Below are 144179 nucleotides of genomic sequence, written 5' to 3'. Positions count from 1 at the left end.
CCCGTCTGTTCAGTATGAATATTGTTCTGAAGTCAATGTACCACCGTGTCTGCTGGGTTGTTTCTGACTTGGCTCCCAGTCTGTTCAGTATGAATATTGTTCTGAAGTCAACGTACCACCGTGTCTGCTGGGTTGTTTCTGACTTGGCTCCACGTCTGTTCAGTATGAATATTGTTCTGAAGTCAACGTACCACCGTGTCTGCTGGGTTGTTTCTGACTTGGCTCCCCGTCTGTTCAGTATGAATATTGTTCTGAAGTCAACGTACCACCGTGTCTGCTGGGTTGTTTCTGACTTGGCTCCACGTCTGTTCAGTATGAATATTGTTCTGAAGTCAACGTACCACCGTGTCTGCTGGGTTGTTTCTGACTTGGCTCCCGTCTGTTCAGTATGAATATTGTTCTGAAGTCAACGTACCACCGTGTCTGCTGGGTTGTTTCTGACTTGGCTCCCCGTCTGTTCAGTATGAATATTGTTCTGAAGTCAACGTACCACCGTGTCTGCTGGGTTGTTTCTGACTTGGCTCCCCGTCTGTTCAGTATGAATATTGTTCTGAAGTCAACGTACCACCGTGTCTGCTGGGTTGTTTCTGACTTGGCTCCCCGTCTGTTCAGTATGAATATTGTTCTGAAGTCAACGTACCACCGTGTCTGCTGGGTTGTTTCTGACTTGGCTCCCCGTCTGTTCAGTATGAATATTGTTCTGAAGTCAACGTACCACCGTGTCTGCTGGGTTGTTTCTGACTTGGCTCCCGTCTGTTCAGTATGAATATTGTTCTGAAGTCAACGTACCACTGTGTCTGCTGGGTTGTTTCTGACTTGGCTCCCCGTCTGTTCAGTATGAATATTGTTCTGAAGTCAACGTACCACTGTGTCTGCTGGGTTGTTTCTGACTTGGCTCCCGTCTGTTCAGTATGAATATTGTTCTGAAGTCAACGTACCACCGTGTCTGCTGGGTTGTTTCTGACTTGGCTCCCCGTCTGTTCAGTATGAATATTGTTCTGAAGTCAACGTACCACCGTGTCTGCTGGGTTGTTTCTGACTTGGCTCCCCGTCTGTTGAACTTGATCCCTACTCTGGTACACTTTAATGTAAACTTGATCCCAACTCTGGTACACTTTAATGTAAACTTGATCCCAACCCTGGTACACTTTAATGTAAACTTGATCCCAACCCTGGTACACTTTAATGTAAACTTTATCCCAACCCTGGTACACTTGAATGTAAACTTGATCCCAACTCTGGTACACTTTAATGTAAACTTGATCCCAACCCTGGTACACTTTAATGTAAACTTTATCCCAACCCTGGTACACTTTAATGTAAACTTGATCCCAACCCTGGTACACTTTAATGTAAACTTGATCCCAACCCTGGTACACTTTAATGTAAACTTGATCCCTACTCTGGTACACTTTAATGTAAACTTGATCCCTACTCTGGTACACTTTAATGTAAACTTTATCCCAACCCTGGTACACTTTAATGTAAACTTGATCCCTACTCTGGTACACTTTAATGTAAACTTGATCCCAACCATGGTACACTTTAATGTAAACTTGATCCCAACCCTGGTACACTTTAATGTAAACTTGATCCCTACTCTGGTACACTTTAATGTAAACTTGATCCCAACCCTGCTACACTTTAATGTAAACTTTATCCCAACCCTGGTACACTTTAATGTAAACTTGATCCCAGCCCTGGTACACTTTAATGTAAACTTGATCCCAACCCTGGTACACTTTAATGTAAACTTGATCCCTACTCTGGTACACTTTAATGTAAACTTGATCCCAGCCCTGGTACACTTTAATGTAAACTTGATCCCAGCCCTGGTACACTTTAATGTAAACTTGATCCCAGCCCTGGTACACTTTAATGTAAACTTGATCCCAGCCCTGGTACACTTTAATGTAAACTTGATCCCAACCCTGGTACCAATAATGTTGTGGGTCCATCAGACAAAAACATGAACACCACACAAGGGTTAATGGAATGAATAGTGTAAAAGTGTACTGCGGGATTTGTTCTGAACCATTTCAACCTGTATTGCTATATTTCCTGTAGAGCTAGGCTGTCTGAACAGTGACAGCCTGTATTCCTATATTTCCTGTAGAGCTAGGCTGTCTGAACAGTGACAGCCTGTATTCCTATATTTCCTGTATAGCTAGGCTGTCTGAACAGTGACAGCCTGTATTCCTATATTTCCTGTATAGCTAGGCTGTCTGAACAGTGACAGCCTGTATTCCTATATTTCCTGTATAGCTAGGCTGTCTGAACAGTGACAGCCTGTATTCCTATATTTCCTGTAGAGCTAGGCTGTCTGAACAGTGACAGCCTGTATTCCTATATTTCCTGTATAGCTAGGCTGTCTGAACAGTGACAGCCTGTATTCCTATATTTCCTGTAGAGCTAGGCTGTCTGAACAGTGACAGCCTGTATTCCTATATTTCCTGTAGAGCTAGGCTGTCTGAACAGTGACAGCCTGTATTCCTATATTTCCTGTAGAGCTAGGCTGTCTGAACAGTGACAGCCTGTATTCCTATATTTCCTGTAGAGCTAGGCTGTCTGAACAGTGACAGCCTGTATTCCTATATTTCCTGTATAGCTAGGCTGTCTGAACAGTGACAGCCTGTATTCCTATATTTCCTGTATAGCTAGGCTGTCTGAACAGTGACAGCCTGTATTCCTATATTTCCTGTAGAGCTAGGCTGTCTGAACAGTGACAGCCTGTATTCCTATATTTCCTGTATAGCTAGGCTGTCTGAACGGTGACAGGATTAGCCTGAAAGTCTGAGGGAATTGAATTTGAGTTGGAATTTGTGGAATTGTTGGGGACAATATTGAATTAGGGAATTGAATTCTTGGAATTTGGAATCGAAAGGAATTGAATTATCTCTGAATTCAAAGACTGACCTGTATTTTGAATTTAATTCAATGGAATTTACAGGGAGAGAGAATTGAACTGGAATTGCATTTGTGGAATTGACTCTGAAGTGTACACACTTCACCCATCTTCACTGTAACCATCCAGAATACAACTTCACACTATTTCTGATACTGTGCTGTAACTATATTCACACCACTGCTGTTGGTTCATATTTGATCCCCCGTTCAATATGGTATCAGTAGGTGTAACGTACCAACGCGTCCTGGTAAACGTTGGTCCATTGAACCTGCTTGGCCTTGTTGTTTGCTTTGACCATGGGCCTTCCCAGTACATCCAGATACTCCTGTTGTGTGTGAGAGAGGAATCAGACCAAACCAATGAAACAATCACTACTCTGCATTGAATAGCATGACTATATAGAGAGGTGTACCATATGACCACAAGAGGGCATAAGACACAAACTCCAAAGAACTGTAGAAACGCTGTATTGCATTACTACAACGTTCCAGATTTCCTGAACATTTGCACCAAATCAAGGTTTGCCTCTTATAGTTGACTTTAGACTTCAGTGTTTTAAGATCTATTTGATTACTGTTTACCTGAGTGTTGATCCTGATAGCGCCGATGGAGGGGATTTCATAATAGTACCCTGGAAAACAAGTATTTCACCTTTACACGTCATAACTTACAATATAACATACCAGGACACAGTATGGCAGACTTGGGCTCTGATTGAATTCCATGACAATGCATCCTTGTTCTCTTCCTGGAAGTAGCCACTTATCTGACATGGTCTGGTCCTACTGTAAAAGCATTAGGGTGGACACATTGCTTTCCCTCATCTAATCATATCAGAGAGGTAGGAAGGAGGTAGTATTCAGGCAGGGCCGTGACGTATGTGTGTTTGCGCGCGCGCGTGTGTTCTGTACCTTTGTTGGTGCAGGCCATCCACTGGATTGGTCCTTTGTCATAGTTGTGTTGGCCCACTGAGAACGTGAATATCCGCACCTAAAGGGTCAACATAGGGTCAAGGGTCATAAATAGATGTAACATGTCTGTATCTGTGTACAGTATGTTTCAGTGTATGCATATGACTTGTATATCTCTACAGTATGTATATGTTGGTGTGTATTATGGATGGGAACACTAGTCCACCCGTTGCCCTCGGATTTCTACACTCTGCTTACCAAACACATTTACACAGTATACGGCCGATTATGAACAAATATACACACCTCAGGAGGCTGGTGAAGGGAGGACGGCTTATAATAATGACTGGAATGGAGTGACTGTAATGGTATCAGACACTAAGAAAATATGTATTTGATGTGTTCGAATACCATTCCATGGATTCTGCTCCAGCCATTACCATGAGTCCGTCCGCCCCAATTAAGGTGCAACCAGCCCCCTGTGATACACACATCTGTATCATTGAGTAATTGAAGCGCTTTGATTTATGCACGACAGAATGCATCCTGTAGCAGCTCCTCTGATGGAGATCTTCCCCAGGATCATGTAAACTACCCACAGAACCTCTTCTTCCTGAGGGTTCCTGTGTGTAGGAGACGTTTCTATCTCTCAACCAACCTTTTTGTCAGCGTTATACTTCTGGAAGATCTCCTGGGCCCTCTCCTCTCCTCCGTCAGTGAACAGCATGATGATCTTGTTACACAACGCCCTGCCCTGGGTCACGTTCAACTAGAGAGACAGAGAGGGGAATGACGGAGGGGGGATAGAAAGAGTGGGGAGAGGAGGGGGGGACACACAGAGAGAGAAGTGGGTTTACAGAGAGAGAAAGAGAGAGAGGGGGGAGTGGGGACACAGAGACAGAGAAGTGGGTTTACAGAGAGAGAAAGAGAGAGGGGGGTGGGGACACAGCACAGAGAGAGAAGTGGGTTTACAGAGAGAGAAAGAGAGAGAGGGGGGAGTGGGGACACAGAGACAGAGAAGTGGGTTTACAGAGAGAGAAAGAGAGAGAGGGTGGGGTGGGGACACAGCACAGATAGAGAAGTGGGTTTACAGAGAGAGAAAGAGAGAGAGGGGGGAGTGGGGACACAGCACAGAGAGAGAAGTGGGTTTACAGAGAGAGAAAGAGAGAGAGGGGGGAGTGGGGACACAGAGAGAGAGAAGTGGGTTTACAGAGAGAGAAAGAGAGAGAGGGGGAGTGGGGACACAGCACAGAGAGAGAAGTGGGTTTACAGAGAGAGAAAGAGAGAGAGGGGGAGTGGGGACACAGCACAGAGAGAGAAGTGGGTTTACAGAGAGAGAAAGAGAGAGAGGGGGGAGTGGGGACACAGCACAGAGAGAGAAGTGGGTTTACAGAGAGAGAAAGAGAGAGAGGGGGGAGTGGGGACACAGAGAGAGAGAAGTGGGTTTACAGAGAGAGAAAGAGAGAGAGGGGGGAGTGGGGACACAGCACAGAGAGAGAAAGAGAGAGAGGACGAGTAGGGACACAGAGACAAGGGGGGCGAGAGGAAACAACACAACATACATTTTATGTCATTTAAATGACTAAAGCACAGTGATTAGGTTTACGATGCACTGTGTGTTTACAAACCATCAGAAAATAAATCAGTTATTGAAAGATCATTTTATTGTGTCTTGAACCACTATCCCCAGGTCTTGTATTTGTTGAACTCAAACTAATTGACCTTTAGGATGGGACAATGAAGATGTATTGAATTGAAAAGGTCAGACCTGGACAAACCATTCCCAATTAAATCCACTTATTTTACTTTCAATAAACTTAACTCTAAGAGTGCTGACCTTCCTATTTACAAATAATTTCATTTCATTTATGAATGTGGGCATCCTATAAGGTTTGATGGAAAAGGTTTAATGTATCGCCATCAGAGTCCTATTTATAAGGAACCAAATGTAGGAAAACGGACTGAAACAGGGAGAGAGACTGCCTGAATTTGTCCAATAACAAACGTTTTGCTACGGTGTGCCCAAATTAATTACGACCTAAGTGATTGAAACAAATAGAAGAGTGAAATGTCCAAAATCACCAGCAGATGGCGATACGTGACAACAATAACAGGTGGTCTCCTCTGGGGCAATTACTAGTACTATAGCTTGTGTTTCCATTTTTATTCTCATCATTTAAACTAATCTAATGTCTAAATTTCATCGAGTTACATCAACCACGTGGGCTAATGAAAAACAGGGAAAACACAGGGGACACAAAGTCTGAAGAGTTGGAATGGAAAAATACAAGGGATATGTTTAATGTTTTGTAGACACACAGACCATGTCTCTCTCCCTGCCTCTTCTTTTCCTCTCGCTTTCTCGCTCAATCTCTTGAACGCACTCGCACACGCCACACGCCACACGCCACACGCCACACGCCACACGCACACGCCACACGCCACACGCCACACGCCACACGCCACACGCCACACGCCACTCGCCACTCGCCACTACTCGCCACACGCCACACGCCACACGCCACACGCCACACGCCACTCGCCACACGCCACACGCCACACGCCACACGCCACACGCCACACGCCACACGCCACACCACAGTCCCTCCTAACTGACACTCAACCTCATGCACACACATGTACGTGAATACATCCAAACACATCAAACTATAGCACACACACACACTCTCATCCCCTACCGATGAGAGCTGCTCGAAGGCCAACTCGAAGCCGCCTTTATAGTTGGTGATGCCCTTGGCTGAGATGTTCCGCACAGCATCCTTCAGGAACCTCTTGTTCCTCACGTTGGCCTGGACCAGGTTCTGAAAGCACGCTGCCTTCACCGCTTTATCATTGAACTGTACCAGACAGATGGACAGAGGGAGGGGGAGTTGTTGAATTATCATTGAACTGTACCAGACAGATAGACAGAGGGAGGGGGGGAGGGGGGTGAGTTGTTGAATTATCATTGAACTGTACCAGACAGATGGACAGAGGGAGGGGGGAGTTGTTGAATTATCATTGAACTGTACCAGACAGATAGACAGAGGGAGGGGGGTGAGTTGTTGAATTATCATTGAACTGTACCAGACAGATAGACAGAGGGAGGGGGGTGAGTTGTTGAATTATCATTGAACTGTACCAGACAGATAGACAGAGGGAGGGGGGGTGAGTTGTTGAATTATCATTGAACTGTACCAGACAGATAGACAGAGGGAGGGGGGGGGTGAGTTGTTGAATTATCATTGAACTGTACCAGACAGATAGACAGAGGGAGGGGGGGAGAGTTGTTGAATTATCATTGAACTGTACCAGACAGATAGACAGAGGGAGGGGGGGGGTGTCAGTTGTTGAATTATCATTGAACTGTACCAGACAGATAGACAGAGGGAGGGGGGGTGAGTTGTTGAATTATCATTGAACTGTACCAGACAGATAGACAGAGGGAGGGGGGTGAGTTGTTGAATTATCATTGAACTGTACCAGACAGATAGACAGAGGGAGGGGGGGGGTGAGTTGTTGAATTATCATTGAACTGTACCAGACAGATAGACAGAGGGAGGGGGGTGAGTTGTTGAATTATCATTGAACTGTACCAGACAGATAGACAGAGGGAGGGGGGTGAGTTGTTGAATTATCATTGAACTGTACCAGACAGATAGACAGAGGGAGGGGGGATGAGTTGTTGAATTATCATTGAACTGTACCAGACAGATAGACAGAGGGGGGGGGGTGAGTTGTTGAATTATCATTGAACTGTACCAGACAGATAGACAGAGGGAGGAGGGGGGTGAGTTGTTGAATTATCATTGAACTGTACCAGACAGATAGACAGAGGGAGGGGGAGGGGGGAGGGGGGGTGAGTTGTTGAATTATCATTGAACTGTACCAGACAGATAGACAGAGGGAGGGGGATGAGTTTTTGAATTATCATTGAACTGTACCAGACAGATAGACAGAGGGAGGGGGGGGGGGGGGGGTGTCAGTTGTTGAATTATCATTGAACTGTACCAGACAGATAGACAGAGGGAGGGAGGGGGGTGAGTTGTTGAATTATCATTGAACTGTACCAGACAGATAGACAGAGGGAGGGAGGGGGGGTGAGTTGTTGAATTATCATTGAACTGTACCAGACAGATAGACAGAGGGAGGGGGGGTGAGTTGTTGAATTATCATTGAACTGTACCAGACAGACAGACAGAGGAGGGAGGGGGGTGTGTTGTTGAATTATCATTGAACTGTACCAGACAGATAGACAGAGGGAGGGAGGGGGGGTGAGTTGTTGAATTATCATTGAACTGTACCAGACAGATAGACAGAGGGAGAGGGGGGGGTGTCAGTTGTTGAATTATCATTGAACTGTACCAGACAGATAGACAGAGGGAGGGGGGAGTTGTTGAATTATCATTGAACTGTACCAGACAGATAGACAGAGGGAGAGGGGGGGTGTCAGTTGTTGAATTATCATTGAACTGTACCAGACAGATAGACAGAGGGAGGGGGGAGTTGTTGAATTATCATTGAACTGTACCAGACAGATAGACAGAGGGAGGGAGGGGGGGTGTCAGTTGTTGAATTATCATTGAACTGTACCAGACAGATAGACAGAGGGAGGGAGGGGGGGGTGAGTTGTTGAATTATCATTGAACTGTACCAGACAGATAGACAGAGGGAGGGAGGGGGATGGGGGGGTGAGTTGTTGAATTATCATTGAACTGTACCAGACAGATAGACAGAGGGAGGGGGGGGTGAGTTGTTGAATTATCATTGAACTGTACCAGACAGATAGACAGAGGGAGGGGGGGGGTGAGTTGTTGAATTATCAGTTGGTAGAGCATGGCGCTTGTAACGCCAGGGTAGTGGGTTGATTATCATTGGGACCACCCATACGTAGAATGTATGCACACATGACTGTAAGTCGCTTTGGATAAAAGCGCCTGCTAAATGGCATATATTATTATTATTATTATTATTATCATTGAACTGTACCAGACAGATAGACAGAGGGAGGGAGGGGGTGTCAGTTGTTGAATTATCATTGAACTGTACCAGACAGATAGACAGAGGGAGGGAGGGGGGTGAGTTGTTGAATTATCATTGAACTGTACCAGACAGATAGACAGAGGGAGGGGGGGTGAGTTGTTGAATTATCATTGAACTGTACCAGACAGATAGACAGAGGGAGGGAGGGGGGGTGTCAGTTGTTGAATTATCATTGAACTGTACCAGACAGATAGACAGAGGGAGGGGGGTGAGTTGTTGAATTATCATTGAACTGTACCAGACAGATAGACAGAGGGAGGGGGGTGAGTTGTTGAATTATCATTGAACTGTACCAGACAGATAGACAGAGGGAGGGAGGGGGGGGGAGTTGTTGAATTATCATTGAACTGTACCAGACAGATAGACAGAGGGGGGGGGGGGGTGAGTTGTTGAATTATCATTGAACTGTACCAGACAGATAGACAGAGGGAGGGAGGGGGGGGTGTCAGTTGTTGAATTATCATTGAACTGTACCAGACAGATAGACAGAGGGAGGGGGGGGTGAGTTGTTGAATTATCATTGAACTGTACCAGACAGATAGACAGAGGGAGGGGGGATGAGTTGTTGAATTATCATTGAACTGTACCAGACAGATAGACAGAGGGAGGGGGTGAGTTGTTGAATTATCATTGAACTGTACCAGACAGATAGACAGAGGGAGGGGGGTCAGTTGTTGAATTATCATTGAACTGTACCAGACAGATAGACAGAGGGAGGGAGGGGGTGTGAGTTGTTGAATTATCATTGAACTGTACCAGACAGATAGACAGAGGGAGGGGGGGGAATTATCATTGAACTGTACCAGACAGATAGACAGAGGGAGGGGGGGGGGTGAGTTGTTGAATTATCATTGAACTGTACCAGACAGATAGACAGAGGGAGGGGGGTGAGTTGTTGAATTATCATTGAACTGTACCAGACAGATAGACAGAGGGGGAGGGGGGTCAGTTGTTGAATTATCATTGAACTGTACCAGACAGATAGACAGAGGGAGGGGGGGGGGGGGGGGGTCAGTTGTTGAATTATCATTGAACTGTACCAGACAGATAGACAGAGGGAGGGGGGGTCAGTTGTTGAATTATCATTGAACTGTACCAGACAGATAGACAGAGGGAGGGAGGGGGTGTCAGTTGTTGAATTATCATTGAACTGTACCAGACAGATAGACAGAGGGAGGGAGGGGGATGGGGGGGTCAGTTGTTGAATTATCATTGAACTGTACCAGACAGATAGACAGAGGGAGACAGATAGACAGAGGGGGGGGGGGAGTTGTTGAATTATCATTGAACTGTACCAGACAGATAGACAGAGGGAGGGGGGGGTCAGTTGTTGAATTATCATTGAACTGTACCAGACAGATAGACAGAGGGAGGGGGGGGGGGGGGTCAGTTGTTGAATTATCATTGAACTGTACCAGACAGATAGACAGAGGGAGGGTCAGTTGTTGAATTATCATTGAACTGTACCAGACAGATAGACAGAGGGAGGGAGGGGGTGTCAGTTGTTGAATTATCATTGAACTGTACCAGACAGATAGACAGAGGGAGGGAGGGGATGGGGGGGGGTCAGTTGTTGAATTATCATTGAACTGTACCAGACAGATAGACAGAGGGAGGGGGGGAGGGTCAGTTGTTGAATTATCATTGAACTGTACCAGACAGATAGACAGAGGGAGGGGGGTGTCAGTTGTTGAATTATCATTGAACTGTACCAGACAGATAGACAGAGGGAGAGGGGGGTGTCAGTTGTTGAATTATCATTGAACTGTACCAGACAGATAGAGGGAGGGAGGGGGGAGGGGGGATCAGTTGTTGAATTATCATTGAACTGTACCAGACAGACAGAGGGAGGGAGGGGGTAGGGGTGTCAGTTGTTGAATTATCATTGAACTGTACCAGACAGATAGATAGAGGGAGGGAGGGGGGTGAGTTGTTGAATTATCATTGAACTGTACCAGACAGATAGACAGAGGGAGGGAGGGGGGGTGTCAGTTGTTGAATTATCATTGAACTGTACCAGACAGATAGACAGGGGGAGGGAGGGAGGGGGGGATGAGTTGTTGAATTATCATTGAACTGTACCAGACAGATAGACAGAGGGAGGGAGGGGGGTGAGTTGTTGAATTATCATTGAACTGTACCAGACAGATAGACAGAGGGAGGGAGGGGGATGAGTTGTTGAATTATCATTGAACTGTACCAGACAGATAGACAGAGGGAGGGAGGGAGGGGGGGTGAGTTGTTGAATTATCACTGAACTGTACCAGCCAGATAGACAGAGGGAGAGGGGGGAGGGTGAGTTGTTGAATTATCATTGAACTGTACCAGACAGATAGACAGAGGGAGGGGGGATGAGTTGTTGAATTATCATTGAACTGTACCAGACAGATAGACAGAGGGGGAGGGGGGAGGGGGATGAGTTGTTGAATTATCATTGAACTGTACCAGACAGATAGACAGAGGGAGAGGGGGGATGAGTTGTTGAATTATCATTGAACTGTACCAGACAGATAGACAGAGGGAGGGGGGTGAGTTGTTGAACTATCATTGAACTGTACCAGACAGATAGACAGAGGGAGGGAGGGAGGGGGGATGAGTTGTTGAATTATCATTGAACTGTACCAGACAGATAGACAGGGGAGGGAGGGAGGGGGATGAGTTTTGAATTATCATTGAACTGTACCAGACAGATAGACAGAGAGGGGGGGGAGATGAGTTGTTGAATTATCATCGAACTGAATGAGAGACAGAAAGAGAAATAGAAGTCACCCACTGAGACAGAGGATGAGCCATACATATATGTTCCTACACACCCACACACACGACAGGGAATAAGGCTCTGTGTTTTAAGGCATTGATGTTTGATACAGGCTGTGGTTAGAAATACTAATATTAGTCATTTCAAATGGGAAGTGATATCATTCTGTCCACATTTACATACACAAGAAAAGTTGACTGCTACAGACACTCCAGCTACAGAGATCACTGCTACAGACACTCCAGTTACAGAGATCACTGCTACAGACACTCCAGTTACAGAGATCACTGCTACAGACACTCCAGTTACAGAGATCACTGCTACAGACACTCCAGTTAGAGATCACTGCTACAGACACTCCAGTTAGAGATCACTGCTACACACACTCCAGTGCACAAACGACCGCTACAGTCACGCACCACAGCAAACAAAGGTGTCTACTTCTCCGTGTGTGTGTGTGTGTGTGTGAAGCACACGGAGACTGAGAAATTAGTCACTGTCACGTTTCAAACATCTGAGTTAGGAGGGGTCTGTTGGGGACAATGATATTAGCATCGCCATCTGTACAACCAGTCTCTCTCTAACACACACACACACACACACACACACACACACACACACACACACACACACACACACACACACACACACGTTCTTGTTATGAAATCAGTCTTCTCATTCTTATAAGAAGGGTTCATTAGCTTTGCCTGAAAATCTGTAGTTGTCTCTGAAACATTAATATCCGTATAACACCGCTGCCTAATTTAATCAGCATCAAACAACCATTGGGTTGCTAGGACTACCTCTCTGAAAAATACAACAACTGAAATGTCTTGTTATTAAGGAAGTAGAAAAACAAATATAATTATAACATACAGAAATCAAATCAATTCCAAGAGCAAATTAAGATTCATATTAAGAGACAGTAAGAGCAAGAGAGAGCGAGATGAGAGAGAGAGAGACAGACAGAGAGACAGAGAGACAGAAAGAGAGTCAGAGAGCGAGAGGGAGAGAGAGAGAGAGAGAACGAGAGAGAGCGAGATGGAGAGAGAGAGAGACAGAGAGAGAGCGAGATGGAGAGAGAGAGAGACAGAGAGAGAGAGCGGGAGAGACAGACAGAGAGCGAGATGGAGAGAAACATACACGCACACGCACACACACGCACACACGCACACACACTCTTCAGAAAACTTTCCCCTCCATAACCTAAAGAAACGGAAGGGTGTGGAGACATAAGAACTGGGGGGATTGATAGAAAGTTTTCATATATCATCACAGGGGGACTTGTGTTTCTGCAGATCCAAATAAAGACTAACATGCTGGGGCGGTTTCTAAATAATTATGGATGGAGATGTCCCCCGTCCCCAGCCCCTTAACGCTCGGGAAATCCAGTTTCTCACAGAATTTCCAATAGTTGCAGGGACTTCTCTATTAATCTCCTTCATTTTAAGTTCGGGAACTGGATAGTCGCATCTGTATTTCATCATTCCTCACCACTCTCATATCGTCTATCTGGCGCTCACATGGGCTGCCGTTGTGTTGGTTACACATGCACCGGATTTACACTCTGATAAACTTGACTCTGCTGAACACAGATAATTGTATATGGGCACACTGAACACACGGGCACACTAAACACACAGAACTATAGGCACACTGAACACACGGGCACACTAAACACACAGAACTATAGGCACACTGAACACACAGAACTATAGGCACACACACACGGGCACACTGAACATACAGAACTATAGGCACACTGAACACACAGAACTATAGGCACACACGCACGGGCACACTGAACATACAGAACTATAGGCACACTGAACACACGGGCACACTAAACACACAGAACTATAGGCACGCTGAACACACAGAACTATAGGCACACTGAACACACGGGCACACTGAACACATAGAACTATAGGCACACTGAACACACGGGCACACTAAACACACAGAACTATAGGCACACTGAACACACAGAACTATAGGCACACTGAACACACAGAACTATAGGCACACTAAACACACAGAACTATAGGCACACTGAACACACGGGCACACTAAACACACAGAACTATAGGCACACTGAACACACAGAACTATAGGCACACTAAACACACAGAACTATAGGCACACTGAACACACGGGCACACTAAACACACAGAACTATAGGCACACTGAACACACGGGCACACTGAACATACAGAACTATAGGCACACTGAACACACGGGCACACTGAACATACAGAACTATAGGCACACTGAACACACAGAACTATAGGCACACACACACGGGCACACTGAACACACAGAACTATAGGCACACTGAACACACGGGCACACTAAACACACAGAACTATAGGCACACTGAACACACGGGCACACTAAACACACAGAACTATAGGCACACTGAACACACGGGCACACTAAACACACAGAACTATAGGCACACTGAACACACGGGCACACTAAACACACAGAACTATAGGCACACTGAACACACGGGCACACTAAACACACAGAACTATAGGCACACTGAACACACGGGCACACTAAACACACAGAACTATAGGCACACTGAACACACGGGCACACTAAACACATAGAACTATAGGCACACTGAACACACGGGCACACTAAACACACAGAACTGTAGGCACACACACACACACACACACGTACACACATACACACACGTCTGTGTATTCAAGCCCACATCTGATTAAAGACGTACAAATCCATCCACTTATCCAGATCACTTTAACCAAAAGGCCAGAAACCAGCCTAAACCCTCAAACAGCAAGCAATGCAGATGTAGAAGCTCGGTGGCCAAGAAAAACTCCCTAGAAAGGCAGGAACGTAGGAGGAAACCTAGAGAGGAACCAGGTTCTGAGGGGTGGCCAGTCCTCTTCTGGCTGTGCCCATAGAGATAAGAGTACATGGCCATTAAGTCCAGATCGTTCTTCAAGATGTTCAAACGTTCATAGATGACCAGCGGGGTCAAATAATAATCACAGTGGTTGTAGAGGGTGCAACAGGTCAGTACCTCAGGAGTAAATGTCAGTTGGCTTTTCATTCCAAGAACCCATTCCTCAAACACAATAACTACTAGCACAAAGTCATTGCATTCGTCCTATAATTATAATGGGTAAAGATCGCAGTCATTCCATTTGTCCTATAATTATAATGGGTAAAGATCACAGTCATTCCATTTGTCCTATAATTATAATGGGTAAACATCACAGTCATTGCATTTGTCCTATAATTATAATGGGTAAACATCACAGTCATTCCATTTGTCCTATAATTATAATGGGTAAACATCACAGTCATTGCATTTGTCCTATAATTATAATGGGTAAACATCACAGTCATTCCATTTGTCCTATAATTATAATGGGTAAAGATCACAGTCATTCCATTTGTCCTATAATTATAATGGGTAAAGATCACAGTCATTCCATTTGTCCTATAATTATAATGGGTAAAGATCACAGTCATTCCATTTGTCCTATAATTATAATGGGTAAAGATCACAGTCATTCCATTTGTCCTATAATTACAATGGGTAAAGATCGCAGTCATTCCATTTGTCCTATAATTACAATGGGTAAAGATCACAGTCATTCCATTTGTCCTATAATTACAATGGGCAAACATCACAGTCATTCCATTTGTCCTATAATTACAATGGGTAAAGATCACAGTCATTCCATTTGTCCTATAATTACAATGGGTAAAGATCACAGTCATTCCATTTGTCCTATAATTACAATGGGTAAACATCACAGTCATTCCATTTGTCCAATAATTATAATGGGTAAAGATCGCAGTCATTCCATTTGTCCTATAATTATAATGGGTAAAGATCACAGTCATTCCATTTGTCCTATAATTATAATGGGTAAAGATCACAGTCATTCCATTTGTCCTATAATTACAATGGGTAAAGATCACAGTCATTCCATTTGTCCTATAATTACAATGGGTAAAGATCACAGTCATTCCATTTGTCCTATAATTACAATGGGTAAAGATCACAGTCATTCCATTTGTCCTATAATTACAATGGGTAAACATCACAGTCATTCCATTTGTCCTATAATTATAATGGGTAAAGATCACAGTCATTCCATTTGTCCTATAATTACAATGGGTAAAGATCACAGTCATTCCATTTGTCCTATAATTACAATGGGTAAAGATCACAGTCATTCCATTTGTCCTATAATTACAATGGGTAAAGATTGCAGTCATTCCATTTGTCCTATAATTATAATGGGTAAAGATCACAGTCATTCCATTTGTCCTATAATTATAATGGGTAAAGATCACAGTCATTCCATTTGTCCTATAATTACAATGGGTAAAGATCACAGTCATTCCATTTGTCCTATAATTACAATGGGTAAAGATCACAGTCATTCCATTTGTCCTATAATTACAATGGGTAAAGATCACAGTCATTCCATTTGTCCTATAATTATAATGGGTAAAGATCACAGTCATTCCATTTGTCCTATAATTACAATGGGTAAAGATCACAGTCATTCCATTTGTCCTATAATTACAATGGGTAAAGATCACAGTCATTCCATTTGTCCTATAATTACAATGGGTAAAGATCACAGTCATTCCATTTGTCCTATAATTACAATGGGTAAACATCACAGTCATTCCATTTGTCCTATAATTATAATGGGTAAAGATCACAGTCATTCCATTTGTCCTATAATTACAATGGGTAAAGATCGCAGTCATTCCATTTGTCCTATAATTATAATGGGTAAAGATCGCAGTCATTCCATTCGTCCGATAAATAGCCTATGTGTAAAGATCACAGTCATTCCATTCGTCCGATAAATAGCCTATGTGTAAAGATCAGTCATTCCATTCGTCCGATAAATAGCCTATGTGTAAAGATCACAGTCATTCCATTCGTCCGATAAATAGCCTATGTGTAAAGATCACAGTCATTCCATTCGTCCGATAAATAGCCTATGTGTAAAGATCACAGTCATTCCATTCGTCCGATAAATAGCCTATGTGTAAAGATCACAGTCATTCCATTCGTCCGATAAATAGCCTATGTGTAAAGATCACAGTCATTCCATTCGTCCGATAAATAGCCTATGTGTAAAGATCACAGTCATTCCATTCGTCCGATAAATAGCCTATGTGTAAAGATCACAGTCATTCCATTCGTCCGATAAATAGCCTATGTGTAAAGATCACAGTCATTCCATTCGTCCGATAAATAGCCTATGTGTAAAGATCACAGTCATTCCATTCGTCCGATAAATAGCCTATGTGTAAAGATCACAGTCATTCCATTCGTCCGATAAATAGCCTATGTGTAAAGATCACAGTCATTCCATTCGTCCGATAAATAGCCTATGTGTAAAGATCACAGTCATTCCATTTGTCCGATAAATAGCCTATGTGTAAAGATCACAGTCATTCCATTTGTCCGATAAATAGCCTATGTGTAAAGATCACAGTCATTCCATTCGTCCGATAAATAGCCTATGTGTAAAGATCACAGTCATTCCATTCGTCCGATAAATAGCCTATGTGTAAAGATCACAGTCATTCCATTCGTCCGATAAATAGCCTATGTGTAAAGATCACAGTCATTCCATTCGTCCGATAAATAGCCTATGTGTAAAGATCACAGTCATTCCATTCGTCCGATAAATAGCCTATGTGTAAAGATCACAGTCATTCCATTCGTCCGATAAATAGCCTATGTGTAAAGACCACGTTCTGCCAACTGCCTTGGATACTCACATAGACCACATTGACGTAGTCATCGTCAGACAGGGTCTCCAGCATCTCGTTGACAGAGGTGTGGATTAGCTTGAGGGTGAGACCAGAGACACTGCCACTCCTACAGACAGACGTTATAACCTGTTATTACATACCTATGACTGTGTTATTACGTGCCTGTTACTATAATGTAATGGGAAAATAACCATGAAAAACAGTCATTGTCTGGTATGGAGGTGTGGATCAGTTTGAGCGTTAACTCAGACACCTACAGGAAGGAGAGAAAGGGCATTAAGTACCACAGGAGCAGGTTATTACCCGATGCTACACATCTAGGACTGTGTTATCCAGACAAATATGTGTTTGTTTGATCTGGATTTAACTTGAACTGGATTGCTTCCTTCAGCCAAAAGCTAAAATAGTCTGTTGTTGTATTTCTCTTGTTTGTGTGGAGGAATTTCAATTGAATATCTCTTCGATGAACACATCTATATCCGCAGCAGAGTAATGAGCAAGGGGAATCAGACCACATAAACAACAAATGTATCTGACTTAACCAACACCACCATACTGTAATTCATATTCAGCACTAGGCCTAAGTGTGGTGCCGTCATTACATATGTAATAAGACCACTAACTAGCCTGTTAGCATTCAGGGGCCCAGAAAGACATTGCCCTTTAAATTTGCCACGGCTGAAGCTATAAAACTAACATTGAGTGTGATGAAGTGGGAGACATGAGTCGTGTGCTAAATGGTGTGCTACCCTATTCCCCATACAGTGCACTACTTTTGACTAGCGCCGTATGGGACTCTGGTCAAAAGTAGTGCACTATAGGGAATAGGGTGCCATTTGGGACACATACAGAGACAAAGAGGCATTAAAACAACCACAGGCTGTGTGACTACTATGCTTTTCGCTAACACTAATAGGCTCTCTAGATATAGGCCTATCAGGATAAACATGTGAGGGGAAGTGGCTAGCGTCATTAGGCTAACCCAACAATGGACTTAAAGCGCTATCACCATGCCTCGTCTAGCCGACGCTAACGCTAGATGAAAGGCTAACATTAGCATAGAGTGAGTCACTTTAACTCTGACATTTTGTGTTGTCGTAGCGGCGCCGAGAATTGGACATTTAATGATATAGGCCTACACTTGAACATAGCACCACTCAAGTTAAAATTGGATGTGAGAGAAGTTAAGAGCAGATGGTCCATTTATAAATACATGGTTTAATTGGTTGCAGGTAAAGACAAAATGCACAGAACAGAAAAAAGGAGGAGTGAAGGGTTGTTTCTTGTATATTCCTTCTGCTCGGGCATCCCCACGAGGGCAGCAGCACGGCTGTCAATCGGGCCAATTATCTACCTCGCGTCAAGAGCTAAGGGGGGCGAAATGGATTTTTCTTATATATATTTTTTATTGTTCTCATTTAGGTGCTGGTGCGGTGCCAGCCTTTCCATTCCAGGCACAGCCGATTAATCAGGGTGCGTCGCGGTAGCAGGGGCTTTACCCATCTAATATAGACAAATCGTTTTAGTTCCTTGACAACAAAAAAAACTCCCTATAGGCAATTCTCATTAGCACACAATAAGATGATACCATTATGTATGTTATGTACAGTATACAGCAGGGATTTGCTGATGAACTAGATAACCATGACATTGATAGCCTAGTGTGTAGTTGATACAGTAGCATATAGTGGTTTGATTAAAGATGCACTGTGCAGAAATCGCTCCCCCATTTCCTGGTTGTTAAAATTGTAATAGTTTGCCTAATTTCTATTTAGGTGACAAAACAAGCAAGTCTAGTGTAGAGAATCATTATACCATCTAAAACGCTGTGAAATATCTTTCACATAACCCAAAATATTGTATTTTCAGCTTTTTGAAGTTGATGTACCGCTTCTTAGACTTGCTTTCAATGAGCATGACAGATCAATAACAATGTGAATCTGGGTGGGTCCCCCAAAAAGTGACATCTTTCAGCTTTAAGACAAAGTAGTCTGGCTGTCTTGCTCTACGTTTCCAATTTTCCACGTGATTTCTGATGTACTTTACATTAAATAGCCATATACCCAGGGAGTAATTGTGGGAGTTTATAGGGACTCTTGTAATTGCCTTGTATCAGGTGTGTAAAGCAGGCTACAGGTAGTAACAGCACTTACACAACCACTGTCACTTTAGTTTTACAAGAAAACGAATAAGTGAGTTCCTAAATGTAGGCACTCCATTACGACACCTACAGGATTTCCCCATTTTTCAACAGACAATTCCTATTGTCGTATTGTTTTATTTTTTGTCCAAAACAATGAAAATTGTGTACTTATTAGCTTGATCCGATTTGTTTCATTTCTTTAAAAAAATGTATTGAACCTTTATATAACTAGGCAAGTCAGTTAAGAACAAATTCTTATTTACAACGACGGCCTCCCCAAACCCGGATGACGCTGGGCCAATTGTGTGCTGCCTTATGGGACTCCCAATCACGGCCGGTTGTGATAAAGCCTGGAATCGAACCAGGGTCTTAGACCCTATGTGTAAGGTCTGTGTAATACTAACCACTGACTGTAATTCACTTTGAATAAGATTACTCAACTATAAAAATGTAAACAAAAGTGTAATTGTGGTTGAGAATTCTTAAGTGTAAACTACAGTTCAAAAGTTTGGGATCACTAAGAAACTGTTAAGGCCAGCATCCCGGAGTCGCCTCGTCACGGTTGACGTTCAGACTGGTGTTTTGCAAGTACTTTTTAATGAATCTGCCAATGAGGACTTGTGAGGCGTCTGTTTCCCAAACTAGACAATCTAATATACTTGTCCTCTTGCTCAATTGTGCCTCCCACTCCTCTTTCTATTCTGGTTGGATCCAGGTTGCGCTGTTCTGTGAAGGGAGTAGTACACAGCGTTGTACGAGATCTTCAGTTTCTTGGTAATTTCTCTCATGGAATAGCCTTCATTTGTCAAAACAAGAATAGGACTGACGAGTTTGTTTCTGGACATTTTGAGCCTGTAAACAAACCCACAAATGCTGATGCTTCATATACTCAACTAGTCTAAAGAAGGACAGTTTTATTGCATCTTTAATCAGCACAACAGTTTTCAGCTGTGCTAAAATAATTGCAAAAGGGTTTTCTAATGATCATTCAGCCTTTTAAAATGATAAACTTGGATTAGCTAACACAACGTGCCGTTGGAACACAGGAGTGATGGTTGCTGATAATGGGCCTCTGTATGCCTATGTAGATATTCCATTTAAAAAAAATCAAAACATTTAAAAGAATTACAACATTAACATTGTCTACATTGCATTTCTGATCAATTTTATGTTAATTTAATGGACAAAAAAAATGGCTTTTCTTTCAAAAACAAGGACATTTCTAAGTGACCCCAAACTTTTGAACTGTAGTGTACATTCACAGCAAAACAAATGATGGTTTGGCTATAGTTCATGACGTATTCTATTTCCTCAGTCTCTCCAAGTCATGAGAGTGCTGATGCAGCTCTAAGCTCCTTACAGGCTGGTGGGGGGAAGTCAGAACTTGTTTTTATGACTGGTCATGAAATGGATTCTGACTGTAAATATGAATCACAAAAAGAGAGTCACTCACGCATCCACTAGGATCAGCATGTCCTTCGGAGACGCTGCCCCCTGGATGTACCTGGTAAACAAACAAGCAAATAAATACAGTGGTGAAAAACCACGTGAGACGTTTACCTCGTGTCTAATGATTCCACCAAAAAGACCAACAGAAAAAAAACAAAAGCAGGCTGACTTTTAAATGTCAATTGTAAAGTAACAGGGTTATGCATCTTTGTGTGTGTGTGTGTGTGTGTGTGTGTGTGTGTGTGTGTGTGTGTGTGTGTGTGTGTGTGTGTGTGTGTGTGTGTGTGTGTACACATTTGTGTGTGTTTCTCAAACAGTGTTTAATATGGGGACCAAAAAGCTAGGTTCAAGCAGGGCAGGTAATGTTCGTTCTGAGAAACACTAGGAGAGTTGGAGAACGAGGAGACAAACGAGACAGGCGGTGACTCAATGTCTACACTCACCACGGTCGCCGCCGGACGTCGTAGAGGTCGATCTTATTGGGCGTTTTTCGCGAGTCCATCCAAGGGGATGCTGGGAACAAAGACAATTTAAATCAAATCAAGCTTTATTTAAAGTACATTTGAAAAGACAACACACTTCACAGTAAAAGCATAATGCATAATTTGAGTCCAGACAGAGACTACTAACCAGCTGAATGTTACATACATCATAACAGTTTGACTTTAAACACTGCATTGTATATTCAACTCACTTTTATTATAAATGTGGTTTTACAGACGTGATGAATAGGTTTTATGTACACATTTTATTAGAATGCTTCTGAAATGCACATTGTTATATTTGGTAACACGTTTCATTTTCCTTGACTTCAACACCATTCGCTGCATTGAACGGATGTGGGTGGAGCATCGTCTACATAAGGGTGCAAATGAAAAACACTCACAAAAGCTCTAAAGAAGGCCTTAAGGCTGACACATAAAGCTTAATAACAGCAGTGATACTAGCAAGAGCAGTGTGTAGGTTTCTTCTTTTTTTCTCAACTTAAACTTACTTGAATCCCAGTTTAACTTACTACCATAAAGAGTGAATAGATTGCTTTAGCACACACTTAATACTGTTTCAGCTGATGTTATTATATTCAACAAATCTGAAATACAGTACCAGTCAAAAGTTTGGACACACCTACTCATTCAAGGGTTTTTCTTTATTTGTAATATTTTCTACAATGTAAAATAATAGTGAAGACATCAGCACTATCAAATAACACATGTAGTAACCAAAAAAGTGCTAAACAAAGTTTAGATTCTTCAAAGTAGCCACCGTTTGCCTTGATGACAGCTTTGCACACTCTTGACATTCTCTCAACCATCTTCATGAGGTAGTCACCTGGAATGCATTTCAATTAACAGTTAAAAGTTAATTTGTGGAATGTCTTTCCTTCTTAATGTGTTTGGGCCAATCAGTTGTGTTGTGACAAGGTAGGGGGGTATAGAGAAGATAGCCTTATTTGGTAAAAGACCAAGTTCATATTATGGCAAGAACAGCTCAAATAAGCAAAGAGAAGTGACAGTCCATCATTCATTTAAGATATGAAGGTCAGTCAATGCGGAACATGTCATGAATTGTTCAAGTTTCTTCAAGTGCAGTCGCAAAAACCATCAAGCGCTATGATGAAACTGGCTCTTATAAGGAACGCCACAGGTAAGGAAGACCCAGAGTTACCTCTGCTGCAGAGGATAAGTTCTTTAGAGTTAACTGCACCTCATATTTCAGCCCAAATAAATGCTTCACAGAGTTCAAGTAACAGACACATCTCAACATGAACTGTTCAGAGGAGATTGCATGAATCAGGCCTTCATGATCGAATTGTTGCAAAGAAACCACTACTAAAGGACACCAATAAGAAGAAGAGACTTGCTTGGGCCAAGAAACACAAGCAATGGACATGAGACTGCTGGAAATATGTCCTTTGGTCTGATGAGTCCAAATTTGAGATTTTTGGTTCCAACCGCCGTGTCTTTGTGAGACGCAGAGTAGGTGAACGGCCTATATCAAATCTCCCATTCCTCTCAAAAAGTTTAGAAAAAAATGTTGCGCAGAAACTCACTGCCTTCCTGAAGACTAACAATGTATACGAAATGCTTCAGTCTGGTTTTAGACCCCACCATAGCACTGAGACTGCACTCGTGAAGGTGGTAAATTACCTTTTAATGGCGTCAGACCAAGGCTCTGCATCTGCCCTCGTACTCCTAGACCTTAGTGCTGCTTTTGATACTATCGATCACCACATTCTTTTGGAGAGATTGGAAACCCACATTAGTCTACACGGATAAGTTGTAGCCTGGTTAAGATCTTACTTCAGTTAGTGCTAAACACGGCTGCTAGAATCTTGACTAGAACCAAAATATTTGATCATATTACTCCAGTGCTAGCCTCTCTACACTGGCTTCCTGTTAAGGCCAGGGCTGATTTCAAGGTTCTACTGCTAACCTACAAAGAATTACATGGGCTTGCTCCTACCTACCTTTGCAATTTGGTCCTGCCATACATACCTACACATACGGTACGGTCACAAGACGCAGGCCACCTTACTGTCCCTAGAATTTCTAAGCAAACAGCTGGAGGCAGGGCTTTCTCCTATAGAGCTCAATTTTTATGGAATGGTCTGCCTACCCATGTGAGTGACGCAAAATCGGTCTCAACCTTTTAGTCTTTATTGAAGACTCATCTCTCCAGTAGGTCCTATGATTGAGTGTAGTCTGGCCCAGGAGTGTGAAGGTGAACGGAAAGGCACTGGAGCAACGAACCGCCCTTGTTGTCTCTGCCTGGCCGGTTCCCCTCTCTCCACTGGGATTCTCTGCCTCTAACCCCATTACAGGGGCTGAGTCACTGGCTTACTGGTGATCTTCCATGCCGTCCCTAGGAGGGGTGCGTCACTTGAGTGGTTTGAGTCACTGACGTGATCTTTCTGTCCGGGTTGGCGCTCCCCCTTGGGTTGTGCCGTGGCGGAGATCTTTGTGGGCTATACTCGGCCTTGTCTCAGGATGGTAAGTTGCTGGTTGAAGATATCCCTCTAGTGGTGTGGGGGCTGTGCTTTGGCAAAGTGGGTGGGTTTATATCCTGCCAGTTTTGCCCTGTCCGGGGGTATCGTCGGGTGGGGCCACAGTGTCTCCTGACCCCTCCTGTCTCAGCCTCCAGTATTTAGGAGTCGGGGGGGCAGTCTGTTATATCTGGAGTATTTCTCCTGTCTTATCCGGTGTTCTGTGTGAATTTAAGTATGCTCTCTCTAATTCTCTTTCTCTTTCCTTCTTTATTTTTTTCTTTCTTTCTCTCTCTCGGAGGACCTGAGCCCTAGGACCATGCCTCAGGACTACCTGACATGATGACTCCTTGTTGTCCCCAGTCCACCTGGCTGTGCTGCTGCTCCAGTTTCAATTGCTCTGCCTGCGGCTATGGAACCCTGACCTGTTCACCGGACGTGCTACCTGTCCCAGACCTGCTGTTTTCAACTCTCTAGAGACAGCAGGAGCGGTAGAGAAACTCTGAATGATCGGCTATGAAAAGCCAACTGACATTTACTCCTGAGGTGCTGACCTGTTGCACCCTCGACAACAACTGTGATTATTATTATGTGACCATGCTGGTCATCTATGAACATTTGAACATCTTGGCCATGTTCTGTTATAATCTCCACCCTGCACAGCCAGAAGAGGACTGGCCAATGACCTGGAACACACCTCCAGGCTGTGTAAGGGATATTTGACCAAGGAGAGTGATGGAGTGCTGCATCAGATGACCTGGCCTCCACAATCACCTGACCTCAACCCAATTGAGAAGGTTTAGGATGACTTGGACTGCAGAGTGAAGTAAAAGCAGCCAACAAGTGCTCAGCATATGTGGGAGCTCCTTCAAGATGGGTTGGAAAAGCATTCCTTATGAAGCTGGTTGAGAGAATGCCAAGAGTGTGCAAAACTCTCATCAAGGCAAAGACTGGCTTTTTTATTTGATTTGTTTAACACCTTTTTGTTTACTACATGATTCCATGTGCTATTTCATAGTTTTGATGTCTTCACTATTATTCTACAATGTAGAAAATAGTTTAAAAAAAACAACAACTCCTGAATGAATAGGTGTCCAAACTTTTGACTGGTCCTATATATTTAAAAAAAAACTTTCTACATTAACAATTTTCACAAAGTGCTTTTCAGGTCGGTCATGTCAGAGGTAGGGCATGCGGAGGCTATTGATGGCTGTCCCCGTGTCCTTGTCCCCGTCTCTGTCCCCGTCCCTGTGTCTGTGTCACAAGCCCATAGCTACCCAGGCCTTGGTGACAAACACAGGGATCGCCGTGACTCACTGTTTTCCCAACCTCCGCGTGTGTGTGAGAGAGTGCTCTATTGTGTGTGTGTGTGTGTGTGTGTGTGTGTGTGTGTGTGTGTGTGTGTGTGTGTGTGTGTGTGTGTGTGTGTGTGTGAGAGTGAGAGAGAGAGAGAGTGAACTTTCTCTCTCTTTCTGTGTATTTTTTCAGTGTGTGTGAGTGCTGAGTAAATACAACGTGACAAAGTGGCCCAGCGCATTACGTCTCCATCAATAGCCACTTTAAGGTCATGGGCTGAGGGCATAAGCCGATTGGCTGGCTGGCTACTCACCTGGGAAGTAGCGAGCCAATCCGGTGGCGCTGCCAAACACCTGCCACAGTAGAGTAGGATCCTCTTCCTTGTTCTTCCTAAACACGGCTTCTAATGCATCTGTCCAGTTCAGCTCATTTAGCACAATGGTGGCTGTGGGATAGACAAACACATACGCATACACACACATTAGTATTCACATAACAGAGTTAAAGGCCCACTCTGTGATATTTACAACTGTTTTTGATCATTTGACTTAAACAACTCATTTTCTGAGGGGACTTCCTTTGAGGTGACGGATTGGTATACAAGACACATAAACAACATGATTTAACTCAAAATTATGTACAGAAATCCTATTGACGCAATAGATGAGTATTCCCAGAGAGAGAGAGCCGAAGCGAGAGGTTTCACTCCCGTCAAAATCTGTCCACGTGGGAAAACAGTGGTCCTGGCTTAACTGCTCCAGGAAGAACAAGGTGCTTAGCTGTATTGGATGGGGAGAAGCATTTCAACATTCTTTGCAGAAATTAAACTGAAGTTATGTATACAGTGTATTGGGTACGGTACCACACTCAGGTTATTCATAAATATCTCTTAAATACGTACACACTGAGTCTACTATCTCACAGAAAGGACAAAGATAATAAATGACCACAAACACATAAAGGTGAGTAGAGAGATGAACATTGGTAGTTATGTTGAAGATGAACTTTACCGTGTTTATTGTATGTTAAACTTTTTATCCTTTTGTAATGGGATTATTTTCTATGTTATTTGGTAACGCCATGTATCAAGATTGGCTAGTATCTGCCATTAACACAATGATGGCAACTCTAATGCTAAAACTACAGCTAAGCTGACTGATTCTTGTCTACATATGGCTACCTCCAATCCCACGTCTAAAGAGCAGTTCCTGTGTTCTATCTGTCTGGATGTATTCACTGAGCCGGTCACAACCTCATGTGGACACAACTTCAGCAGGTCCTGTATCAGCGGATACTGGAAAACCATCGACCTGTGCCAGTGTCCAACATGTAGCATAAGTTCCACACGAGACCAGAGCTTCGCGTCAATACATTCATTGTTGAGATGGCTGCTCAGTTCAGGAAGTTAGTTCAAGTGAAAGCTACCAGCAGCCCAGACCAACTCCCTGCCAAACCTAGAGAAGTGTCCTGTGATGTCTGCACTGAGACGAAGCTCAAGGCCCTGAAGTCCTGCCTCGTGTGTCAGACCTCTTACTGTGAGACTCACATGGAGCCTTAGAGACACAAGCTGATCGACCCTGTGGAGAACCTAGAAGACAGGATGTGCAAGATGCACGAGAGACTGCTGGAGTTGTTCTGTAGGAATGACCAGATGTGAAAATAGTAAAAAATAAAGAAAAACCTTTGATTAAGTAAGTGTGTCCAAACTTTTGACTGGTAGTGTGTGTGTATGTGTGTGTGTGTGTGTGTGTGTGTGTGTATATATTTATATACACACACTAACAATTCATACTCTACAGACAATGGAGAACTGGCATCTGAGAGTTCAGCAATGTAATGGGTTAACTTCCATGAGGAACAGTAGATGGGGAAGAAATGTGGATGGGGAGGAGCATTTCTCTGTCACTAAGCTGAAATGAAACTGAAGTACACAGTGTATTGTGTACAGTACCAAGATTTCTTCAGCTCTTCAGATATATCTATATCTTTCTCACAGAAAGGACAGAGATAATATCAACAAACACATGCAGGTGAGTGGAGAGATTAACATGGACAGACAAATTGTGGGTAAGCTTTAGTGTGTTTACTAACTCCGTTACTTTATCGTGTTTACTGTGTGCAAATCCTTTTTTCTTTTTCTACGGTATGTTTAAACTCTTTATCCTTTGGTTAGGGGACTATTTTCAATGCTATATGGTACCACCAAGATTGGCTAGTATCCGCCCATAACACAATGTTGGAAACTCTAAAGCTAAAACTACAACTGATTATACACTCTTAGAAAATAAAGGTGCTAAGTAGAACCATACAGGGTTCTTTGGCTTGTAACCATAAGTTAACTGCCTGTATATGGTTCTACCTAGAACCCTCTAGGAAGGGTTGTACCCCCCAAAAATGATCAGCTAAAGGTTCTTGCTTGAACTGTCTATGAAGGCTTCTAGCGTGCACCTTTTTATCTTTGGAGGGTTACGACTAAAACCCTCTATGAACGATTAGAACCCACCAGCCTTATTAACATTTAAAATGTAGTTGAATTTTTTTTATTTTTTATGATTGAACCTTTATTTAACTTGGCAATTCAGTTAAGAACAAATTATTACTTACAATGACGGCCTACACTGGCCAAACCCGGACAACGCTGGGCCAATTGTGAGTCGCCCTATGGGATTCCCAATATAGGCCGGTTGTGATACAGCCTGGATTTGACCCAGGGTGTCTGTAGTTACACCTCTAACACTGAAATGTTGTTCCTTGGACCACTGCGCCACTCGGGAGCCAATACAAGACATAACATATATAATAAGGCCTTTCTTTGAGGCCCTAGTTATACCCTAACACAGTGGTGTTAGAAATATCCTGGTTTACGGGCCACATCAGGCCTGCAAGTCCCATTATGCCGGCTTGCAAAGTGATGTGTAATTCATATTGGAATCCAGCCAGAATTAGGATATCCAACAAGTGTAATTGTTAATCACCCGCAACCTGAATTCAGAATGACTGCCAGGGTAGGGAAGATTGAATAGAGAGACTACCTCAATCATCTAAACTGGAACAGCCATTTCAGTAATGTGTGCAATAAATCCAGTAACTAACAGAATGGATTAGTTTAGAAAACTGTATGTTATTTATCTTTGTGTAGCATAAAATGTATCAACTTACATACAAAAACACAGATACATTATTACAGTAAAACAACAAATTCTGAAAACCTCCCTGCAATAGAGCATGCTGTAAAATATTATGTATGGTTCTATGTTGAACCCTTCTTGCCTTCCAAAGAATCATCAAAAAAAAACTTTCTTTCAAAAAACAGTTCTTAGGATGTTACACATTCCAGGTAGAACCCTTTGATTTACAAATAACCGTTTTCTTCCAAAAAGGGTTCTTCTGATCACAACAGTTCTTGGTAGAACCATATCCCTCCGCAAATAACATTTGTGGAACCAATTTTTCCAAGATAAAACATTAGTTTTAGTTTTTCTCTGTCTAGATATGGCATCCTCCAGCAATGTCCTGTCTAAAGAGCAGTTCCTGTGCTCCATCTGTCTGGATGTGTTCACTGAGCCAGTCTCTATTCAATGTGGACACAACTTCTGCATGGCCTGTATCAGGAAGTACTGGGATACCAATGACCTGTGCCAGTGTCCCATGTGTACAAATACATTTGATAAAAGACCAGCTCTCTTTGTTAATGCTTTCATTTCTGAGATTTCTGCTACTCAGTTCAGGAAGTCAGTTAAAAGGAAAGCTACCAGCAGCCCAGACCAATGCCCTGCCAAACCTGGAGAAGTGTCCTGTGATGTCTGCACTGAGATGAAGCTCAAGGCACTGAATTCCTGCCTGGTGTGTCTGACCTCTTACTGTGAGACTCACCTGGAGCCTCATCAGAGAGTCGCAGCCTTAAGGAGACACAAGCTGATCAACCCTGTTGAGAACCTGGAAGACAGAATTTGCAAGACAAACAAGAGACTCCTGGAGTTGTTCTGTAGGAATGACCAGATGTGTGTTTGTGTCTTGTGCATAAAAACAGACCACGAGACTCACCATACTGTCCCTCTAGAGGAATAGTTTGGAGAGAGGAAGGGTAAATTGGAAAAAACACAGGCAAAAGTGCAACAGCAAATTCAGGAGAACCTGGAGAAGGTTCAGGAGATCAAACACTCAGTAGAGCTCAGCAAGTGAAACTCAGAGAGAGAGATCACAGACAGCGCTCAGGTCTTCACTGTTCTGATGCTCTCCATTGAAAAGAACCAGGCTGATCTCATTGAGGTGATTGAGAAGAAGCAGAAAGCAGCAGAGAGGCAGGCTGAAGAACACATTCAAGAGCTGGAGCAGGAAATCACTGAGCTAAAGAGGAAAAGCACTGACCTGGAGCAGGTCTTACACACTGAGGATCACCTCCATCGAGTCCAGAGCTTTCCATCCTTATGCACCCCTCCACCCACCAAGGACTGGTCTGAGATCAGTGTTCATAGTGATCTCTGTGTGATGAGTTTGAGGAGAGCGGTGTGTCAGTTGGGGGAGACACTGAATAAAGAGATTGAGAAGCTGCCTGAAATCAAACTGAAGAGGATTCAGCAGTATGCAGTGGATGTGTCTCTGGACCCTGATACAGCACAAAGTGAACTCATCCTGTCTGAGGATCGGAAAGAAGTAAGATATGGAGACACACGACAGAATCTCCCTAATAACCTAAAGAGGTTTGATCCTGTCCTTATTGTCTTGGGAAAGGAGGGATTCTCCTCAGGGAGATTTTACTACGAGGTGACTGTTACAGGGAAGACTGGATGGAGTTTAGGAGTGGCCAGAGAGTCTATAAACAGGAAAGGGAATATCACACTGTCCCCTGATAGTGGATGCTGGGCTGTGGTCCTGACCGATAGAAGTAAGTACGGAGCTTGCGCCCCCATCTTTACCCCCCTCTCCCTTAGAGAGAAGGCCCAGCTGGTCTCCTTTTATGATGTGGAGGCCAGGTCTCATATCTACTCTTTCACTGGCTGCACCTTCACTGAGAAACTATATCCATGCTTCAACCCTGGTGTTAATCATGATGGTAAAAACTCTGCCCCTCTGATCATCTCTCCTGTCAATCACACAAGAGTTTGAACCTGAAAGTAAGTGACCTGTAAAATGAGTACCTCAATTAGAGTTCTCTTTTATGAAACTCCAGGGAGAATATTTCACTGTAGAGTATTACTGATGTGCTTGTTGTCTGTTATAGTCAGTAGTCCACCTGTCAGTCTGTTAGACATGATGAGTGCAGAATGCAGCAGCAATGTAACAGTTGACCTGCATTACCAATATCTCAGGCTCACAACAAGGTATGACTTCATATCTGGGAGATATTTCAGGGGATGTTGTTTTTTAATCAGATAATATCAGCACTACATGTTTGTTTTACCTACACTCTTTAGAAAAATAGTGCTAAGTAGAGCCATACAGGTGTTTTCGGTTTGTAACCATGGGGCTACCCTTGTAACCATGGGGCAACCCTTTTTGGTGCTGGGTACAACCATTTGCAGAGGGTTCTATCTATAACCCACTATGTAGGGTTCTTCAAATAACCCCCTCTCTATGGTTGTACCTAGAACCCTCTATGTAGGGTTCTACCAAGAACTACTAACATCTAAAGGTTTTTCACAGAACTGCCATGAAGGGTTCTACCGAGAAACCTTTTATCTTTGGAGGGTTCTTCTTAGGACACTCTATGAACGGTTCCACCAGCCTTATTAGTCTTTAAAATGTCATTATTTATGACAATGCATTGCATGTATCATAAGGCCTTTGTCTGAGGGCCTAGTTATGCCACTGTATATCTCTGTTGATCCTCATTAGCTGTAATGAACACTGAGTAACATTGAGGATTTTTCAACTCCAGTTGAAAGGGATAGAATTGGTATTTGGTCTAGTCGAGTCCCAGAGCTTTAGAATAGTGATGGCTATTTATGACATCAGTTTGGAATAGTAGACTTATGTAACTGTGGGGAAATATATGTGATATTGGGTTGTGTGTAATGAATGGCTTGTTTCTGACTCATCATTGTATATAATTCTCAAAAGATAATTTTTTACTAAAAAATAAATGTACATGTACCTTGTCCGTCTGCCTTTCTGAACTGATAATAACACAACACTCATTGTGAAAATAAAGGCAAAGAATTAGTGAGTGAATGATGAAAACTATCAAGAGAAACATGACAGTGGACAGTCACCTTAACTTAAATAATGTATTATTGGCTTAAATCTAAATAAAAAATATCCATGCTATAACATTGGAAATGGAAAACTGGCATCTGAGAGAGTTTAGCCATGTAAGGAGTTAACTGTTCCAGGAAGAGGGGAGGACCATTTCAACATCACTTTGCTGAAGTGGATTGGGAGGAGAATTACAATGTCACTTTGCTGAAGTGGATTGGGAGGAGAATTACAATGTCACTTTGCTGAAGTGGAATGGGAGGAGCATTACAATGTCACTTTCCTGAAGTGGAATGGGAGGAGCATTACAATGTCACTTTGCTGAAGTGGAATGGGAGGAGAATTACAATGTCACTTTGCTGAAGTGGATTGGGAGGAGAATTACAATGTCACTTTGCTGAAGTGGATTGGGGGAGAATTACAATGTCACTTTGCTGAAGTGGATTGGGAGGAGAATTACAATGTCACTTTGCTGAAGTGGATTGGGAGGAGAATTACAATGTCACTTTGCTGAAGTGGAATGGGAGGAGCATTACAATGTCACTTTCCTGAAATGAAACTTAAGTATACAGTGTATTGAGTGCGGCATAAACTCTCCCCAGCTCTTCAGAAATATCTATGAAATACACAGTCTGCTATCTCACAGAAAATACAAAGATATTACCCACAAACGCATGCAGGTGAGTAGAGAGATTAACATGGACAGATAAATTAAGTTCAATTAAGATTAAATTCAACCATGTTTGATGCGAGTAAATAATTTTTATTTTCCAGCAGTATATTAAAACTCTTTATTCTTTAGTTAAATTACTATTTTCTATGTTATATGGTAACACGTGTCTAAAATGGCTAGTATCTCTCCATAAAACAATGTTGGAAACTCGAAAGCTTAAACTACAATTTAGTTGACTGATTCTAGATGGTTTTTTTTACGGTTTGACTTTTCTTTCTCTGTCTAGATATGGCCACCTCCAGTAGTCTCCTGTGCTCTATCTGTCTGGATGTACTGTAGTCCCTGAGGAAGGCTGAATAACTCATTAAAGAGCTGGAGCAGGAAACCACTGAGCTCAAGAGAAGAAGCACTGAGCTGGAGCAGCTCTCACACACTGAGGATGACCTAAACCTCCTCCAGAGCTTCACATCCCTGTGCAGCCCTCCACTCACCAAGGACAGTGATCTGTATGTGGGGATTGTGAGGAGAGCCGTGTCTCAGCTAGAAGAGACAGTCATGAGTGAGATGAAGAGGTTGTTTGATGATGAGCTGAAGAGGATTCAGCAGTATGCAGTGGATGTTATTCTGGACCCTGATACAGCAAGCCCCTGGCTCATTCTGTCTAAGAATGGGAAAGAAGTGAGAACTGGAGAAAAAAAACAGAAGCTCCCTGATAACCCAAAGAGGTTTGATTCTGCCGTTAATGTCTTGGGAAAGAAAGGCTTCTCCTCAGGGAGATTCTACTATGAGGTAACTGTTACAGGGAAGACTGGGTGGAATTTAGGAGTGGCCAGAGAGTCTATCAACAGAAAGGGGACTGTCGCATTAAGCCCTGATAATGGACGCTGGGCAATGATCCTGAGGGATGGGAGTAAGTACATAGCTTGTGCCCCGACCCGTGTCCACCTCTGCATGAAAGAGAAGCCCCAGAAGGTGGGGGTGTTTGTGGATTATGAGGAGGGTCAGGTCTCTTTTTATGATGTGGAGGCCAGGTCTCATATCTACTCTTTCACTGGCTACACCTTCACTGAGAAACTATATCCATACTTCAGCCCTTTGCTCAATGATGGTGGTAAAAACTCTACTCCTCTAATCATCTCTCCTGTCAATCACACAGACAGAGTTTGAACCTGAAATGAACTGACCTGTAAAATGAGTACCTCAATTAGAGTTCATTCTTTCATAAAACACCAGGGAGAATATTTCACTGTAGTTTATTAACTGATGTTTGTTATTATTATTTGACTTCTAAACAATCCTTTATCTGATCTTAATGGATCACTGGGCCGGCCACTCTTCAATATCACCTGGGCCAACACCTTCCCACTAATGAGATGACAAACCAGCACAGGTGTAACATACTGAGTAACGAGGGGACACCAATCAGTGCGCCCCACACGCCAACGTCCAACCTCTAAATATAAATGGAAAAACCAAAGCCTATAAATAACATTGTCAGTCTGTTAGACATGATGAGTACAGAATGCAGCAGCAATGTAACAGTTGACCTGTATTACCAATATCTCAGGCTCAAAACAAGGTATGACTTCATGTCTGAGAGAGAGAATTCAGAGGTTGTTCTGATTACTGTCCCCCATGATGAAATCGGGGAGGGGACTTTGGCTCTGTCTCTGTCTGATAGCACGTTTGTATGTTTGTCACAAGCAATATCTCAGACTGGAGGGCCTGTTTTTGATGAAACTTGGTTGTATGATGTGTCTTGCTGTAGAGATCTGGCATTTTCTAAATGACACAGATTGGCCAGGTGGAGGCACTATAACAAGCAATTGAAAATGCACATTTTGAAAGGTCACGCCCCTCACCCAGTTTGTCCAATAGTCATGAAATTCAGGACATCAGTCCTCCTCTTCACAAGGACCACATTTGCAGCAGGGATCCAGAAGGTCCACCACGATGGATATCCCACCATTTAGAATTAGGTGAAAAACACTTCAAACGCTTCTCCTCTGGCACTGAATGACCCATCAGCAAGACACTTGATATGCGGCACATGTGGACAAACGTCTCTCAACGCAATATATTCCAGACTAGTACCTAAAACAACATGGCCGTAATGGCCAATAAACTTTCATGTGGTCCGAAACACAAATCAGTCACAGATATTTGTATTGTAACAAATTTGGTACACATGTTGAAAACACTGTCAACAAGACTCAACATATGCAAGAACATTCATATTGACCACGAGGTGGAACTATAACTGGCACATGTTTTGTTAATATCAGCATAGTCTCGTTTGAATTTGCCGGGGGAAGGGGGGTATCATTGAGGGGGACGAAATGTTTAATGCTGCATTGTTTTAATTCTGATAATATCAGCACTATATGTTTGTTTTACTTAGATATATACAATGCATATACTCTGTTGATCCTCATTAGCTTTAATGGACACTGAGTAACATTCAGGATGTCTGGATAAATATATTAAGTTGAATAGTGATACACTTGGTATTCAGTCTAGCACAGCACCAGAGCTTTAGAATAGTGATACACTTGGTATTCAGTCTAGCACAGCACCAGAGCTTTAGAATAGTGATACACTTGGTATTCAGTCTAGCACAGCACCAGAGCTTTAGAATAGTGATACACTTGGTATTCAGTCTAGCACAGCACCAGAGCTTTAGAATAGTGATACACTTGGTATTCAGTCTAGCACAGCACCAGAGCTTTAGAATAGTGATACACTTGGTATTCAGTCTAGCACAGCACCAGAGCTTTAGAATAGTGATGGGTATTTATGACATCAGCCTGATTTTATGAAATGAGATTGAATTGGATGTCATTTTTTCAGGGGAGTATATTATATGGGGGTGTTTGTAATCGTCTGTTTCTATGGTTTTGATGACTCATTGTCACTGCATTTCAACATCACCTTGTCGTAATAAAACTAAAGTATACAGTGTATTGTGTACGGTACCAAACTCTCTCCAGCTCTTCAGAAATATCTATTCACTACCTATACACTGTGTCCACTTTCTCACAGAAAGAACAGAGATATTATCCATAAACAAGCAGGTGAGTAGAGAGATTAACATGGACAGACAAATTGTGGGTAAGCTTTAGTGTGTTTACTACCTCTTTTACTTTATCGTGTTTACTGTGTGCAAATCCTTTTTTATTTTTCAACTGTATGTTTAAACTCTTTATCCTTTGGTTAGGGGACTATTTTCAATGCTATATGGTAACACATTGTATCAAGATTGGCTAGTATCTGCCCATAACACAATGTTGGAAACTCTAAAGCTAAAACTACAACTGAATCGACTGATTCTACACTTTAAGAAAAACAGGTGCTAAGAAGAACCATACAGGGTTCTTTGGTTTGTCCCCATTGGGCAACTCTTTTGGTGCCTTTGTAGAAGGTTCTATCTAAAACCCTTTATGTAGGGTTCTTCAAAGAACCCCCTGTATATGGTTCTACCTAGAAGCCTCTATGAAGGGTTCTACCAAGAACCTTATCAGCCTTTCAAATGAAATTATTTATGACAATACATGTATCTTATATAATGGGTGGGTCTAATCCTGAATGGTGATTGGTTAAAACCGCATTCCAGCTGTTTTCTATTCCACAAGTTACCACAGGCATTTTAACGTCATAGATTTTGCCAATTTACTCTGTTCCATCTGAATCCACTGTCTCATCAGCCCAGCCATGCCATCTGTAAACTTGATCTCCACTATTAAAAGCATCTACAACAGTAGAGATTTGAATAAAATTTAGTCGGTCTCTCCGACATTTGCAACACTGTTTCAATATTCAAATTCATTCTCCAGCTGTCCCATAGCAGCAAACGTGTCGGGAGTCAGGAGTCGGGTTGAGACAGACAGGCAGGCAGCTTTTCTCAGTCAGTCGAAATCATGAATCAGCTGGCATAATTTTTCTGGATATATACAAAGAACTATCAATAGAAAACAAAGTGCAGCTAGTTTGCAGTCTTTCCAGCTTCGGGTTTGAAGTGATTCTGCTAGCTGTGTTGTTGGCTAGCTCCTCTGAACATCAGAGTCCTGAGGAGATCACATTTTCTATGCCAGGTGAAATCGCGCATCTCCAGGTTTTGGATGTATCCAAATAAATGTCACTAGAAAACACCTTAAACTTATGCTAATGCAGCTACTTTGTTGTTATTCTGGCTGCACTGTTTGACGTGACTAAGTTATCCATAGTTGTCTAGCTAGCAAGCAAGGGATAAGAACGTTCTAAATTCTCTGGCAACCGAACCGATAGACCAGCCGGCTTGGGTAGCAACCCTAGATTTGTGTCGGGACTATATCTTGTGGAAGGATAAATAGTATGAATAAATTAATTAAAACGTTAAATGAAAATATGCAAATCATTATTTGAATATTTTGGTAACCCTTTGTATAAAAGTGATAAAACCCTCAAAGCCAGTGTTTGTCTAGGGCCTAACAACACCCATGCCATTATATCCTCCAGAACACGGGCTTCTTGTGCATTATCACTTAAATAAGGCCTTTCTTTGAGGGCCTAGCTACAGTATACCCTATTACAGTTTATTAATAATTTCCTGGTTTACAGGCCACATCAGGCCTGCAAGTCACATTATGCTGGCTTGAAAAGTGATGTGTATGGCGCAGTGGTTAAGGGCGCTGTACTGCAGTGCCAGCTGCGCCACCAGAGTCTCTGGGTCCGCGCCCAGGCTCTGTCGAAACCGGCCGCGACCTGGAGGTCCGTGGGGCAACGCACAATTGGCCTAGCGTCAACCGGGTTAGGGAGGGTTTGGCCGGTAGGGAAATCCTTGTCTCATCGCGCACCAGCAACTCCTGTGGCGGGCCGGGTGTAGTGCGCGCTAACCAAGGTTGCCAGGTGCACGGTGTTTCCTCCGACACATTGGTGCGGCTGGCTTCCGAGTTGGATGGCGCTGTGTTAAGAAGAAGTGCGGCTTGGTTGGGTTGTGTATCGGAGGACGCATGACTTTCAACCTTCGTCTCTCCCGAGCCCGTATGGGAGTTGTAGCGATGAGACAAGATAGTAGCTACTAATAAAACAATTGGATACCACGAAATTGGGGAGAAAAAGGGGTAAAATTAAAATAAAATTTTAATATTTTAAAAAAGTGATGTGTAATTCAATACTGGAATCAAGCCAGAATTAGCGAATTAGCATATCCAACAAGTGGAATTGTTAATCACCCGCAACTTGCATTCTGATTGACTGCTAGGGTAGGGAATTGTCACGCCTTGGTCTTAGTATTTTGTGTTTTCTTTAATTATTTGTTCAGGCCAGGGTGTGACATGGGTTTATTGTGTTGTCATATTGTTTTTTTTTGTAGGCATTGGGATTGTGGCTGATTAGGGGTGTGTCTAGTATAGGCTTGGCTGCCTGAGGCGGTTCTCAATCAGAGTCAGGTGATTCTCGTTGTCTCTGATTGGGAACCATATTTAGGTAGCCTGGGTTTCACTGTGTATTTTGTGGGTGATTGTTCCTGTCTCTGTGTTAGTTATTCACCAGACAGGCTGTATAGGTTCACGTTCCGTTTGTTGTTTTGTAATATTTATAAGTTATTTCATGTATCGCTATTCTTCATTGAAGAACATGAGTAACCACCACGCTGCATTTTGGTCCGCTTCTCCTTCAACAGACGAACGACGTTACAGGAATACTGAAAACTAAGACTACCTTGATCATCTAAACTGGAACAACCAAAATTACTAGCTTAGAAAACGAATCTCTTTGTATCATAAAATGTACAGATATTACAGTAAAATAAACTATTTTAAAAATATCTCTGCAATAGAGCATGCTGTGAAATATTATATACGATTCTATATAGAACCCTATTTCTAAAACTGTTTGAATGATGTCTGTGAGTATAACAGAACTCATATGGCAGGCAAAAACCTGAGAAGAAATCCAAACAGGAAGTGAGAAATCTGAGGTTGGTTGATTTTCAACCCAGGCCCTATTGAATTCACAGTGGGATATGGATGAGGTTGCACTTCCTAGGGCTTCCTGTTTAAGTTTCTACCTATAGGAGGGGAGGCATGACCTGATTTGCCAAAAGGGAGGGCGAGGGAGGGCCTTGTCGAAGGGGGAGAGCTCAATCCGCGAGTAGCACAGTAGATGTGTTGATAAAACATTGGTAGTGTTTTCCTCAGATTTAATTTATTATAGTCCCCTGCCACAATAAATTGGGCCTGAGGATATGCGTAGTTCCTATAGAGCCGTCGGAGGGTCGGCTTCGGGGGAAATACATGGTCGTGACAATGACAGAAGAAGATTATCTCAGGATGTAATACGATCGGCATTTGATGGTGAGGTATTCCAGATCGGGAGAACAAATGGACTTGAGTTCCTGTACTTTACCACAATCACACCATGAGTAGTTAACCACAAAACATACACCTCCACTTTTCTTTCTTCCTGTCTGTGCGATGGACGGAGAACTCAGCTGGCTGAATCCCCATCCCTCAGCTTTATAACATACCAAGTGGCGGGGCTGCAGACTGCGGCTGACACTTTTTGTCTTTACAGAATATAACAATGAAAGATACAAATAAAAGGGCCCAAACTAATAGGACTCCACTGATTAAATCACATTTGGTGACATAAAGAGCAAGTCTGAAAATGGATGTTGGAACCGTTAATGTAACTCTGGGGGAAGAGTTGTCACATCAGAGAACTACTGGAACACTGATTGCTGAGTTAGTAGTCACACACAGTAGTCGCACACAGTAGTCGCACACAGTAGTCACACTGTTGCATCTCAACTTTCACACTGTTGCATCTCAACTTTAGATCACCAGTTAGTGTGATAAATGTGATAAAAATAGATTTGCAATGGGAAGTAATAGCTGCTTTGTTCATTTTCATGTTGTCATTGTTTACAGACGGCTCGATGCGGAAGCTCTAGGAACAATACTTACGACTCCACGTGTTGAATGTGTACTTCGCTATAAAATAAGTGTTTAAAACACGTTTTTAACCAGGGTCTCCCATTTTGCTGCCTGTGGGCTGCCATTCTAATCCATTCTAGACCACACAGTCGTGCGAGAGCGACAACGCAATCTTCCACTTCTACTGGCGAAAATGGTGATGCTATGTTTTAATTTATTTTCTTGATTTTTGAGTTTGATAGAACATATTGGAAGATTTTTGGTCCTATAGTCACGGTTCGCCACTGGACACACACACACACACGTACACAGCCAAAGATGACACCTATATCATTGATTTTCCAGGGTTAGAGGTTAAACTGTGGTGATAGGGAGGGCGTCAACTACAAGACCACCTAATGGCTACATAGATAACCGCACAGTAATAGACAGCACATCTATTTAACCATAATTATCCAATAGCAGCAGTCTATTGCTAAAACGGATTCAGTGACTCAGGGTGTGAAACTACAAAGAAAAATAACTAAAACATTAAAATAGCCAATTGTTCTCTTCCCAGGTAGGATTACTTTAATAAAATGAGTTTACAATAATCATGCTGTTTTACTGAGGGAGAGAGAGCACACTGACTCTAAAAGGAGAACTGTAGAGAGAGAGACTTCCAAGAGGGAGGGAGGGAGACGGACGACCGAGAGGGAGGGAGCGAGACGACCGAGAGGTAGGGAGGGAAGGAGTGAGATGTCCGAAAGGGAGGGAGAGAGCGAGACAACTGAAGAGAGAGAAAGAGAGACAACCGGAGAGAGAGAAAGAGAGACAACCGGAGAGAGAGAAAGAGAGACAACTGGAGAGAGAGAAAGAGAGACAACAAGAGAGAGAGAGAAAGAGAGACAACAAGAGAGAGAGAGAAAGAGAGACAACCGGAGAGAGAGAAAGAGAGACAACCAGAGAGAGAGAAAGAGAGACAACCGGAGAGAGAGAAAGAGAGACAACTGGAGAGAGAGAAAGAGAGACAACTGGAGAGAGAGAAAGAGAGACAACTGGAGAGAGAGAAAGAGAGACAACTGGAGAGAGAGAAAGAGAGACAACTGAGAGAGAGAAAGAGAGACAACAAGAGAGAGAGAAAGAGAGACAACAAGAGAGAGAGAGAGAAAGAGAGAAAGAGAGACAACAAGAGAGAGAGAAAGAGAGACAACCGGAGAGAGAGAAAGAGAGACAACCAGAGAGAGAGAAAGAGAGACAACTGGAGAGAGAGAAAGAGAGACAACCGGAGAGAGAGAAAGAGAGACAACTGGAGAGAGAGAAAGAGAGAGAACTGGAGAGCGAGAAAGAGAGACAACTGGAGAGAGAGAAAGAGAGAACTGGAGAGAGAGAAAGAGAGAACTGGAGAGAGAGAAAGAGAGAACTGGAGAGAGAGAAAGAGAGAACTGGAGAGAGAGAAAGAGAGAACTGGAGAGAGAGAAAGAGAGAACTGGAGAGAGAGAAAGAGAGAACTGGAGAGAGAGAAAGAGAGACAACTGGAGAGAGAAAAAGAGAGACAACTGGAGAGAGAAAAAGAGAGACAAGGGGAGAGAGAGAAAGAGAGACAACTGGAGAGAGAAGAGAGAACTGGAGAGAGAGAAAGAGACAGCTGGAGAGAGAGAAAGAGAGAACTGGAGAGAGAGAGAGAGAGAGAGCGAGAGAGAGAGAGAGCGAGAGAGAGAGACAACAGGAAAGAGAGAAAGAGAGAGAGACAACAGATACAAAGAGAGCCAGAGAGATAAAGCTATTTTTTTAAATAGTAGCTAGTAATGCTATTTGGCTAATACACCCTGTATCTAATTAGGTTGAAAATGCAGTTTTTTCCCCAAAAGCTTGGCACAGGGATGGCAGCATGTCAAGCTGATGTCGCCCATGATTCACAGCCCAAAGCAGCAGCAAACCAACATAGCTACGCTCAGAGAGGAGGGGGAGGGAGAGTGGGGGAGGGAAGAGAAAGGGACGAGGGGTGCTAGTGGGGGAGGGAGAGAGGTGGGGAGAGAGAGATTTGGGGCGAGAAAGATGTGGGGGGAGGGAGAGAGAGAGAGGAGAACGTGAAAAAAGAGGGGAGAGAGGACAAAAAAAGAGATGGGGTAATGCTGCTGCCTCATAGTATAGGTGAGAGAGAGACAGAACGAGAATGGACGGATGAGAGAGGAAGGGAAAAAGATGAGAAAGGCTAAATAACAACCCACTTCATCGATACAGCAAATGGGCTACATGTCAGATCTCATGGAGTCAACACTAGCACAGCTGTGTGATCTACCAGTGTTGTGAAATATACACACTGATGCAGCTGACACATCATGCACTGTACCAACACAGACACAGAGGACATAGTGCTTTGAACATGGTAGTTACATGGAGATTATAGAACATAAAACCATGTGGAGAGATGGGAAAGAGACAGAGAGAGACAGAGAAAGAGAGAGTGTGAGCATGAAGAGAGGAAGAGAGAGAGACACGGAGAAAGAGCGAGAGAGAGAGTGTGAGGAGAGGAAGAGAGAGAGACATAGACAGAGAGAGAGAGAGTGTGAGGAGAGGAAGAGAGAGAGGCAGAGAAAGAGAGAGAGTGAGGAGAGGAAGAGAGAGAGGCAGAGAAAGAGAGAGAGAGAGTGTGAGGAGAGGAAGAGAGAGAGACAGAGAAAGAGAGAGAGAGAGAGAGTGAGGAGAGGAAGAGAGAGAGACAGAGACAGAAAGAGAGAGAGAGAGAGTGTGAGGAGAGGAAGAGAGAGAGACAGAGACAGAAAGAGAGAGAGAGAGAGTGTGAGGAGAGGAAGAGAGAGAGACAGAGAAAGAGAGAGAGAGTGTGAGGAGAGGAAGAGAGAGAGACAGAGAAAGAGAGAGAGAGAGTGTGAGGAGAGGAAGAGAGAGAGAGTGCGAGTGTGAGGAGAGGAAGAGAGAGAGAGAGAGACAGGGAGAAAGAGCGAGAGAGAGAGTGTGAGGAGAGGAAGAGAGAGAGAGAGAGACAGGGAGAAAGAGCGAGAGAGAGAGTGTGAGGAGAGGAAGAGAGAAGGATAGGGAGACAGAGAAAGAGAGAGTGTGAGCATGAAGAGAGAGAGAGAGAGAGAGACACGGAGAAAGAGCGAGAGAGAGAGTGTGAGGAGAGGAAGAGAGAGAGAGAGAGAGACAGAGAAAGAGAGTGTGAGCATGAAGAGAGAGAGACACGGAGAAAGAGCGAGAGAGAGAGTGTGATGAGAGGAAGAGAGAGACAGAGAAAGAGAGTGTGAGCATGAAGAGAGGAAGAGAGAGACACTGAGAAAGAGAGTGTGTGAGGAGAGGAAGAGAGAGAGACAGAGAAAAAGAGAGTGTGAGCATGAAGAAAGAGAGAGAGAGAGACAGGGAGAAAGAGCGAGAGAGAGGGTGTGATGAGAGGAAGAGAGAGAGAGAGAGAGACAGGGAGAAAGAGCGAGAGAGAGTGTGAGGAGAGGAAGAGAGAGAGAGAGACAGGGAGAAAGAGCGAGAGAGAGAGAGTGTGCGAGGAGAGAAAGAGAGAGAGAGTGCGAGTGTGAGGAGAGGAAGAGAGAGACAGGGAGAAAGAGCGAGAGAGAGAGTGTGAGGAGAGGAAGAGAGAGAGAGAGAGACAGGGAGAAAGAGCGAGAGAGAGAGTGTGAGGAGAGGAAGAGAGAAGGATAGGGAGACAGAAGGAAGAAAAAGAGTAACGGGGAGACAGAAGAGAGAGTTAGGCCGGGGACCATTGATCAGCCTCAACAGCCACATCAGGGGTGGGGCCTAGAGCCCTAATGAAACCCAAACACCTAGAACAAATCAAAGCTTTGTGTAAACAAATCCATCTCCACGGCAATGTGTCTGTCACCCCAGCGATGGTCGAGGTCGCCGTGATGGAGACAGAGGAGTGGGACGGATCACCACGGTAACACAAGCCCTGGTCAGGTCTAGTTTCGGGGAAATGTGTGTGTGTGTCTATCCATGTCTATGTCTATGTGTGTGACTGCATGCTTGTGTGTGTGTGGCAGAGTGGTGTTAAATCACTAATGGCCGCCACGCATCCCAATCGACCAGGGTCACAGCACAACAACAGTGTTGCCGCGGGGACACGTCAATCAACCTGGACATTTTGCTCTCTCTCAACACTGCCCGGCTACAACAGACAGAGAATAGCCTGGTCATAATCACCAGAAAATAAAGAGCAGAGAACATGAAAGAAGAGGAGGAAGGGAATAGAAAGAGAAGAAGAGGAGAGAACAAGGCATGGGAGAAAGGAAAGAGAACAAGGCATGGGAGAAAGGAAAGAGAACAAGGCATGGGAGAAAGGAAAGAGAACAAGGCATGGGAGAAAGGAAAGAGAACAAGGCATGGGAGAAAGGAAAGAGAACAAGGCATGGGAGAAAGGAAAGAGAACAAGGCATGGGAGAAAGGAAAGAGAACAAGGCATGGGAGAAAGGAAAGAGAACAAGGCATGGGAGAAAGGAAAGAGAACAAGGGTTGGGAGAAAATAAAGAGAACAAGGCATGGGAGAAAGGAAAGAGAACAAGGCATGGGAGAAAGGAAAGAGAACAAGGCATGGGAGAAAGGAAAGAGAACAAGGCATGGGAGAAAGGAAAGAGAACAAGGCATGGGAGAAAGGAAAGAGAACAAGGCATGGGAGAAAGGAAAGAGAACAAGGCATGGGAGAAAGGAAAGAGAACAAGGCATGGGAGAAAGGAAAGAGAACAAGGCATGGGAGAAAGGAAAGAGAACAAGGCATGGGAGAAAGGAAAGAGAACAAGGGATGGGGCCCTTAGGGAAAAACCACATTAATTACACATGAACACTTGTGAAGTGTTCAAAAAATACATGTTTTCATGTGATCTTGTGTGAAGTTAATGTGATAACATGTGAAATTACACATGTGAAAACGTCATCACATCTGAAGTGTTCCAAAAACATGTTGTTTTCACATGTAAAAATTAATTGGAAATCATGTGATTTTCCACACGTGAAATCATGTGTATTTTTCTGGAACAGGTGAATGGAGAGAAACAAGAGGGAGAGGGCATAGGAGGGTCAGGAGGAGAGAGAGAGAGGGTATAGGAGGGTCAGGGGGAGAGAGAGAGAGGGCATAGGAGGGTCAGGAGGAGAGAGAGAGGGCATAGGAGGGTCAGGAGGAGAGAGGGAGAGGGCATAAGAGGGTCAGGAGGAGAGAGAGAGGGCATAGGAGGGTCAGGAGGAGAGAGGGAGAGGGCATAAGAGGGTCAGGAGGAGAGAGAGAGGGCATAGGAGGGTCAGGAGGAGAGAGGGAGAGGGCATAGGAGGGTCAGGAGGAGAGAGGGAGAGGGCATAGGAGGGTCAGGAGGAGAGAGGGAGAGGGCATAGGAGGGTCAGGAGGAGAGAGGGAGAGGGCATAGGAGGGTCAGGAGGAGAGAGAGAGAGGGCATAGGAGGGTCAGGAGGAGAGAGGGAGAGGGCATAGGAGGGTCAGGAGGAGAGAGGGAGAGGGCATAGGAGGGTCAGGAGGAGAGAGAGAGAGGGCATAGGAGGGTCAGGAGGAGAGAGAGAGGGCATAGGAGGGTCAGGAAGAGAGAGAGAGGGCATAGGGGGTCAGGAGGAGAGAGAGAGAGGGCATAGGGGGTCAGGAGGAGAGAGAGAGAGGGCATAGGAGGGTCAGGAGGAGAGAGAGAGAGGGCATAGGAGGGTCAGGAGGAGAGAGAGAGAGGGCATAGGAGGGTCAGGAGGAGAGAGTGAGAGGGCATAGGAGGGTCAGGAGGAGAGAGAGAGGGCATAGGGGGTCAGGAGGAGAGAGAGAGGGCATAGGGGGGTCAGGAGGAGAGAGAGAGGGCATAGGAGAGTCAGGAGGAGAGAGAGAGAGGGCATAGGAGGGTCAGGAGGAGAGAGAGAGAGTGCATAGGAGGGTCAGGAGGAGAGAGAGAGAGGGCATAGGAGGGTCAGGAGGAGAGAGAGAGTGCATAGGACGGTCAGGAGGAGAGAGAGAGAGAGAGAGTGCATAGGAGGGTCAGGAGGAGAGAGGGAGAGGGCATAGGAGGGTCAGGAGGAGAGAGGGAGAGGGCATAGGAGGGTCAGGAGGAGAGAGAGAGAGGGCATAGGAGGGTCAGGAGGAGAGAGAGAGGCATAGGAGGGTCAGGAGGAGAGAGAGAGAGGGCATAGGAGGGTCAGGAGGAGAGAGGGAGAGGGCATAGGAGGGTCAGGAGGAGAGAGGGAGAGGGCATAGGAGGGTCAGGATGAGAGAGGGATGAGGGGATCGGACAGACAGACAGAGAGGACGTGAAAACGACCAAGTGGAGGAGAGAAGAGAGTTGACAGAGGAGTTTCCTGAGACTGGAGTGAATGGAGAACAAAAGGATGAACTAATGAAGAGAAATGAGGAGAAGAAGAAACCATCAGAAAACTGGGACTATCACAGAGATGACATGACACAGTCATTCTGTGTCTTGGCCAGCTGCCGTGGTCCTATCAGCACTGTAATTACTCCACTTGGCTGTGATTACAGTATCAGAAAGGGGCTGTGGTGAAAGCCTGCAATCATCCTATCAGAGAGAGCCTTTCACTCAACGATACTCACCATTCACTACTACTGCACTCCCTGGGCCCTGTTCCAACACTTCCCTCCTTTTCGCCTCATTTCCTTGAGATTTGCAAGCGCATTTGGTTTTTGCTTCAATCTTGCATTGAAGTCAGTGGGAGATTTGCGTGGAGATTTGAATGAAGATGTCATGTTAGGATTTGGCCCACTAGCTTAGCCTAAATCTATTTTCACACAAGAAACAGCTTCTCAAGATGATCAATTCTGTATATTCGCATTGAGCCGTCAGCTGACTATCACATATCACCAATCATGGCAACTCGGGCCTTCCTCGGGCTAGGTGAGAGCACACATTTTGTCCCAGGCTTCAGGCTCTGCCAAAAGGGTAATATGAGGTTGAGAGTTTTCCAGGAGGTTTGTTACTGAGTGGAGAATTGTGTGTGAGTAGCGGTGTGTGTATAGCGGTGTGTGTGTGAGTAGCGGTGTGTGTGTAGCGGTGTGTGTGAGTAGCGGTGTGTGTGTGAGTAGTGGTGTGTGTGTAGCAGTGTGTGTGTGAGTAGCGGTGTGTGAGTAGCGGTGTGTGTGTGAGTAGCGGTGTGTGTGTGAGTAGCGGTGTGTGTGTAGCAGTGTGTGTGTGTGTGTGTGTGCATGTCTGCTCTTGCTTGGGCTATTCAATGAATAATTGCAGCTGGAGGGTAAGAGACACCCACACACACACAACGGTTAGGGCTTTGGGATTTTCAAACACCCCTTTGCCTCGTGTGTGTGTGTGTGTTTGTGCGTGTGTTCACGTGTGTGAGAGAATTCATTTTTGAGTTATTGTGTGTTGTTATTAAAGCTACTTCCTTCACTCTGGGATATGTCACACTGTTATTAAAGCTACTTCCTTCACTCTGGGATATGTCACACTGTTATTAAAGCTACTTCCTTCACTCTGGGATATGTCACACTGTTATTAAAGCTACTTCCTTCACTCTGGGATATGTCACACTGTTATTAAAGCTACTTCCTTCACTCTGGGATATGTCACACTGTTATTAAAGCTACTTCCTTCACTCTGGGATATGTCACACAGTTATTAAAGCTACTTCATTCACTCTGGGATATGTCACACTGTTATTAAAGCTACTTCCTTCACTCTGGGATATGTCACACAGTTATTAAAGCTACTTCCTTCACTCTGGGATATGTCACACAGTTATTAAAGCTACTTCATTCACTCTGGGATATGTCACACTGTTATTAAAGCTACTTCCTTCACTCTGGGATATGTCACACAGTTATTAAAGCTACTTCCTTCACTCTGGGATATGTCACACTGTTATTAAAGCTACTTCTTTCACTCTGGGATATGTCACACTGTTATTAAAGCTACTTCCTTCACTCTGGGATATGTCACACTGTTATTAAAGCTACTTCTTTCACTCTGGGATATGTCACACTGTTATTAAATCTACTTCCTTCACTCTTGGATATGTCATAATGTTATTAAAGCTACTTCCTTCACTCTGGGATGTGTTAACACTGTTATTAAAGCTACTTCATTCACTCTGGGATGTGTTAACACTGTTATAACATAACATCCCAGAGTGAATGAAGTAGCTTTAATAACAGTGTGACCATGTCCCAGAGTGAATACTATTCATCCCCCTTGGCGTTTCCCTATTTTGTTCATTACAACCTGTAATTTAAATTGATATTTATTTTTGATTTCATGTAATATGATATGAGATATGGAGAGAAGCAGAGAAGGGAGGGAGAGATATGGAGATAAACAGAGGAGGGAAAGAGAGATAAACAGAAGGGAGAGATATGGAGATAAACAGAGGAGGGAGAGAGAGATAAACAGAAGGGAGAGATATGGAGATAAACAGAGGAGGGAGAGAGAGATAAACAGAAGGGAGAGATATGGAGATAAACAGAGGAGGGAGAGAGAGATAAACAGAAGGGAGAGATATGGAGATAAACAGAGGAGGGAGAGAGAGATAAACAGAAGGGAGAGATATGGAGATAAACAGAGGAGGGAGAGAGAGATAAACAGAAGGGAGAGATATGGAGATAAACAGAGGAGGGAGAGAGCGATAAACAGAAGGGAGAGATATGGAGATAAACAAAGGAGGGAGAGAGAGATAAACAGAAGGGAGAGATATGGAGAGAAAGAAAGTGATAAAGAAATGTGTTCTTCTCAGCTTTACAGATGACAGGCCCAACGTATCGAGCAGAGCAAACGAAAGAAGAAAAAAAATCATATTTGTATGCTTAGAGCTTTGCCACAGGGACTGTGACATCACCACAGACAGATTACACACACACTTTTTTTTTTGCATACTCATACACACACCCTAATAAACACACACACCCTCAGAGTGTCTGAGCTCGTCTGGGCCAGTGTATGTATGGAGTTGACAGGTGACACACAGGGTTGACGCTAACGGGCATCAGGCGATTCAGAGTTCCATTTCCAAACTGAGCCTCCAACACTCATACTACACACACCAATCCTCCTAATGACTGAGAACACACACACACACACACACACACACACACACACACACACACACACACACACACACACACACACACACACACACACACACACACACACACACACACACACACACACACACACACACACACACACACACACACACACACACACACACACACACACACTATTTCAATCTCGTGCACACAAACACTCATTTTCAATCTCAAACCCATACCAATAGGCACGCACGAGCACACACACACACATACACGTCCCTATTCCCCACCCACACCAAATCAGCAGGGAGAAAGACTCCAATCAGCAGGCCCCACTGTGGAGGAGTGACAGTCTCTACACCCTGCTATTATTAGACTGAACTGGAGAGCAGAGAGAGAGCAGGAAGAGAGGGAGAGAGAAGAAGGATGGGAGAGAGGGAAGAAATGGAGAGAGGGGAGATGGAGAAGAGACGGAGAGAGGGGGGGGGGCATGGGGAAAAGACGAAGAGACAGAGGGGGAGATGGAAAAGAGACAGAGAGAGAGGAGGAGATGGAGAGAGTGATGGATAGAGTGAACAAGCCAAAACAAAGAGAGAAAGGAGAGGAGAGGAGTGTGAAAGTCAAAGGAGGAAAATATGGGTAAAAAGATTAGAATAGAGAATTAGAATAGAGAATTAGAATAGAGAATTAGAATAGAGAATTAGAATAGAGAATGTGAGAGAAAGAGAGATTGAAACAGAGCGGGATGGTGGGACACCTCATCAAACCTTGATTCAGCCATCAAACCCACAAGGACACTTGGCTTAGTCTAGACAATGTCCTGTAATCAACTTACCACCCCGCCTATCTACACACACACCACCACCCAGCCCACTCTGGTGCCCACACACACACACACCTCCATGGCAACGCTGACAGCACCAGCCAGCTGAAGTAGCATTGATGTGGCAGCCCATCCTAGGAGAGAGAGAGGGATAGAGGAATGTAGGGAGAGGTAGAGGGATAGAGGAATGTAGGGAGAGGTAGAGGGATAGAGGAATGTAGGGAGAGGTAGAGGGATAGAGGAATGTAGGGAGAGGTAGAGGGATAGAGGAATGTAGGGAGAGGTAGAGGGATAGAGGAATGTAGGGAGAGGTAGAGGGATAGAGGAATGTAGGGAGAGGTAGAGGGATAGAGGAATGTAGGGAGAGGTAGAGGGATAGAGGAATGTAGGGAGAGGTAGAGGGTAGGGAGAGGTAGAGGAATAGAGGAATGGTAGAGGGATAGAGGAATGTAGGGAGAGAGGAGGGATAGAGGAATGTAGGGAGTAGGTAGAGGGATAGAGGAATGTAGGGAGAGGTAGAGGGATAGAGGAATGTAGGGAGAGGTAGGGGATAGAGAATGTAGGGAGGAGAGGGATAGAGGAATGTAGGGAGAGGTAGAGGGATAGAGGAATGTAGGGAGAGGTAGAGGGATAGAGGAATGTAGGGAGAGGTAGAGGGATAGAGGAATGTAGGGAGAGGTAGAGGGATAGAGGGATGTAGGGAGAGGTAGAGGGATAGAGGAATGTAGGGAGAGGTAGAGGGATAGAGGGATGAGTAACACAGAAGCTCACCGCCATAAACAATCCGACAAAAATAGGAAGGGACAGACAGGCTGTGACTGTGGGGTGTGTCGCTAAATCCCCCATTAGCCACTCAGAGCCACAGTGAGAGAAAGTTAGAGAGTGAGAAAATGTGTGCGTGAGTGAAAAGGAGAGAAAGAGAACGAGCGAGAGAAGGGAGAAAGCGAAAAAAGAGTGGACAGAAAAAGAGAGAGAATGAGACCACCAGAGCGAGAGGAAAAGAGAGGGATGAATCATTCCTGGACCCCCCCCTCCCTGTCGTACCCGCTACCTCCTTCCCATCTTCGTCATTGCTCATTCCCACACGTAAAAATATCTGGACGCACTCGTCCATCCAGCCTGCATGATAATGATCAACACGTCTGTAGATGGACGGACAGACCTAAAGTCTCATCAATACCTCCATCATATGAAGGATTATACAATGAGCTCCAAAAGTATTGGAACAGTGACACATGTTTTGTTATTTTGGCTCTGTACTCGAGCAATTTGGATTTGAAATGATAACCTTATAAATACTTCAAAATTTGACGTTTGCAACAACTTCAAAATTTGACGTTTGCAACAACTTCAAAATTTGAGGGTTAAGTAACATGGATGGAAGTCTAATTCTGACGTGAGACTGAGACGTGGTAGCTATTTGTACATAGTCCCCCCCTCTTAGGGGGCCAAAAATATTGTGACAAATTCACTTATATGTGTATATGTGCAAATACTTAACTTTTTACTACTTTAATACCCAAGTGAATTTGTCCCAGTACTTTTGGTCCCCTAAAATTGGGGGACTATGAACAAAAAGTGCTGTAATTTCTGAAACGGTTCCCCCGATATGGATGAAAATACCCCCAAACTTGAAGATGACAGTCTGCACTTTAATCCTCAAAGCCATTGTATAATTTCTAATCCAAAGTGCTGGAGTAAAGAGCCAAAACAACGAAAAGTGTGTCACTATCCCAATACTTTTGAAGCTCACTGTATACTGGACCACTCACAACACACTATCTGAGCCAGTAACTAAATGCTGAATAAATAAATCCATAACCTCAGGTATGTGTGTGTGTGTCTGTGTCCATACATGCGCAGGGTGCTCCGTGTCCTCAGTGTGCCCATGCTAAAAGAGGCCCCCTACACACACACACACACACACACACACACACACACACACACACACACACACACACACACACACACACACACACACACACACACACACACACACACACACACACACACACACACACACACACACACACACACACGTGCACAAACGTATTCACAAACTGAATACACCAATGTGTGAGCTGATGGAACAAGAGCCAAGCGTTTTCCTCCCTGAATGACAGTGGCTTGTAGATCTTAATGAAGGTAATGTCTAATGCTCACTAACTATGTCACATATGCTACACCCTCCCCCCCAACCCACCGCTAAAACCAGGCCATCTAAATCACCTCAATCAACACCATCATAATTCCTACAAATCACACCTCCTGTTCATTTTCACACCACGACCCTGTTGGAACTGAAACTGAGTCTGGATCAATGAGTGTTGTGACATCCAGTCTGCTCTAAATAAAGCCTACAGAAATAGCCCTGGTCTGGGAACAGATCATGATAGATCACACTGTTCCCAGTTTGGAGTGGTTTTCACTGTTGTCCCCTATAAGAAAATAAAAATAAATAGGCACAAACTTATATCCATATAGGGACGTTCACCTAGTGATAAGAGGAGGGAATCAACACATATCCCTAGAATAGTCCTTAGCCTAGATTGAGCTCAGTGTGAACATCATTATACCACCTAGTGGCATAACGAGCATGGACACCTAGTGGCATAACGAGCATGGACACCTAGTGGCATAACGAGCATGGACACCTAGTGGCATAATGAACATGGACACCTAGTGGCATAATGAACATGGACATCTAGTGGCATAACGAACATGGACACCTAGTGGCATAACGAGCATGGACACCTAGTGGCATAATGAACATGGACATCTAGTGGCATAATGAACATGGACACCTAGTGGCATAACGAGCATGGACACCTAGTGGCATAATGAACATGGACACCTAGTGGCATAATGAACATGGACACCTAGTGGCATAATGAACATGGACATCTAGTGGCATTATGAACATGGACACCTAACGAACATGGACACCTAGTGGCATAATGAACATGGACACCTAGTGGCATAATGAACATGGACACCTAGTGGCATAATGAACATGGACACCTAGTGGCATAATGAACATGGACACCTAGTGGCATAATGAATGAACATGGACACCTAGTGGCATAATGAACATGGACACCTAGTGGCATAATGAACATGGACACCTAGTGGCATAATGAACATGGACACCTAGTGGCATAATGAACATGGACACCTAGTGGCATAATGAACATGGACACCTAGTGGCATAATGAACATGGACACCTAGTGGCATAATGAACATGGACACCATAACATGTGTGGCATAATGAACATGGACACCTAGTGGCATAATGAACATGGACACCTAGTGGCATAATGAACATGGACACCTAGTGGCATAATGAACATGGACATGGCATAATGAACTAGTGTGCATAATGAACATGGACACCTAGTGGCATAATGAACATGGACACCTAGTGGCATAATGAACATGGACACCTAGTGGCATAATGAACATGGACACCTAGTGGCATAATGAACATGGACACCTAGTGGCATAATGAACATGGACACCTAGTGGCATAATGAACATGGACACCTAGTGGCATAATGAACATGGACACCTAGTGGCATAACGAACATGGACACCTAGTGGCATAATGAACATGGACACCTAGTGGCATAATGAACATGGACACCTAGTGGCATAATGAACATGGACATCTAGTGGCATAATGAACATGGACACCTAGTGGCATAATGAACATGGACACCTAGTGGCATAATGAACATGGACACCTAGTGGCATAAACATGAACATGGCATAATGAACACACTAGTGGCATAATGAACATGGACATCTTGTGGCATAATGAACATGGACATCTAGTGGCATAATGAACATGGACACCTAGTGGCATAATGAACATGGACACCTAGTGGCATAATGAACATGGACACCTAGTGGCATAATGAACATGGACACCTAGTGGCATAATGAACATGGACACCTAGTGGCATAATGAACATGGACACCTAGTGGCATAATGAACATGGACACCTAGTGGCATAATGAACATGGACATCTAGTGGCATAATGAACATGGACACCTAGTGGCATAATGAACATGGACACCTAGTGGCATTATGAACATGGACACCTAGTGGCATAATGAACATGGACACCTAGTGGCATAATGAACATGAACATGGATAATGAACATCACCTTGTGGCATAATGAACATGGACATCATTGAACATGGACACCTTGTGGCATAATGAACATGGACATCTTGTGGCATAATGAACATGGACATCTTGTGGCATAATGAACATGGACATCTTGAACATGGACACCTAGTGGCATAATGAACATGGACACCTAGTGGCATAATGAACATGGACATAATAATGAACATGGACACCTAGTGGCATAATGAACATGGACACCTAGTGGCATAATGAACATGGACACCTAGTGGCATAATGAACATGGACACCTAGTGGCATAATGAACATGGACACCTAGTGGCATAATGAACATGGACACCTAGTGGCATAATGAACATGGACACCTAGTGGCATTATGAACATGGACACCTAGTGGCATAATGAACATGGACACCTAGTGGCATAATGAACATGGACACCTAGTGGCATAATGAACATGGACACCTAGTGGCATAATGAACATGGACACCTAGTGGCATAATGAACATGGACACCTAGTGGCATAATGAACATGGACACCTAGTGGCATAATGAACATGGACATCTAGTGGCATAATGAACATGGACACCTAGTGGCATAATGAACATGGACACCTAGTGGCATTATGAACATGGACACCATAGAACATGGACATAATGAACATGGACATCTTGTGACATAATGAACATGGACATCTTGTGGCATAATGAACATGGACACCTAGTGGCATTATGAACATGGACACCTAGTGGCATAATGAACATGGACACCTAGTGGCATTATGAACATGGACACCTAGTGGCATAATGAACATGGACACCTAGTGGCATAGTGGCATAATGAACATGGACACCTAGTGGCATAATGAACATGGACACCTAGTGGCATAATGAACATGGACATCTAGTGGCATAATGAACATGGACACCTAGTGGCATAATGAACATGGACACCTAGTGGCATTATGAACATGGACACCTAGTGGCATAATGAACATGGACACCTAGTGGCATAATGAACATAGACACCTCCGAGGCCTAAGCAAGAATGTGGTGCACACCCACGCCACCACCAAAATGAAACAGTGAGATAGGAGAGAGGAAGGGATGACACCATTTAGATGGAACGAGACGGTGACAATACTACGGGCTGATTATCAGCACAAAATGTCATCACTGAGATAGCAGGCTCTACATCTCAAGCAAAAAACAACATCAGCAATACACTCACCAGCTTCCGTTGTTTATGTGACACGGACATGCTACAGCATTCAGGGACTGTACCGTGGCTAAGGTGCACACGGAGCAAGGAGACACTGCCTGGAATCTGTCTGTTGATGAGCTGGAAGTGTTCATTTCAATCCTGTATCTCCGTGGAGCATTCGGTGGAAAGAGCGTGTGTATGGAGAGCTTCTGGTGAGGTACTTTTCTTTGGAGAAACCATGTCATGGGATCGCTTCAGAGAGATCATGCTTTACCTCCATTTTGATGAAACAGAAATTCGCCATGGTATCCAACGTATAAATACCTGACTATTTTTTACTGCTGTCTTATCGACACTTATATTCATTAGAATGCCATTATTGCTTTTTGCTGATTTTCACTGTTTCTCAAGCACACTTGTCACTTATAATGATGTTTAGGATACTGATGTTTCTATCATTTGACCTCGTGTCTTACTGTTCATGTGTCTTGGTGAATGTGTTTTTTTGGGGTATTGTTTTTGTCGTCATAAAAAGAAGCTGTTACCGTGTTCCAACACATACACCTTCTGTTTCATAATTGTAGCAAAGGTATTCCATTAATAAAATGCATTGAACATTTTAATGTTATGCTTTTACATATAGCCTAGTCACAAACTAATGAAATAAAAAGTACCTTAGACCTTCATAAACATAACCAAATGATTGTTTTCGCAATAGCATATATTAAAGCATTAATTACACTGTTAGAATGTTGTAGTCAAAGTGACTGCTCATTAGCTTGAAGGGGGGTTCCCTCAAGGCCCAGCTATTCTAGTGTAAAAGAGAATGAAATTAAAGCAGAGAGAGGAGAGAACGAGTGATAAGAGGAGTGACAGACAGACCTGAGGGCGATAAGAGGAGTGACAGGCCGAGTCGAGAGTGGATCAGACAAGCATTAAAGAAGAGCATGATAGAGCAAGATTAAGACTAGAGAAAGACATGGAAGCAGAAAGACTGAGAAAGACCCAGAAAGTATCAACACAAGAAAATAAATCATGGCAGTTTCATTGACATTCAGTGTGATTCTCTCATGAGGTTGTGGGTGGGAGAGCGAGGAGCAGCTGGTGACCGGGGTGACTCGGAGGCCAGGTCTGCTGCCCATTGGTTGGGCTAGGCAGGGCTAAATTTAGACTGCAAGCATTGGCCGGGCCATCAGCTGACTACTACACACATTCTGAGAAACTGACTGACTAAAATGTCATGAAACATGCTATAAATACTGTACAATGTGTGTCTGTGTGTGTGTGTGTGTGTACTCACAGCCCTCGTATATGTCCGTGGGTATGTGGACTGCTGTGGTGTTGTAGGAGATGAGGCGTCTAAATTGCTCGTCTTCCTTAAACTCTGGATAAAGCCGGTTTGCCTTCTTGACCTCTGTATCATTTGAGTCCAGCTATAAGGGAAAAAGACGAAAGGAATGAGATATTATTGACGCAAATTGGAGGTCAATGGAGAGTATACTGCATGGATTTGGTGAATACAAAGTATTGTGTGTGTGTGTGTGTCTGTCACTTTGCATTATGGTGCGTTGTATGATAACACATGTGTGTGTCTGTGTGGCGCTTGCTCCATCTCCTGTGGCTGTGAATAATACTGGCGTGTGTTCAGATGCCTGACAGTACTGATCTCCTGTGTCTTGGCCCGTCAAAGCCTGAATGACATCAGTTGTTCAGGAGAGGTGTGTGCCTGCCTGCATGTGTTCTATCACCACATCCCCTGTGGAATTACTATCTGATCCCCAGTATCAAATCAGACAGATGACTTCAGAGGCTTCAGAGTGATGCAGCCGATATCACAGGCACAGATACGTGTTCTTGAGATAATCGCTCAGATGCACGCACGCACACACACACGCACACACACTAGACATAACATGCATGCACGCTCATTTGAATATGCACGCATTCAAACACACATGCTAACAAAAACACACACTAACCCTAGCGTACTATAGCAACTGTTTTGTGTCTTTTCAGGGCTCTAGAGCCTGGGCCACAGCTGGGGGATGTGGGGGATCCTTTAAGGCTATCAATAAGCTTTACAACAGGTTTAGTAACCATGGCTACAAAGACAGAGGGTGCAGGTGGGATTTTGTTGAATATACAGACTCAATATGACTCAGATCACATCTCTTCACTACACATGGAGGAAGCAACAGTAGAAATGTACTCACGTTTTCTTTGGCATAGTAGTAATGGATGTCATCAGGCTATGGAGAAAGGGCGGGAGGGAAGAGAGAGAGAGAAATATGTAAAACACAGATGTCTGAACACAGCAGGTCTTTGGTAGGGGTTTAAATCAATGTGCATTGTAAAGTTTTCAGACAGTGTTAGAGTTGTGTGGAAACTGTGTTCCTATGTTGTTTCTATTCTTCAGTGTGCTTGTATTATTTGTCTTATTTGGTCAATTCAAGCACTTCTTCACTCTCTGCGTATGTCTATGTGTGTGTCTCACATGCACAAGTGTGTGTACTCCCTTAATACAGTGTGTGTGTGTACTCCCTTAATACAGTGCGTGTGTGTGTGTGTGTGTGTGTGTGTGTGTGTGTGTGTGTGTGTGTGTGTGTGTGTGTGTGTGTGTGTGTGTGTGTGTGTGTGTGTGTGTGTGTGTGTGTGTGTGTGTGTTTGACACAAAAGCATCAGTAGTGTTGTAACCAACTCTCTCTTTCATCCGCTGTGCGAGCTTCCTGTCAGAGCACGAGCAAGCCAGGCGCTAATGAGCTAGCCTATCCAGCCTAGCTGACAGATGGATGCCTTGGGGACATGCAGCCGGTTCACTGGTTAGCACCACCTGCCTGCCACCCCTGGCGCTGCAACATGGGGCTAACGCTACATAAACCACAGACCTGTGATCTGCTGGTGGTGTGAGGCTCAATAGTTAGCGCCAGGCCATTAGCGATGAGCTAGGTGTTAGCGATAGACAGTTCTGACAGCGGTGCTCCAGCATCTGCTCACCTCCCGAGAGACAGGCTGCAGTCCTTGCAGAGCGTACACACAAGCTCGCACACATATACACACTCTGTCTGTCTTAGTTTCTACTGTATCTCTCATATACTCAGATCCCTGAGGGGTGAGACAGTGTGACCTTAGTGTGAGTGTCGCTCCACAACATTAAGATGGCCTGACAGCCATCATGAGGAGGTCTCTTCATGTTAGCTTTGAAGCACTGTGGCTACACTCCCCACCTCCTGAAGTGTGTGTGTGTGTTTTTGTGTGTGTGTGTGTGTGTGTGTGTGTGTGAGAAAGTGTGTGTGTTCTAAGTGCATGGATGTGAATGTATGTTAAGGTGGTTTCACACACACAGGCTTGTAGAGTACTGGGGTAAATGTTTTTAAGTGATGTAACTCCTGAGGGAGGGAGGACGTCTTCTGGGCTTTCATACAGAAATGAGGCGTGTGTGCAGGGATATTTGATCTCCTACACCAGATTGTGTACACACACACGCACGTACACACACACACACACACACACACACGCACCCTCGGGTGCATCAAGGACATGGGCGGTTCACGGAGGACTACGCGATGTTGGCCGGACGGATTGAGAAGGAGTGAGGAGGGGGTGTCTGGAGACAGACTGGACCACGTCTCCTCCTAACACTTTCACTGAGCGCGTGCAAGAGCCACATGGAGCCAAGACACTCCTCACGACACGCAACATTGCCTGAGAAAGCCAGCGGTTTTCGGAAATGAATAGAGAAAACTACATTCAGCCTCGTTTGTCGTTGCCTGGTTGACACGCACCCGCACACACACACTTGGGATCAATTAGCTAGCTCAACATAAACAGTCTGAAAAAGCCAACCTCCGAGTCCTTTCATCGGTGCAGGCTTAATTGGCTAAGACTAACATGTGCGCTAATATTTGCTCGTTAGTTACAGAAAACGCTGGACGTTCACACTAATGACTCTACGCCAAGGGATAATTATCCAAGCTAGCCAAGCATCTCCATCCAGTCACACATCCCAAGCCTCAAAGAAGTAGACCACGCCAGCATAAAGCAGCACGAAGCAGATACCACTTTGTCCCCCACACGTTCCCAGGCACGCACGCACGCACGCACGCACGCACGCACGCACGCGCGCACACGCACACGCACACGCACACGCACACGCACACACACACACACACACACACACACACACACACACACACACACACACACACACACACACACACACACACACACACACACACACACACACACACACACTTCCCGTGAGCGTATCGGAATCAGACTGATAAGAATCCTTTTATGGAGAAGAGTCATTAAAAGGAGTATCGGGGGCGGTTATAATGACACTGTCCAGGTTAGTTTGAAGCTAATAGACTAATAGGAGGTAATGGAGTCCTCCCACAGAGGCAGTAAAAAAAATATATATAAACAGGTAATTTGTCATTTTCAATATATGGCTGCTGAAAGTGAGTGGCTTTCGCATTACTAAGTAGGAGAAGTAAGTTAACAATTTGAATTCATTAGAAAAACGTTGTGGCTCAGACAAAGAACGTTTGGACATGGGGAGTTGAGGAACTGCATCATAATTCATGATGAGGCCTACTAATCAAGTGCAGAGACAGGCTGCTCAGTAGAGAAATGTGTCCGACGGGGAGTGAGTTCAAGTAGAAGAAAAGGTTACTGGAATCGTGTTCATACAGTACATTCGGAAAGTATTCAGACCCCTTGGCTTTTTCCACATTTTGTTACATAACAGCCTTATTCTAGAAAATATATCTTTTTTTATCTCATTAATCTACACACAATACCCCATAATGACAAAGCGAAAACAGGTTTAGAGAAATGTTTGCACATTTATAAAATGTAAAACATCTGATATGACATTTACATAAGTATTCAGACCTTTTACTCATTACTTTTTTGAAGCACCTTTGGCAGCGACTACAGCCTCGAGTCTTCATGGGTATGGAGCTACAAGCTTTTGGGGAGTTTCTCCCATTCCTCTCTACAGATCCTCTCAAGCTCTATCAGGTTAGATGGGGAGCGTCGCAGCACAGCTATTTTCAGGTCTCTCCAGAGATGTTCGATTGGGTTCAAGTCCGGGCTCTGGCTGGGCCACTCAAGGACATTTAGAGACTTGTCCCGAAGCCACTCCTGCATTGTCTTGGCTGTGTGCTTAGGGTCGATGTCCTGTTGGAAGGTGAACCTTTGTCCAAGTCTGAGATCCTGAGTGCTCTGGAGCAGGTTTTCATCAAGGATCTCTCTGTACTTTGCTCCGTTCATCATTGCCTCGATCCTGACTAGTCTCCCATTCCTTGCCACTGAAAAACATCCCCACAGCATGATGCTGCCACCACCGTGCTTCACCGTAGGAATGGTACCAGGTTTCCTCCAGATGTGACCCTTGGCATTCAGGACAAAGAGTTCAATCATGGTTTCATCAGACCAGAGAATATTGTTTCTCACGGTCTACGACTCCTTTAGGTGCCTTTTGGCAAACTCCAAGCGGGCTGTCATGTGGCTTTTACTGATGAGTGGCTTCTGTCTGGCCACTCTACCATAAAACCCTGATTGGTGGAGTACTGCAGATATGGTTGTCTTTCTGGAAGGTTCTCCCATCTCCACAGAAGAACTCTGGAGCTCTGTCAGAGTGACCATCAGGTTGTTGGTCAACTCCCTAACCAAGGCCCTCTCCCTCGATTGCTCAGTTTGGCTGGGCGGTCAGCTCTAAGAAGAGTCTTGGTGGTTCCAAACTTCCTCCATTTAAGAATGATGGAGGCCACTGTGTTCTTGTGGACCCTCAATGCTATGGAAATGTTTTGGTACCCTTCTCCAGATCTGTGCATCAACACAATCCTGCCTCAGAGTTCTACGGACAATTCCTTTGACTTCATGGCTTGGTTTTTGCTCTGACATGCACTGTCAACTGTGGGACCTTATATAGACAGGTGTGTGCCTGTCCAGATCATGTCCAATCAATTGAATTTACCACAGATGGACTCCAATCAAGTTGTAGAAACATCTCAAGGATAATCAATGGAAACAGGATGCAACGGTGCTTAATTTCGAATCTTATAGAAAAAGGTCTGAATACTTATATAAATATATATATATTTTTTAATACATTTGCAAACATTTCTAAAAACCTGTTTTCGCTTTGTCATTATGGGGTATTGTGTGTAGAAAAACATTGATGTAATCAATTTTAGAATAAGACTAATTTGGAATGTGGAAAAGGGGAAGGGGTCTGAATACTTTCCGAATGCACTGTACACTGGCTTAATGGGAATTTGAGAGAGTAAGACCCAGTGTGTGCATGGCTCTGAATGTGTCCCAATACAATCTAATTAAATTCTACTTAATTGAACGCTATTAAAACTCTATTGTCAATCTAATGAGATTTTATACAAAAATGAACATCCAATGTCTTTTTTTTACCAGGTAAGTTGACTGAGAACACATTCTCATTTACAGCAACAACCTGGGGAATAGTCACAGGGGGAGATGGGGGTGAATGAGCCAATTGGAAGATAGGGATGATTGGGTGGCCATGATGGTATGAGGGCCAGATTGAGAATTTAGCCAGGTTAACACCCCTACTCTAATGATAAGTGACCACAGAGAGTCAGGACATTTAATGTCCCATCCGAAAGAAGGCACTCTAAACAGGGCAATATGCCCAATCACTGGCCCTGGGGCATTGAGATATTGTTTTTTTAGACTCGAGGAAAGAATGCATTATACTGGCCCTCCAACACCACTTTCAGCAGCATCTGGTCTCCCACCCAGGAACTGACCAGGACCAACGCTGCTTAGCTTCAGAGGCAAGCCAGCAGTGGGATGCAGGGTAGTAAGCTGCTGGCAATTACAACAATCATATATGATCGTGAATTAAATCAATCTCTTCTTATAGAGTTCAAGGCTTCTATAAGTAATGCATCCAGAGATAATGAGGACATTAATAATGTTGATCTCCACAACCACTGGCTCACCTCAGGATCATTCTTCCACCGATGCCACATCTGAAAATCCTCTGCAGCAGATGCCAGGGTCTGGACAAAAAACAGAGAAATAGAGTTGGAATTTTAACATATATTTCCTTTCAATTAAGGGGTTGACATAGTGCTTGTGGCAAGCAGAGAGAGAAAGAAAGAAAGAAAGAAAGAAAGAAAGAAAGAAAGAAAGAAAGAAAGAAAGAAAGAAAGAAAGAAAGGGAGAGAGAAAGAGAGAGAGAAAGATACAAATGTTCATTAACATTGATCACAGACATGAAAGTGTTAAGAGCATAAAAGCCACCATACTCCTCCACAACATATACTGAGGGTACATTACACACCTCAGCTTACCTTCTCATGGCTCATTCACACAACTGACTCACCTTATTATGGCTAATTCACACAACTGGCTCACCTTATCATGTCTAATTCACACAACTGGCTCACCTTATCATGGCTAATTCAAACAACTGCCTCACCTTATCATGTCTAATTCAAACAACTTGCTCACCTTATCATGGCTAATTCAAACAACTGCCTCACATTATCATGTCTAATTCAAACAACTGGCTCACCTTATCATGGCTAATTCACACAACTGGCTCACCTTATCATGGCTAATTCAAACAACTGGCTCACCTTATCATGGCTAATTCAAACAACTGGCTCACCTTATCATGGCTAATTCAAACAACTGGCTCACCTTATCATGGCTAATTCAAACAACTGGCTCACCTTATCATGGCTAATTCAAACAACTGGCTCACCTTATCATGGCTAATTCAAACAACTGGCTCACCTTATCATGGCTAATTCAAACAACTGGCTCACCTTATCATGGCTAATTCAAACAACTGCCTCACCTTATCATGGCTAATTCAAACAACTGCCTCACCTTATCATGGCTAATTCAAACAACTGGCTCACCTTATCATGGCTAATAAAAACAACTGGCTCACCTTATCATGGCTAATTCAAACAACTCTACTTCTACAACCACTAGTAAGGCTGTCAACACAGGAAGTTATTTTAGACTGAAAATCCAAACAAACACATTTTCACTCAACACCCCCAGGTGTGAAACGAGGCTGGGGGTGTCACAGTATAAGACGTCATTGTGCTCAAGTTAGACCCACCACTCCATATTGGCCCAGATCTGGCCCTAATGACTAGGTTAATGGGTTTCTAATGTAGATCCTCTTTTCATCTCAAACTGGTCTAGAAACACACTGTAACACTAATTTCCCCTGGGGAAATATGGAATCTAATTCCAGTCACTAGCTACTAGTACTGCAGAAAGAGAGTTATTCACGTCACCCATAAATGTTATAAGTTAAATTCATTGAATAAAGGCGAAGTGGGGGGTTAGTGAGATGAGATAGTAACAAGAAAATCAAACAAAGAAAAACAAAACAATGAGCCTCCTTTGAGCATGAATCACAGGGTGCAGAGATCTTACAATCTTCACAATGGCAGTTTGTGTTTAAGTGCTGTATCTATCAGAACTCGGATCTGCAGGCCAAGTGTCCCCTTTTCCTTGTCGCGCTTACGCTAAGTCTCTCCATTTGGCTTCAATGAGAGGGCTGTGTTAGCATTACATCCTCTCCTCTACACAATGATATCACAAGTGCATAATTAAAGTGACTATGCCTGATCAAAGCCAATGAACCCTCAATGCATACTGCCTGCCAGAGAGCTTTGCAAGCACCTTTTTTCTATCTGTCGCTGAACACATTGAGGCGGCTAACACTATTCTAAAGCTAATGTGTTTAGCGCTGCTAGCGTTATTGGCTTGCATCTTCCCCTGGGCTTCTTGTAGCTTTGTGGGCCTCCTGACTCTATCAAAGCTAAGACTAATTGATGGACAAAAATGACAGAGATGGAGTATAGAGGGAGGGGTAATGTTTTTAGGGTGAAGTGATGTTCCCTACATTTTTGGGAGGCACTGAGCAAATGTTTGATCTTTTGAGCGGAAACTTGAACATTGTGAGAATTTTGTGCAACTTCCAGCACACGTTTACAGTGAACACTGAGGCTGTTCCATTACAACTTCCAGCACACGTTTACAGTGAACACTGAGGCTGTTCCATTACAACTTCCGGCACACGTTTACAGTGAACACTGAGGCTGTTCCATTACAACTTCCGGCACACGTTTACAGTGAACACTGAGGCTGTTCCATTACAACTTCCGGCACACGTTTACAGTGAACACTGAGGCTGTTCCATTACAACTTCCGGCACACGTTTACAGTGAACACTGAGGCTGTTCCATTACAACTTCCGGCACACGTTTACAGTGAACACTGAGGCTGTTCCATTACAACTTCCGGCACACGTTTACAGTGAACACTGAGGCTGTTCCATTACAACTTCCGGCATGCTTACAGAACACTGAGGCTGTTCCTTACAACTTCCGGCACACGTTTACAGTGAACACTGAGGCTGTTCCATTACAACTTCCGGCACACGTTTACAGTGAACACTGAGGCTGTTCCATTACAACTTCCGTGAACACACGTTTACAGTGAACACTGAGGCTGTTCCATTACAACTTCCGGCACACGTACAGTGAACACTGAGGCTGTTCCATTACAACTTCCGGCACACGTTTACAGTGAACACTGAGGCTGTTCCATTACAACTTCCGGCACACGTTTACAGTGAACACTGAGGCTGTTCCATTACAACTTCCGGCACACGTTTACAGTGAACACTGAGGCTGTTCCCTTACAACTTCCAGCACACGTTTACAGTGAACACTGAGGCTGTTCCATTACAACTTCCAGCACACGTTTACAGTGAACACTGAGGCTGTTCCATTACAACTTCCAGCACACGTTTACAGTGAACACTGAGGCTGTTCCATTACAACTTCCGGCACACGTTTACAGTGAACACTGAGGCTGTTCCATTACAACTTCCGGCACACGTTTACAGTGAACACTGAGGCTGTTCCATTACAACTTCCGTTCCATTACAACTTCCGGCACACGTTTACAGTGAACACTGAGGCTGTTCCATTACAACTTCCGGCACACGTTTACAGTGAACACTGAGGCTGTTCCATTACAACTTCCGGCACACGTTTACAGTGAACACTGAGGCTGTTCCATTACAACTTCCGGCACACGTTTACAGTGAACACTGAGGCTGTTCCATTACAACTTCCGGCACACGTTTACAGTGAACACTGAGGCTGTTCCATTACAACTTCCAGCACACGTTTACAGTGAACACTGAGGCTGTTCCATTACAACTTCCGGCACACGTTTACAGTGAACACTGAGGCTGTTCCATTACAACTTCCAGCACACGTTTACAGTGAACACTGAGGCTGCTCCATTACAACTTCCAGCACACGTTTACAGTGAACACTGAGGCTGTTCCATTACAACTTCCGGCACACGTTTACAGTGAACACTGAGGCTGTTCCATTACAACTTCCAGCACACGTTTACAGTGAACACTGAGGCTGTTCCATTACAACTTCCAGCACACGTTTACAGTGAACACTGAGGCTGTTCCATTACAACTTCCGGCACACGTTTACAGTGAACACTGAGGCTGTTCCATTACAACTTCCAGCACACGTTTACAGTGAACACTGAGGCTGTTCCATTACAACTTCCGGCACACGTTTACAGTGAACACTGAGGCTGTTCCATTACAACTTCCGGCACACGTTTACAGTGAACACTGAGGCTGTTCCATTACAACTTCCGGCACACGTTACAGTGAACACTGAGGCTGTTCCCTTACAGTTGTAGACATTAGCCAATAGGCTGTTGTGGCTATTTGAGCATAATGTAGGCCTACCAACAAAACCAATGGAGCAAATCCCACAACATTTTCACGTGGAAATAGCTTTTGATTTCTATGATATATCCGACAGTAGCCTATGTGTGGAGTTTAATGCAGGCCTACACTGCATGAGACTAAAAATAAAAATAAAAACATTATGAAGGGCTTGTAAATTGCATTGTTTTGTGTTGTATGATACAAGAAACCATTTTATATAAATTCAATGAACTATTATTTCCATATGGAGAATTAGACAATGTAGACTACCCCTCTGCCTATAGGGTTAATTGCATATTCAAGCTTGTCTCAGAATACAAAACTAACCCTTTAAGACATACACTTTTTACCTGAGCTTAAAATATAACCTACACATGTGCTCTTGTATGAAGCAGTAACTCCACATTGCTGACCTATAATTATCTATAATTGGGCTAATTACTCGCTAAATAGCAAAGAATATCAACAAATGTGCACACGTGCGGTTTTGCTCTGATCTGAAAAGCGCATACACTCACCCGTGATTGAAAGACCGCTTGAGGCAACCCCCGCCAATATAATTATATTCCGTTCTGCTCTGGCTACAACACAATCACAGGCTCAATCTTGCAAAGTTAGATTTGTTTTGGTTTGTTGCATTGAAAAGGGGCTGATATCATGTTGATTCGATCACAGAAAGAATGTTGATCTATTTCGTGCAAACTAATGGGGCGAACTCGGTTAAGTTCACTCTCTTGCGTCTCTGCGCCACAGTCCTGGAGGAGGTGCTAAGTGTACAGTCGTGGCCAAAGGTTTTGAGAATGACACAAATATTCATTTTCACAGTCTGCTGCCTCAGTTTGTATGATGGCAATGTGCATATAATCCAGAATGTTATGAAGAGTGATCAGATGAATTGCAATTAATTGTAAAGTCCCTCTTTGCCATGCAAAAACATTTACACTGCATTTCAGCCCTGCCACAAAAAGACCAGCTGACATCATGTCAGTGATTCTCTCGTTAACACAGGTGTGAGTGTTGATGAGGACACGGCTGGAGATCACTTTGTCATGCTGATTGAGTTCGAATAACAGACTGGAAGCTTCAAAAGGAGGGTGGTGCTTGGAATCATTGTTCTTCCTCTGTCAACCATGGTTACCTGCAAGGAAACACGTACCATCATCATTGCTTTGCACAAAAAGGCCTTCGCAGGCAAGGTTATTGCTGCCAGTAAGATTGCACCTAAATCAACCATTTATCGGATCATCAAGAGCTTCAGGGAGAGCGGTTCAATTGTTGTGAAGAAGGCTTCAAGGTGCCCAAGAAAGTCTAGCAAGCGACAGGACCGTCTCCAAAAGTTGATTCAACTGCGGGATCGGGGCACCACCAGTACAGAGCTTACTCAGGAATGTCAGCAGATATGTGTGTGTGCATCTGCACGCACAATGAGGTGAAGACTTTTGGAGGATGGCCTGGTGTCAAGAAGGGCAAGAAAGAAGCCACTTCTCTCCAGGAAAAACATCAGGGACAGACTGATATTCTGCAAAAGGTACAGGGATTGGACCTACACTGCATGAGACCATGTTTGCAAAAGAAGTGTTTCTGAGCTTGTTAATATTACACAGGTAAGCTAACGGTTATGTGGATCAGGAATGAAAACAGGCTCTATAGACCTATAGACCTCTATATATCTATAGACTGTGTCCAACACACAACCACCTGTTGTTATGTTGGACACCTACTGACCAAAGAAAGTGATAAGTATTGCTAAAATAAAGGTTTAAGGAAATACAGGCAGGAACCACATTACTGCAAGACAAAACAGCTCAATCAATCAAGCATGATGGTCTTGTAAGTATAAAAGCAAAGCTTGTTTTCATATAATTTGTAAAAAATCTTGAAAGGGGAATGGAATGGGATTAATGTGATGTGTGAAGAATCCAATAATTTATCTTGAATGTGGTACAAATCCCATTATTGTGGAAGCACCTCCTAAGAATCTGAATGAAGCTGTTTGGATCCTAATGGGCTGACCATTATGGGGCAGATCTGACAACACATAACATGGTCTCTCATGATGAGCTCCTCACTATACATATATCAGTGGAAAACCTACTGTGATAACTGTGACACTCATTTCTCTCAGTGCAGACACTTTCAAACCTCTCTCTGATCCTTCCTGAAGAGCCAACAATATCTCTACCTGAACAACATTTATCACTCCAGTGTTAATCTGCAAAATTGTATTATTCTACCTCATTCAGACTGAAAGACTATTTTATTTGGAGCTTAGCTCATTCTCACAGTCTGAGAACTTGTTTCTTCCTGGTTAAATAAAGGTGAAATAAAAAAAATAAAAATAAAAAAATTCTCTCAGTGCAGACACTTTCAAACCTCTCTCTGATCCTTCCTGAAGAGCCAACACATGAACAACGTTCGCCTCTCATTCAGACTGAAAGACTATTTTATTTGGAGCTTAGCTCATTCTCTCTCTGTTTCTTCCTGAAGAGCCAACACCCAAACAACGTTCGCCTCTCATTCAGACTATTTGGAGCTTAGCTCATTCTCTCTCTGTTTCTTCCTGAAGAGCCAACACCCGAACAACGTTCGCCTCTCATTCAGACTATTTGGAGCTTAGCTCATTCTCTCTCTGTTTCTTCCTAATGAACTGGTGTGTTGCAATGTTTATGTAAAGTTTTGATAATGAAATGCGTTACTGTGGTTTCTTTTCAGACAGCTAATTATACTGAGTGACTTGAGACTTGTGCCCACACCGGTTGACGTGTGGTTGCCATGGCGATGTCCATAGTTTGAGTTTATTTTTGTATATTTTTACAGGGACAGTGCATATTAATCAACGTTTCAATAAAAGTGCCGGTGTAGCCAGCCGGCTAATTTTCAACCGCAGTCCCTGGGCAGGTTATTAAAACATTTACAATACAGACAAACAATGAGAGGTGAGCACATGCAGAGCAACATAGGACAAGCAGCACGCAGACAGAGCAACATAGGACAAGCAGCACGCAGGCAGAGCAACATAGGACAAGCAGCACGCAGACAGAGCAACATAGGACAAGCAGCACGCAGGCAGAGCAACATAGGACAAGCAGCACGCAGGCAGAGCAACATAGGACAAGCAGCACGCAGGCAGAGCAACATAGGACAAGCAGCACGCAGGCAGAGCAACATAGGACAAGCAGCACGCAGACAGAGCAACATAGGACAAGCAGCACGCAGGCAGAGCAACATAGGACAAGCAGCAGGCAGAGCAACATAGGACAAGAGCAAGAGCAACATAGGACAAGCAGCACGCAGACAGAGCAACATAGGACAAGCAGCAGAGCAACAACATAGGACAAGCAGCACGCAGACAGAGCAACATAGGACAAGCAGCACGCAGACAGAGCAACATAGGACAAGCAGCACGCAGACAGAGCAACATAGGACAAGCAGCACGCAGACAGAGCAACATAGGACAAGCAGCACGCAGACAGAGCAACATAGGACAAGCAGCACGCAGACAGAGCAACATAGGACAAGCAGCACGCAGACAGAGCAACATAGGACAAGCAGCACGCAGACAGAGCAACATAGGACAAGCAGCACGCAGGCAGAGCAACATAGGACAAGCAGCACGCAGAGAGCAACATAGGACAAGCAGCATAGGACAAGGACAAGCAGCGCAGACAGAGCAACATAGGACAAGCAGCACGCAGGCAGAGCAACATAGGACAGAGCAACATAAGGACAAGCAGCACGCAGGCAGAGCAACATAGGACAAGCAGCACGCAGACAGAGCAACATAGGACAAGCAGCACGCAGACAGAGCAGAGCAACATAGGACAAGCAGCACGCAGGCAGAGCAACATAGGACAAGCAGCACGCAGACAGAGCAACATAGGACAAGCAGCACAGAGCAGACAGAGCAACATAGGACAAGCAGCACGCAGACAGAGCAACATAGGACAAGCAGCACAGAGCAACATAGGACAGAGCAACATAGGCAACAAGGACAGCACGCAGACAGAGCAACATAGGACAAGCAGCACGCAGACAGAGCAACATAGGACAAGCAACGCAGACAGAGCAACATAGGACAAGCAGCACGCAGACAGAGCAACATAGGACAAGCAGCACGCAGACAGAGCAACATAGGACAAGCAGCACGCAGACAGAGCAGACAACATAGGACAAGCAGCACGCAGACAGAGCAACATAGGACAAGCAGCACGCAGGCAGAGCAACATAGGACAAGCAGCACGCAGGCAGAGCAACATAGGACAAGCAGCACAGCAGACAGAGCAACATAGGCAACATAGGACAAGCAGCACGCAGACAGAGCAACATAGGACAAGCAGCACGCAGACAGAGCAACATAGGACAAGCAGCACGCAGACAGAGCAACATAGGACAAGCAGCACGCAGACAGAGCAACATAGGACAAGCAGCACGCAGAGCAACATAGGACAAGCAGCACGCAGACAGAGCAACATAGGACAAGCAGCACGCAGACAGAGCAACATAGGACAAGCAGCACGCAGACAGAGCAACATAGGACAAGCAGCACGCAGACAGAGCAACATAGGACAAGCAGCACGCAGACAGAGCAACATAGGACAAGCAGCACGCAGACAGAGCAACATAGGACAAGCAGCACGCAGACAGAGCAACATAGGACAAGCAGCACGCAGACAGAGCAACATAGGACAAGCAGCACGCAGAGCACAGAGAGCAACATAGGACAAGAGCAACATAGGACAAGCAGCACGCAGACAGAGCAACATAGGACAAGCAGCACGCAGACAGAGCAACATAGGACAAGCAGCACGCAGACAGAGCAACATAGGACAAGCAGCACGCAGACAGAGCAACATAGGACAAGCAGCACGCAGACAGAGCAACATTACACAAAAAGCAACAAAACTAAATATACAAAAGCAACAGTGTTTCCATACCTCACAACCTACAGACAACAATACAACATGGAAAGTGACAATACACAGCTAGGGATTATGTCTGATTGGCCTTTAGCCATGTCTGTTTTTTTGTGAAAGTGTGACAGTTGGTGCAGTTGTGTGTCTGATGGCAGTGTATTCCAGACATGGGAAGCTCTCACAGAGAAAGCAGGTTGACTAAAGGTGCTTTTCATTAAGGGAACTATACAGTCACTTCTAATGGCAGACCTTGTTGGATCTGCTGCCATGGGTTTGGGTTTTCTGTTTAACAAAAGTATCTGCCTTGTTATCTGAGGATCTCAGCGATGGTTGTCAGGCAGGCTGGACCCCGTATTGTGAGTGGCGAGGGGGAAGAGGTGAATTGTATTGTGTCATGAGGACGTGCTCTATGATATGCAATGAGAGGAAAATGTGAAACATGCTTTAGGTGTGTGTCTTAGTTGTTGGTGCTGTGAGGACAAAAACTTGAGACTTCATTCAGGTGTGTGTGTGTGTGTGACAGGAAGAATGGACTGTGTTGGTGAGGATTAACACAAATGCCCACAAAACTGTGCCTGTTGGAGCCCAACACACACACATACACACACACACACACTCAAAAGGTCAGTCATCCCCAGCATGATCACACCCCCTTGGTTAAAGCTGTTAAATAAATTCAGACTGTGTTAAACGCTCTAGCAAAGCACTTGAATTCTGAAAGAGGACTAAATGCTTTGAGCCACAGTTTAAATTCAGTCTGGTAAATTATTTACAACTCTCACACAGGAGCTCTGAAGATTCAGCATCCCTCCAAACAGGTCGACCTGACAACTATGTCTGTATCCAGTCCATATTTGATTAGACTATGGATCTGGGGTGAATCTCCTATGCGTGCCAAATAAATATTGGAGCAAAATTTGGATACATTCAATCAGTTCTGAATTCAATTGAGGAAACAGACTTAACTAATTATCTGAAGAATATCTATGTTGACAAGATCTGAAGTGAATTTGAACACATACATATATTTCTTTGTGTCCCCCTCTCTGCCTCTCCAGCCTCTCCCCTCCTCCGAGACAGTAAATCCAGACTACTAGATTCCCCTCCGTTTAGGGCTCATATCCAACCCTGCATCCATTATTTAGACAGAAGAAGCATGTAAACACGGAGAGGAAGTGGTTTCTCAGTCTTTATCACTGAGGAGGATTCGAGATACATTCCCCAATCAGGGAAAGGAGACAGACAGAGCGAGAGGGGTGGGGGGGTTAGAGAGAGAGAGAGAGAGAGAGAGAGAGAGAGAGAGAGAGAGAGAGAGAGAGAGAGAGAGTAAAGAACAAAGAGGCGATCAGTAAGGAAGCTATGCCCCAAAATATGATCATTGTTTCAATTCATACTTGATGAATGATCAAAGAGAAGAGATGATGATCAGCTGAGCAAAAATATAAACGCAACATGCAACAATTTAAAATATATTATTCAGTTACATTTCATGGAAGGAAATCAGTCAATTGAAATACACTGAACTAAAATATAAACACAACATGTAAAGTGTTGGTTCCATGTTTCATACGCTGAAATAACAGATCCCAGACATTTTACAATCGCGCAAAAACTTATTTCTCTCAGATTTTTTGAGCAAATGTATTTAAATCCCTGTTAGTGAGCATTTCTCCTTTGCCAAAATAATCCATCCACCTGACAGGTGTGGCATATCAAGAAGCTGATTAAACAGAATGATCATTACACAGGTGCACTTTGTGCTGGGAACAATAAAAGGCCACTCTAAAATGTGCAATTTTGTCACACAACACAATACCACAGATGTCTCACGTTTTAAGGAAGTGTGCAATTGGCCTGCTGACTGCAGGAATGTCCACCAGAGCTGTTGTCAGTTAATTTCTCTACCATAAAATGCATCCAACTTTGTTTTAGAGAATATGGCAGTACGTCCAACCGGCATCACAACCGCAGACCATGTGTAACCACGTCAGCCCAGGACCTCCACATACGGCTTGCGGGATACTCTCAGACCAGTCACCAAGACAGCTGATGAAACTGAGGAGTATTTCTGTCTGTAATAAAGCCCAATTGTGGGGAAAAACTCATTCTGATTGGCTGGGCTTGGCCCAGCCATCAGAAATCCATAGATTAGGGCCTATTTATTTCAATTGATTGATTTCCTTATATGGACTGTAAGTCAGTGAAATTGTTGCATGTCACGTTTATATTTTTGTTCAGTATATACACATATAGATTGCTATTTTTTCACTGACTCTCTTGTACTGGCTCTATGCACACTCACTAGACTCTACCCACACACTCACATTCCATGCTGTGGAGAATTATTCTCCTCTCTGCTGGAGAGTGATTTTTCATTTGGTGGGATTTTATATATATATATATACACAGTTGAAGGCGGAACTTTACATACACTTGGATTAGAGTCATTAAAACTAGTTTTTCAACCACTCCACAAATTTCTTGTTAAACAAACTATAGTTTTGGCAAGTCGGTTAGGACATCTACTTTCTGCATGACACAAGTAATTTTTCCAACAATTATTTACAGACAGATTATTTCACTTATAATTCACTGTATCACAATACCAGTGACTCAGAAATGTACATAAACTAAGTTGACTGTGCATTTAAACAGCTTGGAAAATTCCTGAAAACGATGTCATGGCTTTAGAAGCTTCTGATGAGCTAATTTACATCATTTGAGTCAATTGGAGGTGTACCTGTGGATGTATTTCAAGACCTACCTTCAAACTCAGTGCTTTTGTGCTTGACATCATGGGAAAATTAAAATAAATTTCAGCCAAGACCTCCACAAGTCTGGTTCATCTTTGGGAGCAATTTCCAAACACCTGAAGGTACCACGTTCATCTGAACAAACAATAGTACGCAAGTATAAACACCATGGGACCACGCAGCCGTCATACCGCTCAGGAAGGAGACGCCCGTCTCCTAGAGATGAACGTACTTTGGTGCGAAAGATGCAAATCAATCCCAGAACAACAGCCAAAAGACCGTGTGAAGATGCTGGAGGAAAAAGGTACAAAAGTATCTATATCCACAGTAAAACGAGTCCTATAGCGACATAACCCGAAAGGCCGCTCAGCAAGGAGGAAGCCTTTGCTCCAAAACCGCCATAAAAAAAGCCAGATTACGGTTTGCAACTGCAGCATCATGTTGTGGCGGTGCTTTGCTGCAGGAGGGACTGGTGCACTTCACAAAATACATGGCATCATGAGGAAAGAAAATGATGTGGATATATTGAAGCAACATCTCAAGACATCAGTCAGGAAGTTAAAGTTTGGTTGCAAATGGGTCTTCCAAATGGACAATGACCCCAAGCATACTCCCAAAGTTGTGGCAAAATGGCTTAAGGACAACAAAGTCAAGGTATTGGAGTGTCCATCACAAAGCCCTGACCTCAATCCTATAGAGAACTTGTGGGCAGAACTGAAAAAGTGTGTGTGAACAAGGAGGCCTACAAACCTGACTCAGTTACACCAGCTCTGTCAGGAGGAATGGGCCAACATTCACCCAACTTATTGTGGGAAGCTTGTGGAGGGCTACCTGAAACGTTTGACTTAAGTTAAACAATTCAAAGGCAATGCTTGTTGTTTTTAGCTAAGGTGTATGTAAACTTATGACTTCAACTGTGTGTGTATATATATATTTATTTGTGTTTATCAGGGAGTGATGCGGCCCGTCAGCACCCCTACTCCCCGTGGCTGTGACTGGTACTCTTTGTATATTGCCTCGTTATTGGTATTTTATTATGTTACTATGTCTTTTTTTAATTGAGCAAATATTTGTCTTACTTTTGGACTCTGCATTGTTGGGAATGGACTCGCAAGGAAGCCCTTCACGGTAAAGTCTACACCTTTTGAATTCGGGGCCATGTGATGAATACAATTAGATTTGATTAAACCTAATGTCTTTGGCTGAGAGAATATAGGGGTCTTTGGGTTCATGGTGTAGTCTGTATTTCCGCCTTAATAAGACTTTAGTGACCGCTCTCTACCTTGGGTCCCATCAATCACGACTGTCTATACACACTACCAACAGCTATGGCGGAACAAGTGGGTGCAGGGGTGGGTACACGAACACACAAATGTGACCGGCCGGCTCCGTTCAGTCATGTATAAATTTTGAAATTATGTTTTTTACATTGGATGAAAGTAGAGCTATAAAATGATATATCATACACTACAGTTGAGTAACAAAGGGAAAGTAATTCTGCTTTGAAGGTTTATAAACGTGTAACCTCACTTTTGAGAAAATTGAATGTTTGAATGTTTTAGTACCTACTGGAGAGCTCTTCTTTGTCTACACCCATTCAGCATTGTTCTCACCCTCTCAAGCTTTAGCCCCACCCATCTCTTTAAGGGTTGATCCGAGCGTTCTGTCCTAACAACAGCTGTCAATCACCCAAGCTAACTGGCTAACTTTGGCTAGCTACTTTCATATAAAAATGAGACAACAACTCACTCTGACCATTTCACTCGACCTGGCAGAGCTGGTTAGGCTGTTTTGTGTCATCCAGAGCGTTGGTGACTGCAACTGTGCTGCTGGCAAGAATTTCATTATGCTTTTTTTGCCAACGTTTACTGACACCGGCCATGTTAAAACGGGTATTGAGTGTTCGTAAATTCGTCAGTTATTCTTCTCTCTGGCAGACTCAGACTAGAGTGCTCTGAAATCGGAGTAGATAGCTAGAGCGAATTTGCCAGCTACGTCTATCAACAGCTATCGTTTCGCAGTGACATCATGAACATTCTGTTGAAATGGATACTTGCATAGTGGAGTCTTTTGTTAAGTCGTAGCTAGCTAGCTAAACACCGAACCATAATCCAAACTCATGCATGAATCTGCAGGTAGCTAACCAACTAGTTTCAGTGTTAGCTAGCTAACATTAGGCTATAACTAGCAAAGCAAATGGCTCTGCGATGCAAATAATACTACACAGACCATACACGTAACGTTAGCTAGCGGGTCAGCTAACATTAGCTAGTGAGCTAACAGTACACTTTAACTTGAAATGAAAACACTTTCTGACAAAATTAGAAACGTGTAATATATGAAAATGTAGCTAGCTACACTATTTTACCCGTATACATGGCTGGAGAATTCTCCCTCTCTGTCACGGATGCCAAGGTTTCCCTTAGTTTGAATATGTAATCCGGAGACCGGTGTTTCTCCATCTCCTTACCTATCATACTCCAATTCCACTGATTTCAAAACGCGGTCCTCCAGAAAGTGGGAACACTTATGCAGTTCTAATACGCAATATATATTTTTTTAAGCCACGTTAGACAGGATTACCTACACATTCTGACCAGCTCAAATAGACAAAAGAGTGGCAGACCAATCTGAACTAATCTCTCGGCATACCCAGCCCACTCATCACAGCCAATCATAGCTAGCGGGAAGGATGCTGTCTTTTTCTGTGGCTAAAACAACTAGGCTCTTAATTTAACAATTGTATTCGTATTTACAGCTGGAATATGAGTTTGTTATTAAGGCACATGAAAGTTCACATGTTCCAGAAGGCATTTCTGCCCAAAAACGAATTTTGAATTTGAAAAAACGTTTACGTTCAAACGGCTCTCCTGTGAAGTAGTGACACGTGACATATGCCTAGTTTCCTGAAACACACACACACAATTTAACTTATAGTTAGTGCATTCACAACTCATGCAAGCATGTACACTACCGTTCAAAAGTTTGGGGTCACTTGGAAAAGTCCTTGTTCTTGAAAGAAAAGTAAAAAATTTTGTCCATTTAAAATAATGTCAAATTGATCAGAAATACAGTGTAGACATTGATAATGTTGCAAATGATTATTGTAGCTGGAAACCACAGAATCTTTTTACATAGGTGTACAGAAGCCCATTATCAGCGTAGCCTAGTGGTTAGAGCGTTGGACTAGTAACCGGAAGGTTGCGAGTTCAAACCCCTGAGCTGACAAGGTACAAATCTATCGCTCTGCCCCTGAACAGGCAGTTAACCCACTGTTCCCAGGCTGTCATTGAAAATAAGAATGTGTTCTTAACTGACTTGCCTGGTTAAATAAAGGTAAAAAAAAAATGTTTTTAAAACATGACTCCTGTGTTCCAATTGCACATTGTGTTAGCTAATCCAAAAAGGCTAATTCATCTTTAGAAAACCCCTTTGCAATTATGTTAGCACAGTTGAAAAATGTTGTGCTGATTAAAGAAGCAATAAAACTGGCCTTCTTTAGACTAGTTGAGTATTTGGAGCATCAGCATTTGTGGGTTTGATTACAGGCTCAAAATGGCCAGAATCAAAGTACTTTCTTCTGAAACTCGTCAGTCTATTCTTGTTCTAAGAAATTAAGGCTATTCCATGCGAGAAAATTCCAAGAAACTGAAGATCTCGTACAATGCTGTGTACTACTCCTTTCACAGAACAGCGCAAACTGGCACTAACCAGAGGCCTCAGTGCACAACCAGTGGGAGGCCTCGGTGCACAACTGAGCAAGAGGACAAGTATATTAGATTGTCTAGTTTGAGAAACAGACGCCTCACAAGTTCTCAACTGGCAGCTTCATTAAATAGTACCCACAAAACACCAGTCTCCACGTCAACAGTGAAGAGGCGACTCCGGGATGCTGGCCTTCTAGGCAGAGTTGCAAAGAAAAAGCCATATCTCAGACTGGCCAATAAAAATAAAATATTAAGATGGGCAAAAGAACACAGAAGCTGTACAGAGGAAGATTGGAAAAAAGTGTTATGGACAGACAAATCTAAGTTTGAGGTGTTTGGATCACAAAGAAGAACAATCGTGAGACGCAGAAATAGAAAAGATGCTGAAGGAGTGCTTGAAGCCATCTGTCATGCATGGTGGAGGCAATGTGATGGTCTCGGGGTGCTTTGGTGGTGGTAAAGTGGGAGATTTGTACAGGGTAAAAGGGATCTTGAAGAAGGAAAGCTATCACTCCATTTTGCAACGCCATGCCATACTCAGTGGACAATGCTTAATTGGAGCCAATTTCCTCCTACAACAGGACAATGACCCAAAGCACAGCTCCAAACTATGCAGTAACTATTTAGGGAAGAAGCAGTCAGCTGGTATTCTGTCTATAATGGAGTGGCCAGCACAGTCACCGGATCTCAACCCTATTGAGCTGTCAAGCCAGTCCAACTTGTGGGAGGTGCTTCAGGAAGCATGGGATGAAATCTCTTCAGATTACCTCACCAAATTGACAACTAGAATGCCAAAGGTCTGCAAGGCCTGTAATTGCAAATGGAGGATTCTTTGATGAAAGCAAAGTTTGAAGAACACAATTATTATTTCAACTAAAAATCATTATTTATAACCTTGTCAACGTCTTGACCATATTTCCTATTCATTTTTGCAACTGATTTCATGTATGTTTTTATGGAAAGCAAGGACATTTCAAATTGACCCCAAACTTTTGAATGGTAGTGTGTGTGCACTCACACGCACACGCACACACACATTCATTACTGGAATCCTCCTCAGGGGGTTAAGGAGGAAGTACCACTAGCGGTCAAATTGGGTCAGAGTCAAAGGTCAGCAGGTGCTTTGGCACATGACTCTCCCTCACCTGTTCTCCATCTGCCCCTCGAAGTCCTTCCCAGTGTTAATCAACACACAGTGCCACAGGCTAACTAACGAGGGATGGTAAAAAGGCACGCTAATGAGCAACACTGAGCTAATAGGGAACAGGCTAGCTAACGAGCTATTACTGTGTATAACAGGCAGTGAATGAGCTAAAGCAACATTACCCAGGAGGAGGGCAGCTAAATTAGCATATAGCAAAGTTCTGGCACAACGAACACTGCGTGGGTGGAGGTTGGATAAACCCTAACCTGTAGGGACCTGAGGCCTCATTTATCAATCATACGTAAGCACAAATCTGTGCGTAATCCATGAGTGGGATCATTTCCATGCAGTGTGAGATTCATCAACATGAACATTTGCATGAGAGTGTGCATACATTTGGACATTATACCAGTGGAAATCTGTCCTTTGTTCTGATGTTTTGGTCCAACCGCCGTGTCTTTGTGAGACACAGAGTAGGTGAAAGGATGATCTCCGTATGTGTGGTTCTCACCATGAAGCATGGAGGTGTGATGGTGTGGGGGTGCTTTGCTGGTGACACTGTCAGTGATTTATTTATGATTCATGGCACACTTTACCAGCATGGCTACCACAGCATTCTGCAGCGATACGCCATCCCATCTGGTTTGCGCTTAGTGGGACAATCATTTGTTTTTCAACAGGACAATGACACAACACACCTCCAGGCGGTGTAAGGGATATTTGACCAAGAAGGAGAGTGATGGAGTGCTGCATCAGATGACCTGGCCTCCACAATCACCCAACCTCCACCCAGTTGAGACAGTTTGGAATGAGTTGGACCGCAGAGTGAAGAAAAAGCATCCAATAAGTGCTCAGCATATGTGGGACGTCCTTCAAGACTGTTGGAAAAGCATTCCAGGTGAAGCTGGTTGAGAGAATGCCAAGTGTGTGCAAAGCTGTTATCAAGGCAATGGGGGGCTACTTTGAAGAATCTCAAATATGTTTTGATTTGTTTAACACTTTTAGGCTTACTACATGATTCCATGTGTTATTTCGTAGTTTTGATGTCTTCACTATCAATCTACAATAAAAAATAAAGAAAAACCCTTGAATGAGTAAGTGTCTCCAGACTTTTGACTGGTACTGTATATTTTGCCATTTCTAAAGCAACTTGAATTGTCTTAATGGTCCTCTCTTGGTAGCTATGTTTTCATTTTTACTGGTCCAACCACAACTGAGCGAGCCAAATAAAACATTTTGGTCATACTAAATCTCTGACACTTTGAACTCTATTTCAGTCATAGGCTATTTCACGGTACGGCATTGTATATTCCCACAGGCTTTAAAGGGATGATTTTGACCATATATGGTTAATTAGGGGTGTTTCTAAATGCAAATAGCCAAGGTTGAGCACAAGCACTGTGGCTGAGAACAATTGGTCTTTTTTAACGGTTATGTCCTCCCAGTGTGTGTATAACGTTCGTAGGATTGTTTGATAAATCACATTTTTCTATGCATACGAACATTCTAAATTCCATTCAGAAGTACTACGCAATATTGCTTCTATGCAATATTGATAAATAAGGACGGGCACAACACTTCATGGGGTGGAGGTGGGATACAAGAACTATATACACCTGGACATGTACAACACTTCATGGGGTGGAGGAGGGATACTTTATCTAGATGTACCTGGACATGTACAACACTTCATGGGGTGGAGGAGGGATACTTTATCTAGATGTACCTGGACATGTACAAGGAGGGATACTTCTAGATGGAGGAGGGATACTTTATCTAGATGTACCTGGACAGAACACTTCATGGGGTACTTTATCTAGATGTACCTGGACATGTACAACACTTCATGGGGTGGAGGAGGGATACTTTATCTAGATGTACCTGGACATGTACAACACTTCATTGGAGGAGGGATACTTTATCTAGATGTACCTGGACATGTACAACACTTCATGGGGTGGAGGAGGGATACTTTATCTAGATGTACCTGGACATGTACAACACTTCATGGGGTGGAGGAGGGATACTTTATCTAGATGTACCTGGACATGTACAACACTTCATGGGGTGGAGGAGGGATACTTTATCTAGATGTACCTGGACATGTACAACACTTCATGGGGTGGAGGAGGGATACTTTATCTAGATGTACCTGGACATGTACAACACTTCATGGGGTGGAGGAGGGATACTTTATCTAGATGTACCTGGACATGTACAACACTTCATGGGGTGGAGGAGGGATACTTTATCTAGATGTACAGGGCCTTCAGAAAGTCTTCACACCCCTTTATTTTTTCCACATGTTGTTGTGTTACGGCTTGAATTTGAAATGTATTAAAATTAGATGTTTTTGTCACTGGTCTATACATGATGCCCCATACTGTGGAATTACATTTTTACAAATTCATTCAAAATGAAAAGCTGAAATGTCTTGAGTTAATAAGTATTCAACCCCTTTCTTATGGCAAGCCTAAATAAGTTCAGCAGTAAAAATGTGCTTAAGTCACATAGTAAGTAGCATGGAATCCTGTTTGCAATAAGGCACTAAAGTAAAACTGCAAAAAAAATGTGACAATTAAAATGAGCTCATGTCCTGAATACAAAGTGTAATGTTATGTTTTGGGCACAACACAACACATCACTGAGTACCAATCTTCATATTTTCAAGCATGGTGGTGGCTGCCTTTTTTAGGACTAGGGAGTTTTTTAGGATAAAAAAGAAACCTGTTTCAGTCTGCTTTCCACCAGGCACTTTCAGCAGGACAATAACCGAAAACACAAGTCCGAATCTACACTGGAGTTGCTTACTAAGAAAACATTGAAGGTTCCTGAGTGGCCAGGTTACAGTTTTGACTTAAATCACCTTGAAAATCTATGGTAAGACCTGAAAATGGTTGTCTAGCAATGATCAGCAACCAATTTGACAGAGCTTTTGAAAATAATAATGGGCAAATGTTGCACAGATGTGCTAAGCTCTTAAAGTCTTACCCAGAAAGACTCACAGCTGTAATCACTGCCAAAGTGATTATAAGATGTATTGACTCAGGGAGTTGAATACTTTATTTATTTTTTACAAAATGTTAGAATTTTTATTTAACTTTGACATTAAAGTATTGTTTGTTGACAAAAATTGACAATGAAATCCATTTTAATCCCACTTTGTAACAACACAATGTGGGTAAAGTCAAGATGTGTGAATACTTTCTGAAGGTACTGCATCTATAAAGGAATAACCATTGTTACCCTCTGTTATCTTCAATGCTAATGAAATATGTTGATGAAGAAGGGAGGAATGACAGCCATTCAGAGAGAGAGAAATGGAGGATGGAGCAAGAGGAGGAAAGGGGATAGAGAGAGAGAGAAAATAGAGGGAGGTGAACAGAGATAGAGAGTAAGAAAGGAGAGAGATAAGAGGGAGAGTGATAGATTGTCCCTTTCATGTTCTCCTTTTATAAGTCCACTACATGAAGCCCATAGAGTGGCTCCTCTCCTCTCCCATCATTTGCTCGGTGATTATAATGAAAGGTCCTTAATGATGTTATCTGTACAGCTGTCCTGGAGGCTCCTGCTGGGTCACACCAGGGTTAGCACTGCCTGCACTAGGCTAATGGATGGCTGCGACACCACATCCTCTGTACAGTGCCTTGAAAAAGTATTCATCCCCCTTGGTGTTTCTCCTATTTTGTTGCATTACAACCTGTAATTGAAATGGATTTGAATTTGGATTTCATGAAATGGACACAAAATAGTCCAAAAAATAACTTGTTACAAAAAATTGGTGCGTGCATATGTATTTACCTCCTTTGCTATGAAGCTCCTAAATAAGATCTGGTGCAATCAATTACCTTCATTACAATCACTTCACTTCATATTGGGCTGCTTTTTGTAGTAATTTAGAGATGGAGAGAAAAATGGAGAGATGAGAGAGAGATGGAAGGAGAAAGATACAAGGGGGGCATTGAACGAGGTGAATATAAAACAAGTTCAAACAGAAAGAACAGAAACACACACACACACACACACACACACACACACACACACACACACACACACACACACACACACACACACACAGAAGCCTCCTCTACCTCCACTACCTGTCTGCCTGATTACAAGGATATAAGGATTAGTCACGCCTAGAAAGGGAACAAACTCCTGTCGTCTCCTTGATGTGTCCCAAGGCGCCAGGCAGGAGAACATGAGCATCTGCTGGCAACACTTTAGTCACATCCTCTCCGCTCCGCTCTGCTCTGCTCGCCCGCCCGCCTGCCAGGAGGGAGGGAGGGAGACAGAGAGATGTGTCGATACTGTTAAAGACTTCAGCTATTGTTGCTTTCACACAATGGCACGTGTGTGTTCACACACATACCAGTATATACACACACACACGTGACTGAACCTATCTGCACAACTCAAAACTGTGCTCACCTGTTGAGCTAAAGCCTAGGCACTAGCTTGGGGACAATGATGATGACAAGGACGATGATGACAGAGATAATGACGAAGATTATGATACACTTTTCATTAGATTTGAAAGTGCTTTGCATTGTGTGTGGGGTAACTCACCCAACACCCCATTCACCACCGATGTGTAGCACCTGCCTGGTTATACCAGCACTTTCCTACAGTCAATTATCCTACAGTACCATAGTAACTTTACAGAGCCATCCTTGTTAAAGCTGTGTCTCTCTCCCTGTATCTATCTACCACTCTGCGCTAGCGAGACAAACAGATGTTCTCTCTCCTCCAGCAACATCAATAACACTCCTATCCCAGCAAGCGCTCTGTGTTAGGCTCAATCTGTTGCAAACAACAGCCAATTACGGTTAAATCCAGCCTCAATGCTTCCAAAACACTCCCCAAACGCTGTGGGGCAGCCTCAGGCATCATCTCAGGCTACCTGCTCCATGGCTGCTTTTCTTTACAAGTCCAGCAGAGTCCTGCTCCTGTTATTAAAGGCCTCCTTTTTAAAATGGCCCTTTTTGTATGATGTTTTTAGGGAGACGGAGTCGGCTGAGTAAGAATAGTCAATAGCCATGAGTTAGGCTTATTAGCTACCCCATTGACTGCACAGTGTCTGGCAGCAGTTTAAAACCGCTGGGCCTCGAGCGACTCCCCCTTCAAGCTAATGAGCAGTCATTTTGATTGCGACATTTTAACAGCGTAATTAAATCATTTCATATATGCTCTTGCAAAAATAATCATTTTGTTGTGTTTATGAAGGTCTATGGTAACATTAGAATATGATTACAAATATAAACAAAATAGCATTTCCATTTGTTTAAGTTACTGTCGAATTTATGTAAAAAATAAAAATAAATAAGGTGTTCAATTGATTTTATTGGTGGAGTGTCTTTGTTAAATCTACAACAGGAAGTGTATGTGTTGGAACTGGTTACCAGCTTCTTTTGATAAAAATAACAAAAACACCAAGACTCATGGGCAGTAAGACGCGCGGTGAAATGATGAAAACAACAATATCCTAAACATTATTATAACCACCAAGTGTGCTTCACAAATAGAGAAAATCTACACAAAAGCAATACTAATGAATTATAATGAATATAAAACTGTCGATATGACAGCATTTAAAAATAGTCAGGTATTTATACGTTGGATACCATGGCGAATTTCTGTTTCATCAAAATGGAGGTAAAGCATGATCTCTCTGAAGCGATCCCATGACATGGTTTCTCCAAAGAAATACAGGATTGAAATGAACACTTCCAGCTCATCAACAGACAGATTCCAGGCAGTGTCTCCTTGCTCCGTGTGCACCTTAGCCACGGTACAGTCCCTGAATGCTGTAGCATGTCCGTGTCACATAAACAACGGAAGCTGGTGAGTGTATTGCTGATGTTGTTTTTTGCTTGAGATGTAGAGCCTGCTATCTCAGTGATGACATTCTGTGCTGATAATCAGCCCGTAGTATTGTCACCGTCTCGTTCCATCTAAATGGTGTCGTCCCTTCCTCTCTCCTATCTCACCGTTTCATTTTGGTGGTGGCGTGGGCACCTTCTCAGTGAGCACCGTTCTGGATGTTTTTGCGTTTAGGCCTCGGAGGTGTGGGTTATTCTGGCTGAGGTTCAGAATCAGATGAATAATCAGAGATGTCATGATTAATTCCTCCCCGCCCTCTGAGTCGTTTTCATTCAGATCTTGTAGCACCGCTAACTTAGCATGTGCATCCGTTCGTCTTGGTCTTCTTGCCATTGTAAATTACACAGGCTCTCACTGTGTACTCCAAGTAGACTAGAGTAGACCAATAAGACTGCTTGGATTCGGTGGACTGATATAGAGTACATACCATATAGAATAGATTCTTCATTCACAACTGGCGATTACATAATTATCATTATCCTCTTCCCCTCGCTCATCAACTCCCACATTCTCCCCATCCTACTTTACTTCATTTATTTAATATTTTGTTACATGTGTGAAAATAGTTTCGATATATTTTCGGTTCAGTTTTGAGGCAATTATCGGGGTGATTAGCACCTGGGCACGGCACATTCCAGTGTCGGGAGAAGGAGTGGAGCGGGCCCTACTGTCGGGAGAAGGAGTGGAGCTGGCCCTACTGTCGGGAGAAGGAGTGGAGCGGGCCCTACTGTCGGGAGAAGGAGTGGAGCGGGCCCTACTGTCGGGAGAAGGAGTGGAGCTGGCCCTACTGTCGGGAGAAGGAGTGGAGCGGGCCCTACTGTCGGGAGAAGGAGTGGAGCGGGCCCTACTGTCGGGAGAAGGAGTGGAGCGGGCCCTACTGTCGGGAGAAGGAGTGGAGCGGGCCCTACTGTCGGGAGAAGGAGTGGAGCGGGCCCTACTGTCGGGAGAAGGAGTGGAGCGGGCCCTACTGTCGGGAGAAGGAGTGGAGCGGGCCCTACTGTCGGGAGAAGGAGTGGAGCGGGCCCTACTGTCGGGAGAAGGAGTGGAGCTGGCCCTACTGTCGGGAGAAGGAGTGGAGCTGGCCCTACCGTCGGGAGAAGGAGTGGAGCGGGCCCTACCGTCGGGAGAAGGAGTGGAGCTGGCCCTACCGTCGGGAGAAGGAGTGGAGCGGGCCCTACTGTCGGGAGAAGGAGTGGAGCGGGCCCTACTGTCGGGAGAAGGAGTGGAGCGGGCCCAACTGTCGGGAGAAGGAGTGGAGCGGGCCCTACTGTCGGGAGGAGTGGAGCGGGCCCTACTGTCGGGAGGAGTGGAGCGGGCCCTACTGTCGGGAGAAGGAGTGGAGCGGGCCCTACTGTCGGGAGAAGGAGTGGAGCGGGCCCTACTGTCGGGAGAAGGAGAAGCAATGGGGGAAACCCCCCCAAATTATAAAACTGGTTATAACTCCAGTTCTGTTTGTGATGTTAAGATTCTAATAACGACAGTGTGTTATATAGACTTATTTAGGAAAAGTCCAGGTCAGAGGGGGGCATGACATCAAAAATGTTAGTAATATTTTATTTATTTATTAATGAACAGTCAAAATGGCTGCTTTAGCAGTTCTAGTGTTAGATTAGCTAGCCTAGCGACAACACTGACTGGCTGCTGTTTAAACGAGCTAGCTAGATAGTGTTTTTTTCGGCTTCTGTGTAGGGAGGGGAGGATTATCAATGGGTTGATTGGTTGTCAATAGGTTCACTGGTTGTCATTGGGTTGACTGGTTTTCAATACTCTCATGTTCATAATATCCCTCATACCTCACCTTTAAGTCCTGAATGTTAGGATTTACACAACTTGCTTAGGATTTACACAACTTGCTTAGGCTTAAACTATGACATACTCCAGAAGGGTTCAGTATCAGTAAGCATCCTGCTAAACAGTTGTTCACATTGACAGTAATACCAAAGAAATTGCTAAACAATTATTTCACCATTTCACATAGACAGCACAACTGTTGAAGCTGTCTGATCTGAACTGAATAGAAAGCAGAATGATAGAGTGAGAGAGAGTGAGTGAGTGAGTGAGTGAGTGAGTGAGTGAGTGAGAGAGAGAGAGAGAGAGAGAGAGAGACAGAACACGACAGCTGGGCTGACAAAGGTACCAGGAAGTGGTAAATAATAATGTGATAATGAGTCACTGCTGGGCTGACACACACACACACACACACACACACACACACACACACACACACACACACACACACACACACACACACACACACAAACACACGCACACACACACACAAGCACACAGAAATACAGGCCTGAATCAAACTCTGATTCAACACTTTCAGGAACATTAAAATCATTCAATATTTACCATCTCCCACAGAGGGAACTGAATTTTCCCCCACTTTAATTTGTTTGCACAATATTGCATGATACTCCATGGTGGGGACAAACAGAGATGGACGAGACATGGAGATTCATTCAAATTTAAATTAGGAAAATCGGGTGCCTAGACATTGCACATATTTTAATATATTTTAAATAGGCAGTCTGCCTTTATATTCTTGTTAACCCAGGCGAGACAGTGGATTGTGGAAAGTATTGAGTGCTTTACGGTCCAACATACTGTAAAAGCGCTAGCGTTTCCACCAATAGGGCAGGGTGTTATTAGAGATGGGCTCGGTCAATATGAGCCTAACCACCTGTGAGATGGGCTCGGTCAATACAAGCCTAACCACCTGTGACACATTTACCATATTCAATCTCTGTTTGACATGTTGCAATAATAGCCTCCTCCATCTCTCTTTCTCTACATCCCCCTCCCCTCTCTCTGTCTTTGCTCTCTTTCTCCCTACCTCTCTCAAATTAATCCAATTTAATTTCAATGGTGCTTTATACACATGTAAATAAGGCTAAAACAGAAGGGTTTGTTTTGGTCTCTCTCGCTCTCCTCTCTTGTCAAAACACCTCTGTTATTCCGATGAAGGACCTGACACTAGTATGGTAGTTGCATATAAACAGAGAGAGTTGCATAGACATTTACATCCTAATTTGATAGCAGAGCAACATAAACATCTCTAAAATCCAATCTACAGTGTACTTTTAATTTATAGTTTTAGCCAATTAGGCTTGGGTGGTATCCAGGTTTTCATATCTCCGTACCATTCTTCATACCGTTCTTCTACCATCCCGGGATTTATGTTATTACTGACAAAGCACACAAGGGGGTGCTAGAAATGCAAAAAACCAACATTGGGCTTACCAGAATGCTAACAAAATTAGCACAAGTAATAGCAAAATCACATAGATAAATGCTAGTAGGATGCTAATGAGCGAAAAGGAACATAAACTAAATGCAAAGACAAGCAAATCCAGCTCATACAGTTATACACCCATAGCTAGTAGCTACTGAATGTCTTTTTTTAGTGTGGAGATTTACAAGCAAATCTGAATGAGAGAAATTGTGCAAATGAACAAAGTTGTGATGTCTGCTTTCATGCTTTCATGCTTTCATGCAGCATCTGTACACGGAGGGGAGAAGAACAGAGGAGAAACAAAATGCTATTAGGAAGCACAGGGGAAAAAATGGCAGCTGTACAGGTAACTCATCCAGAGCTCTTTGACTTCTCAAAGAGATATCTGATAGCAAACATTTAGTAGTGAATTGGACACAAGTGTAACTTCATCACCTCATATGCGCTGCACAACAGACACTGGACTGACCAGCTCCTGTTTTCTCCTGTTGTGCTGTTACAATCAAGAGACTGGCTCAACTGTTCTGGGGAACTACGGTAAGATTTATAATTTAAAATAATGTGGCAGGTAAAATGAAGAACACAAACTGCTTTATTTTTTTTAACTAGGCCAGTTAGTTCAGGTCAAACTCTTATTTACAATGACAGCCTACCGGGGAACAATGGGTTAACTGCTTTGTTCAGGGGCAGAATGACAGATGTTTTACCTTGTCAGCTCAGGGATTCCATCCAGCAACCGTTCCTGGGCTAACGCTCAAACCACTAGGCTACCTGCCACCCCTTTATCTCCTAACGTATTGCACAAGTAGCTACAAATATTAAAATGTATTGAAAAACTTAAAATAAATAGTTTTGACGGTATTGAAAAACCAGACTGTGGCTTTTTCCAAAACATTATTGTTTTTTAAATTGAACCTTTATTTAACTAGGCAAGTCAGTTAAGAAAAAATTCTTATTTATAATGACGGCTTACCGGGGAACAGATGGTTAACCTCCGTGTTCAGGGGCAGAATGACAGATGTTTTACCTCGTCAGCTCAGGGATTCCATCCAGCAAACGTTCGGTTTCTTGGCCAACGCTCTAACCACTAGGCTACCTGCCACCCCAAGTACCCCAGCATACTGTATATACGGTATAAGCCTAACATGTAACATTAAGAAGCATTTAAAATGAAGAAATTGAGACATTGCCGTGGTTACTACATTTCATCCAACCATCTGCTATTACCTCACGGGAAGGTCCCTACACGGCAAAATTAGACCACGCCATTGGACAAAGGTCACAGCTAAATATGCATCCCAGTCGGCTGGAAAATAAGTATATAATGAGCAGGTAGGTGGCCATGTTGGCTCAAGGCATGGTGACCTCATAGTGTTTACACCTGCCCTGGCTCGTCATGCAGGCATGGGGTGAGAGGGAGTGGAGCAGGGCAAGAGCCATTAGTGGATCTGGAGAGGAGCCATTTTGGCTCTGTGCTGCTCAGTGGGGTTGTGCCACCTGTCAACATGCCAAAGCCCAGCATAAAGTAACTCCAGATGAAAGGTCCCTCAGGCCCCCAGCACTTTAACACACTAATATCTTACACTGAGCCACGGGCTCTGGCTTTTGTGTGTGTGTGTGTCTGTGTGTGTGTGCTAGCTAAGTAAGATTTAGATGAGAGATGGCGGAAGAGAGAGAGAAAGTAGCAGAGGGAAGAGTGGAAGCAAGAGCGTGTGTGTATAATTCTGTGAGTGTCTGGCTAAAGTACAATTTGTATGATCTCTCTGTCTCTCTCGGATCCATCCCATAATTACACACTTTGAGCTGCCATAGTAACAGCATAACAGCATTCCTAATTTCCTTTGCCCAGCATGCATTTAACCATGCTGTAAGATGGAATACATCATCCACTGTAGGCCACTTGCTAGCTAGCCAATATGAATTACACCCTCTGTTCAGATCAATCAGCTGGGTGCTTATTCAATGAGGAAGTTACTCTGAAGTAAACCAGTAATACTCTCCCAAATGCCATCAATATCATTCCCCCTGTGATAATAACCATGATTTCACATTCTGCATACAACATCAAACAGGGGATGAATAAATGCATTTTTTGGACAGATGTGTTTGTGATACTAATGCAATTTATTAGACTTGGCCTGGGCTACAAATGCTCCTTGTTTTGTATAAGTAAACACGAACACACACACCATATTGTGTGTATGCGCATACGTGCGTACATCTATGCATAATGTCAAGACCGAGTGTGTAGTGTGTCATTATGAGGGTTAAACTCCAGTGTTTAATGACCCACAGTTTGTCACCTCCTCCTGTGATAGACCAGGCAGGAATAATGACTGAGTCCCAGACACTGAGTGACTCCATTGTAATTAACCAACACTAGATTACATTACAACGCCTCGTTTCATGGCTGTCTATTGTTACCATTCTCCTTAGTTTAGTCGATGGAGCCAGCTGGATTGTTCAGATTTCGGAACTAGTGCTTGGAATGCCAAGACTTAATGTGATGAATGCCAAGACTTATTGTGATGAATGCCAAGACTTATTGTGATGAATGCCAAGACTTATTGTGATGAATGCCAAGACTTATTGTGATGAATGCCAAGACTTATTGTGATGAATGCCAAGACTTATTGTGATGAATGCCAAGACTTATTGTGATGAATGCCAAGACTTATTGTGATGAATGCCAAGACTTAATGTGATGAATGCCAAGACTTATTGTGATGAATGCCAAGACTTATTGTGATGAATGCCAAGACTTATTGTGATGAATGCCAAGACTTATTGTGATGAATGCCAAGACTTATTGTGATGAATGCCAAGACTTATTGTGATGAATGCCAAGACTTATTGTGATGAATGCCAAGACTTATTGTGATGAATGCCAAGACTTATTGTGATGAATGCCAAGATGGCCAAAACATCAAGGAGTGAAAGCTGCACCTGTATTTCCTTCCAGTGTAAAGACATCCACAAACACATTCAATGTTATAAAGGAAGTACTTAGATGGATGTTTTTTGGTAGGTTGTTGTGGCATTGGATAGGTAGCAGGGGAAGCTAAGTATAGCACACTGGGAACCAACGCAGCATCTGTTTATGAAGCCGGCGTTGCTTAGCAAACGAGTGTCATGCCAACCGGCAATCCGGTAGCATTCGTGGCACCGAGCTCCATGGCGACGCCTGGGTTCCCATGTGGCAGCAACGGTAACAAGAGCTCAAAAACAATCAGCGTTGCCATCTCCACACGGTGTTAAACTTCACACTCCATCCTAACCGCAAACAAGGCTTCTGGACTAACTTCTCACTAGGTAACTTTTGTTTCTTATTCCACCGACCTGGAGAGTCAAACACTGCACACAGAGAGACAAATCAACTCAACAGACTGTGGTTCAACACAAACTGTGGCTTTGGATCTGGTGTGGAGCCCAAAGGCTTTTAAACATGGAGCCAAAGAGCTAATGTAATCCCACAGGATAAAATCTGCACTTTTGTCAACAAGTATCCACCCACGGGTGGATTCAATGTCCCAGAAGATGATCCTTCAATGCATTGAGATGGAATAACCTTCTCTTGCTCCAGCTCTTTTTCTCTTCCTCTAACTTTTGAACATTCTGGAATATTCGGCATGTCCCAGAATGCTTTGCTCCAAAGGACCCACCTTTAGGTTATCAAAAAAATGAAAGATAAGATATTGAATTTGACCTTTACTACTATAGCCCATAGAAAGACATTGAATAACACATTCATAAATGGCAAAAATAGTTTACAAAAATTAACTTTAAGGAATAAGGTTTTGAAGTGTCTGTCCTATATCAAGGAGATATAAGAAAGCTCAGGAAATATATATATATATATATATATCCCCTTACTTTTGTTGGCACAAAACTACCTCCATACCTCCATTCATTTGTATGAGTTACCTTTAGACGAGTCCCGTGACACTTGTGGTGAACACCATCTTGTTCGTGAGAGTCTCCCCTTTCTACAGTGGGGTCATATTAGTTTGTAGCCCAAAACGGTTTGGACGCTACAGACAAAAGTTGGCACATTAGTGTTACCGACTACAAACGAGTCCTTTTCGGAGGCTCCAGACGTTTTCGTGAGAAGACCGTTTTCCGGAATGCTTCATGGTCTACAAACAGCACTGTAGCTCTGTCACTTTGCACCGCTGATGAGGAAGGGAGACATAGGAGGAGGATGTTGTGAATTGAGAGGCAACCCATGCAAAACATATCTCCAGCTTGACATTAAACTTACAGATTTTTATGGGGATTTTTGTATAACGTTACTTAGATTGCCAGGTCAGTACAATCCCCCCAAGCTGAGTGTCAATGCATATTATCATCTAAAACAATATAACATACTAGTATTAGTATTGTTAATGGACGCTTGGCTGCAGAAAATCAGCAGAACCACTATCTGGAATTGTGCCCCCATGGTCATTGTAATAACTACATTATTTCATGGATGGAAGTCTGGCATCTGCGAACATAACATCACATCTCTACGCAGCTCTGACGACTTGGACTACAAGGCCAGTCTAAGACTGGTGTAAAAAGGGTAATAAATAATGAATGAAGAGACAGAGAGAGAGACAGACAAAGGTGGCCAGGGTATCAAAGACAGCAGGCGTCTGGAGCGATAAGTCAAAGAGAGGTCAGATCTATCCAGTAGGTACCCATGTAGAAGACCACACACACACACACACACACGCGCGCACGCATGCATGCACGCACTAAGCACTAAGCACGAAGCACCTTCAGTCAGTGATATTAACCAGGGACAGCCCTATAAAGCCCTGTAGTGAGAGTGTGCTATTGAGAATGTGTGGGCTCTTCCATTTGTGCTCCGGAGTAATGACAGAGGTAATCTGAGCGTACTAAAGCGGGGGAGGCTCTGAGTCATAGGAACAGAGAGAGAGACCAGAAAAAGAGAGGAGATGACGGGAGGGGAAGAGAAAGAGAGACCAGAGTTTCTCAGAAGCCTATTTATGAAGTGAAAAATGTCCTTCTTTTCAACAATGAGTGTTAAGCATCCATTTCCCACTGCCCTGCAGTCACAAATCACGGAGAAGCGCCACAGGATACGGAGACAATATAAATATAGAGAGACAGAGGAAGAAAAAGAAAGGGAGTGTAACGTTTGTCGTCCTCGTCTGAGGAGGAGTAGGAGAGATCGGACCAATATGCAGCGTGGTACGTGTCCATGTTCATTTATTCCCCAGAACACTCAACAAAATAACAACGGAGAATGAAACGAAACAGTTCTGAAAGGTGACATACACTAAACAGAAAACATTCACCCACAAAACACAGGTGGGAAAAGGCTACCTAAGTATGATTCTCAATCAGAGACAACGAACGACACCTGCCTCTGATTGAGAACCATACCAGGCCAAACACATAAACACAACATAAACCCCAACTCACGCCCTGACCATACTAACACAAAGACAAAATAAAGGAACTCATGTCAGAACGTGACAGGGAGGGCAAGGAGAGAGTGATGGAAAGAAAGATATGAGGGCTAACATGCTGACCACACTGTTCGTATTACATGCGCAAGCATTGCAAAAAAATAAGTAGCCAAGAGCTAAAATAGAACTTGGCTCTATTTTTTTTACGCTTGACACGCTGCAAGTCCCAGCCTCTCCCATCTCCTCATTGGTTTTTAGGAGCCTATACCCATGCGGATGATTGAAAGTTGAACTGAGGTCCACACTCCAGTCCAGTAGTAGTAATGCACCTTAAAGTTGGTTGCCAACTGCCATATAAAGTCCAACGAAGAAGAAGAAGACTGGGGGAGAGATCACTAGAAACTAACTCTGTTTACCATTTTATCAGTGGATTAATTGTCGGAGGAGAGGACCTTGTGCATTTCAGGTAAAATAACCCAATGTTTTTTTCCCAGGACAAATTAGCTAGCAACAGCAAGCTAGCTAGCTAAATGGACATGAATGTTTCATGCATTTTGACCTGTCCCCAAATAAATATAGGTGGTTCAGCGTTCGTTTTGATATTTCAACCTGCGCGTCCTGATCGCGTCTGGTGTGGATGGACAAAAACGTGGGATGCACGCGCATGCTCGGTCTAGTCAGCATGTGAGAAGAACTGACAGGGGGAAAGAGAAGAGCTGACAGAGGGAAAGTGTCACATCCTGGCCTTAGAGATCATTTTATTTCTCTATTTGGTTAGGTCAGGGTGTGACTAGGGTGGGCATTCTAGTGTTTCATTTCTAGGTTGGCACAGTATGGTTTCCAATCAGAGGTGGCTGTCTATCGTTGTTTCTGATTGGGGATCATATTTAGGCAGCCTTTTCCACCTGTTGTGTGTGGGATCTTGTTTTTGTATTGTAGCCTTTTTGCACTACAAAGCTGCATGTTCGTTTTGTTACTAATAATAAACATGATGAACGCCTTCCACGCCTCACCTTGGTCCAATCCTTCCAACAACGATCGTTATAGAAAGAGAGGAACTGACAGGGGGAAAGAGAAGAACTGACACAGGGAAAGAGAAGAGCTGACAGGGGGAAAGAGAAGAACTGACAAGGGGAAAGAGAAGAACTGACAGGGGGAAAGAGAAGAAAGAGAAGAACTGACAGGGGGAAAGAGAAGAAAGAGAAGAACTGACAGGGGGAAAGAGAAGAACTTTTACAGGGGGAAAGAGAAGAACTGACAGGGGGAAGAGATTTCTAGAAAGAGAAGAACTGACAGGGGAAAGAGAAGAACTGACAGGGGGAAAGAGAAGAAAGAGAAGAACTGACAGGGGAAAGAGAAGAACGGGAAGAACTGACAGGGGGAAAGAGAAGAACTGACAGGGGAAAGAGAAGAACTGACAGGGGGAAAGAGAAGAACTGACAGGGGAAAGAGAAGAACTGACAGGGGGAAAGAGAAGAACTGACAGGGGGAAAGAGAAGAGCTGACAGGGGGAAAGAGAAGAACTGACAGGGGGAAAGAGAAGAACTGACAGGGGGAAAGAGAAGAACTGACAGGGGGAAAGAGAAGAACTGACAGGGGGAAAGAGAAGAACTGACAGGGGGAAAGAGAAGAACTGACAGGGGGAAAGAGAAGAACTGACAGGGGGAAAGAGAAGAACTGACAGGGGGAAAGAGAAGAACTGACAGGGGAAAGAGAAGAACTGACAGGGGGAAAGAGAAGAAAGAGAAGAACTGACAGGGGGAAAGAGAAGAAAGAGAAGAACTGACAGGGGAAAGAGAAGAACTGACAGAACAACTGACAGGGGGAAAGAGAAGAACTGACAGGGGGAAAGAGAAGAACTGACAGGGGAAAGAAAGAGAAAACTGACAGGGGAAAGAGAAAAGCTGACAGGGGAAAGAGAAGAGCTGACAGGGGAAAGAGAAGAACTGACAGGGGAAAGAGAAGAACTGACAGGGGGAAAGAAGAGCTGACAGGGGGAAAGAAAGAACTGACAGGGGGAAAGAGAAGAACTGACAGGGAGAAAGAGAAGAACTGACAGGGGGAAAGCGAAGAACTGACAGGGGGAAAGAGAAAACTGACAGGGGGAAAGAGAAGAGCTGACAGGGGGAAAGAGAAGAGCTGACAGGGGAAAGAGAAGAGCTGACAGGGGGAAAGAGAAAACTGACAGGGGGAAAGAGAAAGCTGACAGGGGGAAAGAGAAGAGCTGACAGGGGAAAGAGAAGAGCTGACAGGGGGAAAGAGAAGAACTGACAGGGGGAAAGAGAAGAACTGACAGGGGAAAGAGAAGAGCTGACAGGGGAAAGGAAGAGAAGAGCTGACAGGGGGAAAGAGAAGAGCTGACAGGGGGAAAGAGAAGAGCTGACAGGGGGAAAGAGAAGAGCTGACAGGGGGAAAGAGAAGAGCTGACAGGGGGAAAGAGAAGAGCTGACAGGGGGAAAGAGAAGAGCTGACAGGGGGAAAGAGAAGAGCTGACAGGGGGAAAGAGAAGAGCTGACAGGGGAAAGAGAAGAGCTGACAGGGGGAAAGAGAAGAGCTGACAGGGGGAAAGAGAAGAGCTGACAGGGGGAAAGAGAAGAACTGACAGGGGGAAAGAGAAGAGCTGACAGGGGGAAAGAGAAGAACTGACAGGGGGAAAGAGAAGAGCTGACAGGGGGAAAGAGAAGAACTGACAGGGGGAAAGAGAAGAGCTGAAAGGGGGATAAGAGAATAATTAGACAGAGGGAAGTTGGAGAATAAGAGAGAACAGAAAGAGAGGAGAGGGGGAAGGATCGAGAGAAAGAAAGATCAGAGTGGAAACAGGGGGTTTGTGTATATGTATGTGTCTACAACTTCTATTTGGGAGAGCTGCTTACAGAAACACAAATCTAATGACACTAAGAAACATGGCCGACCCACTGACATCAGAGAGATTTACTGCTTTGATGACAGACTGATTTATGTCATTACATTAGACTAGAATAATGCCCAGGTAACATTCTCGTAACGTTGTTAGAATGTTTGTCTGGTCAATGACCAGAGTCTTTGGGCACTTGGACTTCAGCTAAGGGCAAACCCAGATATAGTCCTAACTATGAGGGACAGTCTAGAAATGTAAGCTGATACAGAAGTCATTGGGTTTAAGAGCTAAGTTAAGAGCTACGAGCTAAGTTAAGGGATCAGTGACTTGACACTGCAAATTTGTATGTAAGTTTGGATGCACTGCAAGCTCAAGGCAGAAAGAGATGAGAGACAAGAAGAAGGAGAGAAAGAGAGAGAGAAGACGTGTCTGGACTTGACAGTTCATGCAGCTTTAGTATTTTGATCATACAGTTCTGATCATGGAATTCATGCATCTACTGTACACCTACATTTAAGGTGTACATTTAAGGTGTACACCTACATACACCTACCTTGTCCACTGTCACACCATTACCTTAGAGAGTCTCTCAGGGTGTGATATGGGTGGGCATTCTATGTCCTTTATTTCTATGAGTTGTGTTTCTATGTGTTGGCCGGTTATGGTTCTCAATCAGGGACAGCTGTCTATCATTGTCTCTGATTGGGAATCATATTTAGGTAGCCCTTTTTCCCTCCTTTCAGTGTGGGTAGTTGACTTTTGTTAGTGGAACTATAGCCCTGTAAGCTTCACGGTCGTTTCTTTGTTGGCGACATTCACTCACCACGCTGCACTTTGGTCCACTTTTTACGACGCCCGTGACATCCACAGTGTGTCCGGATTCCCTTTTCCAACGCTATATTCAAATGCTAGTATGCATTCTACAAACATTGAAATAGGCAAAATATGATAACACAACAACAACTGATTGCAGTAGCTAACTAACTGTAGATAACTAGCCAGCTAAAGTCTGTAGCTAGCCAGCAAGCTAGCAAGCAACGCTAATAGGATTGCAAACGGGTTAGCATTATTTTTCTAAATATTAGCTAGCTGGCTAGCATTTATGTGGCCAGTAAACAAGTTCCTTACTCGGTAGGAAGGTATTTCCACCAACATTATAATGAAAAGGTGCCTCTCGGGCACAAAACACACGCTTTCTGGAGACTTGTGGGATGAGTGCTGATGACATCGTTCACTGTATGTGCTTTCGATGGCCTGATGGCATCCAGACTGAGGAGAAAACCCGTACACAATGCATCCCTGACCACCTCCTGAAGTGGTCAGACAGATCTGAACACAATCACACCACATTAGAGGTCGACCGATGATGATTTTTCAATGCTGATACAGATACCGATTAATCGGACGATTTTTATATATTCATAATGAGGGGAATTACAACTATACTGAATGAACACTTATTTTAACATCAATACATCAATAAAATCGATTTAGTCTCAAATAAATACTGAAACATGTTCCATTTGGTTTAAATAATGCAAAAACAAAGTGTTGGAGAAGAAAGTATAAGTGCAATATGTGCCATGTAAAAAAGCTAACGTTTCAGTTTCTTCCTCAGAACATGAGAACATATGAAAGCTGGTGGTTCCTTTTAACATGAGTCTTCAATATTCCCAGGTAAGAAGTTTTAGATTGTAGTTATTATAGGACTATTTCTCTCTATACCATTTATATTTCATATACCTTTGACTATTGGATGTTCTAATAGGTACTTTGCTATTGCCAGCCTCATCTCGGGAGTTGATAGGCTTGAAGTCATAAACAGCGCAATGCTTGAAGCACAGTGAAGCGCTGCTGGCAAATGCAGGAAAGTACTGTTTGAATAAATGCTTATGAGCCTGCTGCTGCCTACCACCGCTCAGTCAGACTGCTCTATCAAATCATAGACTTAATTGTAATATAATAACACACAGAAATAAGAGCCGTAGGTCATTAATATGGTCAAATCCGGAAACTATCTATACTAAACTAAACTATACTTTCGAAAACATAATGTTTATTCTTTCAGTGAAATACGGAACCGTTCTGTATTTTATCTAACGGATGGCCTCCATCAGTCTAAATATTGCTGTTACATCTTCAATGTTATGTCATATTATGTACAATTCTGGCAAATGAAATGGTCTTCACACAGTTGGAAACGAGCCAGGAGGCCCAAACTGCTGCATATACCCCGACTCTTAAAATAAATTCATGTTAGCAGGCAATATTAACTAAATATACAGGTTTAAAAATATATGCTTGTGTATTTATTTTAAGAAAGGCATTGATGTTTATGGTTAGGTACTCATTGGTGCAACGAAGGTGCTTTTTTCACGAATTCGCTTGTTAAATCACCCGTTTGGCGAAGTAGGCTGTGATTCAATGATAAATTAACAGGCACAGCATTGATTATATGCAACACAGGACAAGCTAGATAAACTGGTAATATCATCAACCATGTGTAGTTAAGAGATTTATTGTTTTTTCTAAGATAAGTTTAATGCTAGCTAGCACCTTACCTTGGCTCCTTGCTGCACTCGCATAACAGGTAGTCAGCCTGCCAAGCAGTCTCCTCGTGGAGTGCAATGTAATCGGCCATAATCTGTGTCCAAAAATGGCAATTACCGATTGTTTTGAAAACTTGAGTTCTGCCCTAATTAAATCGGCCATTCCGATTAATCGGTCGACCTCTACATCACATAGCCACTTTAGTGCGTCTAGACCCGCCTTTTCAATGCGATTTTCGTATTCTGACAGCAGAAGTCAGAGGTGTAGACACGACCAGAGAGAGATAGAGACAGGGAGGGAGGGGATGCAGGAATGAGAAAAAGAAGGCCCTGCATTATGGGAAAGAATGTGGGCATGACAGGGAGCGAGAGAAGGTGAGGAGGAAGACAGAAAGAGGCAAAGAGCCATGAGGTGAGCCCTGCACACGTACAGCTGGTGCTCATGCCCTCAGGGTGCCTGCACAGTCACAGTCTCAGCGACATCTGGCACACCATCAGATACCCTGCCAATGTCTGCCAAACAAGCAGACCAGAAAGAGAGAGCTAGAGAGAGAGAGAGAGAGAGAGAGAGAGAGAGAGAGAGAGAGAGAGAGAGAGAGAGAGAGAGAGAGAGAGAGAGAGAGAGAGAGAGAGAGAGAGAGAGAGAGAGAGAGAGAGAGAGAGAGAGAGAACGCAAAAAAGGAAAGAAGCGGAAACTGAAAAGGGAGACAGCAGAGAAGGAGAGATGGAAAGAGAGGAAGTGAGAATATCCAGCCTCTCTCCACCACACCCTGTCCTCCTCATTATATAGCCCTAATTAATGATCAGTGATCTCATCTCAGTCTCCCTCTGTGAGAGTAGGGGAAGCAGGGCATGTGTGTGTGTGTGTGTGTGTGTGTGTGTGTGTGTGTGTGTGTGTGTGTGTGTGTGTGTGTGTGTGTGTGTGTGTGTGTGTGTGTGTGTGTGTGTGTGTGTGTGTGTGTGTGTGTGTGTGTGTGTGTGTGTGTGTGTGTGTGTCTAAAAGTGTCATAGTATGTGTTTTTAAAAGTGTGAGTGTGTATGCGTGTGCATTTAGGTGTGCATGCTCTCTACCTTTACCATCCTCTGTATCACACCACAACAGACCCTGTTATCTCCACATCCTCTCTACATTCACCATCCTCTGTATCACACCACAACAAACCCTGTTATCTCCACCATCCTCTGTATCACATCACAACAGACCCTGTTATCTCCACCATCCTCTGTATCACATCACAACAGACCCTGTTATCTCCACATCCTCTCTACATTCACCATCCTCTGTATCACACCACAACAGACCCTGTTATCTCCACATCCTCTCTACCTTCACCATCCTCTGTATCACACCACAACAGACCCTGTTATCTCCACCATACTCTGTATCACATCACAACAGACCCTGTTATCTCCACATCCTCTCTACATTCACCATCCTCTGTATCACAACACAACAGACCCTGTTATCTCCACATCCTCTCTACATTCACCATCCTCTGTATCACACCACAACAGACCCTGTTATCTCCACCATCTGTATCACATCACAACAGACCCTGTTATCTCCACATCCTCTCTACCTTCACCATCCTCTGTATCACATCACAACAGACCCTGTTATCTCCACATCCTCTCTACATTCACCATCCTCTGTATCACACCACAACAGACCCTGTTATCTCCACATCCTCTACCTTCACCATCCTCTGTATCACACCACAACAGACCCTGTTATCTCCACCATACTCTGTATCACATCACAACAGACCCTGTTATCTCCACATCCTCTCTACATTCACCCTCCTCTGTATCACACCACAACAGACCCTGTTATCTCCACATCCTCTCTACATTCACCCTCCTCTGTATCACACCACAACAGACCCTGTTATCTCCACATCCTCTCTACCTTCACCATCCTCTGTATCACACCACAACAGACACTGTTATCTCCACATCCTCTCTACCTTCACCATCCTCTGTATCACACCACAACAGACCCTGTTATCTCCACCATCCCTGTTATCTCCACCATCCTGTCTACCTCCACCATCCTCCCTACCTCCACCATCCTCCCTACCTCCACCATCCTCTGTATCACACCACAACAGCCCCTGTTATCTCCACCATCCCTGTTATCTCCACCATCCTCCCTACCTCCACCATCCTCCCTACCTCCACCATCCTCCCTACCTCCACCATCCTCCCTACCTCCACCATCCTCCCTACCTCCACCATCCTCCCTACCTCCACCATCCTCCCTACCTCCACCATCCTCCCTACCTCCACCATCCTCCCTACCTCCACCATCCTCTGTATCACACCACAACAGACCCTGTTATCTTCACCACCCTCTGTATCACACTACAACAGACCCTGTCATCTCCACCATCCTCTCTTTGACACCACAACAGACTAGGAAAACGACTTTCCTGAAGCGGATCCTGTGTTTTGCCCACCACCCAGGACAATGGATCGGATCCCAGCCGGCGAACCAAAACAACGACGCTCTTCTGGTCAGGCTCTGTAGACGAGCACATCGTGCACCGCTCCCTAGCATACTACTCCCAATGTCCAGTCTCTTGACAACAAGGGAGATGAAATCCGAGCAAGGGTAGCATTCCAAAGAGACATAAGAGACTGTAACGTTCTTTGCTTCACAGAAACATGGCTCACTCGAGACACGCTATCGAAGTTGGTACAGCCAGCTGGTTTCTTCACGCATTGCGCCGACAGAAACTAGCATCTTTCTGGTAAGAAGAGGGGCGGGGGGGTATGCCTTATGATTAACGAGACGTGGTGTGATCATAACAACATACAGGAACTCAAGTCCTTCTGTTCACCTGCCTTAGAATTCCTCACAATCAAATGTGGCTGATATTGAGTGGCTGCTTTCAACATACTGACTCAACTCCAGCCACTTTAATATTGGAAAAATAGATGTAAAAAATGTATCACTAGCCACTTTAAACAATGCCACTTAATATAATGTTTACATACCCTACATTACTCATCTCATATGTGTATACTGCACTCAATACCATCTACTACATCTTGCCTATGCCGTTCTGTACCATCACTCATTCATATATCTTTATGTACATATTCTTCATCCCTTTACACTTGGGTGTATAAAGTAGCTGTTGTGAAATTGTTAGGTAAGATTACTCATTGGTTATTACTGCATTGTCGGAACTAGAAGCACAAGCATTTTGCTACACGCGCATTAACATCTGCTAACCATGTGTATGTGACAAATAAAAAGTTATTTGATTTGAGCATCAAGAGTTGCCACTGAATCAGACTGAAAGAACAGACAGGCATCACATCAACCTGCTCCTAACCCAAAATGGCTGCTTATTAAGTTAATGACAGCAGCCAACATTTGAATTGAATTGTGCCGGCTCGACAATCACATTCGCCCCTCGCGCCTAGCCACCAGAGACGGCTACCATAGTAACAAAAGGGAAATGCCTCTATCAGTTTCTCAGACATCTGGGAAAGGAACAGAATACATCGGGGTGCAAAGATGTACAGAACAGGTTGATCTTTTGGGCACCTAGTCAGTTGCACAACTGAATGCAATCAACTGAAATGTGCCTTCCACATTTAACCCAAGCCCTTTGAAACAGGTGTGGGGGCTGCCTTAATCAACGTCATCAGTGCCCGTGGAGCAGTCCTTGCTCAAGGGCAGAACAGCAGATTTTTCCCTTGCTGGCTCAGGGATGTGAACAAGCAACCTCGCGGTTACTGTCCCAATACGCTCTAACTGTTAGGCTACCTGCAGCCTAGTGTGACAGAGAAGAAATGTACTACTGTGCATATCGGACTAAGAGGATAATTCAGTGGGATCTTCCTTCGAGAAAGTTGCCGATAGAAATATAATGAGTAGAGATGACAATATTTATGATTCTACATGGCAGAGTACAATGTATTTTCTACATGATGCATTTTTATCTGAACACTCAAAGGTTGCACCTTTCTGAATAAGTAAGAATAGAATCTACATTTTTCCGGAAATGTGGTTATCAGAGGACATTGTTTTAAATTAATTCAGTTGTACCTTGCCACATTGCACACTATCACATCTAATATGACTAGCTAGCATTGTTGCCATGGCAGCATTGCAAAACATGACCTCTCAAAAGAAACAAACCTAAATGTATTAGATGATACAGAATAACAGCTGAAATGAATTTACTTTCCGTTTCTTCTTGACAAGTAACACGGACATCCTGTTTTCTTTCCTATGTTCTGTGGTATAGTGTGTAGCAGGCCATTGTGTTGCTGGAAGTCTTTGTTACTAGTCTTTCTGCTCTTGAATTGAAGCTTGAGAGAGCTAGCGTGTTCATATTGGAGTATTTGAAGGTAGAGAAGGGAGAGAGACTGTTATAGTGAGAGAGCTAGAGAGAGAGAGCTGTTGAATGGGCCCAAATAGGAGCCTGGTGTTGTGAGAGGAGAGTGGTCCTGGTTGAATAGTGTAATAGGGCCTGGTGTTGTGAGAGGAGAGTGGTCCTGGTTGAATAGTGTAATAGGGCCTGGTGTTGTGAGAGGAGAGTGGTCCTGGTTGAATAGTGTAATAGGGCCTGGTGTTGTGAGAGGAGAGTGGTCCTGGTTGAATAGTGTAATAGGGCCTGGTGTTGTGAGAGGAGAGTGGTCCTGGTTGAATAGTGTAATAGGGCCTGGTGTTGTGAGAGGAGAGTGGTCCTGGTTGAATAGTGTAATAGGAGCCTGGTGTTGTGAGAGGAGAGTGGTCCTGGTTGAATAGTGTAATAGGAGCCTGGTGTTGTGAGAGGAGAGTGGCCCTGGTTGAATAGTGTAATAGGAGCCTGGTGTTGTGAGAGGAGAGTGGTCCTGGTTGAATAGTGTAATAGGAGCCTGGTGTTGTGAGAGGAGAGTGGTCCTGGTTGAATAGTGTAATAGGGCCTGGTGTTGTGAGAGGAGAGTGGTCCTGGTTGAATAGTGTAATAGGGCCTGGTGTTGTGAGAGGAGAGTGGTCCTGGTTGAATAGTGTAATAGGAGCCTGGTGTTGTGAGAGGAGAGTGGTCCTGGTTGAATAGTGTAATAGGAGCCTGGTGTTGTGAGAGGAGAGTGGTCCTGGTTGAATAGTGTAATAGGAGCCTGGTGTTGTGAGAGGAGAGTGGTCCTGGTTGAATAGTGTAATAGGAGCTGGTGTTGTGAGAGGAGAGTGGTCCTGGTTGAATAGTGTAATAGGAGCTGGTGTTGTGAGAGGAGAGTGGTCCTGGTTGAATAGTGTAATAGGAGTCTGGTGTTGTGAGAGGAGAGTGGTCCTGGTTGAATAGTGTAATAGGGCCTGGTGTTGTGAGAGGAGAGTGGTCCTGGTTGAATAGTGTAATAGGGCCTGGTGTTGTGAGAGGAGAGTGGTCCTGGTTGAATAGTGTAATAGGAGAAGGTGTTGTGAGAGGAGAGTGGTCCTGGTTGAATAGTGTAATAGGAGCCTGGTGTTGTGAGAAGAGAGTGGTCCTGGTTGAATAGTGTAATAGGGCCTGGTGTTGTGAGAGGAGAGTGGTCCTGGTTGAATAGTGTAATAGGAGAAGGTGTTGTGAGAGGAGAGTGGTCCTGGTTGAATAGTGTAATAGGAGAAGGTGTTGTGAGAGGAGAGTGGTCCTGGTTGAATAGTGTAATAGGGCCTGGTGTTGTGAGAGGAGAGTGGTCTTGGTTGAATAGTGTAATAGGAGCCTGGTGTTGTGAGAAGAGAGTGGTCCTGGTTGAATAGTGTAATAGGAGCTGGTGTTGTGAGAGGAGAGAGGTCCTGGTTGAATAGTGTAATAGGAGCCTGGTGTTGTGAGAGGAGAGTGGTCCTGGTTGAATAGTGTAATAGGGCCTGGTGTTGTGAGAGGAGAGTGGTCCTGGTTGAATAGTGTAATAGGGCCTGGTGTTGTGAGAGGAGAGTGGTCCTGGTTGAATAGTGTAATAGGAGAAGGTGTTGTGAGAGGAGAGTGGTCCTGGTTGAATAGTGTAATAGGAGCCTGGTGTTGTGAGAGGAGAGTGGTCCTGGTTGAATAGTGTAATAGGAGCCTGGTGTTGTGAGAGGAGAGTGGTCCTGGTTGAATAGTGTAATAGGAGCTGGTGTTGTGAGAGGAGAGTGGTCCTGGTTGAATAGTGTAATAGGAGCTGGTGTTGTGAGAGGAGAGAGGTCCTGGTTGAATAGTGTAATAGGAGCTGGTGTTGTGAGAGGAGAGTGGTCCTGGTTGAATAGTGTAATAGGAGCTGGTGTTGTGAGAGGAGAGTGGTCCTGGTTGAATAGTGTAATAGGAGCCTGGTGTTGTGAGAGGAGAGTGGTCCTGGTTGAATAGTGTAATAGGAGCCTGGTGTTGTGAGAGGAGAGTGGTCCTGGTTGAATAGTGTAATAGGAGCTGGTGTTGTGAGAGGAGAGTGGTCCTGGTTGAATAGTGTAATAGGAGCTGGTGTTGTGAGAGGAGAGTGGTCCTGGTTGAATAGTGTAATAGGAGCCTGGTGTTGTGAGAGGAGAGTGGTCCTGGTTGAATAGTGTAATAGGAGCCTGGTGTTGTGAGAGGAGAGTGGTCCTGGTTGAATAGTGTAATAGGAGCCTGGTGTTGTGAGAGGAGAGTGGTCCTGGTTGAATAGTGTAATAGGGCCTGGTGTTGTGAGAGGAGAGTGGTCCTGGTTGAATAGTGTAATAGGGCCTGGTGTTGTGAGAGGAGAGTGGTCCTGGTTGAATAGTGTAATAGGAGCCTGGTGTTGTGAGAGGAGAGTGGTCCTGGTTGAATAGTGTAATAGGGCCTGGTGTTGTGAGAGGAGAGTGGTCCTGGTTGAATAGTGTAATAGGAGCCTGGTGTTGTGAGAGGAGAGTGGTCCTGGTTGAATAGTGTAATAGGAGCCTGGTGTTGTGAGAGGAGAGAGGTCCTGGTTGAATAGTGTAATAGGAGCCTGGTGTTGTGAGAGGAGAGTGGTCCTGGTTGAATAGTGTAATAGGGCCTGGTGTTGTGAGAGGAGAGTGGTCCTGGTTGAATAGTGTAATAGGAGCCTGGTGTTGTGAGAGGAGAGTGGTCCTGGTTGAATAGTGTAATAGGAGCCTGGTGTTGTGAGAGGAGAGTGGTCCTGGTTGAATAGTGTAATAGGGCCTGGTGTTGTGAGAGGAGAGTGGTCCTGGTTGAATAGTGTAATAGGAGCTGGTGTTGTGAGAGGAGAGTGGTCCTGGTTGAATAGTGTAATAGGAGCTGGTGTTGTGAGAGGAGAGTGGTCCTGGTTGAATAGTGTAATAGGAGCCTGGTGTTGTGAGAGGAGAGTGGTCCTGGTTGAATAGTGTAATAGGAGCCTGGTGTTGTGAGAGGAGAGTGGTCCTGGTTGAATAGTGTAATAGGAGCCTGGTGTTGTGAGAGGAGAGTGGTCCTGGTTGAATAGTGTAATAGGAGCTGGTGTTGTGAGAGGAGAGTGGTCCTGGTTGAATAGTGTAATAGGGCCTGGTGTTGTGAGAGGAGAGTGGTCCTGGTTGAATAGTGTAATAGGGCCTGGTGTTGTGAGAGGAGAGTGGTCCTGGTTGAATAGTGTAATAGGAGAAGGTGTTGTGAGAGGAGAGTGGTCCTGGTTGAATAGTGTAATAGGAGAAGGTGTTGTGAGAGGAGAGTGGTCCTGGTTGAATAGTGTAATAGGGCCTGGTGTTGTGAGAGGAGAGTGGTCCTGGTTGAATAGTGTAATAGGAGCCTGGTGTTGTGAGAAGAGAGTGGTCCTGGTTGAATAGTGTAATAGGGCCTGGTGTTGTGAGAGGAGAGTGGTCCTGGTTGAATAGTGTAATAGGAGCCTGGTGTTGTGAGAGGAGAGTGGTCCTGGTTGAATAGTGTAATAGGGCCTGGTGTTGTGAGAGGAGAGGGGGTCCTGGTTGAATAGTGTAATAGGGCCTGGTGTTGTGAAGGAGAGTGGTCCTGGTTGAATAGTGTAATAGGAGCCTGGTGTTGTGAGAGGAGAGTGGTCCTGGTTGAATAGTGTAATAGGAGCCTGGTGTTGTGAGAGGAGAGTGGTCCTGGTTGAATAGTGTAATAGCAGCCTGGTGTTGTGAGAGGAGAGTGGTCCTGGTTGAATAGTGTAATAGGAGCTGGTGTTGTGAGAGGAGAGTGGTCCTGGTTGAATAGTGTAATAGGAGAAGGTGTTGTGAGAGGGTCCTGGTTGAGAGTGGTCCTGGTTGAATAGTGTAATAGGGCCTGGTGTTGTGAGAGGAGAGTGGTCCTGGTTGAATAGTGTAATAGGAGCCTGGTGTTGTGAGAGGAGAGTGGTCCTGGTTGAATAGTGTAATAGGGCCTGGTGTTGTGAGAGGAGAGTGTTCCTGGTTGAATAGTGTAATAGGAGCCTGGTGTTGTGAGAGGAGAGTGGTCCTGGTTGAATAGTGTAATAGGAGCTGGTGTTGTGAGAGGAGAGTGGTCCAGGTTGAATAGTGTAATAGGAGCCTGGTGTTGTGAGAGAAGAGTGGTCCTGGTTGAATAGTGTAATAGGAGCCTGGTGTTGTGAGAGGAGAGTGGTCCTGGTTGAATAGTGTAATAGGAGCTGGTGGTGTGAGAGGAGAGTGGTCCTGGTTGAATAGTGTAATAGGAGCCTGGTGTTGTGAGAGGAGAGTGGTCCTGGTTGAATAGTGTAATAGGGCCTGGTGTTGTGAGAGGAGAGTGGTCCTGGTTGAATAGTGTAATAGGGCCTGGTGTTGTGAGAGGAGAGTGGTCCTGGTTGAATAGTGTAATGGGAGCCTGGTGTTGTGAGAGGAGAGTGGTCCTGGTTGAATAGTGTAATAGGAGCTGGTGTTGTGAGAGGAGAGTGGTCCTGGTTGAATAGTGTAATAGGAGCTGGTGTTGTGAGAGGAGAGTGGTCCTGGTTGAATAGTGTAATAGGGCCTGGTGTTGTGAGAGGAGAGAGGTCCTGGTTGAATAGTGTAATAGGGCCTGGTGTTGTGAGAGGAGAGTGGTCCTGGTTGAATAGTGTAATAGGGCCTGGTGTTGTGAGAGGAGAGTGGTCCTGGTTGAATAGTGTAATAGGAGCCTGGTGTTGTGAGAGGAGAGTGGTCCTGGTTGAATAGTGTAATAGGAGCTGGTGTTGTGAGAGGAGAGTGGTCCTGGTTGAATAGTGTAATAGGAGCCTGGTGTTGTGAGAGGAGAGTGGTCCTGGTTGAATAGTGTAATAGGGCCTGGTGTTGTGAGAGGAGAGTGGTCCTGGTTGAATAGTGTAATAGGAGCCTGGTGTTGTGAGAGGAGAGTGGTCCTGGTTGAATAGTGTAATAGGAGCCTGGTGTTGTGAGAGGAGAGTGGTCCTGGTTGAATAGTGTAATAGGAGCCTGGTGTTGTGAGAGGAGAGTGGTCCTGGTTGAATAGTGTAATAGGAGCTGGTGTTGTGAGAGGAGAGTGGTCCTGGTTGAATAGTGTAATAGGAGCCTGGTGTTGTGAGAGGAGAGAGGTCCTGGTTGAATAGTGTAATAGGGCCTGGTGTTGTGAGAGGAGAGTGGTCCTGGTTGAATAGTGTAATAGGAGCCTGGTGTTGTGAGAGGAGAGTGGTCCTGGTTGAATAGTGTAATAGGAGCTGGTGTTGTGAGAGGAGATGGTCCTGGTTGAATAGTGTAATAGGAGCCTGGTGTTGAGAGGAGAGTGGTCCTGGTTGAATAGTGTAATAGGGCTGGTGTTGTGAGAGGAGAGTGGTCCTGGTTGAATAGTGTAATAGGAGCTGGTGTTGTGAGAGGAGAGTGGTCCTGGTTGAATAGTGTAATAGGAGCCTGGTGTTGTGAGAGGAGAGTGGTCCTCTGGTTGAATAGTGTAATAGGAGCCTGGTGTTGTGAGAGGAGAGAGGTCCTGGTTGAATAGTGTAATAGGAGCCTGGTGTTGTGAGAGGAGAGTGGTCCTGGTTGAATAGTGTAATAGGAGCTGGTGTTGTGAGAGGAGAGTGGTCCTGGTTGAATAGTGTAATAGGAGCTGGTGTTGTGAGAGGAGAGTGGTCCTGGTTGAATAGTGTAATAGGAGCCTGGTGTTGTGAGAGGAGAGAGGTCCTGGTTGAATAGTGTAATAGGGCCTGGTGTTGTGAGAGGAGAGTGGTCCTGGTTGAATAGTGTAATAGGAGCCTGGTGTTGTGAGAGGAGAGTGGTCCTGGTTGAATAGTGTAATAGGAGCTGGTGTTGTGAGAGGAGATGGTCCTGGTTGAATAGTGTAATAGGAGCCTGGTGTGAGAGGAGAGTGGTCCTGGTTGAATAGTGTAATAGGAGCTGGTGTTGTGAGAGGAGAGAGGTCCTGGTTGAATAGTGTAATAGCAGCCTGGTGTTGTGAGAGGAGAGTGGTCCTAGTTGAATAGTGTAATAGGAGCTGGTGTTGTGAGAGGAGAGTGGTCCTGGTTGAATAGTGTAATAGGAGCCTGGTGTTGTGAGAGGAGAGTGGTCCTGGTTGAATAGTGTAATAGGGCCTGGTGTTGTGAGAGGAGAGTGGTCCTGGTTGAATAGTGTAATAGGAGCCTGGTGTTGTGAGAGGAGAGTGGTCCTGGTTGAATAGTGTAATAGGAGCCTGGTGTTGTGAGAGGAGAGAGGTCCTGGTTGAATAGTGTAATAGGAGCTGGTGTTGTGAGAGGAGAGAGGTCCTGGTTGAATAGTGTAATAGGGCCTGGTGTTGTGAGAGGAGAGTGGTCCTGGTTGAATAGTGTAATAGGAGCCTGGTGTTGTGAGAGGAGAGAGGTCCTGGTTGAATAGTGTAATAGGGCCTGGTGTTGTGAGAGGAGAGTGGTCCTGGTTGAATAGTGTAATAGGAGCCTGGTGTTGTGAGAGGAGAGTGGTCCTGGTTGAATAGTGTAATAGGAGCCTGGTGTTGTGAGAGGAGAGTGGTCCTGGTTGAATAGTGTAATAGGGCCTGGTGTTGTGAGAGGAGAGTGGTCCTGGTTGAATAGTGTAATAGGAGCCTGGTGTTGTGAGAGGAGAGTGGTCCTGGTTGAATAGTGTAATAGGGCCTGGTGTTGTTGTCTCACTAAGGGGCCTAATGGATGATAGAATGGTCTGGAACACATGCATGTACACACAAACACACTCGGTCATCCCTCTCTTTCTGTGAGTAATTATCACACACGCTCAACGCCCTCTCTTTCTCCCACGGTCAGCTCACACTGTGGACCAGGCATCCTAAATCCCCCTTAATGTAGTCTAACTATTGGCAAGTCTACAGTGTATATCTCTAAAACAGTCAGGTCTACATATCGATCTTCAGTCAGGTCTCTCTATCTATCTACAGTCAGGTCTCTCTATCTATCTACAGTCAGGTCTCTCTCTCTATCTACAGTCAGGTCTCTCTATCTATCTACAGTCAGGTCTCTCTATCTATCTACAGTCAGGTCTCTCTATCTATCTACAGTCAGGTCTCTCTATCTATCTACAGTCAGGTCTCTCTATCTATCTACAGTCAGGTCTCTATATCTATCTACAGTCAGGTCTCTCTATCTATCTACAGTCAGGTCTCTATATCTATCTACAGTCAGGTCTCTATATCTATCTACAGTCAGGTCTCTATATCTATCTACAGTCAGGTCTCTCTATCTATCTACAGTCAGGTCTCTATATCTATCTACAGTCAGGTCTCTCTATCTATCTACAGTCAGGTCTCTCTATCTATCTACAGTCAGGTCTCTCTATCTACAGTCAGGTCTCTCTATCTATCTACAGTCAGATCTCTATATCTATCTACAGTCAGGTCTCTCTATCTATCTACAGTCAGGTCTCTATATCTATCTACAGTCAGGTCTCTATATCTATCTACAGTCAGGTCTCTCTATCTATCTACAGTCAGGTCTCTCTATCTATCTACAGTCAGGTCTCTATATCTATCTACAGTCAGGTCTCTATATCTATCTACAGTCAGGTCTCTATAACTATCTACAGTCAGGTCTATCTCTCTGTCAATCACTATAAGATGATTCAGTTGCGCCTCATTACCCTGAGGGCCACTGGCAGGTCAGTCTGCTCATTAAGCCTCCATGCTAACACTCCACTGGCCGTTGTTCATCGCCCAACCTGCCCCTTGCCACTTGCCAGGAACATCATTATAAATAAGAATTTGTTCTTAACCGACTCTCTTGCTTAAATAGAGGTTAAAAAAATAAAATCAGCTGCATGTGTTTATTAATAATGTCTTCTAGTCAAAGTACCTTCAGCCACCCCCCCCTTTTCTCTCCCTCCATCCCCCTCTCCAACCATCTCTCCCATCCTCCATCCCTCTCTTTCTCCATTCCTCTCTTTCTCTCCCTCCATCCCCCTCCAACCATCTCTACCATCCTACATCCCTCTCTTTCTCCATCCCTCTCTTTCTCCATTCCTCTCTTTCTCTCCCTCCATCCCCCTCTCCAACCATCTCTCCCATCCTCCATCCCTCTCTTTCTCCATTCCTCTCTTTCTCTCCCTCCATCCCCCTCCAACCATCTCTCCCATCCTCCATCCCTCTCTTTCTCTATTCCTCTCTTTCTCTCCCTCCATCCCCCCTCCAACCATCTATCCCACCCTCCATCCCTCTCTTTCTCTATTCCTCTCTTTCTCTCCCTCCATCCCCCCTCCAACCATCTCTCCCATCCTCCATCCCTCTCTTTCTCTATTCCTCTCTTTCTCTCCCTCCATCCCCCCTCCAACCATCTCTCCCATCCTCCATCCCTCTCTTTCTCTCCCTGCATCCCCCTCTCCAACCATCTCTCCCATCCTCCATCCCTCTCTTTCTCTATTCCTCTCTTTCTCTCCCTCCATCCCCCTCCAACCATCTATCCCACCCTACATCCCTCTCTTTCTCCATCCCTCTCTTTCTCTATTCCTCTCTTTCTCTCCCTCCATCCCCCTCCAACCATCTCTCCCATCCTCCATCCCTCTCTTTCTCTATTCCTCTCTTTCTCTCCCTCCATCCCCCCTCCAACCATCTCTCCCATCCTCCATCCCTCTCTTTCTCTATTCCTCTCTCTCTCCCTCCATCCCCCCTCCAACCATCTATCCCACCCTACATCCCTCTCTTTCTCCATCCCTCTCTTTCTCCATTCCTCTCTTTCTCTCCCTCCATCCCCCCTCCAACCATCTCTCCCATCCTCCATCCCTCTCTTTCTCTATTCCTCTCTTTCTCTCCCTCCATCCCCCCTCCAACCATCTCTCCCATCCTCCATCCCTCTCTTTCTCTATTCCTCTCTTTATCTCCCTCCATCCCCCTCCAACCATCTCTCCCATCCTCCATCCCTCTCTTTCTCTATTCCTCTCTTTCTCTCCCTCCATCCCCCTCTCCAACCATCTCTCCCATCCTCCATCCCTCTCTTTCTCTATTCCTCTCTTTCTCTCCCTCCATCCCCCCTCCAACCATCTCTCCCATCCTCCATCCCTCTCTTTCTCTATTCCTCTCTTTCTCTCCCTCCATCCCCCCTCCAACCATCTCTCCCATCCTCCATCCCTCTTTCTCTATTCCTCTCTTTCTCTCCCTCCATCCCCCCTCCAACCATCTCTCCCATCCTCCATCCCTCTTTCTCTATTCCTCTCTTTCTCTCCCTCCATCCCCCCTCCAACCATCTATCCCACCCTACATCCCTCTCTTTCTCTATTCCTCTCTTTCTCTCCCTCCATCCCCCTCCAACCCTCTATCCCATCCTCCATCCCTCTCTTTCTCTATTCCTCTCTTTCTCTCCCTCCATCCCCCTCCAACCATCTATCCCATCCTCCATCCCTCTTTCTCTATTCCTCTCTTTCTCTCCCTCCATCCCCCTCCAACCATCTATCCCATCCTACATCCCTCTCTTTCTCTATTCCTCTCTTTCTCTCCCTCCATCCCCCTCCAACCATCTATCCCATCCTCCATCCCTCTTTCTCTATTCCTCTCTTTCTCTCCCTCCATCCCCCCTCCAACCATCTATCCCATCCTCCATCCCTCTCTTTCTCTATTCCTCTCTTTCTCTCCCTCCATCCCCCTCCAACCATCTATCCCACCCTCCATCCCTCTCTTTCTCTATTCCTCTCTTTCTCTCCCTCCATCCCCCTCCAACCATCTATCCCACCCTCCATCCCTCTCTTTCTCTATTCCTCTCTTTCTCTCCCTCCATCCCCCCCTCCAACCATCTATCCCATCCTCCATCCCTCTCTTTCTCTATTCCTCTCTTTCTCTCCCTCCATCCCCCCTCCAACCATCTATCCCACCCTCCATCCCTCTCTTTCTCTATTCCTCTCTTTCTCTCCCTCCATCCCCCCCTCCAACCATCTATCCCATCCTCCATCCCTCTCTTTCTCTATTCCTCTCTTTCTCTCCCTCCATCCCCCTCCAACCATCTATCCCACCCTACATCCCTCTTTCTCTATTCCTCTCTTTCTCTCCCTCCATCCCCCTCCAACCATCTATCCCACCCTCCATCCCTCTCTTTCTCCATTCCTCTCTTCTTCTTCCACACATCACTCTCCCCCTTCTCTCTCCTTCCCTCCCTCCATCCCCCTCCAACCATCTATCCCACCCTCCATCCCTCTCTTTCTCCATTCCTCTCTTCTTCTTCCACACATCACTCTCCCCCTTCTCTCTCCTTCCCTCCCTCCATCCCCCTCCAACCATCTATCCCACCCTCCATCCCTCTCTTTCTCCATTCCTCTCTTCTTCTTCCACACATCACTCTCCCCCTTCTCTCTCCTGCTCTCCCTCCATCCCCCTCCAACCATCTATCCCACCCTACATCCCTCTCTTTCTCTATTCCTCTCTTTCTCTCCCTCCATCCCCCTCCAACCATCTATCCCACCCTCCATCCCTCTCTTTCTCCATTCCTCTCTTCTTCTTCCACACATCACTCTCCCCCTTCTCTCTCTTTCTCTCCCTCCATCCCCCTCCAACCATCTATCCCACCCTCCATCCCTCTCTTTCTCCATTCCTCTCTTCTTCTTCCACACATCACTCTCCCCTTCTCTCTCCTTCCCTCCCTCCATCCACACATCCAGTGAAGAGTTAAACATTCAGAACTGAACACCCTCTGTGACGCGTGCAGGTGAAACCTGACAGATGGTGTTTATCAGAGCTCAGAACAAATGTTGCATTACATCTCTATCTATCTACATCTATTTACCCCATTACCTAATCTATCAGCAGTGTGTGTGTGTGTCTAACAGTGTGTGTCAGCATTGTATTTTTATCACAATGCCAAACAAAGAAAACAACTATCTCGTTAAAACCTGACTGCAATTATTGTGATGTGAGAAAAACAAAGGGGCTTATGACTGACAGGGTAATTAACACCTGCTACCACGGCAACCCACAGACTTAATTGAATTCTGGCCCAAGTCAGATCGATCCTGATTGATCGAGACAAACAATGCCTGGGGACTTTAATTGACTTTACTCAGGTGGTGGTAGGAGAAAGTTATGTGGATGGGATAGGTATTATACAGAGGGCATCAGGACACAGCGCGGAGAACTTTGAGTCTGACATTGTCTAGTCATAAAGGAAAAGATGGCAGTATGATATTTGTTAACCACAAATGGGATTTGCCCCCCTTTCGCCCTAAGCCTATCACTAACCTAATTCAACAACAAATAGCTCACATTCTTGGTCATCATTTCCGATATCATCAATTTGCCTTTTCTAACACGGTCTATTGAAGTCTCAGAGCCATAAGGATTTCCACACACATTTAATCCAGTTGAAACATACTGAGAATGTACTCAATTATGGGCTACTACTGTTGGTCAGTCTTTCATTTTGAAAGGGACCAATTTATCCAATCTGTGAAATGAAGCCAATCTGTGCAATGATGCGATAAATCAAGTGCGAGTGAGAAACAAAAACCTGCAGATACTGCAGCCCTCCAGGAGATGAGTTTCATACCCTTCTTTCTTGGTATTAAGGTGCGTGTGTGTGTGACTTTGTCTGCATCTGTGTGTGTGTGTGTGTGTGTGTGTGTGTGTGTGTGTGTGTGTGTGTGTGAGTAACTTTGTGTGTGTGTGTGTGTGTGTGTGTGTGTGTGTGTGTGTGTGTGTGTGTGTGTGTGTGTGTGTGTGTGTGTGTGTGTGTGTGTGTGTGTGTGTGTGTGTGTGTGAGAAACTTTGTCTGCGTGTGTGTGTGTGTGAAAAACTTTTTCTGCGTGTGTGTGTGTGTGTGTGTGTGTGTGAACTGCTATGAACTGGTACTCACCTTGAGAGCACGAGAACGGTTGGCCAGGAGATTCTCGATGTTCCCCGCTGCATTAGCCACCAGCTGGCTGGCATCGTTGGACCCCACACTGAAGTACTTCCTGTGGCTCTGGAAGATCTGCACCAATCAGGAGATAGAGGGTCAAAGGTGACACTGGACCAATCAGGAGAGAGTGATACTTTGATAAAATATTGACATTGTGTATCTTAGAATTGTACCTATGAGGATAGTCACAAAAAATGTACTTGATTACGTTTATTTGCAGGGACAATGAACACAATAATCCAAATGTATGTAAATGTGTCAGATGTGTCAACTGTGTCAAATCATGATGTCACCACTGTGTGTACAATGCCAGTGTAAATCAAGCAACATTATGCCACATTGGAGCACAACGGCAAACACCATTTACTGAATATGGAATATGTTTCAGCAAGAGGAATTAAACAATAAAAAAACAAATGCCAAACAGCCAATTATATAGCAGCCGGAGGGGCTTTCTAGGTCCGACATTAAAACCACAGGCTTGTAGTGTGTGAATGTGTGTGTTTACTTAGCTAACCTCTGTGGGGCTGTGCTATGTGTTTCTGCTTGTCCATGAGTAATGCTACTGATGGTTATTCTCCACATGCTCTTTCTGCTTACAAGCAAACACAATCCCCTCCCCTGTGTAGTAAACAAAGCAGCCATGCTGCCAGAGGTCTCAATGAAGGAAACCTACATTTATTCTACTGCAACAGGACAAAGGAATGTACAGTCGACCATTGATATTATCCCACTCTCTATCTATATATATGCTATAGGGTCAAGATTAGGTCATAAAGTCTAGCTATTTTCCCTCACCCCATGAGCATCAAATGATGCCTGCGACAGGAAATTAGCTCCAAACGTGGTATAACACCGTCATGGTAAAGATGTCTGCTTTTCTTTTTCTTCTAAATGTCTGTGATGACAAGCAGGGCAAGAGGCAGCCCTGATATGGTGTCTGTTATGGGTATTTTCCTGAGAATACTGTGTTGCTCAAGGGAAATCATGCCTGTGTGTTGTCCCTGGGACGTCATGCATTGTGTGTGTGTGTCTGAAAAATGTCATCCAAAAGGAATCTGAAATACATTGACAATTACTGTGATGATTATTGTGCATTTCATATTTCACATTTCACATTTCATATTTTTTTTGTTTTCTGGTTATACATTGTTATTGATTATTGCATTGTTGGGCTATAGGTTTGCAAGAAAGACATTTTCACTGTACTTGTGCATGTGACATTTAAACGAGACATAATTACAGAGGCTCCATATCAGGCCTGGCTCGGCAAGAGGAGGAGAGTTGTCATAGGGTTATAGCAATCAACACAAGGGATGTGTCCCAAAAGGCACCCTATACCCCATATAGTGCACTACTTATGACCAGAGCCCCCTGCATAGGGAATAGGGTGCCATTTGGAATGCAGCCAGAGTAACAGCTCCTCCTAACTGTCCATATCATGTAAGCTTGTTAGGGAAGTGGATAGGGATGTGGTGTTTGGAGTTGACACTGATAGTCCTTGAGTGTGGACATTCCCCCCGCAGAATACTGTAAGCAGATGTCCCACATATCACTAATGAGATGGCACTTTGTAAAGTCCAGATCTGTTGTGACAACCATCATTGTATTGGATGTGACACACATCAAACAGGAGAGGTCAGGAGTATGTGTGCGCATGTGTGTGTGTGTGTGTGTGTGCGCGTATATGTGTGTGCGCATGCGTATATTGATTGTTGAAATCCAGAGTTGTGGATGTGTGACTATGGGGTTGCAAGCTTCCTGTGCGTTTGAGAGGAGTGTGGTGGTGTGGTATATGCACGTTTGTGCACGTCTGTGTTCCTATGTTTACAAGGTGTTCCTGTGTGTCCCACCTGTATGAGGTTCTGCACTCCGCTGGCTGTGTCCGTCAGTGTGACCAGCTCCTGTTGCATCTTCTCCACCCATTCCTTTATCCTGAGGAAACAATGAAAGCACCAATCAAAATCATTCAAATTCATTTACTTCCTGTAACTCATCGAATCCGATGATCAAATGGTTTTACTTATCCAATCACATTGATATCTCTGAACTGCTGTTTTCAGGATCATTGGTACCAAACAAAAGACAATGGACTGAAACAGGGAGGGAAATACTGAACTGTTCAGTAAGAAACGTTTTTGTTTTTCTGTTGCAAAACAGTTTGCTTCAGTGTGCCATAATAAATAAGACCCTGAAGGTGCAGAACGATCCAATAGAAATACATGTCAAATAGAATAAAGAATCAAGTTAGCTCTATGTTACATTTCCATCTGCAAAGCTGTGAATGTTCCGCCTCACTGCATAAATAATCTTGACTTACTTCGATTCGCCAATCACCTTGCAGTAGATACCACATGACGACACATTAACAGAGCAGTTGAGTCAGGCAGTAACAGTACTGCTGACTATCACTTTATGCAAAACATATCTCGCCATGCAGGCTAATAAATTCAGCGTTCTATAAAATAGTAATGTTTACCCTGAGTATATGTGTTTTGACTCCCCATTAACTGTGCATTAGAGTAGAGGATATATTCATGGTTGTCAGTGGGTGAGTAACAAGGACAGGGGTGAGATAGCAGATCATGTATGCAGGGATAGTAGAGGGAGAAATTAGTAACAGCAAGACTCCATTCTATCATCAGGCTTTATTTTCATTGTGTTAATGAGATACAAATAAACTACCTGTACCCTATACAGAAACGGAACACTAGTTAACTGGCTCAATAAACTGTCTGTACCCCATACAGAAACGGAACACTAGTTAACTGGCTCAATAAACTGTCTGTACCCCATACAGAAACGGAACACTAGTTAACTGGCTCAATAAACTGTCTGTACCCTATACAGAAACGGAACACTAGTTAACTGGCTCAATAAACTGTCTGTACCCTATACAGAAACGGAACACTAGTTAACTGGCTCAATAAACTGTCTGTACCCTATACAGAAACGGAACACTAGTTAACTGGCTCAATAAACTGTCTGTACCCTATACAGAAACGGAACACTAGTTAACTGGCTCAATAAACTGTCTGTACCCTATACAGAAACGGAACACTAGTTAACTGGCTCAATAAACTGTCTGTACCCTATACAGAAACGGAACACTAGTTAACTGGCTCAATAAACTGTCTGTACCCTATACAGAAACGGAACACTAGTTAACTGGCTCAATAAACTGTCTGTACCCTATACAGAAACGGAACACTAGTTAACTGGCTCAATAAACTGTCTGTACCCTATACAGAAACGGAACACTAGTTAACTGGCTCAATAAACTGTCTGTACCCTATACAGAAACGGAACACTAGTTAACTGGCTCAATAAACTGTCTGCACCCTATACAGAAACGGAACACTAGTTAACTGGCTCAATAAACTGTCTGTACCCTATACAGAAACGGAACACTAGTTAACTGGCTCAATAAACTGTCTGTACCCTATACAGAAACGGAACACTAGTTAACTGGCTCAATAAACTGTCTGCACCCTATACAGAAACGGAACACTAGTTAACTGGCTCAATAAACTGTCTGCACCCTATACAGAAACGGAACACTAGTTAACTGGCTCAATAAACTGTCTGCACCCTATACAGAAACGGAACACTAGTTAACTGGCTCAATAAACTGTCTGTACCCTATACAGAAACGGAACACTAGTTAACTGGCTCAATAAACTGTCTGTACCCTATACAGAAACGGAACACTAGTTAACTGGCTCAATAAACTGTCTGTACCCTATACAGAAACGGAACACTAGTTAACTGGCTCAATAAACTGTCTGTACCCTATACAGAAACGGAACACTAGTTAACTGGCTCAATAAACTGTCTGTACCCTATACAGAAACGGAACACTAGTTAACTGGCTCAATAAACTGTCTGTACCCTATACAGAAACGGAACACTAGTTAACTGGCTCAATAAACTGTCTGTACCCTATACAGAAACGGAACACTAGTTAACTGGCTCAATAAACTGTCTGTACCCTATACAGAAACGGAACACTAGTTAACTGGCTCAATAAACTGTCTGTACCCTATACAGAAACGGAACACTAGTTAACTGGCTCAATAAACTGTCTGTACCCTATACAGAAACGGAACACTAGTTAACTGGCTCAATAAACTGTCTGTACCCTATACAGAAACGGAACACTAGTTAACTGGCTCAATAAACTGTCTGTACCCTATACAGAAACGGAACACTAGTTAACTGGCTCAATAAACTGTCTGTACCCTATACAGAAACAGAACAATATTTAACTGCCTGGCCAGTTCCCCTCTCTCCACTGGGATTCTCTGCCTCTAACCCTATTACAGGGGCTGAGTCACTGGCTTACTGGTGCTCTTCCATGCCGTCCCTAGGAGGGGTGCGTCACTTGAGTAGGTTGAGTCACTGACGTGGTCTTCCTGTCTGGGTTGGCGCCCCCCCTTGGGTTGTGCCGTTGCGGAGTTCTTTGTGGGCTATACTCGGCCTTGTCTCAGGATGGTAAGTTGCTGGTGGAAGATATCCCTCTCGTGGTGTGGGGGCTGTGCTTTAGCAAAGTGGGTGGGGTTATAGCCTGCCTGTTTGGCCCTGTCCGGGGGTATCATCGGACGGGGCCACAGTGTCTCCTGACCCCTCCTGTCTCAGCCTCCATTATTTATGCTGCAGTAGTTTATGTGTCGGGGGGCTAGGGTCAGTCTGTTATATCTGGAGTATTTCTCCTGTCTTATCCGGTGTCCAGTGTGAATTTAAGTATGCTCTCTCTAATTCTCTCTTTCTCTCTCTCGGAGGACCTGAGCCCTAGGACCATGCCTCAGGACTACCTGCTATGATGACTCCTTGTTGTCCCCAGTCCACCTGGTTGTGCTGCTGCTTCACCTGGCTAATCTGCCTGCGGCCATGCTTGTCATTAATGAACATTTGAACATCTTGGCCATGTTTTGTTATAATCTCCAACTGGCACAGCCAGAAGAGGACTGGCCACACCTCATGGCCTGGTTCCTCTCTAGGTTTCTTCCTAGGTTTTGGCCTTTCTAGGGAATTTTTCCTAGCCACTGTGCTTCTACACCTGCATTGCTTGCTGTTTGGGGTTTTAGGCTGGGTTTCTGTACAGCACTTTAATATATCAACTGATGTAAGAAGGGCTATATAAATACATTTGATTTGATCTGCCTCAATAAACTGTCTGTACCCTATCCAGAAACTGAACAATAGTTAATAGGCTCAACGGTGTATACAGTATGAATTAAGTAAACACTGAAAGTGTGTCAAGTTCACAGTGAGAATGAGTGGTTCCCTCATTGTTCTGAAGAGAAAAGGTCCATATGTAACCATAAGACCAAATGTGTTATAAATAAATGGATTGAGACACATTGAATAACCAGCATAGCTGCCATTTTGAACACATTTTTGTCCTCTGTTGAAAATGTTTTGCTACAGCGTGCCCTATTGAACACGAATCTGGTCACATACAATAGCGATGAAATTGACGCATTGTTGACGTGGGGATTGTGGACTGCATTGGCTCATTCATTACACTAGCAGTAGGGAATAGTCTAGAAGTGGGTGAATGGTCTATCCACAGGTAAACACAGTGATTGAGTGTGCAAATTTCCAAACAGCAGGTAAATACATCTACTTGCTGTGTCCAAAATCGCACCCTATTCCTTATATAGTGCACTACTTTAGACCAGAGCCCTATGGCCCTGGTCAAACCTAGTGCAATATATAGAGAATAGGGTGCCATTTGAGACTCATCCCTGGTTTGAAGGACACCATAGCAGTACATGAACTCTCAACATAGTTAGGGGAGGAAGTATGAATCCATATCCATGATCTCATCAAGTGTCAAACACCTAGATGAATCTTATTACTTGACAAGTGAGACGTGGTACAGGCTCATCTTCTAGGGAGAAACACACACACACACGAATAAAAACATGCAGGCAGGCACGCACCTTGCCCCCCACTCTCAACACACACACACACACACACACACACACACACAACACACACACACACACACACACACACACACACACACACACACACACACACACACACACACACACATGAATAAAAACATGTAGGCAGGCACGCACCTTACCCCCCTCTCTCAACACACACAAACGTGTTAAAAATCCTTGTCAATAACCATTAAAAATGCATGACTGGGGGTCATAAGGGAAATGAACTATTTTCCCCCAGGTATGTTTTAACCCATTCCACTATACAGAAGTGCATTAGCCCTTGACTTTGGATACGTGTTATGTTATCCTGTCTAATAACCCACACTGCAATGTGACTAGGGCTCGTGCTGTAAAACGTACAGAATCAGTCAAATGTTTGGACACACCTACTCATTCCAGGGTTTTCTTTGTTTTTACTATTTTCTACATTGTAGAATAACAGTGAAGACATCAAAACAATGAAATAACACATATGGAATCATGTTGTAACCAAAAAAGTGTAAAACAAATCTAAATATATTTTATAATTGATATTCTTCAAAGTAGCCACCCTTTGCCTTGATGACAGCTTTGCGCACTCTTGGCATTCTCTCAACCAGCTTCATGAGGTCGTCACCTGGAATGCATGTCAATTAACAGGTAGGCCTTGTTAAAAGTTAACTTGTGGAATATCTTTTCTTTTTTAATTTGTTTGAGCCAATCAGTTGTGTTGTGACAAGGTGTTATTTAATAGTTTTGATGTCTTCACTATTATTCTACAATGTAGAAAATAGTAAAAATAAAGAAAAACCCTGAAATGAGTAGCTGTGTCCAGACTTTTGACTGGTGCTGTATATACAGCTCAGAGAAGCAGCTGTCTGGGGGGGCTTGGGGGCAAGGCTGGAGTACTATCAGCACATTTCTGATCACACACACACACACACACACACACACACCTTTCATCCTAACCCCTCCATGAAGATATTAGTGCATTAAACACCCTTGAGCCAGCACCACTGAGTCAGCACCACTGAGCCAGCACCACTGAGCCAGCACCACTGAGCCAGCACCACTGAGTCAGCACCACTGACACACCGCTGCTCAAGGCCCTTAGCTCACAGCAGGAATAGCTTCTAGGGGTCACAGTAAGGTCCTAGCCTGCAGAGTCAGCTTTTGTCTGCTATGTGCAACAGGGTGGGCCCTGGAAATGTGTCCCATGGTCCTATCCAACAGCCTAGGCAGATGCAACAGGTGCCCTCGGCAATGAGGTCCTCTGTTAAAATGTAAATGTGTTGCCGCTGCATTTGGACAGGAGATGCAGAGAGAAACAGATCACATTTAGAACGCAGAATTGATCAAATAATGAATAGACTTCATATTCTCTATGATGAGGCTCTACGACTGAACATATGGGCTGGCTATTTTCAATCCTTCTCTGAATACTGACCTTATGTTCTAGCTTTTATGCCGTGTTCCCTCAGGTAACCAACAACAGGTGGAAGAGCTTAGTAAATCTGGCCAAAAGCCAACTCTGCTTCGCGATTAAACAATGATTAGTTCTTACAGTATCCAATACTGTATAATAACTACAGACAGACGGTACAGCCTACAGCCAATTTGTTCTGTGTGTGTGTGTGTTCAGCCCCATAACTTGTTTGAAACAGGAGATGCAGCCGGTAATGAGGAGAGGGGAGCAACAATAAACCTTGTCCCATGGAGGGCCACCGTTTCTGAGTAAAGATAATGTAACTGTCCTGTAGCCTCTGGCAGCTATGGAGGACCCAGAGGTCAGAGTGTTGGTTCAAAAATGACACCACATTACTATTGGTACACAGTGAACTAACGACTGTGATAAAAGCATCGCGAAAAAGCTTGTTTCATCTAAAGTTAAGCATTATTATTCATGTCTCTAAACAAATAAGGGTTCTTGTATTGTTTAAAAAGACAAGCTCTACCTCAACACATAATGTAAAAAGTGTGATGTTACCACAAAGGAGGAAAAGCAATGCTTTTCTCTCAAATACAAACCATGAAGTAATGTCTAAAAAAGAGGTTTCAACACTTAAAGAACTCAACAAAGCCCTCTGAGAGGATGGAAACTTGGAGCGGGTCATGGAAAAACGAGATAACATCGCCCTACCCCTCCCCTCTCATTTCTCCCTCTCTCTCTCCCTAGCGAAGGGGAAACAGAGAGAGGGGGGGTGGGCTTTGAGGCGGGAAAACCCAAAATGGCTGGTGAGCCAGAGAGAGAGAGAGAGAGCCGAGCAATACAGCCAGTTGCACACTCCGGGGCTGGGACTGAGTGGAGCCTTGTGAAACTCAGCCAAGTGTAAAGAGAGAGACCCATAACCCCCTAGAGCCTTTTCTCTCGCTGTCTTGCTGCTTGTGTTCTTAACATCCCCCACTTACACAACAGACTGTGCACATTTAGAAAACGGCGGCCGTTTTTCATTTTCTCTTTCTTGCCATCCTCCTCTTGCACAATGTAATGTTTGGGTTTGTTTTGCTCCGTGGAGAGAGCAGAGCGCAGATCAACATGGGTACACTGCCGGAGGTGCGCCCGAGGAGAGAGGAGACTGGTTTTTACTTTGGATGAATATATAATCTGATATGCAGAGGGAAAGCCTCCACTTTAAAAGAAATGACATGGACCTCCCACAAGGTTTCTTGCCGAGACATTTCAATTTAAATGCGTGTCTGTGAATTCCAAATGGAGAGGTGGTGATTGTTTAAACATGACTACATGGGAATGAATTCAGATAGGACAGATGGTTACTATTGAATTAAGACGTGACCTGCTTCGTGCAGTATGGCACTCAGTTATTTTGTCAAAGACATATGATATGAGTGTTTTTATTTTCACAATATCAGTAAGCCATCCAAATACACCCCACCACATACAGGTGATTAGATAAAGATATTTAAATTGTTCAGAGAGTTCATTGGAGAGTTCCCCACTACTGGCAATGAGGATCTTTTGGTTAATCTTTTGATTCAATCTTTCAATTGCATCTTAGCCTCACAGAATTAGCCTCTCATATATTTAACCTATTAACCTTGTACAGTAGCTGGTGATTAGACAAATATTTTCTCTCTCTGTAACAGAAGACGCCTCCCCAGACCAGCTGTCACCTGTGTGTATCGGAAAACATTGAAACCAGAGCACTGGGGCCTTCAGAGGACATAATGGGGTTCAAAGGTGAAGGGGTAAGGTGCCCCTCTTAGCCTAATCTCTGTGCACGAGAGCGAGCGCACGCGTGTGGAGGGTCTGTATTATGTATAGTAACTCATCAACTGAAGTGCTATATTGGGGGTGTGATGAAGCATAAAATAGGACAAATGTTTCCCTGAGTGTTCCCCGAGAGTTCAGAGAGTTCCCAGAGCGTTCCCTGACTGTTCCCTGAGTGTTAGAGTAGGATCTGACCCCAAGTGCCCTAGAAACATAGTATTTAACAGTACTATCCTCAACCAGGCCACCTCTCTGAAAGACTTGGAAACACAACACCATATGTTACAGTACAGCACTAACGAACAATAAAACAAATATATGTACTGCATGCTGTATATATCATTATTATCACTTAGTAGCTGTGAACTGTGTTGTTTTACAGGGTCAGCCATAGTAGTACAGCGCCCCTGGAGCCAATTAAAGTTAAGTGCCTTGCTCAAGGGCCATAGTGAACAAGTTGCCCAAGAATAACGTGTTTAGCCAATAACCACGCACAACACAGAGTGGAGCATCCAATCCCAGAGCCCGTTACAGAAGAGTGGGAAGCCCAGAATAGCTTGTCTGACTCAGACTGAGAGCATCATTGTCTGACCTCTGGCTGGATTAGCCCTCTGGTTACTTTAGACTACTGAGGCCATTTCTGTTCTCTCCTCTCCATTTCACCCAGCTTCTTATTCAAAATGATGCAGCCATTTCACCCGGCTTTATGTAGCTACTAACTGAAGCAATGGTTACTTTCCAATATCCAGATAACCATTTAGAATACACACCAGAAGGTAATTGAACCATTCTCCTACACTCTTAGAAAGAAAAGTGCTATCTAGAACCTTTAAGGGTTCTTCGGCTGTCAAAGAGGGTTCTATATGGAACCCAAAAGGGTTACACCTTGAACCAAAAAGGGTTCTACATAGAACCGAGAAGGGTTCTCCTGTGGGGACAGTCGAAGAACCCTTTAAGAACCCTTTTTTTCTAAGAGTGTAGATTTTTAAATTCAATTTGTACTGCTACAGTGGTAAATCAAAAAAGAAAAGCATATTCCAAAAGAAACCAACAGCCCCAACTCTGTGTCATGGTTTAAACTATTTTCCCCCCCATTTGGCTGCACTTGACAGTCCCATATTTCAACAACTTTTCAGGTGTCTCAACTTTTCTTCCTACCTTGCTGACAAAAAGGTATTTCCATTGATTAATGTTGCCATTGCACAGTGCACTGTTTGGATGCAGGATTTATTGTGGAGTTGGGACCAACATGCGCAGGTAGCCTACGTTTTCAAGTGATTTGCTTGACAATAAGATGAAGACATCATGACTGGTCGTGTTCATACCGAAGGTAAAAGGTGATACATTTATTACCGTTAAATGACATGTCTTTACTGTCGGGTCCATCAACAAAAATTAAAAATACATGACAAAATAAAGAAGACCATCCAAAATGTCACGTGTATTCTGATACACACTTCAATTAGTGTTACAATGCACTAATGTATCATAAGGCCTTATAAATGAACTTATGAGGCATTTTGTGGGTGCCTAATAGAGTGTGTTTGCTTCATGCTAAGTATGCTAGGCTACTGTAAATATGTTTTGATTAGAAAAGTTTTGTTTTATTTCTCTTAGTTGTAAAGGCATTGTACAATATGCTAACTGGCACATGTCGCTGGGTTCGGCTAGAGCTGGCAAGCAGGCAGTAAAGATGGGCGTTGTCCACCGCTGGGTCAATCTTCCTCACAAAAAGATCCCCGAGAGTTTTTTCTGGAAAGTCTTCCTTCACCTATACCAATAAAGAATTGTATTCCAACCCTCTCTCTCTTTTCTAAAACGTATTCTCCACAGCCACCGTATGCCCTCCACATAGGCCTTATTCATGACCACTTTTTGTCCATGTTTTCATTTCCACCTGCTCTTCTTTCCTCTGCTTCATTGCTCTGATCTGAATGAACTGACCAGGTGAAATCCTGTGAAGTCTTATCCAATCATTGCAGACAAGGAGAGAACAGATTCCCAGTGTGAAAGAGCCAAGTCTCGCTTCTACAAGAACCCATTTAAACAGCAGAAAGTGATGACTACTCTTCAAGGAGACTTTGTTTCAGAAGTGTTGTGTCATTGTCGTCAGATACTGTTTCGTTTCTATGTCAAGTTAGACGTTTAATTCAGGGTTTGGATCTAAAGACGGTAAAACATCTCACGGAATCTCACCTCTCATTTCAACCTTTCATTAGTGATCCTCACACTTCTCCTCATTGCCAAGGCCAACAGCTCTCAATTAGTACACAGGTAGCCTAAAACAGTTACAATGACCCAGAGTAACCACACAGCCACAATGTCAGCCATTTTATTTTTATAAAAACACTGAAGTGGGTTCCAACAGAGTCAGCATTCAGTCAAGCCTAACATGTCCAATGTAATGTTTGGACTCCACAGCTGTACTGTTTTTTAATTTGTTTACTTTTGTTACTTCTGTTTGTATCAGGGCAGAACCTGACACCATGTAAACAACACTAGCCAGTAGAGAGCTCCATCGATTGCAAAGTCAAAAGCCCCATCATTCCTGAGCACTATCATAGAGTAGAAACAGATCGACAAAGAGGTCAAGGCCCCATCGTGAAACAACCCTTAGCCCCATCCCCGCAGTACTTAATGTAGATCTGAAAGATTTGGATAGGTATGGTACTAGTTTCATCTTATCCCTGATAGGCTGGGTGTAGATTTTGCCATATAGCTCACACCTATCCAATCTTTTCACATGATCAGATCTAGGGGGTAGGATGTGTTTCTGGACAGGACACAAACCTAGGATTAGCAGTTACATCTCACATGTAACTGAGATAATCAGTGACCTAACTACCGGTGACCAGTAATTTTCAATGAAAGGAGGAGATGAGACACGAGGACATACACAGCGACTTAACGGTCCCAAGGAGAGCTAGCAACCAAAATTCAACATTACCAAAGTTTATACTAATTTTAGTGACACACCTGCACAGCAGCCAGTTAGACTAAATACACCACTTTCTGAGTCTCTCCTTTCCACCACTCTCTCCTCTTCATTCCTCTCTCTGCTGTTAACACAGGGCTGTTTTGACACTCACACTTTGTCAGCGGAGCCACACTTGATCTCTAAATACTGTCAAACTGTCAGGGAGAAGAAGCACGGCAGCAGGCAGTAACTGCCTGACAGACAGATGCAGACTGGAACGGGGGTGGTTTTTTATATAACATGAGTTATTTATCGGTCTCATACACTGAGTTAGTCTCTGTCCTCAACCCCTTATTAGTGGTGATTTTTCCTTCTGATCTACTCTTCGAGGGATATACCAGTGATATAGGCGTGAGGAGGCGGGAGAGTGCGAGAGAGAGGGAGAGAGAGGCTATAATTTAGCCATCAGATACCTAATAAAAGCTGGTACTGTGGAGCAGCAGGCTTTAATAACCAACCTGACAGAACAATGGCGAAGACAAACAGTCTCTCTCTCTCTTTGGTATCTTTTTTCTCACTGTTTACCTTGCTCTCTCTTTTCTTTGTTGCTCTCCTTGTTTTTCTATTACTCTTTATCTCTCCTTTGCTCCCCTTGCTTTCCCTCCCTCTCCCTCTCCCCCTTTCTCATTTTACCTCTAACCTCCTCTCTCTCCTTCAGTCTGTTTCACTTTAACCATCTCCTTTGCTCTCTATCACTCTCTCCCCTCGCCTCCCTCCCTCCCTCCCTCCCTGAGAGGCAAAAACAGGCAGATAAAGGATAATATCCTCTTTATTTATTGAGGTCAATCACACAGTAATTGTAGGCTTTGTAGCTAGCTGTCTTCCGTTCTCATTATCCTGGGCAGCGAGAGGTTATTGATGTTCTTCTCTCTTTCACTCTTCTCCCACCATCATTTTCCTGTTAAGAAGTCAGAGTACCGGAACTCGGAACCCCTGCTTTGATCTGAGGCGGCTGGTTATGTGGGAACCCATGGCAACTGTGCTTGTTGCACTCCAATGGGTACTTATGGTATAAATAACAACAGAGAGTATATGAGGAGAGGAGAGACTGTCCACTGTTGTCCATGCATGTTAATTTCCCCTACAGTGGAATCTCCATGACATCACAAAATGACAATCATACACAAACAAATACCTTTACTATATCTCACTATACTGCAATACAAGGATGCCTGACACACACACACACACACCTTGTATAACTAACCCTGTGGACACACACAATTCAGTCCCATTCAAAATCCTATTTTCCATAACCCCTTACCCTAACCCCAAAACCTAACCTTAATCTAACCCTAAAACAAACCCTAATTCTAACCCTAACACTAATTCTAACCTAAACCCCCTAAAAATAATATTTGACCTTGTGGGGACTAACAAAAGGTGGTACATTTTTTGTTTGTTTACTATTCTTGTGGGGACTTCTGGTTAAACACTTCCACCCCCACACACACACACCCACATACACGAGAATAGTGTACTGTAGTGTGTACTGTAGTATGTACTGTAGTACATACTGTAACAGACACAGTAAAAATACACCCAGGGGTGTTGTGAAATTTCAGGTTACCACCGAAATGCAGCTTGGAGTGGGTGCTAGTCTATGACCTCATTTCACTTCGGAGGACCTTTTGGTTCCGGACATCTGACAATCATCTGAAATGCCTGCACCAGAGTTCCCACTCCACTGGATCAACCCAGTACTGTAGCAAACCACACCAGCCTTACCCAATCACCAGCCTTACCCAATCCAACCCAACCCATCCATCCCCTCGGCCTCACAAAATACACTATACCCACTTTCATGTGACATGTTAAAAATAGAAGATTAACCCTTCAGTCAAAATGTCCAATTAACATCAGTCTACCACCCACACAATAAGGCTAAGTGCCTCTCTGCTGGGGTTGTTCAGAGTTGAGGTGTCTCTCTGATGAGTCCACTCTGACCCAACCAGTGTTGTAAACACCACTTGTGTCCACACGACTCCATTACAGACCACAAGGCCCATCGTGTCCAAATGCCTCTGTTATTTATTTATTATTGACTTTATAAAGTCTGGGATTAATGTGTGAACTGTTAGACTAACGGACATGAAGCACTGATGACTGAGCCTCCGTTGTTTTGGGGTATTATAGGATGTGTTAGCAAGTGGTGAATATAGCCAATGAATCAAAGACTCATCGTACATTGCAGTCAGACTATTTCCAAGGTACAGAAATTATCAATACATTTGGAATTTTCCCTTTAAGATTTTGTCAAAATTCTGTTAGTTTAGAGCAGATTGGTCAAAAGTTCCTTGAGCTGGTGGTTTTGGTCAAGTTGGCATTCAAGTCTGACTAAGAAGGTTTTTAGCTCAATATATTGAAATAGTGTATCTAAGTTCCTTCAGCTGGGTTTAAATTCAAGGCAAGTTGCTGAGGATAGTTTAGTGATCCTTTAGACAAGGATGTCTTAAATGGCCTTCTCTGTCTCAACAGATAGACATGGTGTTGTAGTATAATCCCAGATCTCATTCCCTGCTCCGGGATTCAAGAATACTGTACAGCGTTACGTTCAACCGGGGTTCCTGTGGTGGACAGGGCATCGGTCCAAACAGCTGTTAACCATTCCCATTCCCAACGTCTGCTGGGCAACGTCTCGGAACGCAATGGAACATTCTGGGAAGTACCATGTGCCACAGGTGGCAGGGGACGACGTAGCCTAGGTTAGTTTAGCGTTAGCATAGCGCTGGGTGATTACTTCTACTTCCAGTCTTCCTAGTGTACACACATCAGGCCAGGCAAAGTAGTCTTTCATTCTTCCCAGAGGCCTGAACCGGAGGAGGGGGTGGAGGAGACACCGGACACTAAAACAACAAACAGGAGGCTGCACATAAAGTGTGGATCCCCCAAGCCTTCAGTGGTGGAACGTGGGGGAGAATTATGGGGTATGGGGGGAACGAGTTAGCGCGGTACAAAGATATCCCAGACCAGTACAACCCACAGGTCTGAGTCAGAGTCAGGACACTCACCCCCTACCCTAGAGGCTAGAGAGATCAAATATAGCCTGTGAGAGAGAGAGAGAGAGAGAGAGAGAGAGAGAGAGAGAGAGAGAGAGGCGAGAAAATCTGAGGCAGAGAGAGAGGGGGAGAGGGGAGAGTGAGAGCAGAGCGAGAGACAGAGAGAGCAGAGAGACAGAGAGAGAGGTGGGAGTGAGAGCAGAGAGAGAGAAAGAGAGAACAAGAGAGAGAGCAGAGACGGAGAGATCAGAGAGAGAGAGAGAGAGAGAGAGAGATCAAAGAGAGAGAGTGCAGCAGAGTTTGCTGTGGGCCCAGACCGTGTGCCCTGGTGTCTGGGTAGCTGGGTAACAGATATAGCCTTTAGCAGCTTACGCAGATGGGCGGTGGGCATTCCTCCTGAAATACACCAGCCTCTGATGGGGAGCGGAGTCATACACAGACATACAACCCGGGTTGGCTTCAAACACCTTTCTAAAATATAACACCGTTAATATGGTCCTAAGTAGACTCTTTTTACCTCTGACAGTTGAAAGTTAAAATATTTATGCAGAATAAGAAACCCATGCGGGATATTAACCCACAACCATGGTGTTAGTTGCGCCACACTCCAAACCACTGAGTCAGTGGAACCTCCTAGTCAACAACTCAGCCTCTGAATACACGGTCGACAAACACCATTGTGTTCTAGTCCCTATGCACGGACACAGACAGCTTCTTTAACTCTTTATTAACCGTTGCCTCTGTGAGTGCAGAGAGTGTGGGTGGAGCGGCATTCACATTATGCCAGCAGATCAGTGGAGACAGGGTTGGGAACACGAAAAGGCATATCTATTTAGCTGGTTGAGCATGAAATCTAATTATGCTTTAAAACTGAGAGAGAAACCCGGCGAGGAGGGTGATGGGAACCATGGAAATGGAGGAGAGGGGAGGAGAGAGAGTGGAACACGGAGGAGAGGAGAGAAGGGAGGAGGGGGAGAGGGAGAGAGGTGGAGGGAGAGTGGGAGAGAGATGAAGGGAGAGTGGGACACGGAGGAGAGGAGAGAAGGGAGGAGGGGGAGAGGGAGAGAGATGGAGGGAGAGAGATGAAGGGAGAGTGGGAGAGGAAAGGGAGAGAGAGAGGGCAGAGCCTGAGTCAAAAGCAAGACGAATGCGATCACAGGCTTGACTGTAACCAGATAACATGACATGCACCCATCAGGCCAAAATACCATTTATATATAGATAGGGTGAAGCTTTATTTAAACGGGGGTCAATAAAATGCTTATAAAGCATTATTTAATAGCTCATTACCCATGAACAACCGGTTTGTAAATAATTAATTCATCATTCATTTGTGTATTTTGTAGCAAATATATTTTCTAATCATGTATTTTGTAGAAAATACATTTCGTAATCATGTAAGCAAGTCACTCAAAGGCCTTATACATGCATTTAAACATATGTATTGATTAATAACTACATTATGATGTTTACTAACTGACTGACTGACTGACTGACTGACTGACTGGTTTACTAACTAAATGACTGACTGACTAACTGACTGGATGACTAACTGACTGACAGACTGTGACTAACTGACTGGATGACAAACTGAATGACTGGATGACTAACTGACTGACTGACTAACTGACTGGATGACTAGCTGAATGACTGACTGACTAACTGACTGGATGACTAACTGAATGACTGACTAACTAACTGACTGGACGACTAGCTGACTGACTAACTGAATGACTGACTAACTAGATGATTAACTGAATAACTGACTGACTAGCTGACTGATTGGATGACTAACTGGATGGCTAACTGAATGGCTGACTAACTGACTGACTGACTGACTGACTGACTGGATGACAAACTGACTGGATGACTAACTGAATGACTGACTGACTAGATGACTAACTGAATGACTGACTGACTAACTAACTGGATGACTAGCTGAATTACTGACTTGCTGACTGACTGGATTACTGACTGACTGACTAGATGACTGACTGACTGATTGACTGACTGACTAGCTGACTGACAGGATGACTAACTGGATGACTGACTGACTGACTAGATGACTGACTAGATGACTAACTAACTGACTGGATGACTAACTGGATGACTAACTAACTGACTGGATGACTAACTCGATGACTGGATGACTAACTGGACGACTAACTAACTGACTGGATGACTAGCTGACTGACTGACTGACTAACTAACTGCATGACTAACTGACTAACTGAATAACTGACGGAATGACTGACTGATTGACTGACTGACTAACTAGTTGACTGGATGACTGACTAACTGACTAGCTGACTGACTGGCTAGCTGACTGATTGATTACCTGACTGACTAGCTGACTGACTGACTGACTGGATGACTAGCTGAAATTCTGACTTGCTGACTGACTGGATTACTGACTGACTGACTGACAGGATGACTGACTGACTGCCTAGCTGACTGACAGGATGACTGATTGGATGACTGACTAACTGACTGACATGATGACTGACTAGCTGACTGACTAGATGACTGACTGACTGACTAGCTGACTGACAGGATGACTGACTGACTAGCTGACTGACTAGCTGACTGACAGGATGACTGACTGACTAACTGGCTGACTGGATGACTGACTAACTGACTAGCTATCTGTTTGACTGACTAACTGACTGACTAACTGACTAGCTGACTGACAGGATGACTGACTGACTGGACGACTGACTAACAGGCTGACTGACTGACTGACTGACTAGCTAGCTGACTAACTGACTGACTAGCTGACTGACAGACTAGCTGACTGACTGACTAGCTGACTGACTGGATGACTGACTGACTAGCTGACTGACAGGATGACTGGATGACTGACTGACAGGGTGACTGACTGACTGACTAGCTATCTGACTGACTAACTGGCTGACTAACTGACTAGCTAACGGACTGACCTGCTGACTGACTGGATGACTGACTGATTGACTGACTGGCTGCCTATATAACTGACTGACTAGCTGACTGACTGGTTAAATAACTGACTGGATGACTGACTAACTAACTAGTTGCCTGAATGACTGACCGACTAGCTGAATGACTGACTGACAGGATGACTGACTGACTGGATGACTAGCTGAATTACTGACTTGCTGACTGACTGGATTACTGACTGACTGACTAGATGACTGACTGATCGACTGACTGACTAGCTGACTGGATGACTGAATGGATGACTGACTGACTGACTGGATGAATGACTGACTGACTAGCTGACTGACTGACTGAATGACTAGCTGACTGACTGACTGACTGGATGACTGACTAGATGACTGACTGACTGACTGGATGACTGACTGGATGGCTGACTGATCGACTGACTGACTAGCTGACTGACAGGATGACTAACTGACTGAATGGATGACTGACTGACTGAATGACTGACTGACTGGATGACTGACTAGCTGACTTACTGACTGACTAGCTGACTGACTAACTGACTAACTGACTGATGACTGACTGACTAACTGACTGGATGACTGACTAGATGACTGGCTAGATGACTGACTGACTGACTAACTGACTGACTGACTGGATGACTGACTAGATGACTGACTAGATGACTGACTAGATGACTGACTGACTAACTAGCTGACTGACTGGATGACTTGCTGACTCACTGACTGACTGAATGACTGACTGACTAGCTGACTGACAGCATGACTGACTGACTGGATGACTGACTGACTGGATGACTGACTAGATGACTGACTAGATGACTGACTAGCTGACTGACTAACTGACTGACTGACTAGCTGACTGACTGGATGACTTGCTTACTCGCTGACTGACTGAATGACTGACTGACTGACTGACTGACTGACAGCATGACTGACTGACTGACTGACTAGCTGACTGACTGGCCGACTGGCCGACTGGCTGACTGAATAACTGACTGGCTGGATGACTGGCTGACTGATTGACTGGCTGGCACTGGGCCTCTCTGGGGGCACAATCTGTGACATCAGACTTTGCATTTCAGATTCGATGATGTTAATCATCTGCCTCGAAGCCACGGAGCAGCCTAGGAGACATATTCCATCTCAAGGAGAGAGAGAGAGAGAAAGGGAGAAGAGTGGCTGCAGAAAATCTGAGGCAGACAGACACTGGCATGTGAGGTTAGCGATGGAGCACAGAGATGCAGTCACGCACTGTGACAGAGAGAGGGATAGAAAGATGGAGAGGGAGGGGGATGAGAGATGGGAGCAATATGAAAAGAGAGGAAAAGTAAGAGAGAAACAATAAGAGAAAGCAAGAGAAAGAGCGAGAGGCAGGGAGAAAGCAAGAGAGAGAGGAAGGCAAGGAGAAAGAGAGGCGAGGAGAAAGAGCGAGAGAGCAAGCGAGAGAGAGAGGAAGGCAAGGGGAAAGAGCGAGAGAGCGAGAAAGGGAAAAAGAGAGAGACGTAGGGAGAAAGAGAGAGGGAGAGAGGCAGGGAGAAAAAGAGAACAGCAGGAAGAGAGATAGAGACAAGGAGAAAGAGAGAGAGAGCGGCAAGGAGAAAGAGAGAGAGAGCGGCAGAGAGAGACAGGGAGAGAGAGTCAGGAAGAAAGAGAGGCAGAGAGAAATAAAGATACAGGGAATGGGGAAAGAGAGGCGGGGAGAAAGAGCAAGAGAGCGAGAAAGGGAAAAAGGGAGAGACGTAGGGAGAAAGAGAGGCAGGGAGAAAGAGACAGGGAGAGAGAGAGCGAGATGAATGGAAATAAGAGAGAGAGAGAGGTAGGGAGGTAGGGAGAAAGAGAGAGAGAGGCAGACAGACAGGCAGAAAGAGAGAGAGAGAGAGAGAGAGGTGTGAACGATCTGAGAGACAAGGCAAGAAGGGCATTCTATGCCATCAAAATAAACATAAATTTCAACATACCAAGTAGGATTTGGCTAAAAATACTTGAATCAGTCATAGAGCCCATTGCCCTTTATGGTTGTGAGGTCTGGGGTCCGCTCACCAACCAAGACTTCACAAAATGGGACAAACACCAAATTGAGACTCTGCACGCAGAATTCTGCAAAAATATCCTCCGTGTACAACGTAAAACACCAAATAATGCATGCAGAGCAGAATTAGGCCGATACCCACTAATTATCAAAATCCAGAAAAGAGCCATTAAATTCTACAACCACCTAAAAGGAAGCGATTCACAAACCTTCCATAACAAAGCCATCACAAACAGAGAGATGAACCTGGAGAAGAGTCCCCTAAGCAAGCTGGTCCTGGGGCTCTGTTCACAAACACAAACACACACTACAGAGCCCCAGGACAACAGCACAATTAGACCCAACCAAATCATGAGAAAACAAAAAGATAATTACTTAACACATTGGAAAGAATTAACAAAAAAACAGAGCAAACTAGAATGCTATTTGGCCCTACACAGAGAGTACACAGCGGCAGAATACCTGACCACTGTGACTGACCCAAAATTAAGGAAAGCTTTGACTATGTACAGACTCAGTGAGCATAGCCTTGCTATTGAGAAAGGCCGCCGTAGGCAGACATGGCTCTCAAGAGAAGACAGGCTATGTGCTCACTGCCCACAAAATGAGGTGAAACTGAGCTGCACTTCCTAACCTCCTGCCCAATGTATGACCATATTAGAGAGACATATTTCCCCCAGATCACACAGATCCACAAAGAATTCGAAAACATATCCAATTTTGAAAAACTCCCATATCTACTGGGTGAAATTCCACAGTGTGCCATCACAGCAGCAAGATTTGTGACCTGTTGCCACGAGAAAAGGGCAACCAGTGAAGAACAAACACCATTGTAAATACAACCCATATTTATGCTTATTTATTTTATCTTGTGTCCTTTAATTATTTGTACATTGTATGTATATATATATATAATATGACATTTGTAATGTCTTTACTGTTTTGAAACTGTTGTATGTGTAATGTTTACTGTTAATTTTTGTTGTTTTTCACTTTATATATTGTCTACCTCACTTGCTTTGGCAATGTTAACACATGTTTCCCATGCCAATAAAGCCCTTGAAATGAATTTAATTGAGAGAGAGAGAGAGAGAGAGAGAGAGAGAGAGAGAGAGAGAGAGAGAGAGAGAGAGGCAGGCAGAAAGAGGGAGAGGCAGGGAGAGATAAAGAATGAGACAGAAGAACAATCTCTAAAGCCAAGATGTTAATTGTGTCTCACCCCTGTCTTACAACTAGGAGCACTTCAGACAATTTCCAGAGCTCCTCTCAACAGCCTGTGTGTGTGAGTGTGTGTACATGTGTGTGTGTGTGTGTGTGAGTGTGTGTATGTGTGTGTGTGTGTGTGTGTGTTCATTCTCTTATTCAACACCTCCATTGTAATAGTCACTCAAAATCACTGTCAAAGTAGTAAAATGAGCAGTATGGTTACACTGCCAACCCGAGGACGGCCAACTGCTGCAGCTCTGATCACGGCAATAGTGAGAAAAAGAGAAACCCAGTCAGCTTTATATGGTAGTCAAGCAGTGGAGGCTCCTCAGAGGAGGAAGGGAGGGCCATCTTCCTCAGTGAATTTTGTAAAAAAAACAATTGTAAAACATCGAAAAATGTATATTTTTGGGATAAAACTATACTAAATATATTCACAAGTCACCAAGTAATTTATTAAAACACACTGTTTTGCAATGAAGGTCTACAGTAGCCTCAACATCCCTCTGTAGGGTAGCACAATGGTGTAAGAGAGAAGAGAGAGAGAGAGAGAGAGAGAGAGAGAGAGAGAGATTGTCATTTTGTTCACTTTCAGTTTCATTTACTTAGCTAGCAATTGCAGCCGGTTAGTTTAGTTGCTCAAACAGAGGGATGCTATATTAGCTAGCTTGCTATGACTAGCCAACACAACACTGGAACTCTTCCAAGTCAAGGTAAAGCTTTTGGTTTTATTAATGTATTGCCACCGGGGCCCGCTGGTGTAACAGCTTACTGACAATACACTAACGTTACTGCATGATTGTAGCGGGTTTACTAACACATTAGTTATATTAGTTATGTTGACTAGGACTTTACTTGAACTAATATGGGGACAACTATGTAGGCTGTGTGTAGCGGTTATGACATGGCTTGGAAAGGTTTTTTCCCCCGGTCACACACGACTGATGTGTTGATCATTGAAGTCCACAAACGAAGGGAGAAGGTGAGAGGAGGAGAGTGCATAGAGGCTACAATGAATACAGCGTGGCTGTTTATGAGTGATCAGGGGTGTATTCATTCCACCGATTCTGCTGAAGAATATTTCTTAAATGGAAGCAAATGAAACCGGGATAACATACCTGAATTTGTCCAATAGAAACTCTCATTTGGAACTGTTGGACTAATGATTACACCCTAGATCACCTAGATGCAGGCAAGAGTGTGCAAGGCGGTATTGAATGTGTCACTGTCATCTCAACATTTTCTCTCAACCTGTGCACCTACATTGTAAACTTTCATTCATAGGCTGGGTTGTAGCAACCTCATGATGGGTACAGGGAAGATTTGAGTATCATGTAGTAGCCTAAACCTACAAATGTTACATTGAACTGGGTGAATGGAATATGAATGACAGTCATCCAACATGCTGTAATAGAAATAAGGCCTTTTGATTATGAAAAGATGTATTGTCCTCCCTCACGTTAAACGGCACTGACCACCACTGTAGTCAAGTATTATAGCTAACCGGGATGCCAGTCTGTTTATGCCAAGGTTGATACAGTCCTGTGGTGGGTAGAAGACCAGGTTTAAATCCCATCATTCACACTACTTCCTCAACGTCTAAGGAACCAATTGAATACTAGATGCCAGTGCGCGTCAGAAACTCGTCATTCAGCCAGCCCAAAAGGCATTTGAAAGAATTTTTGGATTTCTCAATCATTGCCAGTTTAAAAGTCCTTTTTCATAGGGAATAATGTGTCAGTCAATCAACATTTTTAGTCTTTAAAACTCCACAACTACCATCAACCACTCAGTGTCTATAAAATCTCTCTCTATAACACTCAGTGTCTATAAATCCTCAATGCCTATGGCTGGACTACTCTGCCAGTATGACATCATCCTTTGGTCGGTGCCATTAGTATGAGAGCCAAATGGATCACTTGATCTCCAGGGGAACAGACCCAGAGAACAGAACATAGTTCAGGCAGTGATGTCACCCTCCCTCACAGGATGCTGCTGAGGGGAGGACGGCTCATTATAATGGATGGAATGGAGTGAATGGAACGCTATTAAATGAATGCCATTGTTATGAGCCCATCCTCCCCAATTAATGTACCACTGGCCACCAGTGCCCTCCATCCATGAGACCTGGGGTGAGGTGATGAGGTGAAACTTTCATAACGTTGCAGATAGAAATGTAACACCAACAGGATTCCAAACCTATACCTACCTACCTGATAGACAAACATAGGTCATCTAATCTATACAATACATTCCTATCTGAACGTTCTGTAACGTTGCACCCTCCTAAACAGACCCCTGAAGTTAGGCAGAACCAGATCGCCCCTGAGCTGAGTGGGGTGTCATTTGATTACTAGCTGCATTTGAAGTACAGCTAGTGAGAATAGCAGTGTGGGCATTAATAAACACATAGACAGGTTGGTTTACTGAACCACTGCACCTGCTAGACATGTGAAAGTGAATGGGCATGTCTTCTGTTCTGAGCATGGCAGCTAGACATTTAATCAGTTAATTTGCCAGGGATCTAACTATATTTATGAAAATTGCATATAGAACTACGTTTTGACTTTTTTAGTAGTCACTGTTCCACCATTACATGCAAGGTATTCAAGGAAAAGGGCATGGGTGGGTAGGGATGTACTGCCTAACTCATATTGGATAGAAATAAAGAAGCCTATCCTTCCTAAAGTAATCACAATGCCACCGCATGGCATGTCGCCGTTGACAATATGATGCCGACAATGAAAGGGTTGGCGTACTGCTTTTTCAGTGTAAATGGAATTGCGTGTGTAGAGCCATACATGCATTCTACGGGGGGGCTGAGAATATTTGGTCATTCATTGCTTTGCCTTGCCTGAAAGATTCAAGTCGTCCAATTCATTGAGTTGGACATGATTTACCTGAAGATACGTCAGGGGCGTTGCCAGAAGGACATGATTTACCTGAAGATGCGTCAGGGGCGTTGCCAGAAGGACATGATTTACCTGAAGATACGTCAGGGGCGTTGCCAGAAGGACATGATTTACCTGAAGATGCGTCAGGGGCGTTGCCAGAAGGACATGATTTACCTGAAGATGCGTCAGGGGCGTTGCCGGAAGGACATGATTTACCTGAAGATACGTCAGGGGCGTTGCCAGAAGGACATGATTTACCTGAAGATGCGTCAGGGGCGTTGCCAGAAGGACATGATTTACCTGAAGATACGTCAGGGGCGTTGCCAGAAGGACATGATTTACCTGAAGATGCGTCAGGGCGTTGCCAGAAGGACATGATTTACCTGAAGATGCGTCAGGGCGTTGCCAGAAGGACATGATTTACCTGAAGATGCGTCAGGGGCGTTGCCAGAAGGACATGATTTACCTGAAGATGCGTCAGGGCGTTGCCAGAAGGACATGATTTACCTGAAGATACGTCAGGGGCGTTGCCAGAAGGACATGATTTACCTGAAGATGCGTCAGGGGCGTTGCCAGAAGGACATGATTTACCTGAAGATACGTCAGGGCGTTGCCAGAAGGACATGATTTACCTGAAGATGCATCAGGGCGTTGCCAGAAGGACATGATTTACCTGAAGATACGTCAGGGGCGTTGCCAGAAGGACATGATTTACCTGAAGATGCATCAGGGGCGTTGCCAGAAGGACATGATTTACCTGAAGATACGTCAGGGCGTTGCCAGAAGGACATGATTTACCTGAAGATGCGTCAGGGGCGTTGCCAGAAGGACATGATTTACCTGAAGATGCGTCAGGGGCGTTGCCAGAAGGACATGATTTACCTGAAGATACGTCAGGGGCGTTGCCAGAAGGACATGATTTACCTGAAGATGCGTCAGGGGCGTTGCCGGAAGGACATGATTTACCTGAAGATGCGTCAGGGCGTTGCCAGAAGGACATGATTTACCTGAAGATGCGTCAGGGGCGTTGCCGGAAGGACATGATTTACCTGAAGATGCGTCAGGGGAATTGCCAGAAGGACATGATTTACCTGAAGATGCGTCAGGGGCGTTGCCGGAAGGACATGATTTACCTGAAGATGCGTCAGGGGCGTTGCCAGAAGGACATGATTTACCTGAAGATGCGTCAGGGGCGTTGCCAGAAGGACATGATTTACCTGAAGATGCGTCAGGGGCGTTGCCGGAAGGACATGATTTACCTGAAGATACGTCAGGGGCGTTGCCAGAAGGACATGATTTACCTGAAGATGCGTCAGGGGCGTTGCCAGAAGGACATGATTTACCTGAAGATACGTCAGGGGCGTTGCCAGAAGGACATGATTTACCTGAAGATGCGTCAGGGGCGTTGCCAGAAGGACATGATTTACCTGAAGATGCGTCAGGGGCGTTGCCAGAAGGACATGATTTACCTGAAGATACGTCAGGGGCGTTGCCAGAAGGACATGATTTACCTGAAGATGCGTCAGGGGCGTTGCCAGAAGGACATGATTTACCTGAAGATGCGTCAGGGCGTTGCCGGAAAGGACATGATTTACCTGAAGATACGTCAGGGCGTTGCCAGAAGGACATGATTTACCTGAAGATGCATCAGGGGCGTTGCCAGAAGGACATGATTTACCTGAAGATACGTCAGGGGCGTTGCCAGAAGGACATGATTTACCTGAAGATGCGTCAGGGCGTTGCCAGAAGGACATGATTTACCTGAAGATGCGTCAGGGGCGTTGCCAGAAGGACATGATTTACCTGAAGATGCGTCAGGGCGTTGCCAGAAGGACATGATTTACCTGAAGATGCGTCAGGGGCGTTGCCAGAAGGACATGATTTACCTGAAGATACGTCAGGGGCGTTGCCAGAAGGACATGATTTACCTGAAGATGCGTCAGGGGCGTTGCCAGAAGGACATGATTTACCTGAAGATACGTCAGGGGCGTTGCCAGAAGGACATGATTTACCTGAAGATGCATCAGGGGCGTTGCCAGAAGGACATGATTTACCTGAAGATACGTCAGGGGCGTTGCCAGAAGGACATGATTTACCTGAAGATGCATCAGGGGCGTTGCCAGAAGGACATGATTTACCTGAAGATACGTCAGGGGCGTTGCCAGAAGGACATGATTTACCTGAAGATGCGTCAGGGGCGTTGCCAGAAGGACATGATTTACCTGAAGATGCGTCAGGGGCGTTGCCAGAAGGACATGATTTACCTGAAGATACGTCAGGGGCGTTGCCAGAAGGACATGATTTACCTGAAGATGCGTCAGGGGCGTTGCCGGAAGGACATGATTTACCTGAAGATGCGTCAGGGGCGTTGCCAGAAGGACATGATTTACCTGAAGATGCGTCAGGGGCGTTGCCGGAAGGACATGATTTACCTGAAGATGCGTCAGGGGCGTTGCCAGAAGGACATGATTTACCTGAAGATGCGTCAGGGGCGTTGCCGGAAGGACATGATTTACCTGAAGATGCGTCAGGGGCGTTGCCAGAAGGACATGATTTACCTGAAGATGCGTCAGGGGCGTTGCCGGAAGGACATGATTTACCTGAAGATACGTCAGGGGCGTTGCCAGAAGGACATGATTTACCTGAAGATGCGTCAGGGGCGTTGCCAGAAGGACATGATTTACCTGAAGATGCGTCAGGGCGTTGCCAGAAGGACATGATTTACCTGAAGATGCGTCAGGGGCGTTGCCAGAAGGACATGATTTACCTGAAGATGCGTCAGGGCGTTGCCAGAAGGACATGATTTACCTGAAGATGCATCAGGGGCGTTGCCAGAAGGACATGATTTACCTGAAGATACGTCAGGGGCGTTGCCAGAAGGACATGATTTACCTGAAGATGCATCAGGGCGTTGCCAGAAGGACATGATTTACCTGAAGATACGTCAGGGGCGTTGCCAGAAGGACATGATTTACCTGAAGATGCGTCAGGGGCGTTGCCGGAAGGACATGATTTACCTGAAGATGCGTCAGGGGCGTTGCCAGAAGGACATGATTTACCTGAAGATGCGTCAGGGGCGTTGCCGGAAAGGACATGATTTACCTGAAGATGCGTCAGGGGCGTTGCCAGAAGGACATGATTTACCTGAAGATGCGTCAGGGGCGTTGCCGGAAGGACATGATTTACCTGAAGATGCGTCAGGGGCGTTGCCAGAAGGACATGATTTACCTGAAGATGCGTCAGGGGCGTTGCCGGAAGGACATGATTTACCTGAAGATACGTCAGGGGCGTTGCCAGAAGGACATGATTTACCTGAAGATGCGTCAGGGGCGTTGCCAGAAGGACATGATTTACCTGAAGATGCGTCAGGGGCGTTGCCAGAAGGACATGATTTACCTGAAGATGCGTCAGGGGCGTTGCCAGAAGGACATGATTTACCTGAAGATGCGTCAGGGGCGTTGCCAGAAGGACATGATTTACCTGAAGATGCGTCAGGGGCGTTGCCAGAAGGACATGATTTACCTGAAGATACGTCAGGGGCGTTGCCAGAAGGACATGATTTACCTGAAGATGCATCAGGGGCGTTGCCAGAAGGACATGATTTACCTGAAGATACGTCAGGGGCGTTGCCAGAAGGACATGATTTACCTGAAGATGCGTCAGGGGCGTTGCCAGAAGGACATGATTTACCTGAAGATGCGTCAGGGGCGTTGCCAGAAGGACATGATTTACCTGAAGATACGTCAGGGGCGTTGCCAGAAGGACATGATTTACCTGAAGATGCATCAGGGGCGTTGCCAGAAGGACATGATTTACCTGAAGATGCGTCAGGGGCGTTGCCAGAAGGACATGATTTACCTGAAGATGCGTCAGGGGCGTTGCCAGAAGGACATGATTTACCTGAAGATACGTCAGGGGCGTTGCCAGAAGGACATGATTTACCTGAAGATGCATCAGGGGCGTTGCCAGAAGGACATGATTTACCTGAAGATGCGTCAGGGGCGTTGCCAGAAGGACATGATTTACCTGAAGATGCGTCAGGGGCGTTGCCAGAAGGGTGCTGAAATATGATTGTCCACACTTAGTGCCCCCCCACCTGTCAATCTGGCTCCGTTAGGAGAGAAAATATGGTGCATTTGTTTTGCCTGTTTAGCGGTATTACAGAGGCTGACTTGGGGACCATGCGGACGGCTCAGAGTTGGCGGGAAGGCTGGTTGATTGGTTGACAGGCTTTTGAACTATGGAAGATGGCTCAACATGATCTCAGAGCATTTAATATTGCAATTCGTACAATACGCAACAAATTTGCAAAAAGTATAATATTTTATTAATTCAAATGCATTGTTGCTAACATGGCTAGGTGGCTAAGGTTAACGTTAGCTAGCAGGCTATGGGTTAGTTGTTAGGGTTAATGTTAGGAGTTAGGTTATTAAAGAGTTAGGGGAAGGGTTAGCTAACATGCTAAGTAGTTGCAAAGTAGCTAAAAGTAGTTAGCAGTTGCAAATTTGCTAAAATTGTCTATGATGTTATTCGAACACAACCTTTGGATTGCTAGGCGTTAGCGTTATATTTTTGCGACAATTAACCTTCTGTCTTATGTAACCATACCAAATGTAACATATCATACTAATTTGAGTGTTGCGGATTTACATGTTCTATGTTACGTCTAGACCAGGCTGGATGGCTAGGTGGCTAGGTAACTCCTGTTTGACTTGGCAGGTGCTGAGCTAGTGTGTAGTGTAGCAAACTTCTGTAGGCTATGGCATGTATTTGTTCTAGAATGTTATGCACTACTCTTATCACCTGAGGTGAATGAAGCTACAACAGCCAAGTTGATAATGGCTGAAATCATTTTTGACTGTTTTTGTTGTTCTCCAAATATAATTTTAGAGCTTTTAAATTGTGTAAATCCAGTAAATCAGCTTCCACTTTCAAAAAATGTGTATTGGAGGGGGAGTTACCACTGAACATCTATGAGTATCTAACTTGAATATGGATCACTTCAAATGTATTTATTTAATAAATTAGGGCAGACACAAATTAACAGTTGAAACAGTGATTCAATACAATGCATCATAGTTTAAAGACATTTTCAAAGCTATTTGTGATGTGATTTTCTGATTTCCCATGACCCCCCCATAGAATCACCCGGGGTAGCCTATGTAATGACAATAGCCTATGTGTAAAGTGTGTTTAATCAAACGAAGTCGGCTATTAACTACAGGCTAAATTCAGCAAGATCCAGAAGCACAATTCAAACATTGTCAGTTTTCGAAGACGTTATGCATTTCCATTGACTGTTTGTTTTCATAAACCGATGGGTAACCATTTGCAATGCAAGTTTTTCAAAAAATGTTGTAGGCTATAATTGGGCTATTTGTAAACATAACAACATGGTCAAATAGGCTTATTATAATGATATACTTATTATATTATAATAATATAAATAAAAACTATCCTACATCACAATAGCCATAAATGTATTTTATGAATTTATTGTATTTTGCTTTAGGTTTAGTATTGGGAAAGCAAACAGGCTGTCATCGGAGGACAGGCTGTCATCACAGGACATGCTGTCTGGTAAGGCTACTTACAGAAGTGGCGACGGGAACTGCACGGTTGACACACTATTTAACGAAGCCAGAAGTAAAAGTAGAGCGGCGAAGGAGCTGTAGGTATCCATGATTGAACGGAGTTCCCAACACACGATAATAAAAAACGACTCAAGACAGGGAAAGAGATGCGTGAAGCAGTCCAAATCCTGGAACCGTGTGCGTCTTCTTGCGCGTTCAGTGGACCTGTCACGCAGCCATCGGGGGACAGTTTGAAAACAAATCTCAGCTGGTTCGTCTCCCCCTGATGAGTTTGTGTTTGTATGTCTTTTTGAAAGAGTGTGTGTCAGATCTCCGGCGGTAACCTTACAAGAAGCGCCCAGTATGTTTTTAGAAGAGTGGAGAGGGAGGACGCCCCGTTCTCATATCTCCCCCGCTCGTCAGCACGGAACAGTGTGTGTAGAAAATGTGTGTGAGAGAGCCCTCCCGAGCGGATCGGTTTCCGAGCCCCCAACTCCACTTTACCCCCACCCCTTGCCTGAGAACGATCATCATCACGCGTTGCTCTCCATACAAGGCACTCACTCCTCACTGGGGCTGGGCAACGAACGGCCACCGCCTAGCGAGCACACAACACCAGCCAGTCAGACTCAAACTCACTGGCAGACAAAAACTGCATCCCTTTTAAAAAATATATACATTATATCACATATGTATGATATTGATGATATTGCTATCGGGACAAAGGAAAGTGTGTTCTAAAATTGTAAGGAAACTGTTCTAAA

General features: G+C 44.3%; 2 protein-coding genes and 2 long non-coding RNA genes across 5 annotated transcripts; 2 read left to right on the top strand and 2 right to left on the bottom strand.

Annotated features, from left to right (window-relative positions):
* The first annotated feature begins 27327 nt into the window (after positions 1-27327).
* Positions 27328-35137, top strand: LOC118376946 (E3 ubiquitin-protein ligase TRIM7-like). Its single transcript, XM_052500222.1, is given in 3 exon segments — positions 27328-30384; positions 32082-32159; positions 32513-35137. Coding segments are annotated over 3 exon segments (2493 nt in total). The 5' UTR covers positions 27328-28776; the 3' UTR covers positions 33320-35137.
* An 18110-nt stretch (positions 35138-53247) lies between these two features.
* Positions 53248-54329, bottom strand: LOC127916920 (uncharacterized). The gene is made up of 4 exons (XR_008096558.1): positions 53904-54329; positions 53746-53820; positions 53565-53614; positions 53248-53414 (listed from the first exon to the last, which is right to left on the bottom strand). It is a non-coding gene; the product is annotated as an uncharacterized LOC127916920 (long non-coding RNA).
* A 27146-nt stretch (positions 54330-81475) lies between these two features.
* LOC127916918 (voltage-dependent calcium channel subunit alpha-2/delta-1-like) lies at positions 81476-143956 on the bottom strand. The gene is made up of 4 exons (XM_052500227.1): positions 143437-143956; positions 115481-115562; positions 113583-113699; positions 81476-81803 (listed from the first exon to the last, which is right to left on the bottom strand). The coding sequence occupies exons 1-4, from the start codon at positions 143523-143525 to the stop codon at positions 81762-81764; spliced, it is 330 nt and encodes a 109-aa protein (XP_052356187.1). The 5' UTR covers positions 143526-143956; the 3' UTR covers positions 81476-81761.
* Positions 108254-109432, top strand: LOC127916922 (uncharacterized). 2 transcript variants are annotated; one of them, XR_008096564.1, is made up of 4 exons: positions 108674-108725; positions 108774-108869; positions 108990-109085; positions 109154-109432. It is a non-coding gene; the product is annotated as an uncharacterized LOC127916922 (long non-coding RNA). The 2 variants fall into 2 exon arrangements; XR_008096563.1 differs by having other exon boundaries at positions 108254-108869.
* Positions 143957-144179: the final 223 nt, after the last annotated feature.

This window comes from Oncorhynchus keta, unplaced genomic scaffold, assembly GCF_023373465.1.
Source record: "Oncorhynchus keta strain PuntledgeMale-10-30-2019 unplaced genomic scaffold, Oket_V2 Un_contig_1006_pilon_pilon, whole genome shotgun sequence".
In the NCBI taxonomy this organism is placed as follows: Eukaryota; Metazoa; Chordata; class Actinopteri; order Salmoniformes; family Salmonidae; genus Oncorhynchus; species Oncorhynchus keta.
Note: the sequence above shows the minus strand (reverse complement) of the source record. Positions and strands in the feature narration are given on the sequence as shown.

What these genes read in the sequence shown, in the direction of transcription:
- LOC127916918 (XM_052500227.1), bottom strand. Translation starts at nt 143,525, where the DNA reads ATGGATACCTACAGCTCCTTCGCCGCTCTACTTTTACTTCTGGCTTCG. An exon ending in CAGTTCCCGTCGCCACTTCT is followed by an intron (nt 115,563 to 143,436) that starts GTAAGTAGCCTT and finishes TTGTTTCCTCAG; the next exon opens with GATAAAGGAATGGGTGGAGA. An exon ending in ACCGTTCTCGTGCTCTCAAG is followed by an intron (nt 81,804 to 113,582) that starts GTGAGTACCAGT and finishes CCCTCCTGGCAG; the next exon opens with GCGGGCGGGCGAGCAGAGCA.